We start from the raw sequence: 144,179 nt of genomic DNA on the forward strand, positions 1-144,179 counted from the left end.
TTACTGAGAGAGTCCTGTGGCAATAGATACCGATATTAAACCCTAATTTCTCTAAAATTGCTGAACAGATTTACACTAAATCACAAAAAGTGTGCATTCTAGCCAAATATCTAGCTTTCTTCCAAATCTGGTGCAATTCTGTTAAGCTATTTATTGCTTTGCGTTGTCTAATTTCACTACGGAATTAGCATGGGGGGAAGGTGTTTTGTGCACCCCCTCCCCATTTTCTCAGCCCGCGCTGCACAGATCACCCCAAAACTTTCCAGGAAGGAGCTGAGGTGGACGATTCTTCAAACAGGACCAAAGTTATCAGCAAAGAAAAAAAACGTTCTTTCTATGTAAACTCTGAGTTACATATAATTACACACAGCGGACAGCCCAGGGAATATGCACTGTCAGAAATAGTTAAAGGGAAGCCTGGATCCTTCTGTGCACGATTTTCTTTTGATAATAGTAACAAGCCGCTTGGCAAGATTTTAGCCATATTACACGTCCTGGTGAGGTAACAGAGATATTAAATAATCACAGCTCTCATCCAATCCGGAGTCTATCATCAGCAAATAGGGAGGTGTTGAGATTTTATCGAAGGAAAAAAGTGACGGGAAGAGCCAAATTAATCAAGGCCCTTGGCTGTGTTTGCTTTCTGTCATTGACACCATGCAGGTGAGCCACAATTTCTAGAAATTTCATAGGCAATGAGTTTAATGGTTTGAAAATGTCAAACTGCTACACTCACCTCACTATGCCGCTACAGGAAAAAGGGGAGGCATAAGAGCAGAGAGGTTACTTTCCAGGATTCCATGGATGCTCCTTAAAAGGGATGTAAGCAGCAAGCTCTAGAGCCTCGGGACAATAGTAATGGGGCCCAAAGTAGTGGGTGAAGGAGTTACCCAAAACTGCCACTTCCTCAGTGTCGCTTATAAACCCCCAACACCCTGAGTAATTGTCAGGGATCATTGGACAGTGCTCAGGTACATTAAGAGGCACCAAAGCCTATTGAGCAGCACTGCTGCCATATTGAGCATTTCTCTTGGCTCATCAATGAGCACTCCTGTCATATGAAACTGTATGCTTATCATCTGGACAGAACTCTGGCATATTGAGCTGATTTTAATGGCACCACAGCTGAGTGTATTAGGAGCACTCTGGTATAAATTCAGCCCACTCTAACATCTGATGCAGCAATAGTAATGGTATTTTTATTTGGACCAGAATTTTGATGGAATGTCCACTGGCACATGCTATGACTGACTGTATATCACACGGCTACATAGATTCTGCGGATTCATATATGATTTTAGTTGTTCAAGTACTGTATAGTATAGAAGAAAAGCACTACCTCTACAGTGACATTATTTTTTTTCTAATTTGCTTCAAAAACGATACCACCATGTAACATTTTCTTAAGTGCAGTTATTTATGTGGTGCTAAACCTAATGTGCCAGACCTTGATTTACTGGATTAATAATGATTTCCTTTTTACAGTCATCCTTAAAACTGATGGCTTTTCACCAGATTATTTCAAAGTACCTTGTAGACAGATCTTTCCAAACCACTATTGGAAAGGGGTAAGCACACTCAATAAGTAACGCAAACTCTTTTATTTTGGATAAGTAATGCTAGTGTCTGAGATGCTTGAGCAGTCTGATGCTTGGGATTGTAAAGCGTGCAGCGCATGGATGGGGAATGTGGGGAAGGGGTGCATGGGGAGGAACTAATGAAAGAAAAATGTATAAATTTTTTGTGTACCTCCAAAATATCAAAATTGTGCAGCGTCTGTTTAAGATTTGCCTGTAATTTTGCAGTGCAGTTTACTCACTAATAGGTTAGTTGGCAAAATTTCCATTTGGAGCAGTTGTAGAATGACCTGCCAAATGAATACTAATTAGACATGTCACAATTTGTGATCCCCTTGGTCAACTAAATGCAGGCATGGAGGTGGGCAAGAGACAGCAGATCTTGATCTCCTGCACTTAGATTCCTAGATGAAAAACATTTTTTAAGCAGTCCATATCCATTAAAGGCACAGGTGTTGCTTTTAGAAAAGATCCCAGTTTGAGAAACCATCCCTGGGAGCATGCCTCGGTCTTCTAGACCACTTCCTGCTCCTCTTGGGGGTGCCAACATGATTCCCAAGTGAGAAACTGTCCCGCAGGGACAGCTTACATTTCGTGAATCAGTTACGACCCCAACTAGGGAGACAGTAACTGATCAATGGTTAAGTGGGCTGTGCACCCACATATGTACGTTCAATTTCTCTATACAGTAAATTAATTTAGTGTTAATAGTTACATCATCAGTGATATCAACAATCCGATGTCATTTGAGCCATCATCAGTGATGTTGAGTTTTTTTAAATTCTGTTTCCTAACTATAACATCCATGTAATCTTTTTTTGTGTGTGATTTTCTATGTTTTTTTAACGTAAAGTAATTTTCATTACCATATGTTAATCTAACCACCGCCTCGCATGGCCTTCAGCCATGCATGACAGAAGTTGGCTGCAGGTCTTGGCCTGCAGCCAGGCCCTGCAGCCAACACCTATACCGACCCAACCCTGCACTGCACACAGCCTTTGGTTATACGCAGCAGGGGTTGGATGAAGGGCCTGGCCTCTGGCCAGACCCTGCAGGCAACCCCTATTACCACCCAAACCCACCAACACAAAGTCTCATTTGTTAAATGTGGTAATTTGCTCAAATGTACTCCTAATGAACCTTTTGAACAAATGAGTGAGGCCTTTAGATCAGATATCACATATTTGTGATATCACTTCCTGTAAGATTATGGGTTGTAATACCACTTCCTTTGATGCCACTTCCAATGATGCCCCTTTGATGTCACATGCTGTGAGCCAAGGGGTCAGGGTGTCCCTACCCCGACCCTTTTTCTTATCTTTTACCTTTTTATCTGGGACTTAGCTGAAGCCGAGTCGCAACATGGCTTCCAGCACTTCCTTGTTGAAGTGTTGGCAGTCAATCAGATCTCAGCACAAGATCAGGAGGGTTTGCGGAGCCTTCTCATATATCATATATATATATATATATATATATATATATATATATATATATATATATATATATATATATATATATTTGTTTTTTTCTTTAGTTACTCAAAAAATACTGAACAGATTTGCACCAAACAACATAAAGGTTGCTTTCAGGACCAAGAGCTACCATTCTGCCAAACTTGGTGTAATTCCATCAAGTAGTTCAGGCGCTATTCCTGTTCAAAATCCTTATGGAAAAATGCATGGGGAAAAAGCTTTTTGAGACCCCCCCTTTTTTACAGCCCCCACTTGATGGATCACCACAAAACTCTCCAGACAGACGCTGAAAATTTTGAACATTTTGTGAAGATTCATCAAACAGCGCCAAAGATATCAGCATAACAAAAAAGTGCTTTTTCCAAAGAACTAGGACCTAACTATAACTACCTAGTGGCGACCGTCACTAGGTAATATCTATAACTATATCTATATATATATTTATATATATATATATCTATATATATATATATATATATATATATTTATATGCACACACACACACACACACACACACACACATAAACATACATATACCTGTATGAATCTGTGTGTGTGTGTGTATATATATATTTTATATATATATATATATTTAGGTGTCCAGTAGAAGGCGTTTTGCCGAAACGCGTTGACAGACACTGCATTTCAGGACTCTGTGTTACCTGTGGAAGCAAATAAATCTTTGAACTGAATACGAGCGTATTGAATTTGTGGAATATATCCGATGGGATCGGTGCAGCTGTCTGATGGCCATCAGTCCATCTGTTGAAGAATTATATATATATATATATATATATGTATATATGAATTATACTTTCTAACTACATTTTTACCACACATATCAATATATCAATCATACCTTTACAACAAAATGTTCATGTTTTTCGTGGCAAAGGCATATGCTAGGTAAAAATATTGTTGTAAATGCATGCATGGTAAAGACTCAGACGTTGTAATGATGGCCTTGTAAAGGCATGCGTGGTTCCGTCATACAACCCGATGATGCACTGCTCGTGATATCACATATTATATTATGAACACATCTGAAGTCCGAGGCAGTGCACGCTATACTTTGGTCATTTATGTATAGCTGGTTATTTTCAGAGTTTTTTTTTTATTTTTATTTCTAGAAGACCTATTTATAGCTCCACTTTATCCTTTAGTTTTTCAGTAGATTTCAAATGTTTTTTAACAAACGTTTACAGTCTTACTACCTTATTTGCGTATACAGGGAGTGCAGAATTATTAGGCAAGTTGTATTTTTGAGGATTCATTTTATTATTGAACAACAACCATGTTCTCAATGAACCCAAAAAACTCATTAATATCAAAGCTGAATATTTTTGGAAGTAGTTTTTAGTTTGTTTTTAGTTTTAGCTATGTTAGGGGGATATCTGTGTGTGCAGGTGACTATTACTGTGCATAATTATTAGGCAACTTAACAAAAAACAAATATATACCCATTTCAATTATTTATTATTACCAGTGAAACCAATATAACATCTCAACATTCACAAATATACATTTCTGACATTCAAAAACAAAACAAAAACAAATCAGTGACCAATATAGCCACCTTTCTTTGCAAGGACACTCAAAAGCCTGCCATCCATGGATTCTGTCAGTGTTTTGATCTGTTCATCATCAACATTGCGTGCAGCAGCAACCACAGCCTCCCAGACACTGTTCAGAGAGGTGTACTGTTTTCCCTCCTTGTAAATCTCACATTTGATGATGGACCACAGGTTCTCAATGGGGTTCAGATCAGGTGAACAAGGAGGCCATGTCATTAGATCTCCTACTTTTATACCCTTTCTTGCCAGCCACGCTGTGGAGTACTTGGACGCGTGTGATGGAGCATTGTCCTGCATGAAAATCATGTTTTCTTGAAGACTTCTTCCTGTACCACTGCTTGAAGAAGGTGTCTTCCAGGAACTGGCAGTAGGACTGGGAGTTGAGCTTGACCCCATCCTCAACCCGAAAAGGCCCCACAAGCTCATCTTTGATGATACCAGCCCAAACCAGTACTCCACCTCCACCTTGCTGGCGTCTGAGTCGGACTGGAGCTCTCTGCCCTTTACCAATCCAGCCACGGGCCCATCCATCTGGCCCATCAAGACTCACTCTCATTTCATCAGTCCATAAAACCTTAGAAAAATCAGTCTTGAGATATTTCTTGGCCCAGTCTTGACGTTTCAGCTTGTGTGTCTTGTTCAGTGGTGGTCGTCTTTCAGCCTTTCTTACCTTGGCCATGTCTCTGAGTATTGCACACCTTGTGCTTTTGGGCACTCCAGTGATGTTGCAGCTCTGAAATATGGCCAAACTGGTGGCAAGTGGCATCGTGGCAGCTGCACGCTTGACTTTTCTCAGTTCATGGGCAGTTATTTTGCGCCTTGGTTTTTCCACACGCTTCTTGCGACCCTGTTGACTATTTTGAATGAAACGCTTGATTGTTCGATGATCACGCTTCAGAAGCTTTGCAATTTTAAGAGTGCTGCATCCCTCTGCAAGATATCTCACTATTTTTGACTTTTCTGAGCCTGTCAAGTCCTTCTTTTGACCCATTTTGCCAAAGGAAAGGAAGTTGCCTAATAATTATGCACACCTGATATAGGGTGTTGATGTCATTAGACCACACCCCTTCTCATTACAGAGATGCACATCACCTAATATGCTTAATTGGTAGTAGGCTTTCGAGCCTTTACAGCTTGGAGTAAGACAACATGCATAAAGAGGATGATGTGGTCAAAATACTCATTTGCCTAATAATTCTGCACTCCCTGTACCTTTGGTATTAAGTATATATATATATATATATCACTTCAAACTCCAACAGATCCAAAAAAGAGGCGCTCTCTGCATCGGTGCCGGCATCGGGGAAGGACCTAATTCCCATTAATCTTGATACAAATTTAACATTGAAGTTAAAGATGCCGCACACACAGGATTCCAGTAATCTTCTTTTATTTAGTACACGAAAACTCAACCAACTGACACCAACGCGTTTCCACCTTCCCGGTCTTGATCACGGTAAATCATTAATCCTTTACATGCACTACTTATAATCTTCCTCTAAGCCATGCCTTTATGTGGCATTCTGGGATGTGTAGTGTTTCACAAATTACATAGTACTATGCGCCACACCATTCAACTTAAATACTGCCCATAAGTGTTGCTAATATAACAAAAGGTGCTCAGAATACATGTGCATCAATATGCACAATAAATATACTATTAAATCTCATATAGATTGCAATACCAAATATGTAATTATATATGCTTATTTGTAAGTGTGGAAAGATATATGTGGGTAGTACTATTCGTCCCCTCAAAATAAGAGTTTCGGAACATTGGAGAACAATAAGACAGGAGGATGAGCGTTATCCCATAGCTTCTCACATGAGGGTATGTGAGATACAGGGAGCCCACAAAGATTTTTTAGTTCTTTGGGTTTGAACAGTGTTAACAAAATCCACGTGGTGGCAATAGGGAATTAGCCCTAAGAAGGAAGGAATCCGTTTGAATTATGCGCCTAGGGGCAATAGAGCGAGGTTTGAATTCCGATCATGAAATGGAGTATTTTCTTGGTGATAGATAAGGAGAGGCTAACTAATTGGATTATGAGATTTGAAACAAAAAAAATTCACAATTCTTCATAATAATATTTAATGGAGATACCCAAATTTTGGAAAAGCATACTATTAGGGTAAAAGGGTCCATGTGTGGTAGAGATACTTATCTTGAAGATATGCAGGGTTCAGTATTTAAAAAGTAGATACAATTAAAGATACAAATGTATAGGTCTTTTAAGGGTTGATGTGATAAGATTAATAATTTAGAGTTAAAGAAACATGGAGATGCCTTTAATGTGGCCTAATATTTGGTTGGCGTGATTATATTACGAACAGTATTGTTTAGCGTTATATATTTAAAGTTGCCCATGCCATGATCCTGAAATTTGAGGGAACTGGTCGCAACAACAAGAGCACAGGTTTGGACATTACGTTAGTACCCATTTATAAGGACTATGCGGGCTAAAGACTTACAAGTAATGAGGCATACTGTGTGAATTATACACCTAATTGTGGTGTTGCTTGGTGACAAAGATTCTAAGATATTAAAAGGAAAAGTAACTGGAAACAAAGACAAATCCGTCTTCTCTGTTATGGAGGATAGGAAGTCCTTTTTTTATTTTTGTGCGCGTTGTTGGCAGGCTTTAAAACGCCGATGTTGAAACGAAGTTCCTCTTTTGTTGTTCTTCCGACGCACTCACGGACGGAACACGGAAAAGAAAGGAACAAGGTAAGAGTATGTCGAGATGGAAAAAATGATTCTGTCCTTTTAAGTTTATTATTATAGTCATTAATTAGCGTGGATATTTCTAGGATACGCTGTCTTTTGGTTGAAAGGCATCCCGAAATGTAAGTTTGAAATTAAATATATACATTCAGGTAAGCGGCGTGGGTGCAACTCTGCACTGTAAGGTATATGAGGCACAATTAGACATATGAAAATATAGTAACGATTGAAATTGTATGTTTTTTAGTATGAAGGACCAATCTGGCAGCACAAGGGAACATTTTAGAAGGAATACTAAGAGGTATAAGTTCACATTTCACTAATTTGTGCCTAGGACGGCATAAATGGCATTTACTTTACTGTTACACGTTCTAGCATGCTTTCCACTTTTTGTGAGGCCACGGTTTGTCTAGGTCTGTCTATATGGAAAGGGTTATTTATTTATGGTTGTATTTTAATAATTGGGATATACATGAGAATAGCACTACGATCTGTATGGAAGATATGGGAATATTGTTGCACACCGACAAAAGATCACGGGTTTCACATTGAAGCATGCATTAAGTGTGTCACTTGGAGGTTGAAGGATTTGTTTAGTAATTTACTATTTTATGTTAATTATGTATGCAATGAAAATGTTTATTGTAGTAATTCCTGATGAAGTCAAGGGGTATTCCCCAGACGAAACACATGTTGATCCATAGAGTTGTGAACAATTTTTGGAAGCCATTTTTTCAAGAAGCACAAAATACAATCTGATTCAACATAAGAAGTTATTTGAAGGAGGACTTTTGTTAATATCCGATAAAATCAAGATCTATTGAATTTATTGAACTTGTAGCGTGTGCCCTTGCAGTTTTGTAATTCAATGTAAGGACCTTGAAACGTTTGCACAGACAATAGGTGGCGCCCGGTTTCGCAGCATGGACAGGTAGTATAAGAAGCTTGTGTATCCGGAGAGACGTGAGAAGCATGAAGCTTGTACCACGCTCAGTGTGGCACATGGGGAAGCAGCGTGAGGCGCTTGTACACACGGCCCGGTGACTGGGTAACTTGTGGACACATAAGAAGTCCGTGTGCTGTCCAGAGGCACATGGAGAGTTTGAGACACTGGAGAAACGTCGATTTCTGGAGACCGGTCTGTAAAGGTTTGGCATGCCATGTCTTTAACTCTGCGCACATCTAAGCAAAGGGAAAAGAAAAATATCTAGCCTGGCATTTATTTCCATTCTACTGGTTTTTAAGACCCCGCAGTTCCTGATTCACTTGCGCCGGGCCCTTCATTGGCATTCACGAGGCACAGATGCACTGCTGCTGTCTGCAGAGCCTGTTCAGGGGAGAGATGCTTTATCACGGCGCGAGAGAAGAATCCTTATCGGTGTTTGGTGACTTTAACATCAAATTCTACTGAATATGTGCTGCCCAAATGTGGCACCCAGTCCATATTTCTTCCTCTTTGCTGCCATATTTGCTTTTACTCTCTCTCTTTAAAGCAAGCTTTTCTTGTTCGGTGTCTACCTGTCTGTCTTTCACTGTCTCTCTTTCCGCCTCTCGATTCCTATTCCCACTCCTCTATTTCGATCTGCATGTAAAGCGTGGCATAAATTCTATAAGGAAAGAGAGCTGTCCTTCTCTTTAATAAATGAAAAATGAGCTGTCTTTTATTCACCAAAGCCCCATTCTTTCAAGCACTGTTTCCCAACCTCAAACATTTCAGGAACATGCGCTCTAATAAATGGATGTCCAAGAAGCCCATATGATCTGCCATTCGCATGTGTATGGCACTAACTACCATGGTTACTGATTTGCGTTAGCGTGAAGTGGTCTCATTTTTTCCTGTAATTTAACCATTAATTCAACAAATGCCGTAGCACATTGTTCTTTGATTACAAACTTTAAGAATCTGTATTTTCCGAGCGATACTTTCCATGAAATATAGACCCACCTTTACTAGAGATTGCCGGGGTGCTGCACGTGCCGGCCCTCACAATGGTAAATACAAATATGCTTTCTTTTGCTTCCTGTTGCATTGCACGACTGCCCTTGCAAACATTAGCAAATGTGTCCATACCGTTGATTGCAACCGCTATATGTAGTACCCCACTCTGCTGCTTTCAATGTGGTTTCAATCCTGATAAAATTAAACAAATTACGTAAAAACGGTACATTTATGAGATCTCTTTTCCAACCTTTCAATAGCCACTATTTAAACTTTTTAGTAAATAGACAAACTTTTATTTGGTTTCTGGATTTATACTTGACCATACCAAGTGAATGGAAATACTTCTATAAAGATGATAATAGAGTTACGTTTTTATGCAGATTAAGCAAGACATTCATGTACTTCTGAGATATATCCAAAAGCACTACTCAGTTTATTTAAACATAATTGTAAATATGTACTTGAATACAAGTACAGCCACTTGAATAAAACACACTTTTCAAATGTTGTGGTTAAATGGGTGTAGACTAACTACTTAAAGAAGAGGAAGACCTTTTTAAAATATTTTATTTGTTTTGGCATTATAGCATGGACAAATGGTAGTTAACAGGACTATGGAACCCACTTAATGTTCACACGTCAATAATCATAACAGGTAACAACCCATGACTTCCCTGCCCCCCCACCCCAAGCCGACTGTCATTCAATCATTCAGATAAAAACAGTCACTAAGACCTGCCTGCACTCTATGGCCCATTGTTTTCCAGGACATCTAAAGAATAGTATTCCATCCATTTAATCCACACCTTGTGAAATTTTCGGGGACAACCTCTTCTGACGCAGGTGACTTTTTCAGCCACAATATACATGTCCATGCCTCTTTTCTATTCCTGCTATGTGGGGCACTCATCAGACCCCCATTAGTGAGCAACATCTAATTTATCCACTATTAGGCACAGAAGATGATTTGGGCTCAGGGTAAATCAATATCATTAGGGATTCCCAGGAGGAGGAACTTTATATTTATGATGCCCCTAGTGCCACCTTGCACCACATTTGTGGCATTTTATTTTTACGCAAATGTGGCGTTAAGGTGGCATTTCCCACATGCCATATTTACAAAGTGGCACAAGGCAAGGATTGCGCCACTTTGTAAACTCTTGTGCCACATTATGCCTGCACCAGGCAAAATATATGCAAGTGGTGCATTCCCACGTAGGGAGGCACAGAAAAATGGCACAGTGAAATTTACCATATTTCACTGTGCCATTTTTAGCATCATTATTAACACCTGCCTACGGCAGGCATTAAGATGATGCTGTCATTGAAAACAATGGGCCTCCCTGTGCTTTGCTGCACTAGCTCCATAATTTATGGAAAAGCACCACATTAGCGCCATACATTATGATGCTAATGTGGACACAACAGCCAAGGTGCAATGTACTGTAAATGCGGTGCACACATGGTGTTGCTAGGGGGACTCAAGGGGGTGCTAGAAAAGTGGCACATCATAAATGATGCACCATGTTTCCATAAATTTGCCCCTTCGGGTCTAATGGAAGGGCTATTGAAGGCATGGCACTAAGTTCCCTAGTGATCGCTCTCCAGTAGGCCTGTGTTTGGGGACAGTCCCAGATAGTGTGGAAGAAGGAGCCCTCAACTTCATTACATCTCATGCAGTGTGGGCCTGTGGCTCTCCCCATGATTTGCAGGTGAAGCCTATCATAATATACTCGGTGTAAAATGTTTAATTGGACCAGGTGCATCCGTGTTTTTATAGCCACTTCCCTAGTGTGTATTAGGGCTGCTTCCCAGTCAACGTCCTTCATGTCCTCCTCCTCATCCAGCCATTTCGCTCGCAGACCAGTCAGGGTATTAGGCATATTATTATTAACAGTTTTATATGTGTGAGAGATCGCACCTCTCCCCACTTCCTGAATCAGCAACCTCCCTTGCAGCGAGGCAAAGTGGGGGATACCCTGGCCTGGAAGACTTTCTGCCCTCAGTGGATGTTGCACCTGCATATATTAAAAAAAAATGATTTTCCTGCATTTCATACTCACTCTGAAGTGTGGAGAATGGCATGAAGGTCCTATTTTCTATCAATTCACCCACTTTAGAGATACCTAATAAATCCCAGGACTGAAACCCCTTCAGTTTCCTCAACTTGGGGACCCAGTGCCCCTTCCACATCGGTGTTTCCCTCGTGGGCCTGCCATACCATTCCATGGATCTCTTAGCCCTTCCCCAGGCTGCTATCACTACTCAAGTGACAGGCAGGAGGAGTTTGGTCCCCTGACCCCTAAATAGATAGTGTAGACAAGACCTCAAGTCCCATTGTCACCATTCCAGTTGAAATATGAAGTGGTGGTGGTTGGTCCCAAAGGCATACTGGTTGAAATATACAAAGGAATGGCTTCAAGGATATCCAAACATTTACTTGCTATGTACCAAGCGGTGCGTGAAGAGGGAGAACGCCCACTTGATCAAAGAATTGAAACTATTGTACTGCTTGCTCCCAGAGAAAAATAAACCTCCCACGGAATGCTCATCCTTCATTCCAATATCGCTTTGAATGTAGAAGCCAAGGTGCTGGCTAAGGTACCAGCACTTCCATTGCGGAATATCATCACTACAATTATACACCCCAACCACTCGGCCTTGATGCCACAGGGGGACACGTCTCAATCTGCGGCGATTATATGGTGTGTTGCCCATGACACAGGACAATCAGGTAGATCCGGCTGTAACTAGTTAGATGCACATATGGCATTCAACAGTTTAGAGTCGGACTACCTCTGTGCTTTCCTCTGGTGTCCAGGATTTGGCTGTGGTTTTTGTGACTGTGTCTGACTTCTATACACTAACCTGGTGGCGAGGGTCAGAGTTAACGGTGTGTTGTCCCGATGGTTTGGCTTGAGTAGGGGTACCCAGCAAGGATGCCCGCTCTCCCCCATGACATTAAACCTAGTGCTAGAACCAATGGCAGCCTAGATCCGGACTGATCAGCTTATTTGGGGAATAAGGGGCATGAGAGCTTGGGAGGAACACATATCTCTTTATGCGGATGACGTTCTGCTCTACCTGGGTAACCCAACCATGTCCATAGGTAAAGTGTTGCAGGTATTCTGTATATTCGGAAACCACTCAGGTTATTGCATACATTCGGATAGTTCCTGCTTGTTAATGCTTGCAGGGGGGATGCCATGCTTGCCAAGTGGGACAGCATTGGCAGTGGAACCAAATGGTTTTACTTATTTGGGTATCTATATTATTTGGGATACAATGGAATTCCTGAACAAGAACCTGTATGTCATACTGGACAGGCTACGTCGAGATGTAGCTCACTGGCGAACACTGCCACTTTTCCTGATGGGGAGAGCATCCCCATATAAAATGATGGCTCTGTGCCATTTGTTATACGTCTTGCAGAACACACAATTCCAAATACTGAGATCCTTCTTTCACATGGTAGAAGAGGAAGATCGACTTATCCTTTGGGACGGGGGACCCACTGAATAGCACTGACCAAGCTTCAAAAAGGGGTTTATGATAGAAGTCTGTCAATCCTGGATATTCTGAAATACTACTGGGCCTCCCAGTTGATAGTCATTAATCACTGGGTCTATAGCGATCCACAAGAACCAGCAGTCCGGGTGGACAGGGAGGAGATGGGTGCCAGGGACTATCCTGCCATGCTCTTTAGGACCAGATGGAAATGGGCCCGACTTTGCATACTCAAACAGTGGTTGAACCAGGGGGACGACCCTGATATTTTTAGGATGGGTAGGTAAAATGACAGAACAAAGGCCACTTTGTGATAGTGATCCCTTGTCAGAGGTGGGAGGACTTGAGGGATTAGCAAAATGGCAGCTCCTAGGTATAGAATGACTGGGAGATGTTTGGTAGAATGGGGGGGGGCAGCCCTTTGGGAGAACTGCAGGCCACATTTCAATTGGCTGACTCTGAGCACTACCACTGTCGACAGGTGATGAACGCCCTCGCTGCCCATCTTGCCTGGGGGTTGCAGGTAGCGGAAGCTTCTCCGCTTGAGGATCGGCTTCTAATGGATCCTATGCTAGAGAAACCCATCTCCCTAATGTATAAAAACATTATGAATAATGCCCCAAAAGTTCTGGGCCCCTGATCGCTAGGTGGGAGGCAAACTTGGGTGATTTTGATGATGAAGAATGGGGCGAAGTGCTACAAAGTCCAAGAGTTATAGCAATACAGGCTGGGTTTCACCCCATCCAACTCCACAATTTTCATAGATCCTACTATGCAACAACACTGCTATATGAGTTGGGGAGGGCGTCCTCAAGGGGCTGCATACAGAGAGGTGGGCAGGAAGGTACATTCATGCATATACTGTGGTTGTGTCCAATAATTCAGACTTATTCGTCCAATGTTACGGGGTGGATGGCGAGAGTGACAAGAGCAGGGATCCCGTTGGATGCTAAATGGCTTCTTACTGTGAAAGGTGAGTGGACGTGGCCAGAATACACCACATTAAGATTAGAGGTGGGGGTCAGGATGGCCAAAAGGACTATAGCACGTATGTGGGGAGCACCAATGCCTCCCGGGATTCATGATTGGCAGAAGAACATGGACTGGTGTCAAAATGAGTAAAAAGTGGTATATCAAGGGAGAGGGTGTGTTAAAAAATGGGAAAGGATTTGGGGCAAATGGCACTCCATCCAGGAAGATGATGACATATCAGACTGAGGATCTGTGTACTGAAGAGCAACAGATGATTAAGAAGTGGACATTGTGGAGTACAGTCCACTTTTATATTTCTAAAGGGTTAGCTCCGACAGAGGGGGTGTTGCAAACTGTTTCCATCGTCCTGTTGCTAAGCACTAACTGCTTGAGCCTGACATTGTCTGTGTTTGTTATGAAACTAAAAGTAATGAAAAGACGTTTAAAAAAAAATACATGCAGAATGGTCCAGGAGCTTGCCATCCAACAACAACATTTGTAAATCCTTGCCTATTGCCAAGAGGAAGCCATTAGACAGTCAGATGCAGACGTGCCTTTCTCACTCAGCTTTTTTGTCTCATGCTCTTCTTCAAGTCTTTGGCCTTACATATTGGGGACATGCTTGACAGCAGGTCGTCTCAGGTACTGGTCATTGCTGCTGGGTGATTCACTTGTTCTCCATCACCTGGCTGTGCCAAACCTTCCCTTTTCACTACATGTAAGTCACCCCTATGGTAGACCCAAGGCAGCCCCATGGGAAGGGGGCAGTGTATTTAAAAGGTAGTACACGTACTAGTGTGTTTTATATGTTCTGATAGTGAAATACTGTTAAATTTGTTTTTCACTACTGCAAGGCCAATATCTCCCATAGCGTAACATGGGGATTGCCTTGAAATATCTTTTAAGTGCAGTTTCCCTTTGGGAGCAGTGGAGATGTGGAGTGTAATTGTAATTGTAATTGTGATCGTATTTATATAGCGCTTACTACCCCTGACAAGGCGTCGAAGCGCTTTTCGATGAGTAGCACGCTACTCCGGTACCCAACAAGAATTAGTGATGGATTAGTATAATTTAAATAAGGAGTACAGTTTTAGTATTATTATGAGTTAATTTGAGTTGCGGATATGAGAGTTTGTTAGTTAGATTGACTGGAGTAATGGAGGGGTGGAGGAGGAAAGAAATCCAGAAGTGTTAATTGGGAGTTTATCCTTCATTTACTCAATCCAAAGGCTTGAGATGAATAAAAGGGGAGCGGAGGAGAAAGAGGATGTGGAAGGGTTAGGGATAGCATAGTAGTAGGGTGAGATGAATGCAGGAGAATTTAGTAGGGTTGTGTGGGAGGTCACAGAGGTAGAGTGAGGTTTGGTGAGTTAGATGTGGAGGTGGAGGGAAGAGCTTAGGCAGAGATATTTAGGAGATGAAAGTGGTCGAAGGGATTTGGGATGAGTCCGAGTGAGAATGGAGGATAGTTTGATAGAGACATGACATAAGAGTGATGAGTAGATAAGTGTGATAAAAAGAGAGCAGAAATTCATAGATATCTAGTATAACAACCCATGCAATGATCCACAAACATGCCAGGCACAGAAACAACATATACACATACATACACATATATATATATATTTATACACACACACACATGAATAGACACACATATGCACATACAATACATAATTAGAATCATGGGTAAAAAATACTTAGTCAGACAGGTTTAAAAGAGTGTGTGTGTATTTTATTGTTATTGGTTTAGTTTCTGTAAAATGAGCATCGTGGCCTACCCAACCGGAGTATTTTCTACGAGTATGTCAGTAAGCGTTACCTAGCATGTTTTATATGCCCCGTTTATATTGTACACTAAGGGTACGTGATGGGCCACGGGGTAAGCGTCTCCAGCAACCTTGTGTGCCTTTGGCAATGTGATTGTTACTAGTGCGTCTTTGTGGAGATGTCCTTGTGCTTCTGAGCATCAACAACGCACTACCGGAATCGGCAGTAAACGCATTGGGGTCGTTTTGGAAAGCTGTCCATCATCCTGGTAAAAGGCGGGAATTCCTTTACCTACTTCGAGGGTGGACGGGGCGTGGCTCAGCGGGCGGAGCTTACAGGTGCTTTATAAAGGGAGAACCTTCTACTCTGTGTCTCCAGCAGAGGAAGATAGAACCCGAGCGTCACAGTCAGATACAGATTACGCTCCAGTACATCATCAGTTCACCTCCAGGAAGGATTCTAGATCTTTTCTGCTATGGGATCTCTGAGCGTACAGCCTTGCTTTATCTTTGCCAAGCCCAAGAGTTAGGGTGGCTTGTCCTTTCCAGAGGCTGAGCTTCAACTGCGGCACCTGCTACGTTTATATTTCTAAGTGCTTCCTGTTGAGGTTTAGTTTCTGTAAAATGAGCATCGTGGTCTACCCAACCGGAGTATTTTCTGCGAGTATGTCAGTAATCGTTACCTATAATGTTTTATACGCCCTGTTTATATTGTACACTAGAGGTACGTGATGGGCCACGGGGTAAACGTCTCCAGCAACCTTGTGTGCCTTTGGCAATGTTATTGTTACTAGTGCGTCTTTGTGGAGATGTCCTCGTGCTTCTGAGCATCAACAACGCACCACCGGAGTCGGCGGTAAACGCATTGGGGTCGTTTTGGAAAGCTGTCCATCATCCTGGTAAAAGGCGGGAATTCCTTTACCTACTTCGAGGGTGGACGGGGCGTGGCTCAGCGGGCGGAGCTTACAGGTGCTTTATAAAGGGAGAACCTTCTACTCTGTGTCTCCAGGAGAGGAAGATAGAAACCGCGCGTCACAGTCAGATACAGATTACGCTCCAGTACATCATTAGTTCACCTCCAGGAAGGATTCTAGATCTTTTTCTGCTATGGGATCTCTGAGCGCACAGCCTTGCTTTATCTTTGCCAAGCCCAAGAGTTAGGGTGGCTTGTCCTTTCCAGAAGCTGAGCTTCAACTGCGGCACCTGCTACGATTATATTTGTAAGTGTTTCCTTTGAGGTTTAGTTTCTGTAAAATGAGCATCGTGGCCTACCCAACCGGAGTATTTTCTACGAGTATGTAAGTAAGCGTAACCTAGCATGTTTTTATACGCCCCGTTTATATTGTACACTAAGGGTACTTGATGGGCCACGGGGTAAACGTCTCCAGCAACCTTGTGTGCTTTTGGCAATGTGATTGTTACTAGTGCGTCTTTGTGGAGATGTCCTCGTGCTTCTGAGCATCAACAACGCACCACCGGAAATCGGCGGTAAACGCAGTGGGGTCGTTTTGGAAAGCTGTCCATCATCGTGGTAAAAGGCAGGAATTCCTTTACCTACTTCGAGGGTGGACGGGGCGTGGCTCAGCGGGCGGAGCTTACAGGTGCTTTATAAAGGGAGAACCTTCTACTCTGTGTCTCCAGCAGAGGAAGATAGAACCCACGCGTCACAGTCAGATACAGATTACGCTCCAGTGCATCATCAGTTCACCTCCAGGAAAGATTCTAGTTCTTTTCTGCTATGGGATCTCTGAGCGCACAGCCGTGCTTTATCTGTGCCAAGCCCAAGAGTTAGGGTGGCTTGTCCTTTCCAGAAGCTGAGCTTCAACTGCGGCACCTGCTACGATTATATTGTACACTAGGGGTTCGTGATGGGCCACGGGGTAAACGTCTCCAGCAACCTTGTGTGTCTTTGGCAATGTTATTGTTACTAGTGCGTCTTTGTGGAGATGTCCTCGTGCTTCTGCGCATCAACAACGCACCACGTGAATCGGCGGTAAACGCAGAACTCAGAATTTAAAAAGACATCTTTTTGTGAAGTTAGTTTTTAGATTCTAAGTTTGAAAATGCCACTTTTAGAAAGTGGGCATTTTTCTGATTCACCATTCAGTGCTGCTGACTGGGTATGGAATATTCATCTGGGTCAGACTGACAGTTGGGCCGTTTGTGAATTCACTCTAGACAGTCACACAAAGGGAGCTGAGGTGTGTCCTGCATATCCTGATTGCTCTTCCCGGGCTAGAGTGGTGGGAGGAGCTGACACCTGCACCTGAATAGGGATGTGCCTTTCCTCACACAAAGCAGTCTCCAACCCCCTAGAGTGTGTATGGGGCCAGGACAGGGCGAGACATGGCCTTGTGCACCACAAAGACTTTCCTTTGAAGTTTGATGCTTCAAAGGCAGAAATTAGTATAAGTATTTGTATACTGATCCTACAACTTCAGAACACTTCTGGACTGAGGACATTCTGCCAGGAAAAAGAACTGGATGCTGTAGGAGGAACTGCCACTCTGCCTGTTGCTATTCTGCATTGGCCTGCTACTTGCTGCTTCTGTCCTGGGAGTGAAAGGACTGCACTTAGCTTTCTACATCCTGCTTTCCAAGGTTCTCCAATGCTTCCTGTTGTGAAACCACAGGGACATCAAAGTCTTCATCTGCCAATGCCTCGGCTCTTCTGCTGAGAGTCCTGACTTGCTAAGCGGTGCCAAAACCAGTCCCTGGGCCCTTAGAAGTGGAAGCTGGTAACCTGAGTGAAAATACATGCTCAAAGGCTGTTGCGGCTGAAAAATCGATGCAGCACCTGCACCACGGCTGCAAAATCGATGCAGTGCCTGTATTGCAGCTGCAAAATCAATGCATCGCCTGTTTCAGCACGGGTCCATCGTTGCTGAGCATCTGGATTTTCCACACATCATCCCTGGGTGTCATTTTCTTCATCCATATTGCTCTGCAGACAGGAATCGGCCCATCAGTAATCCGGCGGGAAAAGAATCCACACATTGCCAGCCGGGCGAGAAAAGAATCAACACATCGCCAGTCTGGTGGGAAAAGAATCCACACATTGCCTGTCCAGTGTGAAAATAATCGACACACCGCTTGCTTTTCTGACGCATCAACTCCTTTGCGGCCCGCATCATCTTTGTTTTTGACACATCCAAGGTATTGTGTGCTATAAGGGTACAGCCACTGATTTTTCAGAATGAAGACTCCTTTAAATCTTTAAAAAGTGATATGTTTGCTTGTGTATGTTGGGTTTTTGTCATTTTGGTCTTGTTTTACTCAGATAGATATTGGCTATTTTTCTAAACTGGTGTATTACTGTGTGTGTGTACAAATTCTTTACACATTGGCTGTTAAAAATAAGCCTGACTGCTTCTGCCAAGCTACCAAGGGGGTGAGCAGGGGTTACCATAGGTATGTGACTACCTTACCCTGACCAGAATGAGGGTCCCTACTTGGACAGGGTGTAGACTGACTGCAAACTAGAGACCCCATTTCTAACATTGGTGATCAGCGGTGAGGATAGGACCTGTATTGGTACTTCGCAAACAGTGATTGGTGTACACTACTGTCTGATTGCAGACCATTATGCAACCACATACTGTTCTTTTCCCTTTCTGGATTTCTCTTGCCTTTTCTCAATTTGGGGAGCCACCAGCAATTGCTGCAAATGTAGAGTTTCAGCACAAGAAGTTGGAAACATACTCAATGTCTCTGCTCAGAACATTTTGTAAGAAACTCCAGTGTCCAATTAAATGCCTCAATAAAAGGAAGAGTTGCAAAAGGTGCTGCGAGCCTGGTTGGCAGCAAAGAAGGCAGGTGTGCCCACAGCGGAGGAGAATGTTGTTGTGGTGTAAGAGGAGGACAACCTGCAGGATGTAGTGGATAACCAGGATCTGTCTAGGAAGGAGGTGCTCTCCAAGGCAAGGAGCAGTGTTTCATCTAGAGGTCTGACCCCAGAGGAGCTGAAGGACAAACAAGCAGAGAGAAGGCATCAGATGGAGATAGAAAAACTTGAGCTGCAGCAAGAGAGGGAATTTCAGAAAGGGAAGCAGAAAAATAGAAACTTGTCATAGAAGAGAGGAAATTGCTTTTAGCTCAGGAGCTGAGCTTGAAGGAGCTTGATCTAGGGAGCAGGCCCAGTACAGATGGTGGCAGCATTTCATTAGTGCAGTCTGAGAGAAGGGTGCACCTTCTCAAGAATCTAGGGAAAGAGTATACTAAGGAGGATGACATCCACAGGTGGTTTCAGGGCAATGAGGCAGCACTTCACATGCACAGGATTGTTGAGAGATATTGGGGTGCAGGCTTGTTGAACTACTTGTCATGATCTGCATGACGCTTCTCACCTTTGGCTGAAGGGTTTGAAAGAGCACCCGGTCTTCTGCTGGTTCTGGATAGACCTAGATAAGGGTGACCCTTTCTAGTAACCACGATGCTGCTTGACAGGAAAACGCCACAACAGACCGCACCCTCTAGGAGGAGTCCCAGAGGGAAAAAAAAAAAATGGGAAAAAACTCAAAAACAGGAACTCCTGAAAAAGAGGAAAAAACATGAACGAAAACTGGAAACAAGAGGAAAAATTCACAATCAGAGGAACACGAACTGGAAAACAAACGACGAACAGGAGCGAAGATCACCACCAAGAGGAAGTGTTTGCAACACAAGGCAGATCAGGACTGAGTGACTTATATACTGGAAGACAGGAAGTGACAACACAGGGAAAAGAAACAACACCATCTTGGATTGGGAAAAGGCCCATAGAAGAGAATGGAAAAAAAGTACCAGTATAAGAGAAAAAGGGCATGCTGGGAAAAAGGAACAGAAAAAGACAACATGGAACCCTGCAAGAAGACAGCATAGAGACCAGAAAGAAGAAAAAGACAAGAGCACAGAAAAACATAAGAAAAGAAGAAAAAGAAAAAGGAAGGAGTCCAACACCGACAGAAAATAACAAATATTACAAGGACAGGTAAGGACGAAGCGACCGGTAGCATAAAAAATGCTTTCTGGCACGCGTCGCAAGAGCTGGGCAAAAACGCGGAGGACGGCACTCTTATAATCAGAGGCGTGGTCCGACAGCGGTTGTACACAGAGACGCTGCGGTTAAGTGCGGCATCACAGTAGGTCCCCTCCCTGAGGCTCCAGGCTTGTCAGGGTAACGGGAATAAAAGAAGAGAACCAACTGGAGGTCATGAACAGAGGAGGCATCCTCCCAAGAGCAGTTACTGAGAGGAGAACCCTTCCAGTGGATCAAAAACTTCAGTTTGTTCTGAGAATATCAAGAATCACAAATTTCCTGTACTTCATTTCAGGATGGCCATCCACTGAAAGAGGAGAAAGTCATTGAAAATGTCAGTTGTACGGATCAGAAACAAAAGGTTTTAAGTGGGATTCATGAAAAATAGGATGAACTCTCCAGGTATGAAGCAACCTTAGTCGAACAACGACAGGATTCAATACTTGCTGGATCCGAAAGGGTCCATAAAAACGAGGTTTGAATTTTTTTAGGGAAAACCAAGAGGGCAGGAATCTGGAGGAAAGCCACACCCTCTGTCCTACTTGATAAGAGGATGCCTTCTGACGTTGGCGATCCGCCTTTCATTTCATTGCTTGTTTGGAGGCTAAAAGAGTGGTATGGATTAGGCCTTGGATTTGGCAGATTAGCCGTGCAAAAGAAGTGACTGCAGGAACAAGCAAAATCCTACTAGGAATAATGGACATGCCCCTAGGATGGAATCCATAGGTGCAATAAAAAGATGTTGTGCCGGTTGCACTATGAACTGTATAGTTATAGGAGAATTCAGCAAGGGCAAGAAAATCTGACCAATTACTTTGAGAGGCATTACAGTAACATCTCAGGTATTGTTGGAGTTCCTGATTCACACGATCAGTCTGACCATTGGTTTGTGGATGAAAACCAGAGGACAAGGACACATCAATGTTTATTAAGGCACAAAAAGCTCTCCAAAATCATGACACATATTGTGGCTCTCTATCTGAAATGACTTCTTGCGGGAGACCATGGAGACGGAAAATGTCCTGCATGAATATGCAACTCATTTCAGGGGCTGTTGGTAATTTCTTTAGGGCTGTAAAATGCGCCATCTTGATGAAGGAATCAACAGTTACTATAATTACATGGTTACCAGAAGAAGACAGTAGGGAACAAATGAAATCTGTGGAAAAGGAAACCCAAGGAGCTAAGGGAACGGGTAAAGACATCAATAAACCTGTTGGTTTTGTTCTGGGTATCTTGGTTTGGGTGCATACAGGGGAAGCTGAGACATAGATTTCCATATCGTTCTTAAGGGAAGGCCACCAAAAAGATCTTTGAACATTTCGTGGGTCTTCTTGATTCCTCGATGCCCAGCCACCGGAGAATCATGACACATTTGTAATGCCTCAGTCTGCACTTTTTTAGTAGGTAAGAAAAGGGTTTTTTGATGATAGAAATAGTCTTTTTCTTTTCGTACAAGAGGTGTCACTTTATTCTACTCTTCAAGTGGAAGGAACTAGTACTCCGATTTGACACGATCCAGAAAAGATTGAGTAACCCCTATGATTCTACTGGACTCAATGATCTGTGGAGAGGAGGTATTGGCGATGTCAGTGTATCGACGGGATAATGCATCTGCCATGAGATTCTGGGACCCAGGTATATAAGTTAACACAAAATCATATTGGCTAAAAAAGAAAGCCCATCTTGCTTGCCGACTACTACAGCACTAGAAGCTTCGAAGACATTGTAAATTGCGGTGGTCAGTCCTGGCTTCAAAAGGCTCTCTAGTGCCCATCAAAAAATGTCTCCATTCTTTAAATGCTACTTTGAGAGCAAGTTATTCCCATTCCAGTACTGAGTAATTGCGTTCTGCTTCTGATGAAATGTGAGAGAGTTAGAAGATAGGGTGTTTTAATCCATCATCGTCTTGATTTTGAAGTAGAACCGCTCCTATGGCTCTTTCAGACACATCAGTCTCTACTATACATTTTTTAGTAGTAACAGGATGTCGCAAAATAGGTGCTTGGGTAAAGGACTTCTTTAGCTCCTGAAAGGCCCGCTCAGCACCTTCGCTCCAGAAAAAACCCTTCTTCAGATTTTCTTTTTTAATAGTCTGGGTGATGAAACTTTGTTGGTGGGCAAAATCCTGAATGAATTGTCAGTAGAAGTTCGAAAGCCGAAGAAAACATTGAGTTTCCTTTATAGAAGAGGGAGAAGGCCAGTCAAGGTTGGCTCTTACTTTGTCTGGGTCCATGGATATTTCTGCTTGATTAATACTGAACCCCAAAAACTTAACTTCCGCCTTGTGGAATTCACACTTCTCTGGTTTGCGATATAATTGGTTCTTTTTGAGTCTTTCCAAAACCTGAAGTACATGTTCAGCATGGTGCTCAGGATTACGGGAGTATATCAATATGTCATCCAGATAGATTACTACATTATGGTTTAACAAGTCAGAAAACACAGAATCCATGAATCGTTGGAAAACAGAAGGTGCATTGGTTAATCCAAAAGGCATAACACAATATTCATAGTGTCCGAATGGAGTAGGGAAGGCTGTTTTCCATTCATTTCCTTCCTTGATTCACAAAAGATGATAGGCACCTCTTAAATACAATTTAGTGAACATCTTGGCTCCTTGTATGGCGTCAAGTATATCCCGAATTAAAGGTAAGGGATAATGATCTTTGATTGTTTTTTTATTGAGTCTGCGAAAGTCAACACATGGACGCATATCTTTTGTCTTCTTGGGAATGAAGAAAAGAGGAGCCCCAGCAGGAGATGAAGAAGGAGTAATTAACCCATTCTTTAAGTTGTCATTCAGGTATTCTTTGAATACCTTCTTTTCTTGATCTGTCAAAAAATACATTAGATGAAATGGAACTATCTCGTTCGGAACTAGAGAAATAGCACAGTCGTAGATTCGATGAGGAGGTAAGATGCGATGACTAGGTTTCTGAAAGATGTCAAAATATTCCTGGTAACAATCTGGTACTCCTTGAGTCATATTTATAGCGTTATCGGAATTCTGAGAGGACTGATAGAATCTTTTGGGAAACCATTATGAGTTGGTAGAGTAGCAATATTGCTGACAAAACTGAGATGTTAAGGATATTGTTCTCATTTCCCAATTGATATAGGGGTTGTGCCGGGTTTACCAAGGTATTCCTAAAATTATTGTGTATTTAGGCAATGATATAAGATCAAAAGCAACATGTTCTTGATGCCTTCCAAAATTCAAACAAAGTTTAGGAGTAGAGGCAACCACAGGCCCAGAGGTTATAGGGGAACCATCTACCGTGTGTACTTGCTCCGGGGTTGCCTTAGGAATACGTGGAATCCCCTTATTCTTAGCCCAGGTGTGGTCTAAATAGATACTGCTAACTCCACAGTGTACAAGAGCAGAGAGTTGTTCTTCCTGACCTTGTGAACATAGTAATGTGACCGAAAGGATAAACAAGGTGGACATACTTTCTCTGGAAGAACATATTGATGGTACCTCAGCTCCTCCCGTCTCCTTCCTCCTTACAGGGGATGGGATTTGGTGTTTGCTGAAGGTCTGGAAGGACGAACAGGGCAACAACGAATCAGATGGCCAGCCTTGCCACAGTAAAGGCAAAGACCCTTTCATCTTCTATCCTCCTTTTCAGACTCAGATAATGGACCACGGACGAGATCAATCTGCATGGGTTCTTTGATAGAGGATGGAGAAGCTTCAGAATAGACTTCATCAGTTCGCCGACTGATGGTACGGTTAACTCCAGGCTGATATGGTACTCGCATTCTTCTTCTTTCCATCTTTCCCTCTCGTAATCTATATTCAATAGAATATAGATAGTTCATCGCTTGGTCCATTCATTCTTTCAAGGAACGGGTTAGAGTAGAATGTACTAACTCATTCTTGATTTCTTCACGCAGTCCTTGGCGGAACAAAGTTACAAAGGTGCGTTCCACCTAGGTGGTTTTGGCTGCTAACTGTTTAAAGTGGGTTATATACTTCAAAACGTCCTGATTACCCTGCTGTATATCACATAAAGCCTCCTCTGCCACTGCTTCTAACCCAGGGCTTTCAAACATCTGCTTGAAAAGTTTCAAGAAGACAGGATAAATATTCAGGACGGGATCTTCTGCGGAAACCAAGGGAGTTGCCCAGACTAATGCAGGGCCAGACAAGACACTGATCAGATAACCCACTTTAGCCTTATCAGAAGAACATTTTAGCAGACGGAAAGCAAAGAAGACCATTAGGGCATCCAGAAACTCCTTTATCTTCTGAGGATCCCGCAGATACTGGTGGCACATCCATTGATCGGGAGGACAAAACTTGTCTTAGTGCAGTATTTTCAGTCCACGGGTGCTGTAACTCTTGATCTTGTTGTTGGACGGTCTGCAGCATGGCTTGTGCATTTTCTACTACGTCTCCCTGTGGTCCTTCCATGGTCTCACAACGCGGATTCTTTGGGCGTTGCAATCTGTAACGGTCTGCACGATGCTTCTCACCTTTGGCTGAAGGGTTTGAAAGAGTTCCGGTCTTCTGCTGGTTCTGGATAGACCAAGATAGGGGTGACCCTTTCTAGTAGTCACGATGCTGCTTAACAAAAAACCACCAAAGATGACCAAACCCTCCAGAAGGAGTCCCAGAGGAAAAAAACCCCAAAAGTGGGAAAAACCTCAAAAGCAGGAGCTCTTGAAAAAGAGGAAAAAACAGGAATGAAAACTGGAAAAAAGAGGAAGAATTCACAGTCAGAGGAACAGGAACTGGAAAACAAACGATGAACAGGAGCAAAGACCACCACCAAGAGGAAGTGTTTGCAACACAAGGCAGATCAGGACTGAGTGACTTATATACTGGAAGACAGGAAGTGACAACACAGGAAAAAGAAACAACACCATCTTGGATTGGGAAAAGGCCCATAGATGAGAATGGGGAAAAAAGTATAAGTATAAGAGAAAAAGGGCATGCTGGGAAAAAGGAACAGAAAAAGACAACATGGTACCCTGCAGGAAGAAAGCCTGGAGACCAGAAAGAAGAAAAAGACAAGAGCACAGCAACACAGAAAAACAGAAGAAAAGAAGAAAAAGAAAAAGGAAGGAGTCCACCACCGATAGAAAATAAAAAAATATTACAAGGACAGCTATGGACGACACGACCAGGAGCATAAAAGATGCTTCCTGACACGTGTTGCAAGAGCTGGGCAAAAACATGGAGGACGGCGCTCTGATAATCAGAGGCACGGTCTGACTGCGGTTGTACACAGAGATGCCGTGGTTAAGCACAGTGTCACACTACTTCACAGCAGAGGGGAGGGACATCTTGTTGGCACAAGGGGTAGGTAGTGAGCTCACCTATACCAGGATGAAGGATGCCCCATCACTAGGTATGGCCCTGAAACCAGAGATGTACAAGAGAAAGTTCAGGGAGAGTAGGAACCTGTCTTGAGTGTGAGGATTCATTCTGCAGAGCACTGGATGGTTGAGTGAAGGGCAGTGAGGTGACAGGTTTGCAGGGCTATACAATTTGTTTGTATGCAAGCACTTGTCTAGTTTGTATTTCCAGAGCTGTGCCAGCACTTGATTGACACCAGGCTTACTGACCCCAAGAAGCTAGCTCAGAAGGTGGACCGCTGGATGAGTACCAGGATTCACAAGAAGTTGTATGTGGGAGACTCAGCCAAGGGTGGGCAGAGTCCCCAACAGAAGAAGGAGGTGTGGACAGGATAAAAGTAAGGCGTACTTTAAAGGGCTCCAAACTACTACTCAAGGTAAGGATTCCCAACCCCATGTTGAAGATAAGAAGAGTTGGTTTTCTTCAAGAAAGCCTGTGGGAAAGGGATCCCTCAAGTGCTTTGCCTGTAATCAGGAAGGACTTTTCAGCGGGAGTCCCAAGTTTCCTAAGTGGACACAGCCCCCCAACCGGTGGGCAGCCAGTTGGGGTGGCCAGTGTAGCACTTGGGGAGGAGTAGGCCCCAGTTAGTGGTGGGGAGCTAGCTCAGATAGCCCCAGTCTCCCTGGGAGATGGTGAAGTGGTCCAGAGAACCCTCATGCCTGACAATACTGAAAAGTATAGGCAGTAGCTGACCATCAATAGGAGGCAGTGGAGGCTCTGGGAGACACTGGAGCCAGTATGACAAGGGTCCACTGTCTTCTGGTGTCTCAAGAGCTGGTATCCCTAATGTGGTCCACCAGGTTGTAGCAGTAGACAACAGTGAGCATCAAAGCTTAATCGCTCAGGTTCCTTTTGAATTGGGGGGCGGTCTCAGGTTCCTTGAAGGTAGCTGTGAGTCTATCTATGCCTGTCGACTGTCTGCCAGGGAATGACCTGGAGCATACCTCCTGGAAGGAGCTCAGGTCGCATTTGTAAATGTTGGGATTGCCAGACTGGGCGTGTATGACCACAGGTTCATGGCCACCAGAGAGGGTGATTGGAAGGACATGGAGCCTGAAACAGTGGCCCAGGTGCCTGCCAGGAGAAGGTGGGCCAAGGGGCAAGGGAAACCCGCTCCTGAGATTTCCACGGTCCAGGAGAAGTTTGAATCTGAGGGGGATGTCCTGGTACCTACAGGGGAAGAAGTGGCTGAATTGGGGGACCATCCTGAGCTGATCAATTGGCAGCAGGAAGGAGGCCCAACCAGGGTGGAGTTCTGAACAGCGTAGAAATCATGCCCCACCCTTGCGGGCCTTAGGAAACTGGCTGAGCCCCAGGCAGCTGGTGACACCTCTGGATCTCACCTGATTTACTGGGAGAATGATCTTCTGTATGGTGAGCCTAAAGTTGCTGAGCCTGGGACAGCCTGTGTGCTGGTGGTACCCCAGTGTTTCAGAGCATTCCTACTGGGTCTGGCTCATAGTGTGCCATTGGCAGGTCATTTGGGGCAGGACAAGACCTTTGACAAGTTTGTCACACACTTTTATTGGGTCCAAATGAGGAAGGCCTCAGATGTGCTCTACAGGACCTGTCAGACCTGCCAGGCAAGTGGCAAATCTGGGAAGAGGTGCAAGGCTCCTCTTCAACCCTTTCCTGTTGTGAGCACCCCTTTTCAGTGGGTTGGAATAGGCATTGTGGGGCCTCTGGAGCCCAAGACAGCCATGGGCAACAGGTTTATCCTGGTCTTGGTGGACCATACCACACTGTACCGAGAAGCTATCCCTCTGAGGACAGTGACTGCGCCGACAGTGGGATCTTTACCCATGTGGGTTTCCCCAAGGAGGTGGTATCTGACCAGGGTACCAATTTCATGTTGCTGTACATGAAGTCCATGTGGAAGGCGTGTGATGTAACATACAAGATCACCACATCTTACCACTCCCAAAGCAGTGGGTTGGTTGAGAGATTCAACCGAGGGATGTTTTGTTACCATGCCTGTTTGCTTACAGGGAGGTTCCCAAAAAGGGGATTGGTTCCAGCCCTTTTGAACTTCGGTGTGGGCACCCTGTGAGAGGGCCTCTCAGTTTGGTGAAGGAAGGCTGGGAGCAAGCTCCCAAGAAGCCGCCTCAGGATGTATTCAGTTACATGCTGCCCTTCAGGAACCAAACAGCCCACTTCCGTAAATTAGCTGAAGAGAATCAGCCTAGCCAGAAGGTGTGGGTGATGACTCCGGTAAAGCTCCTTGTACTCCAAGACCGGAGGTCTGGATCATTTGATGTGTGATGTGAAGCAGCGCAAGAGTGATGTCACCTACCTGGTGGACATGCAGACTCATAAGAACCCTTTCAGGGTCCTGCATGTGACTGCTTCAAGCCGCACTTTGAGAGTTCCAAGTTGGCCATGTTCTTGGTCATGGTTGATGGGGTGGAAGATGAGAGTGAACCTCTCCCCGACCTTTTATCTGCCAAAGATCAGGATGGTTCAGTGGAGGGTGTGAACTTCTATCCTACATTGACCCTAGAACAGCAGAAGGACTGTCACCAGTTGCTGGGACAGTTTGCCTCTCTGTTTTCACTTACCTCTGAGGTCACCTATTGGTGCACCCATGACATTGATGCTGGGGGCAGTCTACCGATCGAGCACAAGTCTTACAGGGTGACTGACAGAGTGAGGAACAGCATCAAGAAGGAGGTCTCCAAGATACTGGAGCTAGGGGTGATTGAGCACTCTAACAGCCCTTGGTCCAGTCCTGTGGTTTTGGTCCCCAAGGCTGCCCCACCTGGTGTCACAACTGAACTCAGGTTCTGTGTTGACTACCGGGGGCTGAATGCTGTCAACAAGATGTATGCGCACGCCATCCCCGAGCTGATGAGCTCGTTGACTTGATGAGAGCTGCCAAGTTCCTCAGCATGTTTGATCTGATGTCTGGGTCCTGGCAGATTGCCTTAACTGAGGGAGCCAAAGGGAGGTCTGTGTTCTCAACACCAGAGGAGCGCTACCAATTCCGGGTAGTGCTTTTTGGGTGGAAGAATGCCCCTGCCACCCTCCAGAGGCTGGTCAACCAGATCCTGGCTGGTTTGGAGGGCTTCGGTGTCGCCTACTTGGATGACATTGCTGTCTTCCGCTCTAGCTGGGAAGACCACTTGTATCACCTCCAGGAATTGTTGAGGGCCCTGCAGAGTGCAGGCCTCACCATCAAGGCCAGTAAGCACCAGATAGGGCTGGGGTCTGTGGTGTACTTGGGACACCAGGTAGGGAGTGGCAAGGTGGAACCCCTTCAAGCCAAAATTTACACCATTTTTGTTTGGGCAAGACCCAGACTGAGGTGAGGGCTTTTTTAGACTCTTCGGTTATTACAGGAGATTCGTCAAGGGATATGGCACCATTGTTGCCCCCTTGTCAGAGATGACTTCCAAGAAGCAGCTACGTCAGGTATCTGGACCGAAGCGCGCCAGACTGCTTTTGACATCCTGAAGGTGGCCATGTACACAGCACCCGTGCTCAAGTCTCCTGACTTTTCCCATGCATTTGTGGTACAGACAGATGCTTCAAAGCATGGTGTGGGAGCCGTGCTCTCACAGCGAAACAAAGAGGGCCTATATCAACCTGTAGCCTTCATCAGTATGAGGTTACTTCCCTGGGAACAGAGGTGGAGCACTGTTAGACCTGGCATCCCTGGCACGGTCTCCCCTAACTATTTGCCTCTGCTTCCCAGGTTGTTGCTAATTGCTGGACTCTGTTTTTACTGTTTTTGTTACTTTGCACACTTTACCACTGCTGACCAGTGCTAAAGTGCAAGTTCTCCCTATGTGAAATTGTATGTGTAATTGGCTTTTCCATGATTGGCATATTTCATTTACTAGTAAGTCTCTAATAAAGTGCAGTAGAGGTGCCTAGGGCCTGTAAATCAAATGCTACTAGTGGGCCTGCAGCACTGATTGTGCCACCCAGATGAGTAGCCCTGTAAACATGGCCCAGACCTGCGACTTCAGTGTCTGTGTGTGCAGTTTTAAACTGCCAATTCGACTTGGCAAGTGTACCCACTTGCCAAGCCTAAACCTTCCCTTTTTATACATGTAAGGCACCCCTACGGTATGCCCTAGGTAACCCCATGGGCAGGGAACAATATATGGTAATGCTGGGACATGTACTGATGTGTTTTACATGCCCTAAGTGAAATACTGCCAAATTTGATTTTCACTAATGCACAGCCTATCTCTCTCATAGGTTAACATGGGGTTGGGCTTGAATAGTCTTAAAGTGCAGTTTCCCTTTGAGAGCAGATGGAGATTTGGAGTTTGTGGTCTCTGAACTTACAATTTAAAAATACATCTTTTAGTGAAGTTGTTTTTTAGATTGTTAGTTTGCAATGCCACTTTTAGAAAGTAGGCATTTTCTTGCTTTAACCATTCTGTGACTGCCTGTTTGTGGATTCCCTGTCTGGGTCAGACTGACAGTTGGGCTGTTTGTGAATCTTCTCTAGACAGTGACACAAAGGGAGCTGGGGTGTAGCCTGCATATCCTGATGAGCCATCTGGGCTAGAGTGGAGGGAGGAGTGGTCACTTACACCTGAATGGGTTTTGCCTGCCCTCACACAATACAGTCTCCAAACCCCTGGTGTATGTCTGGGGCCTACTTCAAAGGCAGGAAGGGGTATAAGTAGTGGGTCCAAAGCCCCCGACTTTAGATTTCTTCAAGATTTGCTTCTGGAAACAAGACGAACCTCTTCCAAGGAGAAAAGCTGAGGAGAAGTGCTGCCCCTGCCTGTGACTGTGCTTTGTTAGGCTGTCCTGCAGTTGCTGTTTCCGCCTCTGAAAGCGGACATATATTGGACTTTGTGGTAAATTCCTGCTTGAGAAGAATCTCCAAGGGCTTCTGCTGAGCTTGCCCCCTATTCTGAAGTCTCAGGGCTATCAATGACTTCCTCTGCCAGCACCTGGACTCTCTGCTGAGAATCCTGCCCTGCCAAATGGTGCCTAATCCAGTACCTGTGCTCTTGAAAGGAGAAGCTAGTGGAAAAGCCAAGAAAAACCAAGTAAACCGACTTCACACGACTCCGGACTGATGCCACTGCTGAATCCCTGGTGCCGCCTACAACCAAAGCCATGGTCCTCACTGGAGTGTGACAACCCTGTAGGCCTGTGATGTTGCAGCCTCTCTGAAGTCTGCGACTCCGTGGAAGTCGCAGCATCACGTCATGACTGCCGGATCTCAACTCTGCCTGAAGTACGTGGATCCAACGTTTCGCACCATCACCGTCTCACCTTCACAGCTCCGCAGCAAGGACCTGATGCTTCTTCGTGACGCCTCAGCTCCTTCGCTCCTCAGCACCGGAACTGATGCCGCCTCGGATCCAGTGCTGCCACGATCCCTGACTCCGTGCACTAGCTTGTTTCCTCATTTTCACAAGGTACTGTACCTGGGGGTCTGTGTGACTCTGTGACTGGCGCCATTGGCGTTGGATTGTTGGGAACAACTCTGTCACAATGGCGTGATATCACCTAATCAAATCATTTGTGTTTCTTAGCGCTATTTTTGTGTTTAATCTTGCAAAATTCATAACTTTGCTTGTGTATGTTAGAGTTTTGTCATTTTGGCATGGTATTCCTCGGATAAATATTGGCTGTTTTTCTAACCTGGTGCTGAGTCATTTTGTAGTTTTTTCACTGTATTACTGTGTGTGTTGGTAAAAATACTTTAAATGTTGCTTCTGGGTTAAGCCTTTATCCTCGTGCCAAGCTACCAAGGGTGGTGTGCGGGGGTTAACTGGGTGTGTTTCTCCTTTGTCCTGACCAGAGTCAGGGTCCTTGCTTGGACAGGGGGCAACCTGACTGCCAACCAGAGACCACGTTTCTAACATTGGTGATCAGCAGTGAGGATTGAACTTGTATTTGTACTTGACATACAGTGAATAAGTGTACACTACTATTTTCAGTGCAGACCATTACGTGACCACATACCACTTGTTTTGTGATTTTTCTTTTTTATCTTTTTTGACTTCAACTGCTTAAAAGTTTGATTTTTTAACTTCTCATTGGGAACTCCTTGTTCTGCCTTGGAACTTTGCAGTTGTGACTTACCATCTTGTCTCAATCTAGAGATGCACCAGCTGGAGCTGTTTTTGAGTTGTAGTAGCCGGAGAGTTATACAGTTGCTCAACTGAAACAGTTCAGTAAGGATCTTGCCTGTCCCATTGGGAGCTCCACCAGGAACAAGGAGCTGCAAAAGGCACTAAGGGCCTGGGTGACAGCCAAGGAGGTTGGGGGCACACAGAGGAGGAGACTGAGGGTGAGGAGGTACAAAACAGCCATAAGGGTGTAGTAGAGGTACCTCTACTGCCTGAGGGGAGGATCACCAGGTTGGGTAGCAGTGTGTTCTCTAAGGGTCTAACTCCTGAAGAGTTGCAGGACAGACAGGCAGAAACAGTGCACCTGTTCGAATTAGAGAATCTTAAAACAGAGAGGGAGATGTAAAAGAGGAGGATGGCCATTGAGGAGAAGATACAGCTGGCCCATGAGCTTAGTTTCAGAGAACTAGATCAGAGGAGACAGTCTAGTAGAGATGGTGGCAGCAGTACCACAGTGCAGCCTGAGAGGAGGGTGCACATTTCCAAAGAACTAGTTAAGGATTACAAGAGGGAGGATGACATATACTTGTGGTTTAAGGTGTATGAGTCTGCACTCCACATGAACATGGTCCCTTAAGCACATTGGGAGGCGGGTCTGTGGAAGCACTTCGCGTTAGAAGGGAGGAACACCTTTACATCCTTAGGGACTCACCTACATTATCATGAAGGACACCCTACTCACAGGTATGGTATCACCCCTGAGCAATACAATGACAGGTTTAGGTCCTACAGAAAGAAAGAATCCCAAACTTGGCTAGAATGTGGTGACTCTTTCTGCAGGTCACTGGATGGTTGGGTGAAGGGCAGTAAGGTAACACCATATGAGGGGCTTTACAACTTGATTAATTGGGAGCACCTGTACAGTCTTTGTTTTCCAGAGCTGCACCAGCACCGGAATTGACAGCAAGCTTACTGACCCCAGGAAGCTTGTGTAGGAAGCGGACTGTTGGGAGAGAAGACAGAGTCAAAAAGGTATGGGGAGGCCATACCAAGGGTGGACATGGTCCCTCTCAGAAGAAGTGGGGGGCAAGGGTAAACAGGGGGAGTTCTCTAACAGGCCGCAACCTAGTTCCCAGGGTAAGGATTCCCAGCCCCCATTGAAAGGAAGCCATGATTTTCTAAAGGGAAACCTGCAGAGGGGGGGTCCCCGCAAGTGTTATGCATATGACCAGGTGAGTCATGTGAGGGTGGGATCCGAAATGTCACAAGTGGTCACCGGCACCCACTGGTGCTCAGTCATAGGGTTTGGCCAGTGTAGCGCTTGGGGAGGAGTTGGTTCCAGGTGGGTGATTACCCTTGTCTCACTAGGGGACAGAGAGATGGTCCAGAAAACCCTTGTGCTTGAGAACACTAAGAAGTACAGGCAGTGGGTTTTTCAATGGACAGAGGGTGGAGGCTCTGAGACACACACCTTGTGTCTGAAGAGCAGATAGATCCCCATGTACTTCACCAAGTAGTTGCGGTAGACAACTAGGACTGCCTGTGCAGAGTGGCACAGGTTCCCTTTGTTTGAGGCGGGGGTCCCAGGTGCCTTGCGAGTAGCTGTGAGTCCAACCATGCCTGTAGATTGTCTGCTTGGCAATCACCTGGAGGATTCTCCTTGCTGAAGTCCGTGACTCCGTGGAAGTCACCACACCACCTTGTGACCGCCAGATATAGACTCTGCTGAAAGTATGTGGATTCAATGCTTCACACCAATGTCGCCTTACCTCCACCACTCCGTAGCAAGGACCCGACGCCTCTTCATGGCACCTCTGATCTTTCGCTTCGCAGTACCGTAACTGAAGCCGCCTTGGCTCCAGCAACTCTGCCATCCCTGCACCGGCTTGTTTCCTCATTTTCACAAGGTACTGTACCTGGGGGTCCGTGTGACTCCGTGACTGGCGCCATTGGCATTGGATTGTTGGGAACAACTCTGTCACAATGCCGTGATATCACCTAATCAAAGCATTTGTGTTTCTAAGCTCTATCTTTGTGTCTAACCTTGCAAAATTCATAACTTTGCTTGTGTATGTCAGATTGTTGTCGTTTTGGTCTTGTTTTGCTCAGATAAATATTGGCTATTCTTCTAACCTGGTGTTGAGTCATTTTGTAGTGTTTTCACTGTATTGCTATGTAGGTTGGTACAAATACTTTACTCATTGCTTCTAGGTTAAGCCTTTGTGCTAAGCTACCAGGAGGGTTAGCGGAGTTTAACCGGGTGTGTTTCTCTTTTGCCCTGGCTAGAGTGAGGGTCCTTGCTTGGACAGGGGGCTACCTGACTGCCAACCAAAGACAACGTTTCCAACAGCACAGTTGAAAGGGAGGCTTTTGTGTGTGGTCCGGGCACTGATGAAGCTGAGACAATACTTGTTTGGGTCTCACTTCCCGGTTTAGACAGACCACAGGCTGGTGCAGATGAGGGGTGAGAATCCTAAACTGTTGAGGTGGTCCATCTCCCTACAGGGAATGGACTTTAAGGTGGAACATTGCCCTGGCACAGAACATGCCAATTCTGATGGTCTGCTCAGGTTCTTCCACCTTAGTGATGAGAACTCCCATGAGGATGGGTAGTTTCCCCACTTTCACCTGAGGAGGTGGGAGGTTTTGGCAGCATTTCTCAGGAATCAGTCACACTTTAGTTAGGGATTGCACTTTTAATATTTATTTTTCTCAAGGTATCTCAACATAAACATCAGATGAAGATTAATGCTTGTTTTTTATTTCTTCTTTCTTCTAGTTTCCAAGAAGGAGGTCCGTTTGCTGTTCCCTGTTTAGAAGCACAGTAAGTAGTAATGAGTATTTGGTTCTCAATCTTAGTTAAATACCATCACTAGAAGCACCATGAGTGTGCACTGAAAGCTCAAATAGGTGGACGGGGTGGGAGAAAAGTTGGTTTTCTCATTTAGGTCTGGGAGGCAACACAAAAATATAAGGAAATGGATCCAGTGTTCCAATAGGGTAGTGAGGCTTCTCCCCAGCCCTTCCCTGGCATGCAAAACAGAGCAGCCCCCTTCCACCTCGTGATTTTTTTCTCTGTGTTAGAACTACTGGGGTGGACAGATAGCTGCAAGAATCCTTCCCAATCCCAACACCCAGCCACATAACTCTCGGAGCCACACTCCTCCTGAAGCATGACAGGAAGATGCTGCTCCACGGCAAACGGCCTCCTGAGTCATCACCTGGTCTGCTTTGGGTTACTTCCCTTCAGTCGTCTCCTGCTCTGGGTCACAGTGAAGGGGGCTGTTCCCACCGTCGTCTTCAGCTCCAGTTACCCCTTGAAGATGTCAGAGCATCTGTTCCTCTTCCGGTTGCTCAGCGCTGCTCTTCTCTGGCTCTGCCTCCGGTTACCATCGCAAATACTCTGTCTCCAAGTCTGACCCCTTTTTAATTCCTGAAGCCAGGGTCAGCTACCCGGACGTTATCCTCTAGCCACTCCTTCGCTGCAGAATGTAAACTTCTCTTACAGGGATGGCATTCATCCTGCAGGGGAGAAAAGGGACATATTGAGTTCTCGTTCTCCCAGCGTTTGGGTAAAAAGGATAATGTGAGAGAGATTCAGCATTGCCCTGCTCCTTGCCGTTCTGATGCAGAACGTTAAAACTAAAAGGCTGCAATGCCGAAAACCAATGAAATATTCTATAGTTCTGCCCTTTGTTCCTTTGTAGCCAGGTTAAGGAAGCATCGTCCGTAGAGAGAAGAAAATGTCTCCCTTCCAGGTAATACCACAGTTTCTCCACAGTTAACTTCAGGACAAGGTAATCCTTCTCAATAGTGGAGTACTTCTGTTCCCAAGAGAACAACTTACACCTAATGAATACAATGGGATGTTCGCCTCCTTTCTCATCCTTCTATACAGCCCCTAATCCTACATGTGAATCGTCCGTATGCACTATGAATGGTTTGTCAAAGCTGGGGGACAACAGAACATGTTTCATAGTGAGAGCTTTCTTTAGATTGCAAAAGGCCTCTCTTACCATTGTTAAGGGATGGTCAAAAACATGTGGTCAAACTGACTTTTTCAGGAGGTCTGTTAAGGGGGCCAATATCTCATGATACCATGGTTTAAAATGGCGATAATATCCAATCAATCATAGGAATGCTCGCATGGCCTTCTTATTAGTACGGAAGGGAATGACAGGATTGCCTTAACTTTTTAGTTTTGTTGTTCTACGCCTCCATCCCCTAGCAAATAACCTAAGTATTTGTCCTTAGTGTATGCAAATCTGGACTTCTTGGCATTGATATGTAGATGGGCATTGTGTAGCTCAGCAAGAATTAGAGAGAGGTTGTGTAAGTGATCATTCCAGGTTTTGCTGAACACTACTATATCGTCTAAATTGGCCGAGGAGTATGCCTGATGATTATGCAGTACAGTATTCATTAGTCTTTGAAAGGTTGCGGGAGTACCGTGAAGGTCAAAGGAAAGGATGGTAAATTGGTATAGACAGCTGGAGTGGCAAAGCATTTTTTTCTTGGTCCTGAGGGCTCCATGGCACCTGCCAATACTCTTTGGTTAGATCAATGGTGGTTATGAACTTAGCTTCACCTAGTTTCTTGATTAGCTCATCCACCCTCGGCAAAGGGTACACATCCATTTTATAGACCTTTTTGATGGCTCAAAAGTCAAAACAGATCTCATACTGCCATCAGGTTTTGGAATGAGAACGATGGGAGAACACCAGTTACTGATAAATGGTACTATAACCCCCATTCATAACATGTTGTCAATTTCTGTTTGGAGAGGCTTACAACGAGGTTCAGGGATTCTATAGGGTTTTTGTTTGATAATCACTCCATCTTGGGTTGGGGTTGTATGTTCGGGTAGGTGGGTTTTTCCAGGAAGTTCAGAAAATATTTTTGAGAAGACCTTAAGGGTTTCGATTAGGCATGTTCTCATGTTGGGGGTCAAGTTTTCATTGATGTGGGTTTCCCCAAGAGTTTTGGAGAAAGGTAATCTACACACCTTTTTAGGGGGCAGCCCTCACCATTTTTGCAAAAGGTTGATATGGTAAATTTGTTTTTGTTTTTTGAGACAGTTGCAAATGGTAGACCACCTTCCCGGCCTGTCTGACTATTTTAAAAGGATCTTGCCACTTGCTTTTGAGTTTGTAAGTGAATGAAGGTAATAGTACCAGGACCCATTCCCCTACCTCATTGGTCCTCCACTTATTTCCTTTGCTATATATAACTTTATGTTTTTGTTGACTTTTCTCTAAATTCTCCTGGGCCAATACCTGTAGTATCCCCAGGCAGGACTTTAACAGGGTGGCATTTTGTAGAAGGGACTCTGCATTTTTGCCATCATTTTTCTCCTATACCTCTTTTGTGGTTTCCAAAATGGTGTATGGCTGTCATCTGAAGAGTAACTCAAAGGACAAGAACCCCAGACTGCTTTGTTTTTGACTCCGTGGAACAAATAGGGCCAAGGGAAGCAACTGATCCCAGTTGTTCCCATCCTCAGACAATTGTTTTTTAGGGTTAACTTCAGGGAGCTGTTATATCTTTCCGACAGACCATCTGTTTTTGGATGATAAATTGATGTCCTCAATTTTTTTTATTCCCGATTGCCAACAAACCTGCTTCATTAGGTTGGAGACAAAAGGGGTAACCTGGTCAGTAAGTATGTTCCCGGGAACCCCATTCGGGAGAATATTTCCAATTGATGTTGGGCTATGGTGTTTGTATTAACAGTCCTTAAGGGAATGACTTCTGGGTATCTGGTCACACGATCAACCAAGACTAATACATGTTGATACCCACGGAGTGTACCAGGAAGGGGTCCAATCAAATCCATTTCAATACTTTTAAAGGGTTTCCTTATTATGGGCATGAGTTGTAACGGCACCACTGGTGGTCGGTATGAGTTCTTCTGGCAAATCTGACAATTGTGTTTGATGTCAGCATAAACACCAGGCCAGCAGATGCATTTTAAGATAGAATCACTAGTCTTTTCTATCCCTATGTGTCCAGCCAGCAAGTTTAAATGAGCAAAAAACTAAGGGGGTGATTCTAACCCTGGCGGTCAGTGATAAAACGGCGGCCAACCCGCCAACAGGCCGGCGGTCCAAAAAATGGAATTCTGACCCTGGCGGGAACCGCCAACACAGCCCGCCACATTAACGCTCCGACCGCCACGGCGGGACCGACAAACAGCGCGGCGGTCACCGCCAACAGCCAGGCGGCAGACAATGTTCCGCCCACACTATCATGACCGGCCAATCCGCCACCTTTTCCGGGGCGGGAGCACCGCTGATAAAAACACGGCGGAAACAGACTATGAACGGGAAAACGCGCACCTCTACGCACTCCACGAGGAAGGAGGACAGCATTGAACCCGAATTAAACATCCTACCTGCTCTCGTCTACCTGCTGATCTACCACGAGTACGAATGCCGGCGCAGACGACAACGGTGAGTACTGCACCTACGACACAGGGGAGGGGGGAGGACGAAAGGTCACGTGCACACACATACGCGATACACCCACCCCCCCAAACCATGTACACACCAATGCAGAGCAACAAGTCACAGTTAAACCACCCAAACCCCCGTAAAGAAAACAAGGACATAATTAAATAGTGACTCGAAATTTATGGGAAATAAAAACCACTGATAAGTCACGGTCAAATAGCAATAACAACTCAAAATTCAAAATCAATATCCAGTGCATACGAAAAACGAGGCAATAAGTCCTGCACAACTGACGAGATACGAAGTGTCCGTGGGCCAAAGTGTAGCAACACAAGGGCAAAGCCCACACAGGAGACCTGAGTCCTTTGGAGAGAACACTGCAGGGGCATCTGATGAAAAAACTACAGGCACCTCAGGGGGAAGGGAAGGGGGGGGCACCACAGCCACATGAGTCCACGACGCCAGATCCACGAAGGGGCCACCATGCCCACTCGGCCATCCTGGGGAGTGCAAAGCCACAGTCTCTCAAGTCTCTACAGTGGGTGGCTTGCCCACTGATCAATCCTGGGGAGTGCAAAGCCACAGTCTCTCAAGTCTCTACAGTGGGTGGGTTGCCCACTGATCAATCCTGGGGAGTGCAAAGCCACAGTCCATCAGGTGGATTACAGTCTCCACTGGACAAGGAGGAGGCATGGTGGGCACAGTGAACCATCAACAGTGCATGACAGGAAGGGCCCAGCGGAGCGGTGCTTGAGACGGCGGTGCCCAGCGGAGCGGTGCTTGGGATGAAGGGCCCAGCGGAGCGGTGCTTGAGACGGCGGGGCCCAGCGGAGCGGTGCTTGAGACGGCGGTGCCCAGCGGAGCGGTGCTTGACAGGAAGGGCCCAGCGGAGCGGTGCTTGACAGGAAGGGCCCAGCGGAGCAGTGCTTGAGACGGCGGTGCCCAGCGGAGCGGTGCTTAACAGGAAGGGCCCAGCGGAGCAGTGCTTGAGACGGCGGGGCCCAGCGGAGCGGTGCTTGAGACGGCGGGGCCCAGCAGAGCGGTGCTTGAGACGGCGGTGCCCAGCGGAGCAGTGCTTGACAGGAAGGGCCCAGCGGAGCGGTGCTTGAGACGGCGGGGCCCAGCGGAGCGGTGCTTGAGACGGCGGTGCCCAGCGGAGCGGTGCTTGACAGTAAGGGCCCAGCGGAGCGGTGCTTGACAGGAAGGGCCCAGCGGAGCGGTGCTTGAGACGGCGGGGCCCAGCGGAGCGGTGCTTGAGACGGCGGGGTCCAGCGGAGCGGTGCTTGAGATGGCGGGGCCCAGTGGAGCGGTGCTTGAGACGGCGGGGCCCAGCGGAGCGGTGCTTGAGACGGCGGGGCCCAGCGGAGCGGTGCTTGAGATGGCGGTGCCCAGCGGAGCGGTGCTTGACAGGAAGGGCCCAGCGGAGCGGTGCTTGAGACGGCGGGGCCCAGCGGAGCGGTGCTGGAGACGGCGGTGCCCAGCGGAGTGATGCTTGACAGGAAGGGCCCAGCGGAGCGGTGCTTGACAGGAAGGGCCCAGCGGAGCGGTGCTTGAGACGGGGCCCAGCGGAGCGGTGCTTGACAGGAAGGGCCCAGCGGAGCGGTGCTTGGGATGAAGGGCCCAGCAGAGCGGGCCTTGAGATGGCGGGGCCCTGTTCAGCGGTGCTCTTCTGCACGGCGGGGCCCTCTTCAGCGGTGCTCTTCTGCACGGCAGGGCCCTCTTCAGCGGTGCTCCTCTGCACGGCGGGGCCCTGTTCAGCGGTGCTCTTCTGCACAGTGGGGCCCTGTTCAGCGGTGCTCCTCTGCACGGCGGGCCCTGTTCAGCGGTGCTCTTCTGCACGGCGGGGCCCTCTTCAGCGGTGCTCTTCTGCACGGCGGGGCCCTCTTCAGCGGTGCTCCTCTGCACGGCGGGGCCCTCTTCAGCGGTGCTCTTCTGCACGGCGGGGCCCTGTTCAGCGGTGCTCCTCTGCACGGCGAGGCCCTGTTCAGCGGTGCTCTTCTGCACGGCGGGCCCTCTTCAGCGGTGCTCTTCTGCACGGCGGGGCCCTCTTCAGCGGTGCTCTTCTGCACGGCGGGGCCCTCTTCAGCGGTGCTCCTCTGCACGGCAGGGCCCTCTTCAGCGGTGCTCCTCTGCACGGCGGGGCCCTGTTCAGCGGTGCTCTTCCAGTAGGTCAAGGGAGCCAGACCTGGCCTGGACTCCCTGCTCACTCGCCCTCCTACCGTGCTGTTGCTGGACCCTTCGGTGACGGAGTCCTGGGCCCTTTGGTGTCCTTCCTAACACCCGGGATGGGGCTTGTGGGCCCCTCCTGCTCCGCGCTCCTGCTGGCTGACTTTTCCGCACTGCTGCCCTTTCGCTCCTTAGATGGGGCTCTCGGGCCCTTGCCTCCCCTAGCTGTTGTGGCTGGTGAGGTGGGAAAACTTGGCTCCTTGGGGGCAGCCGTGTCAGTCCTCTCACGGCGGCCCTTTAGCTTCCTGGTCTTCTTGCCTGGTGGGGGGCTGGCTGTCCCCTTGCTGCTGATTGAGGTGTCACTGCTGGCAAAGGGTGGGCTCCAGAACCCATGCACCACAGTGACACTCGAAGCTGGGCTGGTGATGGCTGAGGTGCTCTTGGTACTCTTTGCAGATGGAGGGGGTGGGTCAGTGGAGGGAAAGAGGTCAAGATTAGCAAGGAAAACTTTCTTAGGACCAAGGTAAAAGGTAGGAGAAGTGGAGATGGAAGTGGAGGAAGAGGATGTGGTTGTAGGAGAGTCAGGTGTGCTGTCTTTGGGTGCAGGTGCATGTGCTGGAGGCTGTCGTGAGGTGGATGGCTGTTGGGTGGGTGTCTGCCTGCGTTTGTGTGTCTTGGAAGAGGGGGTGACAGACACAGTGGGAGAGGACACAGGGGACGTGTAAATGGTAGTGGGGGTGGTGACTGCACGTGTGCGGACTGGACTGGAGGGTGTGCTGGTGATGGAAGCACTGGCTGATGGTGGTGTGCATGCAGGTGTGAGTGTAGACGTCACAGGGAGGGAGGAGGGAGACGAGGAGGAGGGGGACACAGAGGTGGTAGTGACTGTTGGAATGTCTGCATCTGGGTGTTGCTTGCGTGAATGCTTGTGGGTTCTGTGGTGCTTGTGTCTGGATGAGCTGCCCTTGGGTGTTGAGGTGTGTGCAGGCTGGTCTGATGGTGTGGATGGGATAGGCTGAGGAACAGGAGACAGAGACAGGCTGGAGGCAGTCAGAAGAGGGAGGCTGGAAACAGGGACAATGGCTGCCGTCAGTGCTGAGGCCAGAGCATTGAACGATCGTTGATGGGCAGCCTGACCCGAATGAATGCCCTCCAGGTAGGCATTGCTCCGATGCACCTCCCTTTCTACCCCCTGGATGGCATTCAAAAGGGTAGTCTGCCCAACAATGAGTGTCCTGAGGAGATCAATGACCTCCTCACTGAGGGCAGCAGGGGTAACAGGGGCAGGGGCTGAGGTGCCTGGGGCGAAGGAGACGCCCGCCTTCCTGGGCGAGCGGGCACGGAGCGTAGGCTGAGGGGCTGCTGGGAGGGCGGGCTGGTGCGCTGGGTGGCGGCTGTACCTGTAGAGGCGGGGGGCCCGGATGTTGCTGCCACCGCTAGGGAGCTCCCATCCGAGGACGTGTCGCTGTCGCTGGTGTCACCACCGGTCCCCGTTGTGGTGCTCCCCTCGCCCTCCGGATCACTGGTGCCCTCGGTGTCTGTTCCTGGTCCCACCGTGGCCTTGTGACTTGCAGCTCCCTCGTGCTCCGATGCCAATTCTCCTCCGCCTGATGATGCTAATGCACAGATGCACAAGAAGACGAAGAAGAAGGGTGGGGGGAGAAAAACGAAGACCAGGTTGAGTGCAACACCGTTGGCGGAGAGGACAGACACAGGAGCCTCATGCACTAAGCCGCGCATTCGGGGTACACTACTCAGTACTTCTGACTAGGACTACAGGTCTAGAGACGAGAAAGGCGCACATGTGTGATGCTGGACCATCGATAGCTGTACTTGTCACCCTACAGAGGTGGGGGCCGGGAGCACAGGGCCATGCCTAAAGGAGAGGACTACACTACAGAAAGCGCCCTGGCCTAATGTCACCCCCAACCCTCCTCCCCCACCCAGACGCCTCCACTGCGCAGAGAGATAGCCGAATGTGCTGATACTCACCCCCTTGTGTCTGCTGTGATGTCCTCTAGCGCCCATCCAAATCAGGGTAGGCCACCGCCAGGATCCGGGACATCAGGGGGGTCAGGGTACGACTGGCACCCCTCCTAGGTTGGGAAGACATCCCCAGCAGTGACTCGGCGGTCTTCCTGGTCCCGCGGCGGATGTCCTCCCACCTCTTGCGGCAGTGGGTGCCCCGTCTGACGTGGACCCCCAGGGCCCGGACTTCCTTGGCGATGGCACGCCATATGTCCACTTTCTGATGGGCGCTGACCTATTTGACATGTACAGGGTGGGAAGGAGAAATCATCATATTCCTGCATGTTAGATGCGATTGGCCTCCCCTCCCCAAACTTGCCATATGGCACATGCTCTCATCTATCGTGCGTTGCACTCCTCATTCGCCCCCCACCCCACCAACTTAGCATCCACCCCACTCCACACAGGCATAGCCCATTCAATGTGCACCCAGTGTACTTACCTGTTGGTCTGGAGGACCGTAGAGTTACGCATACTGGGGGAGGACCCCGTCCACGAGCTTCTCCAACTCTTCGGAACTGAAGGCGGGGTCCCTTTCCCCAGTCGCAGCAGCCATTGTCACTTCCAGACCGAGGTCACAGCAGCACTTGCAGTATAGGTCCTCTCCTGTGGAAGATCAGGTCTCGAGTGATTAAGCAGATAGAAAATGGCGGTCACGCCCGCGGCGGTGCGTACCGCGACCGCCGGCGCACCACATTATTGGCTCCTGAAACCCATAGGCTTCAATGTTAGCCAATGCGGCTTCGTATAGCGGTCTTCGACCGCCTACCGCCACGGTGTGCCACGCCAGCGCATTGACCTCACATCCCATTGTCCCACTTCACAGGTCAGGCAGCCGCCATTTCAAGGGCCCACATGGCATTATTTGTACTGCGACACACAGGCCTAGGCCTTGCATTGCCACACATACACGCCTTTCAAGACATAGATAATCGTGTGCTATGCATGCAGTGGTGAACGTACCTGTGACTTGCTTGACTCTGTGCTCCATGTTGTCCTTCCTAGGCACCGTCCGCTGGGACTTGCGAGGAGAAGGATGAATCCTCGCGTGTACCGACCGCTGGTGGACCTGTAGACAATGGAAGAACGCCACATCATACTACGATACCGACTTGACCGAGCCACTATACATGAACTGTGTGCCCAGCTGGAGCCAGCCCTGATGTCCCCCATCCGCCAACCCACAGGAATTCCCCCTCTAGTGCAGGTTCTGTCAGTCCTCCATTTTCTGGCAAGTGGCTCATTCCAGACAAAAGTGGCCATGTCATCTGGAATGTCTCAGCCTATGTTTTAAAAAATCTTGTCTAGAGTGTTGTCTGCCCTGACGAAACACATGCGGCGCTACATTGTATTCCCTGAGGAGGTAGATTTGGCCACTGTGAAGGGTGATTTTTATGCCCGTGGACATATACCCAACATAATTGGTGCCATTGATGGGACCCATGTGGCTTTAGTACCCCCAAAAGACGATGAGCAGGTGTACAGAAACAGGAAAAGTTACCATTCGATGAACGTTCAGGTGGTCTGTTTGGCTGACCAGTACATCTTCCATGTGAATGCCATGTTCCCCGGGTCAGTGCATGACACGTATGTGATGCGAAATAGCAGCATCCCTTATGTGATGGAACAGCTACAGAGACAACGTGTGTGGCTAATTGGTGACTCTGGTTACCCCAACCTGCCTTGGCTATTGACCCCAGTGAGGAATCCCCGGACCAGGGCAGAGGAACGGTACAATGAGGCCCATGGGCGAACTAGGAGGGTCATTGAAAGAACCTTTGGCCTCCTGAAGGCCAGGTTTAGGTGCCTACATATGACAGGGGGATCCCTGATGTACTCACCAAAGAAGGTGTGCCAGATCATCGTGGCCTGCTGTATGCTTCACAATCTGGCATTGCGACGTCAGGTGCCCTTCCTGCAGGAGGATGGTCCAGATGGTGGGGTTGAAGCAGCTGTGGAGCCTGCGGAGAGTGAAGAGGAGGAAGACGAAGAGGACAACCCAGACAACAGGGACAGAGTTATCCAACAGTATTTTCAGTAGCACACAGGTAGGAATCACCCACGCCATTTAACATTTACTGAATGCCCCCTGCATCTTTACTTTGTGTATTTCCCCCCAGTTCTTTTAAACTGAAGTTTACTTTTCCCTTCCCTTTTCAGTGCTGTATGACCCACTGCGTGACTTCTGCTTGGTTAGCCCATGGACTAATGCTTATTGACATCGGTATGTTGTCCACACATAAATAACTGAACATTATTGATAAGTAATGTGTTACACATTTGTAATTAATACAGGCTGACTCCAGAATGATTTATGTGCAATGAGTGATTTATTTTTAGTGCTAGATTTTGGTACATGATATTAAAACGGTGAAGGGTGAGGGTGGGGTTATGTCCATGGCAGAGTCCAGTTCTCGGTCGCACAGGTGCATTGTTCATATGGCTGTGGAAGGATGGAGCAGGGGCAGTTCAAGGTTGGACAGGGTGACACTGTGGGACAGTGGAATGACATCCGGGGGGAAATTAGGCTGGCGGGGGTCTTGGCATCCTACTCTGTCTTCCTTTGAGATCTCAGGTTCCTCTTGCGGGGTGGTTGTTCTTCAGCAGGAGGTGGGGTTCTGGTGGCCCGTCGTTCTGTGGGGGCCTCCTGACCACTAGCGCCGGCGGAGGTGGTAGGCTGTTCCTGGCTAGTGACAGGGGCCCTTTGCGGTGCCACATGGTCCCGCAATGTGGTTTCTATCCGGTTGAGGGCCTGGACTATGGTCCCCATTGCGGTAGCGATGTCCCGGAGTTCATTGCTGAACCCCATGTACCGTTCCTCCTGCTGTGCCTGGATCTCTGTGAACCTGGCCAGTACCTTCGCCATCGTCTCCTGGGAGTGATGGTATGCTCCCATGATGGTGGTGAGGGCCTCTTGGAGAGTCGGTTCCCTGGGCCTGTCCTCCCCCCCCTGTCGCACAGCAGCCCTCCCAGTTGCCCTGTTTCCCCGGGCCTCTGTCCCCTGGACGGTGTGCCCACTACCACTGCCCCCAGGTCCCTGTTGTTGGGGTGTTGGGTCAGCCTGGGTGCCCTGTAGTGGCGGACACACCGCTGATTGACGCGTCCGCGAGACAGAGGCATGGGCCCGCTGGGTGGGAGCTGTGCTGGTGTTCCCAGAGGGGTTTGGGTCTGCTGTGGCCTGTGTCTGTGTGTGGCGAACCGACTGTCCAGAGGTCCCCGATGGTCCGGACTGGTCGTCAGGTTCTAGGTCGACAGAGCTGCTGTCCTCGCTGGGGGCCTGTTCCGGGGGTGGGATGGACATCTCTGGACCCTCCATGGCGGTGTGTTGGCGTTCGGGCCCTGCAGGGGTGAAGGAGTACGGTTATTGTTTCTGTGTGTGCCATGGCGTGCATTTTGAGTGCCCTTGTCCCCCAGTGCTGGCATTCCCTTGTGGGAGGTGTTGTGAGGGTTTGGGGGGGGTGTATGGGTATGTGCAATGGTCATGCTTTGGTGGTGGCTGTCTATGGTTTGTGTTGGCATTCAGGGGTTGGTGTTGTTTAGGGTGGGTTGTGCTGGTGAGACATTGGCAGGGAGGTTATGTGCTGGGGGGTGATATTGGGGGTGAGGGAGGGGGGGGGGGTTGGCATGCTGGTGGTTGGGGGGGGGGTGAAGTAGTTGAGATTCGACTTACCAGAGTCCATTCCTCCGTGTACTCCAGCGAGGCCATCAGGATGCAGGATGTTTACCACCTCTTGCTCCCTGTGAATTGGGGTGGGGTGGGTGGGGGTCCGCCGCCAGTCTTCTGCACAGCGATGTTGTGCCTGGAGATCATCGAGCGCACCTTCCCCGTAGGTCGTTCCATCGCTTTCTGATATCTTCCCGATTTCTGGGATGCTGTCCCACAGCGTTGACCCTGTCTACGATCCTTTGCCATAGCTCAGCCTTCCTTGCTATGGTGGTGTGCTGCACCTGTGTGCTGAAGAGCTGGGGCTCAACCCTCATGATTTCCTCCACCATGACCCGGAGTTCTTGGTCCGAAAACCTTGGGTGTCTTTGGGGTGCCATGGGGTGGTGTGGATGAGGTGTGGGGTGGTGTTTGTGGTGATGTGCATGGTGATATGTGGTGATGTGTGCGTAGATGTGGTGTGGGTGATGAAGTTGTGTTCCTGTGTGTGTTGGGGTTTTCTATTGCTGTGCTCGCTATCTCTATCTCTCTTGCTCTCGCCTTCGCTCCGATTTCCAACTAGTGGGGGTTTGTGGGTGATGTGGGTGCGTGTTTTATAGTTGATTGGACGTGTGGGAGCGTTGTTTGTATGTGTCTCAGGTGTGCGTATTTCAAAATGTCCAATGTGGCAGTGTTTTGGAGCTGGGTGTGTATTTTGACCGCGGCGGTGTGTACCGCCAGTGGAATACCGCGGTTGAAAAACCGCCGCGTGGATTCGTGGGTCAGAATGGCATGGGCGTGTTTGTGTTGGCGTGACAGTGGAGGTTTGGTCATCTCCAGTTTTCCGCGGCCCGCTGATGTGGCGGCCTTCCTTGGATGTCGGATTTTTGGCGGATTCACAGTTGGTGGTCAGAATGACCGTGGCGGTCTACCGCGGCCGTGGCGGTAGAATGGCGGACTTCTGACCGGCGGTAAGGGCCTTTTACCGCCGAGGTCAGAATGACCCCCTAAATCTGTTCTCAGAAGTTCAAAGGGACTACAAGTTGTGTCTCATCCTGATATCCTGTTATTCCATATAGTAGCCCTATCTTTATAACATACTGGGGGAAAGGTGAATCTGTCTTTCCTTGAGTCTCCCCCACTTTTTGCCAAGTGTTTTGTAATGTGTTTTTGTATACCTGGGCAAAGGAGAACCTTTTGTCTAAGACCCATAGTTGAAGATTGGCTTCCTGTTTTCTTTCTATACATTCTGGATTTTCTCACGCCTGGTCAAGTTTTTGCTCCAATAGTTGTAGAAAGCAAGGACTATCAGCCCCTGGGATCAGGACTTCAGGTAGGAGGACATAACCCCCAGCTGGACTGTAGGAAAGTACCATCTTGCCTGGCATGTTACCCCCATTTTTACTTGTGTGTCAGTTTGTTTTTGCCTGTCTCACTGGGATCCTGCTAGTCAGGACTCCAGTGCTCATAGTTGTGGCCTGAATGTGTTTCCTGTGTGGTGCCTAACTGTGTCACTGAGGCTCTGCTAACCAGAACCTCAGTGCTTATGCTCTTTCTGCCTTTAAAATTGTCACTGCAGGCTAGTGACCATTTTTACCAATTCTGATTGGCACACTGGAACACCCATATAATTCCCTAGGATATGGTACCTAGGTTCCCAGGGTATTGGTGTTCCAGGAGATCCCTATGGGCTGCAGCATTTCTTTTGCCACCCATAGGGAGCTCAGACAATTCTTACACAGGACTGCCACTGCAGCCTGAGTGAAATAACATCCACGTTATTGCACAGCCATTTTACACGGCACTTAAGTAATTTATAAGTCACCTATATGTCTAACCCTCGCTTAGTGAAGGTTAGGTGCAAAGTTACTTAGTGTGAGGGCATCCTGGCACTAGCCAAGGTGCCCCCACATAGTTCAGGGCAATTTCCCCAGACTTAGTGAGTGCGGGGACACCATTACATGCGTGCAATACATATAGGTCAGTACCTATATGTAGCCCCACAATGGTAACTCAGAATATGGCCATGTAACATGTCTGAGATCATGGAATTGCCCCCCCCCCCCATGCCAAATCTGGTAGAGGGGTGCCAATCCCATGCATCCCAGGGGCTCCTGCATGGACCCCGGGTACTGCCAAACCAGCTCTCTGAGGTTTTCACTGCAGCTACTGCTGCTGCCAACCCACAGACAGGCTTCTGCCCTCCGGGGTCTGGGCAGCCCAGTCCCAGGAAGGCAGAACAAAGGATTTCCTCTGAGAGAGAGTGTTACTCCCTCTCCCTTTGGAAATAGGTGTTAAGGGCTGGGGAGGAGAAGCCTCCCCCAGCCTCTGGAAATGCTTTGAAGGGCACAGATGGTGCCCTCCTTGCATAAGCCAGTCTACACTGGCTCAGGGATCCCCCAGCCCCTGCTCTGGTGCGAAACTGGACAAAGGAAAGGGGAGTGACCACTCCCCTGTCCATCACCACCCCAGGGGTGGTGCCCAGAGCTCCTCCAGTGTGTCCCAGACCTCTGCCATCTTGAATACAGAGGTGCGAGGGCACAATGGAGGCCTTTGAGTGGCCAGTGCCAGCAGGTGATGTCAGGGACCACTCCTGATAGGTGCTTACCTGACTAGGTGGCCAATCCTCCCCTGAGGGCTATTTAGGGTCTCTCCTGTGGGCTTCTGTTCAAATAACAAATGCAAGAGCTCACCAGACTTCCTCTGCATCTCCCTCTTTGACTCCTGCTAAGGATCGACCGCTGACTGCTCCAGGATGCCTGTAAAACTGCAACAAAGTAGCAAGACGACTACCAGCAACATTGTAGCGCCTAATCCTGACGGCTTTCTCGACTGTTCCCTGGTGGTGCATGCTCTGAGGGCTGTCTGCCTTCACCCTGCACTGAAAGCCAAGAAGAAATCTCCAGTGGGTCGACGGAATCTTCCCCCTGCCACCGCAGGCACCAAACTTCTGCTTCACCAGTGCTCTGGGTCCCCTCTCATCTTGACGAGTGTGGTCCCTGGAAAACAGGAGCTGGATCCAAGTGACCCCGACAGTCCAGTGGTCCATCTGTCCAAATTTGGTGGAGGTAAGTCCTTGCCTCCCCACGCCAGACAGCAATCCTTTGTACTGCGTGAACTGCAGCTGCTAGGGCTCCTGTGCACTTTTGCAAGGAATCCTTCGTGCACAGCACAGCCCAGGTCCCCAGCACTCTGTCCTGCATTGCTCAACTTTCTGAGTTGACCACCGGCTTCGTGGGACCTTCCTTTGTAGTGTTGAGATGACTGCCATGCTCAGATTTCTTGAACTCCTGTTCAAGTGCTTCTGCGGGTGCTGCCTGCTTCTGCATGGGCTCTCTGTATTGCTGAGCACTCCCTCTGTCTCCTCCTCCAAGGGGCGACCTCCTGGTTCTTGCTGGCCCTGGGCAGCACCCATTTTCTTCAACTGCGACCTTTGCAGCTAGCTTGGCTTGTTTGCGGTCTTTCTGCGTGGAAACAACTCTGCATCCGCTAGCACGCCATTGGACATCTTCTGTGCAAAGGAGAAGTTCCTGGCATCTTCTGTTGTTGCAGAATCTTCAGCTTCTTCCACCCAGAGGCAGCCCTTTTGCACCATCATCGGGGTTTAGTGGGCTCCTGCCCACCCCCTGGACACTTTCGTGATTCTTGGACTTGGTCCCCTTCCTTTACGGGTCCACAAGTCCAGGAATCCGTCTTCAGTGCTTTGCATTCAGTTGTTGTCTTTGCAGAATCTCCTTTCACAACTTTAGTGTGTTTCTGGGGAAGTAGGGTAACTTTACTCCTACTTTTCAGGGTCTTGGGGTGGGGTATCTCGGACACCCTTAGTGTTTTCTTACACTCCCAGTAACCCTCTACATACTACACTAAGCCTGGGGCCCCTAAGTGGATCGCATTCCACTTTCTTAGTATATGGTTTGTGTTGCCCCTAGGCCTATTGCATCCTATTGTATTCTACGGTGTTTTCACTACTTTTCTAACTGTTTACTTACCTGATTTTGGTTTGTGCGTATATTTTGTGTATTTTACTTACCTCCTAAGGGAGTATATCCTCTGAGATATTTTTGTCACATTGTCACTAAAATAAAGTACCTTTATTTTTAGTAACTCTGAGTATTGTGATTCTTATGATATAATGCTATATGATATAAGTAGTATAGTAGGAGCTTTGCATGTCTCCTAGTTCAGCCTAAGCTGCTCTGCTATAGCTACCTCTATCAGCCTAAGCTGCTAGAACACTACTAATCTACTAATAAGGGATAACTGGACCTGGCACAAGGTGTAAGTACCATCAGGTACCCACTATAAGTCAGGCCAGCCTCCTACATGGACCCTATTGGTTTGCCCGGTAGGAGTGGTCAGTTCTAGGTATGCCATTAGATGTCTTGGTATCCCCATGTTCTAATCACAGACTGCCTACACCCTGAGTCTAAAAGGGAGGAGTCCCACTTATGATTGACTAATAGACTCACTTAGTATATGTGTCCGGTTTCTTGAGTATATAAAATGGAACGGGGAGCATAACTGACATCCATTGGTTCTTTTACTTCTTGCTTTTCCAGGCTTTTCTTACAAAATCTAGCTATATCACCCCATTCCCCACATTCAAAACATTGTGGTCCAGTGGCAGAATGTTGTTCATATTTGGTCCTTATTTTTAGTACTTCAGGGATAGGTTTGGTTGAGGTCTTCCAGGTGACTTTTGATTGTAGGGTGGTCACGGGTTTGTTTGTTTTCTTCCATTCAATTGGCGGACCCAGGGAATGAACCCGATCAAAAGTTGTGGCCATATCCACGGCTTGTTCCACCTTTGGGCTGGATAGGGTAAGGTCTCTAGATATTGTTATAAGTATCTTTTTCATGATCTCCTCTTTAGTAGCTTCAGAGGGCTTAAGCCATCTGTCGGCAGCATCTTTAGTTTAAAAAAAAAGGATTTTTGGGGGTTTAACCTGGTAGTTCCCTTTCTGTCCTGAACTTTAACCAGTAAGTCTCATCATCCACTCCTGGTAGGTAGAGTATCCCCTTCTTGATATTGGCATAAGCAGATATCCCATCCGCTTTGTGACCTGATAAGCTGCTTGTGCATCCGAAGTCAAGAATAGAGCCAGATAAAATAGTCTTTTCTCCATAGGCCAAGCACTGGCCCTGGCAGCCCATTCAAAATTCAGAAAGAAACCAATAGGGTCTTCCCCAGACATTAATTTCTGTAGTGGCACCATAGGACATGGGATGGCTCCAGCTCTAGTCTGTGATAGTCCTGACATTATTTAACTTTGGCTCTCAGCCATCTTGGTCATATTCTCCCCTTGGGGATGAATAGCATTTGTGAAGACTACTGTTTTAGGCCATGTATTTTTCTAGCACCCATTCCAGCTGGCTCTGTCCTTCCTGCAGCTGTTGTACAACGCTTTCTGTTCTGTATCAGAAGGCACCTACCCGCATTCTCCACCACCTGTGAGATTTTGGCAGCGTTTCACAGGAGTTAGACACCCTCTAGTTAGGGATTGCACTTTTTATATTTAATTTTCTCAAGGTATCTCAACATAAACATGAAATGAAGAATAATGCTTGCACTTTTTTCTTTTTTCTTCTTGGTTCCAAGGAGGAGGTCCTTTAGCTGTTCCCTTGAAAGAAGCACAGTAAGTAGTAATGGGTGTTTGTTTCTCCTTCTTTGAATAATACCATCACCAGAAACACCATGAGTGTGCATTGAAAGCTCAAAGAGGGGGATGGGGGAGAAATAAAAGTTTGTTTCCTTTTTAGGTCTGGGAGGAAAAAGAATAATATAAAGAAATGTATACAGCACCCCAATAGGGTGGCGTGGCTTATGCTCAGCCCTTCCCCGACATGCAAGACAGAGCCCCTGCTTCCACCCTGGTATTTTTTTCTCTTTGTGAGAACTACTGCGGTGGTCACCTTTCCCAGTCCCTCATCTGGCCACTCACCTGAAGGAGCCACGCTCAGGTTGCTTCCCTTCTATCATCTCCTTCTCTGGGTCACAGCAAAGGGGGAACTTCCCACCATCTTCTTCAGCTCCAGTCAGCCCTCGAAGATGTTGGAGCGTCTGTTCCTCTTCCAGTCTCTCGACACTGTTGTCTCCTGGCTCCATCTCCGGTTGCCACTGCGAAGATGCCGTCTCCAAGTCTGGTCCCTTTTGTCTTCCGGATGCCAGTGTCAGCCCCCGGAAGTTATCCTTTAGCCGCTCCTCCTCTGCAGAAAACTTCCCTTGCAGGGATGGTGTTCATCCTGCAGGGGAAAAGAGGATGTATTGAGCTCATTCTCCCGGCAATTGGGCAGTCAGTGACAGGTGGAAACATGTTGACCTGTTAGCTCTTGGTGTGGTTTCCCCTGTCTTTTGGCTTCTGACTTCCTGTCTTTTTTAATCCTGTGCTGAATTTTGTTTTTGCTGGCTTTAGGACTCTGGGCACTTTAAGACTGGTGACCTGTGCTAAAGTGTAAGTGTTCTCTGTATAAATTGGGTTGGTGATTGGTTGTCTCCATGATTGGCATATCTGATTTACTGGTAGGTCCCTAGTAAAGTGCCTAGGGCCTGTAAATCAAATGTTACTAGTGGGCAGCCTGCAGCACTGTTTGTGCCACCCACACGAGTAGCCCTGTAAACATCTCAGGCCTGCCACTGCAGTGTCTGTGTGTGCAGTTTTAAACTGCCATTTTGACCTGGCAAGTGCACACACTTGCCAGGCTCAAACCTTCTTTTTTTACTACATGTAAGTCACTCCTAATGTAGGCCCAAGACAGCCCCATGGCAGGGTGCAGTGTATTTTAAAAGTAGGACATGTACTAGTGTGTTTTACATGTCCTGATAATGAAATACTGCTAAATACTGCTAAATTGCAAGGCTTATCTCTCCCATCGTGTAATATGGGGATTGTCTTGTATTAATCTTTTAAGTGCAGTTTTCCACTGGGGACAACTAAAGATGTGAAGTTCGGGGTCTCTGAACTCACAATTTAAAAACACATCTTTTTGTGAAGTTGTTTTTTAGATTGTAAGTTTGAAAATGCCACTTTCAGAAAGTGTGCATTTTCTTTCTTAACCATTCTGTGCCTCTGCCTGGCTGTGGAATGCACATCTGGGTCAGACTGACAGTTGGGCTGTGTTAGAGATGGAATTTCTGGTTGGCTAGGGTATGCACCTAAGCCAGACAGAACCCACCCACTCTAGTAAGGGCAAGGGAGTTACACATCCAAGATAACCCCTGCTCACCCCCTTAGTAGCTTGGCACGAGCAGTCAGGCCTATCGCAGAGGCAATGTGTAAAGTGTATGCACAACACACACAACACATGTGACACACTATCCCCACCCAAAGGAAACACAACACCAAGTTATATGAAAATAAACTGTATTGTACACAACACAATTATTAGATCAAACAGAACATGTCAGTAATATCCTGCTACTCAACAGTTGTCAGAATGTTACACAATAGTTACTCTGCAGAACCAGCAGTAGTTACATATAACACACAGGTTACTTACTATTCTGCAACATAAGTGTTAGGACTCGCACTCACACACGCAACCTTCTTGCTGCTCCCTCACAAAATAAATCAGCATGTGTGAAAAAAGATTAAACATGTCATGAATGTGTTTACAGCACAGCACTTCCCTTTAACTTATGAGGAAAACGATCTTCCGTCTGAAGACCAAATATTACATTGCATGCTTGTTTATATTGATAAGAGCAAGGGTTGCCCCTTTTGGGAACTGCGTGCCAAGCGGTTTATGGAGACATTGAATTCCTTCAGATGAATCATCAGAAGTGTTTGATGACTCATCACCAGAATGTCTGACTTATCACCAGCACAGCATCCACACCCCTCATGATTGATGACTCATCACCAGCATGTGTCTGATGGCTCATCACCAGCACACCAGTCTCTAAGTAGTACTGCCAGGGTGTTTCCTGTGCTTGGCTTCGAGTCTTCCTTTGCTTGTAGGTGTTTCCGGTTCAGCTTAATTTAAATTTGTTTTTGGTCTTAGAATTCCTGCACCAAGCCCTGAGGCAACTTTCTCTGCACCATTCTCTGGACAGTGACGCTCCTTTGTGAACCATTGTTTTATTTCTCTTTCCTTCCCAAATCCCTGTTCCCTATCCCTTTCCCCTGGAGGCTATTCACTCATTCCTTGTTCATTTCAGATATGAGATAATAGTGTTTAGGTTTTATTCTCTTTGCTCCCGCGGAACCTGGAATTCAGGTGAGTGGACATGGTCTTGTCAATAAGCAGTATCCAGGAAAAACTTTGCAAGATAAATGCACTTGTCATAGAGCTATAAATGCCCATATCAGGAACATTATACAAACATATGGCAAGTCATAAGCTGGAAATGCCTATACAAGGAACATCAGCCAACATATATGGCACATCAAAAATAAGCTGGTTAACATATCAATCCATAACGACCATAGGAGGAATATATAGAAAAGTGTGTGTCTCTTTCAAAGTAACTGGTTTATGATGAAAAGACACTTCCAGTGCCAAGAAGCGAACAAAGGGGGCCCCCAGTGCTCTATGCGCTCACTCTGAGGGCCACTCCGAAAATTGGGAAAGGAGGGGGGCGACACTCACCCCCTCTGGTTTTTATAACATGTCCCTCCTGGGCCCCTCGATCTCAGGGGACCCCCCTGGGCCTCAACTGGCCCTACAGAGGGGGGGACCAAAGCGCACAACAATTGGGGCCACCATGGGGGACTGGCGGTGCGGGGGGCCTCTGGCAAGGCTTCCAGCCTGCCTGCGGTCTCCCACAAGGATACTTAGGGCTTCGTTGGGGCAGTGGGAGCCTCCAATGAGTCTTCCCTTCTCCCCCTGACTGTCCACAAGACCAAAAGGGGCTCCAGTGGGGCAGGGGAGCCTCCAATGAGTCTTCCCTTCTCCCCCTGACTGTCCACAAGACCAAAAGGGGCTCCAGTGGGGCAGGGGAGCCTCCGATGAGGCTTCCTGACCCCACCCGACTTCCCACTGCAGAAAACAGGCCCACTGGGCCGCGGCGGTGATTGGCACACAAGTGGGTGCCTGTTCGTGCCCCTGGGGCGCTTCCTCCGTCGCGCTTCACCCTGGGGGCACTTCTCAGGACCCACTAACTTTGGGTCTTCTCCCCCTCATGCCCCGGGGACACAAGATGTAGCGCCTTTCCAATGTGCTCGGATAATAGGAGAGCCCAGGTCGTGGCAGTGAAAAAGGGGCACAGCGACGCACTCTTCAAAGCGCTAGTGCCCTTCCATAAGCCCGGGTCACGGTGGTGATTTCGGGATCCACAAATGCGCTTTACCAAGTGAAAAGGCAAAAAGAAACCTCTCTCAAGGTGCAAGGGTAATTATTTCAGAGCCCTTCTCCCAGCGCTAAACACACAACTCCGTGAACTGCCTTCCGGGTGCTATAAAGTGAAATAAAGCACTCCTCATGCTTTTAGTAGTTGCAGGGGGAAAAAGGCACATAGGTGGTAGGGCCCAGCAGCAACCCAGCGCAAGGGGGATGCAGGCAGATGCCAGTTTCTCCTAGTAACTCAGCAGGTCACAGGTCAGCACACCAGCAGCAGTCCATGGCGGTTCCTGGTGAGTCCCTCCAGCATTCTGTGTCCAGTTCCAAGTAAGTTCCAAGGAGTCTCCAAGTGTTCCCAAATTGTGGGGAAAACTACCCTGTACTTATACTCAGTTTTACAGTGTATTTACAAAGAAAGGGGAGAGGAGGTTCCAGCCAGTTACAACTGGTTCTGGGAGTGCCCCTTTTCTCCTCCAGCACAGGCTCCAAACATCAGTTGGGGGTAAACAACCCTTTTGTGTGATGCTGGGGCACAGCCTTTACAAATGCAGGTGTGCCCCACCACTCCCTTCTCTCAGCCCAGGAAGACTATTCAGTATTGATCAGTATAGGGAAAGGTGCGGAAGACATTGTGACGCGAAGGGTTAATTAGCTTGAACAGTGTAGATGAGCGTGATGCCTGCCGAAGCCAGAGCAACGTGGAAGAAATTCATGATGTTCGCTTTCAAGCTTGTTTTCTTTTGACATTGCGTATATAAACGTATTTGCAGCTGCATGTCTGAGAAACAGGCTGTGAAGGAGATTCAGTCTCAACCTTGAGAACGAGACCACAGTAAAAGATGGAATGAAAACAATGGCCAGGGAATGGCAAGGCAGCCAAGAGACATGTACTGATAACATAGCTAGAAAATACTGGAAGGGGATAGAATCCAAACTTCAGGTTACTTAAACACTGAGAGGTGGGTGAGGGAATTGAAGCTCGCAGATGGAGTTGTGAAACTGTCATCTTCAGACCCAGAGCTGCCTCCCTTTTGTGCTGTTCAAAGACCGTGACGCTCGAGGGGGAGAGAGGTCCAAGTGGGCGGTAGAGGGCTTCCCAGCACTAAGTTAAGTTCCACCCAGGGATGAAAGGCTTTTGTTTCTCTGCTCTATTATTATGATTGATTATTATGCCTGCACTGTGTTTATAATCTGAAGAATTCAGCTCGTTTATAGTTTTTTCTTACTGAACATCGTTGTGTGAGCCTGCTGCAGTAATTGAAATATGCATTTTAGTGTGCAGTAAATCAAAGCTTATCTGAAGTATTCAGCTCGTTTGTATTTTGTTTCCTGACCATCGTAGTGTATCACATTTTGGTATACAGTTATTCCAAGTTTATATCTGTCAATTAACTCTTTGCTCAAATGTATACATAGATGCTCTTTGTAGTGTACTTATATATAAATAGATGCTTTTCATTGCTATTCTTATTCTGTCAATGAACTCTTTGCTCATACGTATACATAGATGCTCTTTGTAGTGTACTTATATATGAATAGATGCTTTTCATTGCTATTCTTATTCCACTATTGTTGATGTGCTAAATGCCTACATTTACCTGAAATTCTAGTAAAGCTAAATTGCATTCATAATTGGCGTGTGGTCCTTCATTGAGCGTCCTTATTGACTTATACCGAACAGGTGTCAATCAGTCACCTTGATAAGACATTTTGGTACCAGGAGTGGGGTATAAGTCAATAATGCCTCTTTGGGGACGTAAGAAAAGTGAGGCAGAGAGCGGAAGACAGCAGGGGGCAGAAGCCAGATCCATTCCCGGGTGTTGGTAACTGACCCGTTCTCTGGTGTGGCAAGACTCCTGATCCGGTGGGCAGCGCCGGTGTTATGGGAGGCATTAGATGAGAAAGTGACTCCTCTTTTAGTGGAAGATGCGGTTGAGAGTGTGAAGCTAAGAGGGGCGAAGCTGGAGCTGAAAGCAGCAGGGCAAGTGGGATGTCTTTTCCTGTCTGCGCTCCGTACGGTATACAGGAAAACATTAACACAAGATGCAGAGATAAGAAAACTGCGGGATGAGGTTGCAGCCTTGCAGGAAAGGCAGTTACTTATGAAAGAACTATAGAAAGTGCAGTGACTAGGAGTGATCAAATGGAAGCAAGGTGCACCGCATTAGCAGTACGAGTAACAAAACAGAAGAGTAGGCAGAAGCCGAAAATACCCTCAGCTGTGCAAGTGAGGGCATTGGTACGCAAAGAAAACTGGGATCCTTATACTTGGGATGGAACAGTCTCGGATAATGATGATGACTGGAACTGGGAGGATGAGGTGGAAGTACGTGTAGCAGAACTAGGTGGAGCTGAAAGTGGAGAAGGACGTGTAGGTGAAATTGAAGGTGAAAGGGGAAGTGCAATGGAGGTTCGCCCACTCGTGCAGAATAAATCAAAGGGAGTGAATGGTGGTCAAATACAGAATTCACGTTTGGTAAGAGATTATACACAGAGTGAATTGTTAGAGATAACTCGTATGTTTAGGCAGATGCCTGCAGAGCTCTTGTTTAAATGGTTGGTGAGATTGTGGGACACTGGAGCAGATGGTACATATTTGTCACCAACCGATCTTTTGAAAATGGGATCAGTAACTACACATGCTATGTTAGGGCAATGGTTACGAGGTGCATAGGGGCACCAAGCTTTCTCTCTAATGGGTTGGTTGATGGAAGGAGTGAAGCAATTGTACCCAACTGCTATAGATGTGGAGGAGAGTTGGGGTCCTTGGCATACGATTTCAGAGGCAAATGAACAATTGCGAGAAATGGGGATGCAGAACGCAGTTTACTCCCAACACTGTTTAGGACATGATGTTGAACCCTTGACAGCAGGGATCAGGGCACGGTTAATCAGAAATGCCCCTCCGCATATGAAAGGTGCCTTGTTGGCCCTTCTAGGACCCACTCAGGGAAGACCAGTGGGGGATGTGGTATAATTAATGGCACAATTAGAAGGGCTTGATAGACAAAAATCAGCAAGAGCAGTGGGGCAGGACAATAAGTATAAGGGAGGAGAATCTACAATAAAAGTGGCCAGACAACAAATGTGGATAGATTTGTTGAATGCTGGGGTGAAGAAAGAGGAGATAGATGGAAAGCCTACCCCTTATCGCCTTAATAAATGGAAAGCATTGCAGCGTAGACAGAAAGAGAAAGAGGCATTTGATGAGAAACAGCCCTCAGCACCACCCATGGAAGAGTCTGAGAAGAAAAAAACAGAATCAGGGAAAAATAGGAAGGTGCCTGTCTCAACTCTATATCCCGACTTGTCCAGCGATGGCTGGGAAGTCCCAGATCCCTTATCATGAAGGTCAGGCCAAACCCCGGGGGTCAGAGCAGTGCCAGATGTAAGCCCCGGGGACAGGCGGCCATATGTACCTCTCATCATTTATTGGCACAAAGGAACACAACATGTTATGGCACTGCTCGATACAGGTGCGGAAGTAACTTTGATAAATGGAAACCCTAAGAGGCTGCCAGGGAAGGGTGTGATCATTAATGGTTATGGGGGTGCAGAGACAGAGGCCAAACCTGTTAAGCTTAAATTGTCAATCGGTAAAGGACCCCCGTTCACGGCAGAAGTTTTAATAGCTGAAGTACCAGAATACATTATTGGCATGGATTTGTTACGAGGCAAAACTACTGATACGCAATGGGGAACATTTACTTTTGGTGTGAGGAGCGTACACATAAAGAAATATAGGACAGTTCTGGTTGGGCATGCAAAGTGGAGTCCATTACATGTGCCTCCTCCACAGGAGCCAGTGTGTATTAAACAGTACCGCATACCCAGAGGTCATAAAGAGATTTCAGAAACCATACAGGGGTTGCTAGATGCAGGTGTGTTAAGGCCGGCTGTGAGCCCATTTAACTCTCCTATATGGCCCGTGAAGAAACCAGATGATACCTATCGATTGACTGTCTACTATCGACAACTGAATAAAGTGGCTCCACCCTTGGCTGCCACCGTCCCAGACATCATCACACTGGTGGAACAGTTGAGTAAAGATGTGGGGGAATGGCATGCCGTGATTGATCTAGCAAACACCTTCTTTTCAATTGATATTGATGAGGCCAGTCAAGACCAATTTGCAATAAGCTGGCAGGACAGACAATTCACATTCAGGAAGTTGCCCCAGGAGTACGTGCATAGTCCCACATTGTGTCATGGGCTAATAGCCAGAGATTTAGCCAACTTCTCGGCTGGAAACACCCGACTTGCACATTAAATTGATGACATCATGATCACTGGGGACACTAAAGAGCAAGTCTCAGACACGCTGGAAAGATTAATTGAATACTTACAGCAGAGGGGATGGGCTAATAACCCCAAAAAGGTCCAAGGCCCGGCACAAGAGGTGAAATTCCTGGGCGATATTTGGTCAGGACCAGTAAAAAGAATACCACAGGAAGTGATTGATACGGTACAGCAGCTAAAGATTCCTTCAACTAAGGCAGAAGCCCAACGATTTATTGGTTTGATGGGATTCTGGAGACAACATATCCCTCACTTAGGATTAATATTGAGACCATTATATCAAGTTACATGAAAAAAGCACCCTTTCCAATGGGGACCTGAACAGCAAGAGGCCTTTGAGGGAGCAAAAGATGCATTAAAGAATTATTTTGCGTTAGGTCCCATCACAGAAGGAGACCCGTTTGAGCTGGAAATGATAGTACAGGATGATGTAGTGATGTGGAGTTTATGGCAGAGGCAAGGAAAAGAGAGTGCCACAAGGATTCTGGTCAAAGAGATTAACTCCATCCATGAGCAATTACACCCCGTTAGAAAAAGAACTAGCAGGAGCATATTGGGCATTAGTAGAAACAGAGCGCATAACTGGTGACCGGCCGGTTACCTTAAGAACACGGGTCCCGTTACTAGGCTGGATAAGAGAAGGAGGGGTTGGCACTAATGTAGGCAGGGCGCAGGATTCTATCATCGTAAAGTGGAAATGGTATCTGCAGCAGAGGGCAAAACCGGGGCCAGCAGGAGTATCGAAGTTACAAGAAGATATGCTGGGGGCAGTGGACTTACAGGCAATGGTCCCCTCGCCAGAGCCATCTGAGATGGAGTCCTCACCATTTAAAACAGCCCCACCTTTTGAACAGCTCACAGAAGAAGAACAGCAAAATGCATGGTTCACAGATGGTACCGCCCAGTACCATCAAGGAAAAAGACAATGGCAAACAGTTGTATTCCAGCCTGCTACAGAAACGCTGTTGCTGCGAGGAGGAAATAATGGATCAACCCAGCTTGCCGAACTGCAGGGGGGAGCAGCAGTGATCGAACAGGCCCCCATCGGAGAGAAAACGTTTGTGTACACTGACAGCTGGGCCACCTACCAAGGACTAGTAAGCTGGGCCCCGACTTGGCACACGGATGGGTGGAAAATCAAAGGCACCCCCATTTGGGGAGGCGAGCAGCTATGGGAAGAGATGTGGGAGAAAGGGCAAAAATGTCAAATCTATGTGGGACATGTGGATGCCCATTGCCCATCAGACACCTCACGTGCATCTCTATTCAACAACACCGCAGATCAGATGGCCAAAACACGAACAGTGGTCATCAATGAGGAGGCTGAAGCTGCTCTAGCAAACTGGGCCCATGCAACATCTGGACATCTAGGAGAGAATGGCACTTATGCATGGGCGCAGCAACCACAGATTCCAGTTACTAAAGAAGAGGTCCAACAAGCAGTAAAAGAGTGCCCCACATGCAACCAGATAAGACAAATGCCCCTGCAAAAGAAGCCTAGCGGCCATATCAGAAGAGGAACCGCAGCTGCTACAGTGTGGCAATTGGACTATATCGGGCCGCTACCAAAGGAAGGAGGAAAAAGCTACGTATTGACCATGGTGGACACCTACTCTGGCCTTATGTTGGGTATGCCCTGTAAGTCTGCAGACCAAAAGTCCACTTTGCGAGGGCTAAACTACCTGATAAAACATTATGGGGTACCTGATGAAATCCAAACAGATAGGGGCACACACTTTTCAGGGAAAACAGTGCAGGATTGGGCGCAGGAACAGGGAATTCAGTGGGTTTTACACCTTAGTTATCCACGAGCTGCAGGCATGATTGAGAGATATAACGGATTGTTGAAAGAACAGCTAAAAAAGTTATCAGCACATCAGACTCTAAAAGGATGGAGTAGGAATTTAGACAAATCCTTGTTCGAATTGAACAATAGACCAGTTGGGCAGCGGGACTCCTTTCATTCGGATGACAGGGCATGATAAAGAAATCACCCACACAATGATTGTCTGGAAAACAGACCCTCGAGCTCGATTACCTTTACAGGCTACTTCTGGCAGTATAGGACTGGACCTGTTTGCCCCAGAGGATGGATAAATACCCGTAGGACAGGTGAAGACTGTTCCCCTAGGAATAGGAGTGAGAGTACCACCTGGAACATATGGTAGAATTGCCCCTCGATCCAGCCTAGCCATCAAGGGAGTGTCGGTGCTAGGAGGAGTCATATACCCAGATTTTAGAGGAGAGGTTAAAGTAGTATTCCTGAACCAAGGAGATGCTACTGTATCGTATCAAGCACATGACAGACTTGCCCAATTGATTTGTGAACAAGCGTATACCCCCCACTTGAAGAAAGATCTGCCCCCCCACTCAGAGAGGTGAAGGAGGATTTGGAAGAACAGGAAGAAGAGTATGGGTGCATCATCCAGGGAAAAAGCCAGAGGCAGGAGAGATATTGAGTCAAGGGGTGAGGGGTACGTATATTGTGCTTTTAAAGAATTCTAATGTACCTGTATTTGTACCTGCAGTGAGACTTACCCCACGGTCGTAAATGATGACATCTGCATCGATGACGTGGTTCCTGTTTGCGGTCATGATTATAACCGGAAAAAGTATATTGGTCCGACCGAATATAGCAGAGAATGTCATTACGGACCTTCATGTCACTTGTGCACCTCAAACCTCTAATGTAACTGATGACCAGGGAAATGTTTCACTTTGCAACGTGAAGGTACCTAGAGGCAAGTGGATGGCTGCCAAAGCTGTAACCTGGAAGGTAACTGGACAGCAAATCTGACATGCCAACGGACTGAACGAGTTGCAGGGAATGCCCGCAACAGTACAGGCTTTTAATTATACCCTAAACATGATATGTAAATATTGTGATACCATTGTACCTTTTACACCAGTACAGACATATCCGTGTAGATCTTATGATTGTTCTAACAAACGAGATATTTTACCAGGACATATGGTGGTTGTTACAATGACTAATAGAACCAAAGGAGTTCGATACTCCAAACCGCCCGCCTTTAAGTTTTATGTAGCCGAAAGACGCATGGTCAGCAATTTAGGCAACGTTTCCATAGTTCGATATAGAATAGGATGTAAGCAAGCTTTGCATGCAAGCATAATTAACTATATTGTGTTACAGATAACTACTGCCAAGGGGAATGTTTCTAAGTATGATCCATTATGCATACCATGGACACTACAGTTATGGCCCTTGCCGAAGTTACGCATCAGAAGAGATCTAGGATCCATGATAGCCGGGGCTACCGGATTTGGGGTAGGGGCCCTGAACGCTTTTGATATTGAAGCCATCAGGAATAAGCTATCTTCTACAGGATATAGTACAGGGGAGGCCATAAAAGTAATTTCACAATGGGGGCCCACACACTCACAAGAAGTATGGAAGGTTCTGCGTGGGTTGTATCATGATTGGCAATGGCATAATTTCACTTATGAACAATTTGGAAAAAGCTTTCAAAGCACACAAACAGTGTCCAAAGGAATTCAGTGCATACTATCGCAAAGCATTGTTAATCAACAGTATGTAGACTTCAAAGCGGAATGGGGACAGCTTCAAGGTGAATATTGGAGACAACAATTGCATTTGCCTGAGGAAATATGGGTAAAGCCCATACAATTTCATGTGTTATACTCATTTTGATATAGCTAGAAGTGATCTTCCTCCTGAAATATGGTGCCCCTTTATATTGCTCCCTGTAGTAATAGGTGAAGAATGGTGGATACCTCACACTGACAAAAAATGGATTGATCAAACAAATCATACCGTAGATCCCACTAGATGTGCAGATTGGTCTAAGGGGTGGGTATGTACCCACACTGGACGGGTGCTAGATCCATGCCTTCAACCAATACCAGGAGAATATGAATGGTTACCTTATCCTATTAATGGCACAGACTTATATCAGATAGGAACAGAGAGTATATGTTACGTTACTAATCATCCCTTACTTATTAACGGATTTGTACAAACCACCGGAGAGCAGGTAATGTGTATGTGCAATAATTCCAGCATTATTGACATAAGTACTCACATCCTATACCGACCGACTAAGTTCACCACAACCACATTACAGACGCAAATGCAAGCACAGTTAGAATGGAACATCCCGCTTGTTGTGAAGCTACCTAGACTAGAGGCAGTCAGGCGCGACGCACAAATCACATTTGCTAAATTCGACATGGCAGCTAAATATACCAAGGATACCGCCATACCGATGACCATAGACGCCAAACAGCTTATGCACACTGCTTCACGCATCCAGCAAGTAACTGAGCACCATTGGTATGACATCTTCTTAGGTTGGGCACCAGGAGCTACGAAGACGCTAAATATAGTGTTACATCCGCTAATCTGGTTATTGATTGTCTGTGTCACGCTAATGATTATACTATGTAGACTATATGTACGCACAAACCAGCTTTATACTAAAATGCAGGCGCTAAGAATAATGCTAACAAGTATTCGCAGCAATCTAGCTAGCGAAGTGTTACAAGAAATAATTCTTGTTTCGCAAGCATCGCGCTCATCTAAGGGGTGGAGTGATCAGTATAGGGAAAGGTGCGGAAGACATTGTGACGTGAAGGGTTAATTAGCTTGAACAGTGTAGATGAGCGTGATGCCTGCCGAAGCCAAAGCAACGTGGAAGAAATTCATGATGTTCGCTTTCAAGCTTGTTTTCTTTTGACATTCCGTAGATAAACTTATTTGCAGCTGCATGTGTGAGAAACAGGCTGTGAAGGAGATTCAGTCTCAACCTTGAGAACGAGACCACAGTAAAAGATGGAATGAAAACAATGGCCAGGGAATGGCAAGGCAGCCAAGAGACATGTACTGATAACATAGCTAGAAAATACTGGAAGGGGATAGAATCCAAGCTTCAGGTTACTTAAACACTGAAAGGTGGGTGAGGGAATTGAAGCTCGCAGATGGAGCTGCCTCCCTGTTGTGCTGTTCAAAGACCGTGACGCTCGAGGGAGAGAGAGGTCCAAGCGGGCGGTAGAGGGCTTCCCAGCATTTCATTGGACTAAGTTAAGTTCCACCCAGGGATGAAAGGCTTTTGTTTCTCTGCTCTATTATTATGATTGATTATTATGCCTGCACTGTGTTTATAATCTGAAGAATTCAGCTCGTTTATAGTTTTTTCTTACTGAACATCGTAGTGTGAGCCTGCAGCAGTAATTGAAATATGCATTTTAGTGTGCAGTAAATCAAAACTTATCTGAAGTATTCAACTCGTTTATATTCTGCTTCCTGAACATCGTAGTGTATCACATTTTGGTATACAGTTATTCCAAGTTTATATCTGTCAATGAACTCTTTGCTCAGATGTATACATAGATGCTTTTTGTAGTGTACTTATATATAAATAGATGCTTTTTCATTGCTATTCTTATTCTGTCAATGAACTCTTTGCTCATACGTATACATAGATACTCTTTGTAGTGTACTTATATATGAATAGATGCTTTTCATTGCTATTCTTATTCTGTCAATGACCTATTTGCTCATACGTATACATAGATGCTCTTTGTAGTGTACTTATATATGAATAGATGCTTTTCATTGCTATTCTTATTCCACTATTGTTGATGTGCTAAATGCCTGCATTTACCTGAAATTCTAGTAAAGCTAAATTGTATTCATAATTGGCGTGTGGTCCTTCATTGAGCGTCCTTATTGACTTATACCGAACAGGTGTCAATCAGTCACCTGGATAAGACAAGTATGCAGATGCACTTCTGTGACACCTCCACCCTCTTTGTGTACAGGATGTCTGAAAAGTATGCACCAAGCCCAACTGTCACTCTGTCCAGATGATGGAGTCAGGCTGCAAAACACCAGAGTCATAAGCAAGAGAAATGCTCACTTTCTAAAAGTGGCATTTCTGTAATAGTAATAAAAAATCCACCTACACCAGTAAGGAGCATTTCTCACTACCATTACAACCATGCCAAACATGCCTACGCTACACCTCATAATACCCCTAGACATAAGGCAGGGCATTTCCAATGCAATCCTATGAGAAGGCAACACTCACAGCAGTGAGAAACCAAATAAGCTGTTTGTCACTACCAGGACAGGCCATGCAACCAGGCACATGCCCTGCCTTCTACATACATAGCACCCTGTCCATAGGGCTAGCCAGGGCCTATCTTAGGGGTGACTTACATGTAGTTAAAGGGGAGTTCTGGGCCTGGCAACTACATTTAGATGCCAGGTCCCTATGGGAGAAAACTGCACACGCCGGCCCTGCGCTAGAAGCCCTGAGACAGGTTTGAAAGGCTTTCTAGCGCAGGCCCACTAGTAGCATTTAATTTACAGGCCCTGTGTATAGAGATACCACTGTACAAGGGACTTACAGGTAAATTAAATATGGCAATTTGGTATAAGCCAATCATACCAACTTTAGAAGGGAGAGCACCTGCACTTTAGCACTGATCAGCAGGGATAGAGTGCGCAGAGTCCTAGAGCCAACAGGGAGAGGTCAGAAAAAATGGGAGGAAGGAGGCAAAAAGTCAGGGGTGAACCTGCCAAAAAGAGCCATGTCCAACTGGCTGTTTGCGAATTCACCCAAGAAAGTCATTCAAAGGGAGCTGAGGTGTGTCCTTCATATCCTAATGGGTCTTCTTGGGCTAAGGTGGTGAGAGAGGCTAACATCTGCCCCTGAATAGGACTGTGCCTGTCCTCACACAAAGCAGTCTCCAACCCCCTAGTGTGTATCTGGGACCAGAAAAGGGAGAGGCAGGTCTTGTGCACCACAAAGACTTTTCTTTGAAGTTTGCCTACTTCAAAGGCAGAAACGAGTATACGTTTTGGGCTGCTGACACCACTGTAGGAGGTTGGCCTCGTTTGTAGTGGGTACCTAAGGTACTTACACCTTATACCAGGTCCAGTTATCCCTTATAAGTGAAATGTAGCCAGTGTCTAGAAGCCAGGCTGTCTAGAGGTAGCTGTAGGCAGGGCAGCCAAGGCTGAACTAGGAGACATGCAAAGCTCTTGCAATACACAGTACTCACACACAAGAAAGACAATACTCAGTGTTACCAAAAATAAAGGCACTTTGTTTTAGTGACACAAGAACAAAAATATCTGAGAGGCTATACTCCCTTAGGAGGCAAGTATTATACACAAAATATACACTAGTAACCAAAATCAGGTAAGTAAACAGTCATAAAATAGTGCAAACAGTGAAAATCACCATAGGCTAGTATGGGCCTAGGGGCAACACAAACCATATACTAAAATAGTGAAATGCGAAAGTCAGTTTCCCACCTAGGCAAGAGTAGTGTGTAGAGGGGTGCTGGGAGTGTAAGAAAGCACCAAAGGTAAGTAAATTACCCCACCCAAGAGCCCAGGAAAAGAGGAGTAAAGTACAGCAAGTTTCCTCAGAACACACTAGGAGTCGTGGTAAAGGATTTTGCAAAACCCAAGCAAGACTGCAAGACACCAACGATGGACTCCTGGACCTGAAGACCTGTGGAGAGAGGAGACCAAGTCCAAGAACAGCTGAAGAGCCCAGATGTAACAGGAGTCCCTGCTGATCCGGATGAAGGTGCAAAAGTGGATTCTCCGGTTAGAAGAAAAGTCAGATTTGCACCAAAGAAGACAGCTGCGGGTTCCTGCTTGGTGCAAGAGATGTCCCACATAGAGTGGAAGAATACAGGCAGGTTTTCGGTGTTGGATTCTGCCAGCAAGCCTTGGCTCATGCAAAAGACATGTTTGGCAGGAAAAGGTGCTACCTGGACCCAGGAGGGACCTGGGGGTCTCTACTCAGACTGAGGAGACGGAGGGAGCTCTCAGCACTTCAGAGAGCACTCAGAAGACCAGGCAGCACCCACAGGATTCCCAGGACATGGGGACAAAGGAGCTGTAAATTGCGGTCATCGCAGCACTACTCAAAGGGATCGCACGCCACCGGAGAACAACTCAGGGAGCTAAGCATCATAGGATAGAGTGCCGGGGACCTGGGCTACACAGTACTTGAAGGATTTCTTGGAGAAGTGCACAAAAGCCCTAGGAGCTGCAAAACATGCAGAGCACAGGGGTATTGTCTGGCTCGGGGAGGCAAGCCCTTAGCTCCACCAAATTTGGACAGCTGAACCTTTGGACAGTCAGGATAACTTTGGTCCACCACCTATGTTCCAGGGATCATGCTCGTGGACAGGAGAGGAGTCCCAGAGTACCGGTTGTCGCTGCAGAGAGGTGCCTACTGAAGCAGGGAAGTGACTCCGTTACTCCACAGGAGATTACTTTGGTCCTTCTGGTGCAGAATGAAGACAGGCTGTCCTCAGAGCATGCACAAACTGGAAACTGTTGCAGTTGCTTGCAGGAGCTGAAGTTAAAGAGTTGCAGTAGCCTTCTTGGATACTTTGTTGCAGTTATAGAGTTCCTGGGGCAGTTCTGAGGGTGATCTGACTATAGAAGGTTAAGCAGAGGTTGCAGAGGAGTCCTCCTGGAGTCTTGCAAAATTGAATCTGAGGAAACACCCAGAGGAGAGATGCTAAATAGCCCTGAGAGGGGGATTGGTCACCTAACCAAGCAAGCACCTATCAGGAGGGGTCTCTGACATCACCTGCTGGCACTGGCCACTTAGATGCTCCCAGAGTATCCCAACACCTTGGAATCCAAGATGGCTAACACCAGGGACACTCTGGAGGAGCTCTGGGCACTACCCCTGGGTTGGTGATGGACAGGAGAGTGCCCACTTTATTTTTCTTTGTCCAGTTTCTTACCAGAGCAGGGATTGGGGGTCCCTGAACCGGTGTAGACTGAATTATGCAAGGAGGGTACCGTCTGTGCCCTTCAATGCATTTGTAGAGGCTCTGGGAGGATACCCCTCCCATGCCTGTTACACCTATTTCTGAAGGGAGAGGGTGTAACACCCCTGTCCCAAAGGAAATGCTTTTTTCTGCCTTCCTGGGATTGGGCTGCCAAAACCCCAGGAGGGCAGAAGCCTGTCTGTGAGGTGGCAGCAACTGGGGCTGCAGTGGAAACCTCAGAGAGCTGGTTTGGCAGTACTGGGGGTCGATGGTGGAGCCCCAGCTTGCATGGAATTCGCCCCCCAATACCAGAATCAGATTGGAGATACAATTTCACAATCTTAGACACCTTTCATGGCCATATTCGGAGTTATCATTGTGAAGCTACATATATGTATTGACCTATATGTAGTGCACACTTAGAATGGCGTCCCTGCACTTACTAAGTCCGGGAAATTGGTCCTGGACAACTTGGGGGCACCTCTGCTAGTGCAGGGATGCCCTCACACACAGTAACTTTTAACCTAGCCCTCAGGAACTGAAGGTTAGACATATAGGTGACTTCTAAGTTACCTGGTGCAGTGAAAATGGCTGTGAAATAGTGGTTACACTATTTCACTCAGGCTGCAATGGCAGTCCTGAATAAGTGTTTGTATGAGTTCCTCATGGGTGGTAAAAGAAATGCTGCAGCCCATAAGGATCTCCTGAAACCCAATGCCCTGGGTACCTAGGTACCCTATACTAGGGACTTCTAAGGGCGTCCAGTATCCCAATATGAAGTGGACTATGGAGTCACTAGACTATAGTGACAAATTTAGAAACAGGGAGAGCATGGGCACTGGGGTTCTGGTTAACAGGACTCCAGTGACACAGTCAAGCAAAGTGACAACACAGTAAAACGTACTGACATACAGGCCACAAACTATGAGTACTGGGGTCCTGACTAGCAAGATCCCAGAGAGACAGTGAAAACACACTGACAAACAGGCAGAAATTGGCGGTAACATGCCAAGAAAGATGGTCCTTCCCTACACCCTCAACTTCAGAACCCTTCTGGACTGAGGACATTGTGCCAGGAAGGATGCTGTAGGAGGAACTGCCACTTGCTGCTTCTGTCCTGGGAGTAAAAGGACTGGACTTGGCTTTCTACATCCTGCTTTCTAAGGTTCTCCAAGGGCTTGAACTGAGCTTTCCTCCTGTTGTGAAATCTCAGGGACATCAAAGACTTCATCTGCCAGTGCCTGGGCTCTTCTGCTGAATCCTGACTTGCTATGTGGTGCCAAATATAATCCCTGAGGCCTTAGAAGTGGCAGCTGGTAACCTGAGTGAAAATCCACACACAGAGGCCGTTGCAGTAGAAAAGTCGATGGAGTGCCTGCACCGTGGCTGAAAAATGGATGCAGTGCCTGTCTCTGGGCTGTGAAATTGAAATATCGCCTGCTTCAGCGTGGATCCATCGCTGCTCTGCATCTGGATTTTCCACGCATCATCCATTGGCATCATTTTCTTTATCAACGTTGATCCGCAGCCAAGAATCAATGCATCACTAGTCCGGCAGGACAAGAATCCACACATTGCCTGCCGGACGAGAAAAGAATTAACGTATCACCAGCCAGGTGAGAAAAGAATCTATGCATCGCCTGTCCAGCAGGAAAGTAATTAACACATTGCTTGCTTTTCTGATGCATCACCTCCTTTGCGTCATCATCTTTATTTTTGACGCATCCTAGGTACTGTGTGTTATAAGGATACAATCACTGATTTTTCAGGATTAAGACTCTTTTAAATCTTTACAAAGTGATATGATTGCTTGTGTATGATGGGTTTTTGTCATTTTGGTCTTGTTTTACGCAGATAAATACTGGCTACTTTTCTGAACTGGTGTTAAGTACTTTTGTGCGTTCACTGTATTACTGTGCGTATGTGTATAAATACTTTACACATTGCATGTGAGATGAGACTGACTGCTTGTGCCAAGCTAACAAGTGAGTGAGCAGAGGTTATCCTAGGTGTGTGACTCTTTTACCTTGAATAGAGTGAGGGCCCCTGCTTCGACAGGGTGTAGACTGACTGCCAACTAGACACTCCATTTCTAACAGACAGTGATTGGGTATATAAATTAATGCAGCTCACAACCCGGAGTAGATCAGTCTGAGTAAATGTTCTTTTAGTGATCTGCCTGTGTAATGATGTACTTTCTTCTGAATTTACATAGCTTCTTTGATTATGCAAGCTATTTTAACATGTTTATTGATATATTTTGGGAAAAATATATGTATGCTTTGTATACAGTAAATGAAAGTTATCCAGTAGCATTGTTATTTTAATAAGACCCATAATTACTATTTTATTTTCAGTTTAATAATATTTATAGTAGCAGAAATCTGTAGGTGTCTGTCGCACAACAGCAAATAAATTACTCATGCGCTGTCATTCCTTCCATCACACACCACACAAGCTCAAATCCTTCGCAACCTGCAAACCCGATACAAGTCCTAGGCCAGACCCCACTACGCTTTAGATAAGGCTGGTTCCTTCATCTTTAATGAGGTCAAAGGATAAAATCAATTACCCTACCAATGTCTCAGTCTTTCAATGCCATCCCTGAGATTATATCCACCCAACGATGCAACAGTTGCTGGGTGGTGCGCTGGACCTGGGTGGTGGCCCTGACCAACTGACGCACCCTAGCCCAGCGCTGCCAATGCTCCCGCAGGAAGTAACCACCCCCAGGCCTGCCACCTGCTGCCAGCATGGAGGGGAGGTGGCGCTACACATACAAAAACAGTGCTGACACTTCCTCTTCACTGACGATTGGCTGAGGCTGCACCACTTGATGGCGCCGCTGCCCACTAGGCAGGCAGCTGCTGTTACCCTGCTCTGCCATGGTTCTGGGTGGGGTACTGGGGTAGGTGAAGAAGAGAAGAAAAGAAACAGGAGGAAAAGTAAGGAAGAGATAAGGGAAAAATAAACAAAAATTCAAAAAAAGTCACAAAACACGCAAAAAATTAAAACAACGTAAATATATTCAGACACACTAATACAATAAATAGAAAATTGGGGTAGATCAAGTGTAAGGGTGGAGGATTATAACATTGTGGTCGAATTGAAAGTTGAAGGCCCAGCTCCATAAATAGAGTGAAAAACAAGATGGGCGCACCCATCCGAACTGTGTGGTGCAATTCTCGCACAATTTTGAATACGAAAACATATTACGTGTTGTGTATGACGTAAAACACAACACAAACAGGCGCAATGGAGAACTTCATACGCTCATGGAATTCCGTGTAGATAGGTGCAGTTTGTTTTGTCACTTTGCGGAGTTCCAAGTAGTGCAGCTCCAGGCACTCTACCCAGGCCTACTTCGAATTATGGAAAGGGACATTGATGAGGATGAACCAGTGATTGTCAGTATTGAAGCCAGTTCAGAAGACACAAAGATTTACCTCCCCATTGAACCTGCCCAGAGGGATGCAGCACCTGTTCCACCACCACCACCACCGCCAGTTTCCATATCTGTAAGGGTCCCACTGAGACCTGCATCCATCACTACCTCCATTGAAGTATGCACTGCAGAGAGCCAATCAACACATCCACATACTTCCTATTTTTCAGGCATTGACAGTGGCACACTAAAAAAGTTCATTTGTCACGCTAGTGTTCGTTGGTGTAAGTCTGGGTTACAGTATGGTACTGGAGGCCAAACAACCCATATGTACACTACACAATCCAGTGGCAGGAGCACCTTAAAAAATGGCAGGTGGTGGTGGTGGTGATAGAGGGGAATCAGCTCTGACCACATTAATAGGGGTGATTAGGAAGAAGTGGATTACAGCTTTACACCAAGCAGCACTGTCCTTACGAGTGTGCCAGCATCACTGCGATAAACAACCTCCAAATGGCACAAGACTTAGATGCAGACACCTCGGTATAAAGTGATGATTCCTCCATGATGCACAATTAGTCTGCCACCTTCTGGTTCTCTATGGAAGTTGCCTGCATCAGTGGCACCACAAAAAAATTATCCAAGCTACTGTTATGGGCATGTTTACGCAGTAGGGACCCTATGAACGCAACTACCCAATGGCATGTTTGTACAACTGGAAGCTGGTTAAAATGAGTGGGCTAAACCTCCTCCCTTATTCTTTTGGGGAAGGAGTGGTATTTTTTAAAATTGTGGTGGCCATCTTTTAGAAATGGGCAGTTCCCAGCCAGACTATTTTGCCAGAGTTTCTGTTTTATCGCCCCATCATGATGTGCTGCAATTTGTTGGATAAGCTTTGCAGTAGGATGCTGTTCACACTGTCCACCTGACAACAGATATGTGGACCAGTTGTCAAGTAACTGATTGTATGTTTATGACTGTACACTGGATCTCTTTTGGATTGGTTGTACAACTGTTCTCACTTCTCAGTTAATCATACATGAGTCATCTCATGATTGCAGCAGCCTATGCTTTTGCTCTGCCTCTTCGTCTGACTCCTCATGAAGTTAACCTTCTTCCCCCTTTAACCCACAGTGTCGACATTTACTATTTTACAATCCACAGGCCTTCTTTTCTTCTGCATGAAAGCTCCAACACTCCTACTGATCTTTTCAGGCCGGTTCAGCCATGCACTCAAGGCGGACATTCAAAGAAGAATGCCGATGCACTGCCCAATTTGGCATTGATATACAATATCATTTTTGTTTTAACAATCATAATTTTTAGAACTGTCTGGGTTCACTTCTCCTTTATTTATATTTTTCAAACCTAGAAGACAGAACAATTAGATAATAATTTGGGTCTCTGGGGCTGAAGGACTGTTTGCCATGCATTTCCTTCCACAACAGATTTGATGATGATGATGTGTTGCTCATTGACCTGATGAATGATGTTGTTGTTGTAGTGTTTCTCTTTGTCACACCTTTCCCTGACTGACCATTCCCATCCATTTATCAAACCCCTAGGTTTCTTCCCAGGCTGAGCAATATATTGAGGTGTAACTTACAATTGTACACCATAAATGGATCACATACCTGGTGGGGCAGATGTGGTGAAAGAAACATCATTTAGCTGCGGGATCTTCTTACTACATGCAAAGTTACTCCCTGCAAAGTTACTGATGAAAAAGTTACTAGTCATAAACTAACAATGCAAGAGTTAGTAAAGAAACCCCAAAAATGTAACTTTACCTCTGTGAATCAGGCCCTGCCTGTGTTAGTTACAAATTCTATGCAACATAGAGTAACCAAACCTTCTCCTCCTGAGTCCTGACTCGAGGATTTTGTAAGTTTAGTTTTATCCTTTTTTTTATAAATGAGACCCGGGATTGCTTAGGAGTTACTACTGATAGTTATTAAAATAGGAGTTTTTTGTCATGGTGTTCTGGTCTCTGTCTTTGATAACCGACTAACTCTGTGTTTTCTTTCAATCTTTTTGCCTGTGACAAATCTTTCTGAGTAATCCGACAGTTGGAGTTCACCTCATTTGGAACAGTTGGGAGAAAGACCTTACCTTGTGATGTTTTCCGTGTTAAAACAAGAATACTAATAATACCACTACCATTAATAAGAAGGCCCTTTTGGAAAACCCTGCCTTAAGGCTTGGGAAGATTGCAAGAGGTGCCATTGCTTAATCAATTCAGGTATGAAATGAACTTGAAGAAGTAATTGATTACTCAGTAGTGAAATTGTCCTTTGAAAGGAGAGATAATAAATATTAATTTTTTGTGTATGTTGGAAGACCCCTCACTGGGCAAATAGGTACAGGGGGTAGGACAAGTGCAGCTACTACTTTAACTACTATACTGTAATATTGATTGGGGGCTGCAAAATCTCATCAAATGAAACAGAATTAAATTAATAATTATTCTATTCCTGAGTGGTGCCACTCTGGTGGCGGGGTATAATTAATTACTGGACAGCAGGAAAAGGTAATTAACCAACTGAAGAGTACATACATGGCAAGGAACTCTAGGGAGGGGAAGTCAAGGGGAAAAAGTTGATGTATAATTTGTGACAGTTTCAGAGGGCCACTCTATGTTACACTCTTGTGTCAACAGTAAAACTCTACAATGCTATACTAAGCCATTTAGCAATAGAAAGACAGATAATGATGGTGACAAAGAAAAAACATAAAGCCCATTTATTTTGGGACCCATTCTCCCTACCCACAACAGGCCCACACTTCGCCCCAAGCCAAAAAACGGCCCAAAAATAAAAGGTCCAATGTCCAAAACCCTTCCCCCAACTTTCTGCCCTTCCCACACACTCGACCCACATTTCCTCCCACCAAAACAAAACATCAACTAAAAAAGGACCTTGAGGGCATCCATTTCTCGGGCTATATTCTACTGCCCACTCCAGAGCAGTGCCATCTAGCACCTGAGCTAGGCTATCTCACATCTGAGGTCCACCAGCTCTCGTACGATGCAGTGGAGGAGGTGTGGTGTTGAGTCTGAGGAGGGAAGGCTGGAGCAGTATGGGCAGCAGTGGACCCTGGCTGCAGTTGGTGGCTGCGGTGGTGTGGCTGAGTTGGAGGTGCGCCTGGCTGGTGACCCAAGGAACTTGAGGCCTGTATCTCCTCTTCTTCTTCTTCCAGGGACACTAACTAGCGATATTCCTCAGCCACTGCCTCCACTTTTGCTTAAACAGCCAGGTGGTTCTCTCCTGCCGTGTTGGGACCCGCACTCAGTTGCTGGCTGTCGCCAGCTCCAGCAGCCGGAGTAGCTATACAAGAACAAAATAGAAAAACATTAATTGTTTTTACACCACGCTGCAGGTTTAGATGGTGAGCTGCAGAGCCCAGGGACAGGACTCTAGGTGATTGGGGGATATCTGCCTTGCTGAACCAATATAGTATTGTCAATACGAAACAAGGTAATTTGTGATTTGTCCCTGCCACCACTGAGACTTCTCCCTCCCCCTGGACTGTCTGCACCTCCACCTCCACCTGCTATGACAGCACTGCTGGTGGTTTGTGCACCTGTTGAAAAAAGTATTCACCCATTTTAGATACCAGATAGCCACTTAAGTATTTATTGCGTACAATGTACAACAGCAATACCTCATTCCAGTTAGCTTAGCTATCTATCAGTACCTTCTTCTATCAAAAGTAATCACTTGGGGAGGTTTGTGTTATTGCTTGACAACATTTTAGAAAACAGGTAGCTATTGAGTCAACCCAAAAACTTTTTTCCCTAATGGGGGGATAGGAATTGAGATTAGGATTCAAGATTGAGGGAAGGGCATAAGGTAAGACTATGAGTTGATAAAGAGTAGAAGGGAATGCAAAAGACATATGGTATTGGTAGGTATGGTATTGGTTATGGTTTCTCATTCCTGCCATGGTGCACTGCCAGGGAAACTGCTACTAAAAGACAACATTGGGGGTCCATAGCCATGAGGACCAATCTGCCTCTGCCCCTTTTGACTGTTTGATCAAGAAAACCACCAACATATTTGTGACTAAAGTATTACTTGGGCCTGGCTGCGCGTCCCTCTTCATACTACCATAAATCTTTAAATATTTTCCCCTCTTAGTATTACACAAGAAGACATATAAGAGGGGCAAGGGGAAGCTTACAAAAAAAGGGAGCAGAAGAAAGGAACATATAGGACCTTTGATTTTCCAGTGAATTTCTAAGGATTTTTTAAATGCTAATTCCTAACTATAAAATACCTGTAACCTTTGGTATTTTCAGTGAATATCACATATATATAATATATTACCTAGTTAGGATAGAGCTTTTTTGACTTGCCTATATCTTTGGCGCTGCTTCATGAATCTTCACAACATTTTCCCCAAAAATACGATGCTCTCGTCAGCTGCTGTATGGAAAGTTTTGAGGTTATCTGTCACACGTGAGATGAGAAAAAGGGGAGTTGCAAAAAGGTGCATTTTCGAAGTTAAATAACAAAGGGATTTTGAACAGCTCTACACTGGACAGAATTACACCAAATTTGTCAGAAAGGTAGCTCTTGGTCCAGAAATTAGCCTTTTTGTTATTTGTTGTAAAACTGCCCAGTATTTTTAAAAGTATTAAAGAAAAAACAAATTTGTATATAAAGGGACGCAAAGGCTCTGTGAACCCTCCCGATCTCATGCTGAGATCTGATTGCCATCAACACTTCAACAAGGAAGTGTTGGCAGTAATCTTGGGACACCGCTTCAGCCTAGTCCCTGAAAAAAAGAATACATAAAGAAAAGGGGCCAGGGTAGGGCCACCCTGACCCCTTAGCTATGGTGCTGGGGTCTCAGAGGGACAACCCCCCAGAGTAAAAAAGTATTTTTTTTTCATTTTTGGCAGGAGACATGGTGGATCCACAGATCAGCTGAAAATTATAAAAAACAAAAAAAACAGCTCCCATCAAGTCAGAGCAAACACTTTTAATCTGTTTCCCTACAAGCAAATTTGCGTGCAGGGAAACAGATGAAAACATTGCTCCCACAAGCAGGGAGTTGCTATATAGAGCTTGTGGGAGCAATGCTGGCTCTCGCAGGATGTGGGGAGCTGGCTAGGATCCCCACGGTCCTGTTACTCTCTTTCTCTCTTCCATTCCATAGAGGGATGGAAGAGAGATTGTCATTGCAATGGTCTCTCCATACAATGACTTTAAAGAGAATAGCAAGATGTGTGGTATGAATGTTATAGTTACATTTGGATGCAGAGAGTCACTTCTGCCTAATGGGCAAGGTCTTGTGCTGTCACTCAGTAGGCAGAAGGTTCAAATCCTAGTATCGCTTGGCAGTCTGTTTACTAGTGTTTTGAATGTTTACTCCAGGTTTGTCTGTGGTCATTTTCCTTCTTTACTTTCTTTTAAACTTCAAAAGTTTAAGGTTCATGCTGAAAGGTAATCTCTCGTTTAAATGACAAATACACTTTTATTTTTTTATTTGTCCTAAACTATCTCATTCTACGTATATCAATCTCTTTCTCTTAATTTCTTTCTCTCTTTCTCAAACTCTCACTTACTGTGTGTGTGTGTGTCTCTCTGTCTTCCATCCCATATATACAATGGAAGAGAGAGAGAAATTTAGTTTGCAATGGTCTCTCCATACAATGACTTCAAAAAGTCAGACTGCCAAGATGATTGGGACAAATGTTATAGTTACGTTTGGATGCTGAGCAGAACAGAGTCACTTCTGGCCTAATGGTCAAGGTCTTGTGCTGTCACTCAGTAGGCTGAAGGTTCAAATCCTAGTATCACCTGGCAGTTTGTTTATTTTCTAGTGTTTTTACTGTTAGACTTAAATGTACCATCACTAGGAATATTATTCCCCTCAAAATCTGTGGGTTGAATGTCATAGCTAAGTCTGGACACTGCACAGTAAGGAATCACCTCTGGCCTAGTTGTTAAGGTCTCAGACATGCACACTAAAGGTTAAGGGTTCTAGTCTATGTGAGTCTATGGTCATTTCCTGCTTTAGTTTCTTTCAATTATAAATATTTAAGTTACATACTGAAAGGTGATCTCACTCTTTTCAATTGACAAAAACATTTTGTATGGAAATATCACATTCTAAGTATGTCATTCATTAAAGCCTAAATCACTCTCTCTTTCTCTCTTTCAATCTCTCACTTTCCCTCTCTCAGGGTTTTATGGTTAGGGGGGTTGACCACAGGGACTAGCCACAGGACAGGCCCTGCAGCCAATCCCAGTGTGCATGGTTGGGTGGTTATAGGGGGTTGGCCGCAGGGACTGGCCACAGGCCAGGCCCTTCTGCCAACTGCCACCATGCACGGCTGTGTGCAGCAGTGGTTGGATTAACATATAGTAATGAAAATTACTTTATGTTAAAAAATAACATAGAAATTCACTGAAAAAACCAAGGTTACAGAGACAATATAGTTCGGATCCCATCTTAAACATACAAAACCATAGAAGCTCACCTGTTATAGGTTGTCATGATTGCTGTATTATCTGGGGTAATTAGCAGTGCATGGCAAAGGCCCGAGTTATAGTTACCGTAGGGCACAAGTTATAGTTACTTGAAAGAACTCTAGCTATAACTGCTGAATTCCTATGGTTTTGTACGAGTACATTCAGAAACAAAATATAACGTCCCTGTAACCTTTGTGTTTTTTTTCAGTGAATTTATATGGTTATTTTATTTCGATTTCCTAAGTATAATGTCCCTGTAATCTTTGTTTTTTGTTCAGTGAATTTCTAACATGTTTTTACTGTAAAGTAATTTTCATTACTATATGTTAATCCAACCACAGCCACCAACCCCTATAACAACCCAGCCCCATGCTGTGCAGGACCTCTGGCCGGGCACAGCAGGAGTTGGTTGCTGGGCCTGGGCTGCAGCCAGGCCCAAGATCGCCAACCCCCATAACCACAGAACCCTGCACCATGCACAGCCGGACAGTGTGTCTCTCTTCTTGTAAGAATAGGTGTGGGAGGGTATCTCTAGGTGTGAGAGTGTCTGTCTGGGTGCGAAAGTGGGTGCATGAGGGTCTGAGTTGGTCTGTTTTATATATGTGTGTGTATATATATATATATATATATATATATATATATAAGCAAACGGCTACCTCCTGAGGGTGGGCACCTCTGGTGGTACAGAAGCCAGTACTGGAGGGGTGGTGGTCCACAGGGCCAAGTATGGCTCCAAGAGGGGGGCCTCACATCCCCCCTACATCCTTTCAATATTTGCCCCTGGGAGGTGATGGTCCTGTGATGGACCCCCTCCTAATTTCATTTAGTAGGACCGGGGTGATGGCGGTCCCCTATATTATTGTTATATGAAACTGCCCTGGAGAGGTGGTGGTCCCTGGGGTGCGGGGGCATGTAGGACCCCCCTATTAGTTGTATATTATCTTGCTCCAGGGAGGTGGTTGTCCACAGGGAATGGGGGGCCACACAGCCCCCCTGCATACCATTAAGAAATATCCCTGTGGAGGTGGGGGTCCCTGAAGTCTGGGGGTCCATAGGCCTCTCCATTACTTTCATATTCTCTTGCCCCGGGGAGGTGGTGGTCCCCAGCCTTGTTGCATCACTTCCTCTGCATGATACATCTTCGACGCAGATCCTCACAATGCTTCGCAAACCAAGAATAAAGGTACTGTTTATTGGACCTAACTAGGACCCAATAGCTGGCCCACACTGCGTGAAGGTCGGCCCGAACTTGTGACTTTGCCCTGGTCTGGTATGACCAAATAGCCACCCTTGGGGCCATATTTAATAGAACATGATGGTGCATTGCTCTGCGCCAAATTTGGCAAAATGCAGCACACATAGAAAGAGCAAAAAACAAGGAGTAATGAAAGCATTTCTCCTCATTACGCCATGCTAACGCTACCCCTGGAGTGGCGTTAGATTTTCGTTCTGCCTCAGGCTTATGAAAACTCGTAAATCTGAGGCAGCGTCAAAATGAAATGAGTGATGCTGTGGCACGCCACAGCAACACCCATTACACATCCCTTTCCCGCAAAGTTCTGCATATGAAGGGCCCATATTTACAAGGTGGCGTTAAGCCACAAAAAGTGGCTGAACGCCACCTTGTAAATAAGCCACAGAGCATAGCGCCACTGGAGCATCACTAAAAGAGACCCTCCGGTGGCGCTAAGGACTCTTAAATATGCCAACTGCTGTTTTGTGCTTTTTGTGCTATTTTTACTAAAACTTTTACAACTGTATATCTTGAGTTATACTGATGGGATTTTTGTCATTTTGGTCTTGTTTTATTTACTAAAGCAGGTTATATTTTTCTAACTTCGTGATGGATCCTTTTTGTGTGTTTTTAAAGTGTTGCACATATACTTTATGCTTTGCCTCTAAGTTAAGCCTGTCTGCTCTGTGCCAAGCTACCAGAGGGATGAGCACAGGTTAATTTAGGTTTATCTTGTGCCTCACTCTGGCAAGGAGTGTGGTTGCTGCTTGATCATTATAGGGAAAGGTGCGGAAGACATTGTGACGCGAAGGGTTAATTAGCTTGAGCAGTGTAGATGAGCGTGATGCCTGCTGAAACCTCCGAACAACGTGGAAAAGTTCATGATATTATTTTCAAGCTTGTGTGTGTAGAAGACTCCGTCTCAACCTTGAGAACGAGAGTACAGGGAGAAGATGGAATGAAAACAATGGCTGGGGAAGGGCAGAGCAGCCAAGTGCTGATAACATAGCTAGAAAATGCCAGAAAGAGATAGAATCCAAGTTTGAGTTATTTAAGCACTGAAGTGCGGGTGAGGGATTTGAAGCTCGCAGATTGGTTTGTGAAAGCTGCCATGGCCCAGCACTGCCTCCCTGTTTTGCTGTTCAGAGACAGTGACACTTGAGGGGGAGAGAGGTCCATGCAGGCGGTAAAGGGCTTCCCAGCATTTCGTGGACTAAGTTAAGTTCCACACAGGGATGAAAGGCCTTTGTTTCTCTGCTCTATTATTATGATTTGCTTGCACTGTGTTTATAATCTGAAGTATTCAGCTCGTTTATATTTTGCTTTTTGAACATCGTAGTGTGAGCTTGCTGCAGTAATTGAAACATGCATTTTGGTATGCAGTTAATCAAAGCTAATCTGAAGTATTCAGCTCGTTTATATTTTACTTTCTGAACATCGTAGTGTGAGCCTGCTGCAGTAATTGAAACATGCATTTTGGTGTGTAGTAAATCAAAGCTTATCTGAAGTATTCAACTCGTTTATATTTTGCTTCCTGAATATCGTAGTGTGATGCATTTTGGTATACAGTTAATCAAAGCTTATATCTGTCAATGAACTCTTTGCTTATATATATGCATAGATGCTCTTTGTAGTGTACTCATATATAAATAGATGCTTTTTCATTGCTATTCTTATTCTACTGTTGTTGATGTGCTAAATACATATATTCACCTGAAATTCTAGTAAAGCTAAATTGTAATCATAATTGGCATCTGGTCCTTCATGGTGCATCCTTATTGACTTATACCGAACAGGTGTCAACCAGTCACCTGGATAAGACACTGCTTGACCAGGGCTCACATCCTAGTCAGCCATCAACCACATTTCTCACTAGCACCATTGAATGAAATGCTTCCAATGCCATCAGAACTCCCATAGGTGTTCAGGCCTCAAATACTATTGAATTTACAGAGCCACTAAAGCTGAGCAGCCATGTTTTTCTGTGGTCTGCCTTTCCCATCCAAAACCCACCATCTCAACATGTTGAAAGTTGACTTTGGAAGAATAGAAGCTCAAAGTGGAGAGGGATAGAGGGGATAGATCCTCTGGTCTTGACATGCTAGACAGACTAAAAGTTGTTACCAAGAGCATCTAGCCCAACACAGCACCACTAGAATGACATAGATTTTGCTCATCTACAGTCCTTCTCAGCACTTTCAGAATCAATAGAAATGGAGCGAACACTCATAAAATAATGCCCAACATAGACACAGTAACAACAACTGCAAAAAAACAGACTCACGTAGTTGGCAGTCCCATTACCTGCAAGACACACTGTTGTCAAGTGAAGTAGAATGTGTCTGCCCACTGAAAAATGTCTAAGGCTAGCACTACTAAGCATGGGGTTCTTGGTCTGCCTTGATGGTTGATGTATGACCAAGTAACTTTAGTGTTAGTCTGCACACAAGGCTGTGCCATGAATCGGATCCTAAAAATGTAGAACAGTCACGTGTAAGTCTGCCAGTTCCTTCCAACTGGATTACATCTGTCTTTCTTCTGGAGACAATAGTCCCTGACAGGAACACTTGCCTATAATTTCTCCTCATCCTAGGAGTCTAGCATCTGTTTAAATTTTTGCAGAAGAAGGAAGGGAGAGAAGCACACCCTTGCTAAGATTCTCTAGTAAAAGCCAGCAACCCACATTCTGACTAATTTAAGGCTATATTGGAACAAGAACATTGTACTCCTTTCATACCAGATTCCATCCCATAGACTCTTGAGAACAGGAGCCAGATGTCGTATGTATGTGGGTGGCTTTTGTGTAGTAGAAAAATAGCTGAAAATCCAGTGGTAACTATACAAGGTCACAGGCAAGTATACAGGCGATGAGGCATAGAAGAGGTATCTGGTCATTGGATTGTTACAGAATTGTGATGTAGTGTTTTCAAGCCGTTCCTAAACTGAAGCAGCATCCACAAAGTCCTTATGGATACCAGAATGTTATTCCAGATGGAAAATATTATTCCAGATGAAAATGTTTGCTGTGTGGTTTATTTTGTTTTTATGCTTCTTAGTATCCAGTCAGATGCTGGCCTGGCTGCTGGTGTGCCAAGAGCCACAGGAGATAGGGAGGTTGTCTGAAAGGTAAGCGAGGATACATGTGATGATGGTTTTGTAAATAATGCAGCTGGTTTTGAAGGTGGTGTGGTCAATTGAGGGGAACTAATAGAGTCCCATGGGGATGGGAAAGAGGTGATCTATATAGAGGCGGATGATGACAGGAGACCGTATGGAACCCTAGGTGAATATGCAGGTGATAGGGGTCCTTTGGGACCTCGAAGCGGCCAGGTGAACAAATGAAGAAGTTGAGATGAACCTGTAATCAGCATATGCGAATACACTGAGGCAACTGGCATGCACAAGTCCCACTATCGGGGCCCGAATGTTGGTAAATACTCTTGGTACAGTAGAAAGACCATCCTCAAAGACTGGAATTCGAAATAATGGTTTCAAATACAAACACAGAGGTACTTTTGGGAATTACATCGGAATATAAAGATACATATCCTTCCTATCCATAGAGGCTATATAATAACCCCAATTGATAAAATTATGAATCATCTGTATTGTTCTCTTTTTGAAAGTTAGGGAATGCACCCTTTGACATACTTCATATCTTCCGGACAAGCAAAAGAGTGAAGTACCAAATTCTCACTCGTTCCGGCTTTGGCACAGGGACAATGGCCCTAATTACAACATTGGCGGTATTGACAGCAGCACTGCGGACCGTCTCCAGCCAGAGGACCCCCTGCAAGCAGGTAAGTCGGGTTCTCCGACCGGAGAGGGGGGTGGAGGGGGTTGTGTGTATGTGGGGGGATGTTTATTTTGGTATGCGTGCATGCGGGTGTGAGTCACTTAGGATGCATGCATGAATGAGTGATTGTGAGTGTTGTGTGTTGTGGATGCATGCGTGTGACAAGGTATGCTGGTGTGTGTTGCAGTGTGTGGGTAAGTATGTGTGCATGCGTAGGTGGTGGTGGGTATGCGTATGTGCATGTGTGTGTATGGGTGTGTATATGTGCGGGGGCAGGAGAGGGAGGTGGAGTGTGGGGGCGGACTCTTGGGAGGGGGCAGGTGAGACCCCTATCAGTGCCAGGGAAGGGTTTTCATGGCGGTAAGTTTGGCACGAAAACCATGGCGGTAGGCCGGGTTGTAATCACGAGGGTGGGATTGTGACGGCCGCCGGGCTGTAGACTGAAGTCTCCAGCCCAGCGGCCATTACCGCCCTGGCGGTCGGTGTGTTAAAGTGGCGGTTATGAATGCCGGTAACCGCCATGGTCAAAATCTCAATTTTTTTACCGCCGGCCTGTTGGCGGTATTACTGCCTCTTTAACACTGACCGCCAGGGTTGTAATGAGGGCCAATGTTTTTTTGTAATTAAATCCTTTACTCCTTTCAAAAGTGCTTCTGTTTTGAGAGGATATTGAGGAAGCAGAGTAGACTGTAACATTTCTAGAATGACCTGAAAACTGAATTGTTTAACCGCTAGCAATAGTTTGAAGGCCCCTTACATTTGTTACTGTCCTTTCCCAAAAGGTTGATGTTGATGATTATGATGATTTAGCAGTGACGAGAGCCAGAATGTTTAAGACAATAGGTCTCTGGCCTTGACTCCCCTTCGAAAGGGCTGGCTTTGCACTCTGGAAGATAACAAAGGCCTAAATGCTCTCCATGATTGTAGGAAAGTACCATCTTGCCTGGCATGTTACCCCCATTTTTCACTGTATATATGTTGTTTTAGTTGTATGTGTCACTGGGACCCTGTTAACCAGGGCCCCAGTGCTCATAAGTGTGCCTGAATGTGTTACCTGTGTAGTGACTAACTGTCTCACTGAGGCTCTGCTAATCAGAACCTCAGTGGTTATGCTCTCTCATTACTTTAAAAATTGTCACTAACAGGCTAGTGACTAATTTTACCAATTTACATTGGCTTACTGGAACACCCTTATAAATCCCTAGTATATGGTACTGAGGTACCCAGGGTATTGGGGTTCCAGGAGATCCCTATGGGCTGCAGCATTTCTTTTGCCACCCATAGGGAGCTCTGACAATTCTTACACAGGCCTGCCACTGCAGCCTGAGTGAAATAACGTCCACGTTATTTCACAGCCATTTTACACTGCACTTAAGTAACTTATAAGTCACCTATATGTCTAACCTTTACCTGGTAAAGGTTAGGTGCAAAGTTACTTAGTGTGAGGGCACCCTGGCACTAGCCAAGGTGCCCCCACATTGTTCAGGGCCAATTCCCCGGACTTTGTGAGTGCGGGGACACCATTACACGCGTGCACTACATATAGGTCACTACCTATATGTAGCTTCACAATGGTAACTCCGAATATGGCCATGTAACATGTCTATGATCATGGAATTGCCCCCTCTATACCATCCTGGCATAGTTGGCACAATCCCATGATCCCAGTGGTCTGTAGCACAGACCCTGGTTCTGCCGAACTGCCCTTCCTGGGGTTTCACTGCAGCTGCTGCTGCTGCCAACCCCTCAGACAGGCATCTGCCCTCCTGGGGTCCAGCCAGGCCTGGCCCAGGATGGCAGAACAAAGGACTTCCTCTGAGAGAGGGTGTTACACCCTCTCCCTTTGGAAAATGGTGTGAAGGCAGGGGAGGAGTAGCCTCCCCCAGCCTCTGGAAATGCTTTCTTGGGCACAGATGTGCCCAATTCTGCATAAGCCAGTCTACACAGGTTCAGGGGACCCCTTAGCCCTGCTCTGGCGCGAAACTGGACAAAGGAAAGGGGAGTGACCACTCCCCTGACCTGCACCTCCCCTGGGATGTGTCCAGAGCTCCTCCAGTGTGCTCCAGACCTCTGCCATCTTGGAAACAGAGGTGCTGCTGGCACACTGGACTGCTCTGGGTGGCCAGTACCACCAGGTGACGTCAGAGACTCCTTCTGATAGGCTCCTTCAGGTGTTAGTAGCCTATCCTCTCTCCTAAGTAGCCAAACCCTCTTTTCTGGCTATTTAGGATCTCTGTCTCTGGGGAAACTTTAGATAACGAATGCAAGAGCTCAGCCGAGTTCCTCTGCATCTCTCTCTTCACCTTCTACCAAGGAATCGACTGCTGACCGTGCTGGAAGCCTACAAAACTGCAACATAGTAGCAAAGACGACTACTGCAACTCTGTAACGCTGATCCTGCCGCCTTCTCAACTGTTTTCCTGGTGGTGCATGCTTTGGGGGTAGTCTGCCTCCTCTCTGCACTAGAAGCTCCGAAGAAATCTCCCGTGGGTCGACGGAATCTTCCCCCTGCAACCGCAGGCACCAAAAAGCTGCATTACCGGTCCCTTGGGTCTCCTCTCAGCACGACAAGCGAGGTCCCTTGAATCCAGCAACTCTGTCCAAGTGACCCCCACAGTCCAGTGACTCCTCAGTCCAAGTTTGGTGGAGGTAAGTCCTTGCCTCACCTCGCTAGACTGCATTGCTGGGAACCGCGACTTTTGCAGCTACTCCGGCCCCTGTGCACTTCCGGCGGAAATCCTTTGTGCACAGCCAAGCCTGGGTCCACGGCACTCTAACCTGCATTGCACGACTTTCTAAGTTGGTCTCCCGCGACGTGGGACTCCTTTGTGTAACTTCGGGTGAGCACCGTTTCACGCATCCTCGTAGTGCCTGTTTCTGGCACCTCTCTGGGTGCTACCTGCTGCTAAGAGGGCTCCTTGTCTTGCTCGACGTCCCCTCTACCTCCTGGTCCCTCCTGGGCCACAGCAGCGTCCAAAAACGCTAACTGCATGATTTGCAGCTAGCAAGGCTTGTTGCCATTCTATCGGCGGGAAAACACTTCTGCACGACTCTCCACGTCGAGAGGGATCCGTCCACCAAAGGGGAAGTCTCTAGCCCTTTTTGTTCCTGCAGAAACCTCTGCTTCTTCTGTCCAGTAGAAGCTTCTTTGCATCCACAGCTGGCATTTCCTGGGCATATGCCCATCTCCGACTTGCTTGTGACTTTTGGACTTGGTCCCCTTGTTCCACAGGTACCCTAGATTGGAAATCCATCGTTGTTGCATTGTTGGTTTGTGTCTTTCCTGTATTATTCCTCTAACACGACTTCTTTTTCCTTAGGGGAACTTTAGTGCACTTTGCACTCACTTTTCAGGGTCTTGGGGAGGGTTATTTTTCTAACTCTCACTATTTTCTAATAGTCCCAGCGACCCTCTACAAGGTCACATAGGTTTGGGGTCCATTCGTGGTTCGCATTCCACTTTTGGAGTATATGGTTTGTGTTGCCCCTATCCCTATGTGTCCCCATTGCATCCTATTGTAACTATACATTGTTTGCACTGTTTTCTAAGACTATACTGCATATTTTTGCTATTGTGTATATATATCTTGTGTATATTTCCTATCCTCTCACTGAGGGTACACTCTAAGATACTTTAGCATATTGTCATAAAAATAAAGTACCTTTATTTTTAGTATAACTGTGTATTGTGTTTTCTTATGATATTGTGCATATGACACTAAGTGGTACTGTAGTAGCTTCACACGTCTCCTAGTTCAGCCTAAGCTGCTCTGCTAAGCTACCATTATCTATCAGCCTAAGCTGCTAGACACCCTATACACTAATAAGGGATAACTGGGACTGGTGCAAGGTGCAAGTACCCCTTGGTACTCACTACAAGCCAGTCCAGCCTCCTACAATGATCCACTGCCTTTCCTGATGAAAGGTCCACGTTGTGTCTTCAACTATGTATCCTCTGCTGATCTTTTCACTATATCCTCAAATTGGGGCCCAAGAAGCTTGGATAAAGATAAAGACAGTTATTAGCAAAGTCTTTATTGAACTGTGGGCCTGATTACAACTTTGGAGGAGGTGTTAATCCGTTCCAAAAGTGACGGTAAAGTGACGGACATACCACCAGCCCTATTATGAGTTCCATAGGATATAATGGACTCGTAATATGGCTGGTGGTATATCCGTCAATTTACCGTCACTTTTGGGACGGATTAACACCTCCTCCAAAGTTGTAATCAGGCCCTATGTGCCTTGGAAGAGTGTATCCTCAAATGACTATGAGTCACCACTGAGAATCCTTAAGCAGGAGCCATGGCACACAGTGAATAACATTTTATGTTGGATAGGCATTTTACCTGTTTTCCCATTACTGAATTTACAGCCATACAGTAAAGCCCCTGATGTGTGGAGTATTCTAAAATTTGGAAATACCTTAAAAGTGATCATACGATGTAAGAGACATAAGTATTGCATAAACTAAAGAAGTAGAGTATGATGTAGCATGAACCTCTTCATGCATACTTTCATCTTTCTGTCCACCACAACTGAAGGAATTGCTTTCTCCAATATTCTAGAAACATGGAAAGATAGCCATGCCATCAGAGAATCCAGATTTGCTATTGTTGGAAATTCTCTCATGGAACCCTGTAAGTCGTTTCTTTTTTATAGGAATCATGAGACACTTTTTTTTGCCTCACTTCACTCTCTGACAAGCAATTTTCGCACTGCATTATATACAGGTAGTTGTTCCATCTCTCTGATCTGGTAATGTTGAAAAACGCCAATTTCCATGTTGCCTGGCATTTCTCTGGAAAAGCAAGATGTGAACTAATGTGGGGCAATATCTCCTCGAGATCATAACCTTGGATGCAGTGACATCCTATTTCTAGTTCCTCCTCCAGGTATTTTATTGTCAGGATTTGGTTGAACCTTGGGGAGTTTGGGTGCTGAAGGTCTTTCTTTTGCTTGCAGTGCTTCAGCAACTGCATTGCTTATCTCCTGAAGTTTTTCCAGAGAAGGAAAGTCAGCTGATCTTGCCATGGAGCTTCCCCCCTACTCTTTTATTTCATCTTCTGTGGCCTCTGAATGTTTTTTAGCTTTGGGGCACACTTTCTGGCATTCATACTATTTGCACACTTGAAAGCTCAGTGCAAACAGAACTTTATTCCTTCTATTTCAATAGGGATGTGAGCCCTATGAGAGTAGACAGCAAGAAAAAGTGGCTGCAAACAACAAATGAAATTGCAAAAGACACAGACCAGAGCAATGTACTAGGCTGGGGCAGAATTTCAATTACGCTGGAGTAATCAGAGTAGTTTGGTAACTGCTTGTGTAATTTGGGGGAAATATCTGACTGCAAGATCACATTTAGTGAGCGCAAATGACTGCTCGCACTCACTATTCTGGTTCTGCTGCATTTAGCGCTGTTTCACAGAGCAAAATCCATCCACAAGTCCATTTTCGGCCTGCAGGGGCATTTTTGTGCAAAGAAATAGCACTAAACGCAGACCAGAATTGCTCTTCTTGCGTAGTTGAAGCATAATCCTTAAGTAATTCCGCTTTATTCCGCTGCACAGTATTATGAGTTACGCCCACTCCTCCTATCGTGGCACGTGTAGTTAGAGGCGTAATACATTTATTCAGTTAAAGCCCCTGGACCACACAAGTAGACCCCGACTTGGGGAATGACAAAAAACATTGCCTGGGACACGAGCTGCTGTGCAAGGCTCAGTCCACTTGTTGGAAATGGCCCATTTGCAGGGTCATCTCAGTCTTTTTGCCTCCTTCCTCCTATTTTTTTCTGACCTGTTTTTGTTGGCCTTACAACTCTGGGTACTTTACCACTGCTAACCAGTGCTAAAGTGCATATGCTCTCTGTGTAAAGTGTACTGTTGATTGGTTTATCCGTGATTGGCATATTTGATTTACTGGTAAATCCCTAGTAAAGTGTACTAGAGGTGCCCAGGGCCTGTATATCAAATGCTACTAGTGGTCCTGCAGCACTGGTTGTGCCACCCACATTAGTAGCCCTGTAAACATGTCTTAGACCTGCCACTACAGTGTCTGTGTGTGCAGTTTTAAACTGCCAATTCAACTTGGCAAGTGTACCCACTTGCCAGGCCTCAACCTTCCCTTTTACTACATGTAAGGCACCCCTAGGTTAGGCCCTAGGTAGCCCCACGGACAGGGTGCAGTGTATGTTTAAGAAAGGACATATACTAGTGTGCTTTATATGTCCTGACAGTGAAATACTGCCAAATTCAGTTTTCACTGTGCAAGGCCTGTCTCTCTCATGGGTTAACATGGGGGCTGCATTTAAATATCCTTAAAGCACAGATTATCTTTGAGAGCAGATACAAATCTGGAGTTTAGGGTCTCTGAGCTCACAATTTAAAAATACATCTTTTAGGGAAGTTGGTGTTTAGATTGTTAGTTTGAAAATGCCACTTTTAGAAAGTAGGCATTTTCTTGCTTAATCCATTCGGTGACTCTGCCTGTTTGTGGATTCCCCGTCTGGGTCAGTTTGACAGCTGGGCTGTTCACTCCTCTCCCTCTCCTCTAGACAGTGACACAAAATGGACTGGGGTGTAGCCTGCATATCTTGATTAGCCATCTGTGCTGGGGGGGAGGGGAGGAGTGGTCACTCACACCTGAAAGGACTGTGCCTGCCCTCACACATTGTCATCTCCGACCCCCTGGTGAGTGTCTGGTGCCTGGCCTGGACATCCACGCCGGCGCACCTGCCTTTATCAGCCTGGAGTTCGGTCCGCAACGCGTGTGACCTCTAGGGCCTGATGACTCCTGCACCGACTACGGAACCGACACCGCGACGTCAGCGACACTGCTCTCCGGAGCTCACCGCGAGGATCACACCACCCTGCAAATCCATGTCTTCCCACCACTGTAGATGGCCCGCAATGCTGCGGCCGGCCTGAACTGTTGGTTTTGTTGATCACGACGCCGTGATGGCCCCAGGTCGAGCTATGGACTTCAAGGAACTGTATTTTTGAGTAAATCTTGCAGAATTCATATTTTTATTACTGTATGTTGGATTTTTATCGTATTTAGTCTTGTTTTATATAGATAAATATTGGCTATTTTTCTAAAACTGGTGTGATGTCTGTTTGTAGTGGTTTAACTTATTACTGTATGTTATGTACAAATGCTTTACTCATTGCTTCTGAGATAAGCTGGACTGCTTGTGCCAAGCTACCGAGGGGGTGAGCAGGGGTTATCTAAGCGGGTATCTCCCATATCCTGACTAGAGTGAGGGTCCCTACTTGGACAGGCTGCAAACCGACTGCCAACTAGAAACCCCATTTCTAACACCACTTTATAGTTGGATTAAAAAGACTGCTGGAGCAGGTTTTACGTGAATTAAACAGAACATATCTAAATACACATTAAAGCTTACAGGGATATTAGATACACTGATAGCCAGAGCCAGCAAAATGATGAAGCTTCAGTGGGAGGATGTTTTCTACTGACAAGTCAGATAAAGCCAAGTTCAGGAACCTTGGGAACATTTCAGTTTTGATCTGGTAGTGCACAAGCATTACTTGAGTATGTAGAAATCTGTCTCAGGCCGTAGCCCGGTACCTAATTTGGTAAGGACTCAGAGGCGTAACGAAATTGGAGGGGGAGGGGCTGCAAAGAACAAGGACTTAGAGGAGGATGACCGCAATGAAAGTAACATATACTACCTATGTACAAATTAAAATATGTGTGTCATCTTTGTTAACATGGCCAGCGTCTTGGGCAACTGTTGTTGGTAGTTATAGATTCCCCTTTGCAGAAAGGCCCATTTAAATGTGAGTGTGGACTGTTAGGCAACGATTTGAGAAATTTAATGTGGCAAATGACTGAATCCTTAAACACCAAGGGCCATATTTATACTTTTTGACGTAAAACTGCGGCGGCGTAGTTTTGCGTCAAAAATATTACCGCCGGCTAACGCCATTTTGGTGCGCCGTGCGGGCATCAAATTTATACTTTAACGCACGGCGGTGCAAACCACAGGTGGGTGTCATTTATTTTGACGCACACCGCAGCGTCAAGTCGTAAAGCAAAACGACGTTAACGCGGCGGAAATGACTGTGGGTCGATTTACGACCCCGCAAACCGGATATGCGCCGTTTTTGACGCAATAGCGTCAAAAAACCCCGCAAACACTGCCATTTCACCAGAGGAGAGCCAAAATGGATCCCAGATGCCACTACAGACCCCAGGAAGATGACAACAGGCCAGGAACCAGCCAGGAGGACACACACAAGAACCAGGACACTTATAAGAAGAAAAAAAAGTGTCGCTTCAGTGCAGAGGAGCAGGATATTCTGGTTAAAGAGGTGACGGAACACCAGCACCAACTGTTTGTCACCTCAAAGTTGCCAATCAGTAGGAGAGTGGCTATATGGCAACAAATTGTTGACAAGATTAACAGTGTGGAAGAAGTATGCAGAACAGTCATTGAGTGCAAGAAACGCTGGCATGACTGCAAGCGCAGGACCAAGGAAAAGATGGCCAGGAAGGCAGCACTGCAGACTGGAGGTGGGAGTCCAGCACACCAGAAGGCCCTGGACCACATGGAGGAGATGGTCGCAGCCGTCATCCCTGAGGAGATCGTCACAGGGATTCAAGGACAGGACAGCGCAAACTACCAGGAGACAACGCACATGCAGGGTAAGTCACATGGGGAATTGAAATGCACTAATGTCAACTGCAACCGGGGGGAGAATACCTACTACACATTGCATGTAAGTCATCATATACATGGAGTGGCATGGGTAAAGGGGCACGGCATGGGGGCATGGCCTGCACAGACAGAAGCTGGGGCACACCATTACACTACACCAACAACAGTCCCCTGGGGGCATGCTGTCATGCCAACGATGGAGAAAAGGGAAACCCACGCCAGGAGGGAAGGCCACAACGTCAAACTGACATCCCGGCACACGTCAGCCACCATACCCCCCACATTAACTACGGCCCTCTTAACAACCTCTAGCCATACCGACAACTGGAATGGAACTGCAACAACAGTTGCCACTACCACTTCCGCTTTGTGTGCAGCTCAAGTAGCCAATGGCAGTAACCTCCCCATGGATCATACACACCTAAATTAGAGGGTTGAGGATGACAACTTCAACAATCCCCTGAAAAAAGACAAAGGCCCCAGTACTGTCAAATGTCAATGCCCATAGTTGTTGCAAACATCAGCCAATGTCAACAACAATAGGAGCTACACAGCACTAAGGACATACCCATGCTGCATATGTCAGGGTCCATCCTGTGCCTGGGTCACAATGTAACATCCCAAATGTCATACTGCTCAGACAACAGCATTGGGGGGGGGCACCTGTAACTGGTCACTGACATACACCTGCACAGTCAGAGGAGGAAAAAGGACACTGATACGATTATCAGGGCAATCCAATGTACCACTCATTCCCAACATCAGCTGTACACATTACCAATGCCAACGTCCATATCATGTCATAACATTGCTATGCATAGGATATGCTACATGTCAAATACATTTAAGTGGCTGTGAAAGATCAGAGATTGGGGCAGGTCCAGATTGTTAAGTGTGCTGCCAGTGCCATCAGAACACCCACAGCCAATGAAAGGTCTCCCCATGAGAATGGAAGTAGGGGGAGGGTTGAGTATGACAAGAAGGTGGCAATTCACTATTTGTCCAAAACCAACACCTAGAAGAGATGATGCTGACAAGTCTAATAACTTAATAACATACATGTGGCATGCAGGTGGGCCATAGGCCTGGGAGAGTGCCCATCTGAAGGACTGGAGCAATAAACACAAAACAAGATCACAATGTGAATTCATCACAAGGCAGGCATGTCACATCACTCATGCCACAACACAGACACACTAATTGTACCCTGTTTCATTGCAGAGGAGGATGGATCTCCTGCGGATATGCCTGTCCCAGATTACCCTGATGACATGGATGACGAGCTGATAAACATTCCCCAGGAGACTATCCAAAAGGTCCTTCAAACCCTCCAGACCCCGCCTTCAGTCACAAGGAGGAGCACAGAACAAGCAGCCATTGCAGAGGATCCACCCACCACCCCAATTGTAAGACCTGCCAGCTCCAACACAGCTGAGGACTCAGACGGCACAGGCACCAGCTTTGAGAGAACTGTAGTTGGGGTACAGCGGGAGCTGGCCAAGGAGGTGCGGGTGGGGATGCAAACTATGGCAGCCAGCCTAGAGGGGGGGTGCGTTTGTGCATGATGTCATCTGCAGATCAGGCAGCAGCTATGCAAGCCCTAACATCGATCTTGCAGGAACAGCAAAAAACCCAGAAGGAAATCAGCACAGCTGTAATACAGTTGACCCAACACCTACAACAGCAATCCTGTCAACGCGTGCACAAATACAACATTGAACCCCTCAGGGCCGACCTGGCTGCCTACCATCGTGATGTGGCTGCTATTCTTAAGAATCAGCAGATCCTCCTTGCTGCAGTACTGCCCTTAAGACATTCACAGGAAGCAGCGACCGGGATGTCTGACTCCACGTCTTCTAACACTGAGGTGTGTGTTGCCCCTTCACAACCACCACCACCAAGAACAGAGGAGGCAACACACACACATCAGAAGAAGAAGACATGGAACAGATCACCTTCACACAGAAAAGTACCCGGAAGCACTAGTCCCTGCAACATGGCCAACAATTACCAAGGTCCTGCGCTTTGTAACATGCCAGTCTTGCAACACCTCTACTTAATGACTGTTCTGCTTACCACTGTATATCTTGTCAGCCTGCCCAGTGATTGTCTCTCTCCTACTCATTGGCCAATCCTGTCCCTCTGCACTGTCTGAAACATCACCCCAGCATGTCAAAAGCATTTCCGCAACCCCTTGTGTAGGATCACAATGTAAGATGTCACTCTAATGGACTCACAATCATGAACAATGTACAGATAGCACTACAGCACTTTTCAATAAATAGCACTTACACAACAAATCTGTCTCTGGTTAATGTGACATATCAACTGTGCAGTAGATGACTGAAATGTGCCTACTGTCTGCTATTGGTATTCAAAGGAGAAATGTACATGATATATGTCATTTACAGTGTGTGTGTATGTGACCATTGTATGTTATGCATCACATTAGCTCTGGGATTTTCAGTGTCCTAATCGGTATATCAGCAATGCTCCATGAGGCAACACTCTTATTCTGAGAGTTAGAGATGAAGGTGTGCAAAAATGATTAGCCAGACAATGACATGGTGATTATTATAGGTGTTTATTTAAATTAGTTCATTAAAGTGGTGATGGTGATTATATTTAAAAGAAATTGTTCACGATATGTTGCCGCATGCGTATACCAGCAGCCGTGTTCTGTAGTTTCCCCTCATGTTGCAGGCCAGCATCCTCCTCTTCCTCCTCTTCAGGCATGTGTGGCTCTGGTTCCAGGAGGGGAATGTTCCTTTTGATGCAAATGTTGTGCAATAAAGCACATTTTAGGATGATCTTACAGACCATCTCCGGGGAATATAGGAGGCTACCACCAGTGATGTCGAGGCACCGGAACCTTGCCTTGAGGATGCTGAAGGTCTTCTCGACAATGGTGCGTGTCCTCCTATGTGCGTCATTGTAGGCATGCTCTGCTGCAGTTCTCGGGTTGCCAATAGGTGTCATTATCCATGGCTGGATGCCATACCCCTGATCAGCTGCAAGAGAAAATAAATGGGATCATGTTGATGTAGCTAGCCCCATTGAAATGACCTTTCATGGCAGTAGTTGTCTTGTGTTGTCTGTGACTCTTTTGTGTTATTATGTCGCATCCTAGGCTTATAGGATGTACCATCTGCATCGTGTTGTTTCCTTGGCTGAACGAGTGTTTGGCTGCTGACCGGTTGTCAGCAGTATGTTTTGGGATTTGCAGTACAGTGTGCCCTCCCTAGCATTGTGACTTGTGATACAGGTGTCCGTGGGGGTCATTACAACATTGGCGGTAAAAGGCGCTTACCGCCGTGCAGAAGACCGCCAACACACCGCGGCGGCGGCGGCATCCCGCCACAGCCATTATGACACACATCTTGGAATCCGCCGATATTCAGACACCCACACAACACCGCCACACCAAAGGTCAGTGATAAAATGTCGGAAACAAATCCTCCACCTACACGCCAACAGAAACACACCCTTGCTATTACGACACACGAATGCACGCGGCGGTCTTTCAACCGCAGTATTCCATTGGCGGTACACACCGCAGCGCTCAAAATACACACACATCTCCAAAACACCGCCACATTGGACAATTCCAAATACACACACCTGATACACATACAAACACCACTCCCACACACCCAACACTATATAAAACACACACCCACATCACCCACAAACCCCTACTACCAAACACTAGACACGAAGGCGACAGAGAGAGAGCACAGAATAGACAACCCCACTACACAGAGGCACACAACACCATCACCCACACAACATCCACGCACAAAACACCACACACCACTACACTCACCACACTCATCACCACATACAGCACCCCACACATCACCCACACCACCCCATGGCACGCCAAAGACACCCCCGCTTCTCCGAGGAGGAGCTCAGGGTCATGGTGGAGGAAATCGTCCGGGTAGAGCCACAGCTATTTGGCTCACAGGTACAGCACACATCAATAGCCAGGAAGATGGAGTTATGGCGCAGAATAGTGGACAGGGTGAACGCCGTGGGACAGCACCCAAGAAATAGGGAGGACATCAGGAAGAGGTGGAACGACCTACGGGGGAAGGTGCGTTCAACGGTCTCCAGGCACAACATCGCGGTACAGCGGACTGGCGGCAGACCCCCACCTCCTCCCCCACAACTAACAACATGGGAGGAGCAAGTCTTGACCATCTTGCATCCTGAGGGCCTCGCAGGAGTCGGTGGAGGATGAGACACTGGTAAGTCAATTCTTAACTATCATATCCCCCACCCTACCTGCATGCTATCACACACCCCCTCCCCTATCACTACAATTCCTCACTAATGTACCCATGACACAAACCACCCATCCCAACACCAAGCCCTGCATGACACAACTAAGCATGGACACCCCTCACTAAAGCATGCCCACTGCACATACCCAGTACACCCCCCCAACCATCACCACACAAACTCACACACAGGAATGCATGCACTGGGGTACACAAACACCCACCCATTGCACACCATTACACACAAATATGCAATTTTCATGCTCTTATGCCCCTGCAGGAACCCAAAGGACCATCACCAGACCAGAGGGTCCAGACAACACCACTCCACCCCCAGAAGAGGCCCACAGTGACGAGAGCAGCTCTGCCCTACTGGATCCTGATGACCAGCCCGGACCATCGTGGGCCCCGGGACAGTCGGTTCCCCTTGCACAGGCACAGCCCAACACTGACCTTCCACCCTCTGGTAACACCAGCACAGCACCCACCCAGCGGGCCCAAACCGCCCTACCCAGGACAGGTCAATCAGCGGTGTGTCCACCACTACAGGGCACCCAGGCTAACCCACCAACCCAACAACAACAGGGACCTGGGGGCAGTGGTAGTGGGCACACGGTCCAGGGGACAGAGGCACAGGAACACAGGGGAACTGGGAGGGCTGCTGTGCGACAGGGGGCGGACAGGCCAAGGGAACCCACTCTCCACAAGGCCCTCTCCTCCATCATGGGAGCATACCACCACTCCCAGGAGACGATGGCGACGGTTCTGGACAAGTTGCAGGAGACCCTGCGCCTGCAGGACGAACTGTATTTGGGGTTCAGGGAGGAGCTCAGGGCCATCAGCTCCGCCCTGGGCACCATCGTAGGGGTGCTGAAGGACATACAGCAGACCTTGAGGGACACCGTGGCACTTCAAGGGGCCCCTGACACTAGCCAGGACGATGAAATGCCCACCACCTCCGCCGGCGCTAGTGGACAGGACGCCCCACCACAGGACCATCACACCAGCACCCTACCCCCTGCAGACGGACAACCACCACGCAAGCGGTCCCTGAGATCCAGGAACAGGACAGAGCAAGATGGAAAGACCCCTGCCAGGAAATGACACCACCCTGATTGTCCTCACACTGTCCCACTTTGTAACCCTGTCCATACTTTAACTGCCCCAGCTCCTCTTCCTATGCCCAGATGGGCAGTGCACCTGTGAGACTAATAGACTGGACTCTGCCATGGACATTCCTCCACCATCACCCATCCTCATTTTACAAACCCCTCCCATTTCTGAGCACTTCAATAAACACCCTTGAAACACAAAACATGCTGGAGTCAGTCTGTGATTTAGTAAAAATGTATTATCAATGACAGTGTCATAATGGGTGTACCATTCTAAAGCTAACATACCTATGTCACACATCACAAGCCCTTGAAGGATGCAAGCAGTTGACACGTAGGTAACCACACCTGTGAAACCGTAATGGAAGGGTACAACTCAGTTACCAAATGTTGACTTAATTCGAAAAACAGGTTAGAGGTAGACGTGTGAAAGTTAATGTAATGCTAAAAATGAAAATGTTCTCACCTGTGTCTCACTGGAAATATTGCTGTATGACTGACTCCCTGTTGTCGTTGTCTTCTTCATCAGCTTCCTCCTCATCACTGTCCACAGGCTCCAGAGGCGCCACAGCTGCTACAACACCGTCATCTGGATCATCCTCCTGCAGAAAAGGCACCTGGCGTCGCAAAGCCAAATTATGGAGCATGGAGCAGGCGATGATGATCTCGCACACCCTCTTCGGTGAGTAGAATAGGGATCCACCTGTCATATGGAGGCACTTGAACCTGGCCTTCAGGAGGCCGAAGGTGCGTTCGATCACCCTCCTAGTCCGCCTGTGGGCCTCATTGTAGCGTTCCTCTGCCCTGGTCCTGGGATTCCTCACTGGGGTCAATAGCCACGAAAGGTTGGGGTAACCAGAGTCCCCCAAAAGCCATACACGGTGCCTCTGGAGTTGACCCATCATATCAGGGATGCTGCTATTCTGCAGGATGTAGGCGTCATGCACTGAGCCAGGGAACATAGCATTTACCTGCGAGATGTACTGGTCTGCCAAACATACCATCTGTACGTTCCTGGAATGAAAACTCTTCCTGTTCCTGTACACCTGTTCACTCCTGTGGGGGGGGGGACCAGAGCTACATGGGTACCATCAATAGCACCTATGATGTTGGGGATATATCCAAGGGCATAGAAGTCACCTTTCACTGTAGGCAAATCCTCCACCTCAGGGAAAATGATGTATCTCCTTACGTGTTTCAGCAGGGCAGACAACACTCTGGACAACACGTTGGAAAACATAGGCTGGGACATCCCTGATGCCATGGCCACTGTTGTCTGAAAAGACCCACTTGCAAGGAAATGGAGCACTGACAGCACCTGCACGTCAGGGAGGATACCAGTTGGATGGCGGATTGGTGACATCAGGTCTGGCTCCAACTGGGTACATAGTTCCTGGATTGTGGCACGGTCAAACCGGTAGGTTACGATGACATGTCGCTCTTCCATTGTCAACAGGTCCACCAGCGGTCGGTACACCAGGGTATTCCGCCATCTTCTCATATGTCCCAGCAGACGGTGCCTACGAAGGACAACAGCGAAGAACCAGTCATTATTCCTCTAGGTATGTACCCACAGTCACACACAAGACTACACCACTCACATAACCCTTCCTGTATGTGTGTTGAGTGTAGGCCTAGCTATGTGTGACGCAGTATGAAATGAAGCCATGTGGGCCCCTGAAATGGCGGCTGCCTGACCTCTAAACTGGGACAATGGGATTGTAGGGTAACAGTTCTGGCGTTACACACCGTCGCGGTAGGCGGTGGTAGACCGCGGCGCAATGCTGCATTGGTTAACATTGGACCCTATGGGTCCCAGGAGCCAATGAACAGGTGCGCCGGCGTTGATGATGCGCACCGCCGCGGACGTGACCGCCATTTTCTCTATGTTCAATCACTAGATACCTGACCTTCAACAGGAGAGGACCTACACTGCAAGTGCTGCTGTGATCTCGGTCTGGAAGCGATGATGGCTGCTGCGTCTGGGGAAAGGGCCCCTGCCTTCACTGCACAGGAGTTGGAGAAACTGGTAGACGGGGTCCTCCCCCAGTACACGCTACTCTACGGTCCTCCAGACCAACAGGTTGGTACACAGGGAGCACGTTGTATGGGCTAGGCCTGGGTGGAGTGGGCTGGTTGGAAGAGGGAAGGGGGCAGAGTCCATAGAACATTAATGCATGGGAATGAATGGGCCACATGGCCAGAGTAGGGAGGGGGCCACTCACAACGACGGTGCTGTTGGTAATGACTGTTCCTCTTTCCTTGTGCATGTCATGTAGGTCAGTGCCCACCAGAAGAGGGACATTTGGCGTGCCATCGCCAAGGAGGTCCGGACCCTGGGGGCCCACCAGAGACGGGGCACCCACTGCCGTAAGAGATGGGATGACATTCGCCGCTGCAGCAAGAAGACGGCGGAGGCTCAGCTGGGGATGGCCTCCCAACATGGGAGGGGTGCCCGTCGCACCATGACCCTCTTGACGTTCCGGATCCTGGCGGTGGCCTACCCGGAGTTGGATGGGCGCTTGAGGGCATCACAGCAGACACAAGGGGGTGAGTACAACCTCATTCTGCTGACTTTGCGTGCAGTGGAGGTGTCTGGGTGGTGGAGGTGGGCTGTGGGTGTCCCTAGGCCAGGGCGAGTTTGGTAGACAAGGCCCTTCCGTAATGTAGCCCATGTGGCACTCTACCCCACCTCAGCAGAGTGCCAAGTCGAGGTATAGTTGCCCCTGTGGCATCCATGTGCGCCGATGTCCACCATTGCCATATAGGCCATATCCCAGAAATTACATGTGCAGAGGAGAGGGCAGGAGCACGGCGTAATGCAGGGGGCATCTGCGTTTGTCTTGTCCGCCAACGGTAGCGGTATGCCATGCACTAAAACCCTCTTTCTTCTGTCTCCCCCCCTTTGTCTGCTCTCCCTGTCCTTTTGTACATCAGCATCAACAGGCGGAGGTACAGTGGCACCGGAGCACGAGGGAGCTGCATCCCACATGGCCATGGAGGGCCACACCACAGACTCTGAATGCAACAGTGGGACGGAGGGCGAGGGGAGCTTCACGTCGGCCACCGGATCACCAAGCAGCGACACAGACTTGTTCGACGATGGGAGCTCCCTTGTGGTGGCGGCACCATCTGTGCCCCCCACCTCTAAAGGTACAGCCGCCACCTCCCCTACCAGCACCGCCCTCCCAGCAGCCCCTCAGCGTTCGCCCTGTGCCCGCTCACACAGGAGGGTGGGCATCACCTTCGCCCCAGGCACCTCAGGCCCTGCCCCAGTCACCCCTGCTGCCCTCAGTGAGGAGGCCATTGACCTCCTCAGGTCACTCACTGTTGGACAGTCTACCATTGTGAATGCCATCCAGGGTGTAGAACGAGAGTTGCAACACGGTAATGCATTCCTGGAGGGCATTCATTCTGGTCAGGCTGCCCTTCAGTGAACCCTGCAATCTTTGGCCTCAGCACTGATGGCAGCAATTGTCCCTGTGTCTAGCCTCCCCCCTCCAACTTCCTCCACCCAGACCCAATCTCCTGTACCCCAGCCCATCCCAAGAACACCTACAGACCAGCATGCACACAAGTCAACACACCGAAGTAGCTCAAGCAAACATAGGCACCACACACACCACAGGCACTCACGCAAGCCTCACCCACATACAGACACAACAACATCCACTGCCTCCACTGTGTCCCCCTCCTCCTCTTCTCCCTCCTCCCTCCCAGTGTCGTCTACACTCTCACCTGCATGCCCTACATCTACAGCCACTAGGACTCGCACCAGAACACCCAGCACCACACCCCGCTCACCTGCACTCACCACCTCCACTGCCATTTACACGTCCCCTGTGTCCTCTCCTAGTGTGTCTGTGACGCCCCCTCCCAAAGTACCCAAACGCAGGCAATCACTCACCCAACATCCATCCACCTCACAACAGCCTCCAGTACCTGCACCTGCACCCAAAACACCTAAAGTGACTCCTCCGACAACCACCTCCTCTTCCTCCACTCCCAGACCCCCTCCAGCTACCCATCCCTGTGTTCGTCAGAATCTGTCCCTCTGTAAAGTTGACCTTTTTGCCCCCACCCCACCCCCTCCAATTCATCAGTCCCGTTGTAGGGCCTCAGCCAAAAAGCCTCCAATACCAGTGGTGCCTGTTCAAGGTTTTTGGAGTGCACCGGCCAACCAGGGCAGGCAGTAGGACCCGGAGCCAAGGCACTGGCAGCCCACCCCCTGTAAAGGCAATAAAATTGGAGAGTGGACGACGGGACCGTGTTAAGACTCCAGGTGGGAAAACAACTTACATGGGTTCCAAGGGGATTGGAGAGTCAGCTGTGACTCCAGCAAAGGTGGGGAAGGGCCAGAGGAAGTCTGCCCAGCCTGTTGTGAGTGTCACGGCGGAGAAGTGCGCCATCATTTCCGGCGGTCGAGACACAACCGCCAGCACCGCCATTACTGGTCAGGAGACCACCGCCAGAGTCACAGCCCAGGAGGGCCCAAGTATCGTCACTGGTCAGGAGACCACCGCCAGAGTCACAGCCCAGGAGGGCCCAAGTATCGTCACTGGTCCGGAGACCACCGCCAGAGTCCCAGCCCAGGAGGGCCCAAGTATCGTCACTGGTCAGGAGACCACCGCCACCGCCGGAGTCAGTGCCCAGGAGGGCCCCGGCTGCCACAGCCCCGCTGGGCAATGATGAAACGTCATGCCACACACCAATGTCCAGTGTATAGAACGTCATGCCACACACCAATGTCCTTATCAGAACCGCCATTGCAAAGCACCGCTGAACTGTCCTCAACCGCCATGGCAAAGCACCGCTGAACAGGGCAAAGACCGCCATTGCAAAGCACTGCTGAACTGTCCTGAACCACCATGGCAAAGCACCGCTGAACAGGGCAAAGACCGCCATTGGAAAGCACCGCTGAACCGTCCTGACCCGCCATGGCAAAGCACCGCTGAACAGGGCACAGACCGCCATTGCAAAGCACCGCTGAACTGTCCTGAACCGCCATGGCAATGCACCGCTGAACAGCGCAAAGACCGCCATGGCTAAGCACCGCTGAACAGGCCAATGCACCGGGTAGGAATGAATGGGCCGCCACATCAGGCATCCTTATCCCATGTGCAGCTGGGACAGTGAGAGGACACGACCTTTCATGGGGAGACTCATCCAGTCTGGGCACCAGTTCCCCCAGTACCAGTAGAGACCTGCATCAACTTGAGAGACTGTGGCTTTGCACTCCCCAGGATGGCACAGTGGGCAACCCACCCACTTGGGAGACTTGAGAGACTGTGGCTTTGGACTCCCCAGGATGGCACAGTGGGCAAGCCCCCCTTCCCTTCCCCCTGAGGTGCCTGTAGTATTTCTATCTGATGCCCCGGCAGTGTTCTCTCCAATTGTGGTCAGGTATCGTTTGTGGGCCTCGCCCATGTACTTTTTGGACAGATGGTGCACGGACATTGTTATGTACATATCTGCACTACTTCTCGTATTGTATATAATCCTGACTGATTTTCAAATATGTATCTGTATATTTTTGTATGACATGTATATTGGCACATTACATTGTTTGACCGATTTTCGCTTTGTGTATTCATTCTTCCGGGGGGATAGTGGGTTGTTACTGAGATTTTTGTGAATGCATTGGTGTGTATGTTGTAATATGCGAGGGTGGGGGTGGGGGTGTTTGGTGTGTGTCCCCCTAACTTTTGCCTCCCCCCTCCCCCATGTCGTAGGTGCAGTACTCACCGTTGTCTGCGGCGCCTACGTAGCTGTTGGTCGTAGAAGAGCAGAAACACAAGGGCAGGGAGTATTTGGAGTTCTGGGTCCATGGATTCCTCGTTCCTCGTGGGATATGTTAAGGTGAGCGTTTTCCGATTGCAAAAGCTGTTTCCGCCGTGTTTTTATCCACGGTGAATCTGCCCCAGAAAAGGTGGCGGATTGGCGGGTTGTAATACTGTGGGCGGTACATTGGCTTCCGCCTGTCTGTTGGCAGTGACCGTCGCGCTGCTTGTCTGTACTGCCGTGGCAGGCGAAGTGTTAAAGTGGCTGTCTTTGTTGGCGGTTTCCGCCAGGGTCATAATTCCCTTTTTTTGTCCGCCGGCCTGTTTGCGGTATTTCCGCTGCTTTAACACCGTCCGCCAGGGTTGTAATGACCCCCGCGTGTCTTCACTGGGGGTGAGATGATAGTTCCATACACAGAATCATTTTGACAGTGTTGTTAACACGTTCATATCAATGTACCCTGGACATCCCATACCTTTAGACTTATGGAATGGATTAATGTAAACGTCGTTGGGACACTTACAATTTGCAAGGTGACATTTAGGCAACCCACTCCACACGTTGTGATCTTTGACGTCTTAACATTAGACTGTACACTAATTTCCGATGTGTGACAGGTTCAATGGTGACCTAAGAAACATGGCTAGCGATGTCACGACCTCAGTGTGTTCCTGTTCACATGTTGCTGTTGTGGTGTATGTGTTGTGTGTCCTAGAGGGTTGCTGTGCAGTGTGTATATAAGTAGGTTTTTGTACTTACCAACAAGTAGTCCATTGCCATATCGTCCATCCTGAAAGTGTTCATTGATGGTGCAGTGACGGAAGATAAATGAGTCATGGACACTCCCAGGATATTTAGCCACGATGTTGGTGATCAATCCTTGATGATCGACTATGGCCTGCACATTGATAGAGTGTGTGTGCTTCCTTTTGCGGTAGAGATGTTCAGTTGCAGCAGGTGGCACAAGGCGTACATGCGTGCAGTCGAGTGCACCAAGGACATGTGGGAAGCCACTAATGAGGTAGAACCCCTGTTTTGTTTCCTGCTGCTTCTGCAGTGTATTAGGGAAGCAGATGTGGCGGGGTGCAAGTCCAATGATGGCATCCAGTACTTTGGGCAAAAAGGCAGAGAATGATGGTTGTGATATTCCGGCAACCAGGGCACCAGTTGTTTGAAAAGAGCCACTTGCCAGCATGTGAAGTACGGCAAGCAGCTTGGTTTCTGTTGGGATGGTGCGGGGTGTCAGCAAAGTGGGTGCCAACTGCGGTTCAATGTTTCGCAGCAGCTGCTGAATGGCCTGCCAGTTCAACCTGTACCTTTGGATGATGTCATGTTCCCTGAGGCCATGAAGGGTTGTTCTGGGGTGGAATATCCTCTCCTGCCTTCTGCGCTGCCTTTGGGGTCCCTGCTGGTGTTGTGGTAGCTGCTGGGCTCTGCGTCTGCGTGCATGCGGGATAAGAATCACCTCCATGTCTCCCTTTTGCTGCTCTGCTGTTGCTTCTGTGTGTTCTGATTAAATACAGGTGTGTTTGCCCCATTTTAACGCCTGCCCTGACCCAGGTGTTAATTTTTGATAAAGATAAGAAGGAGGGGGGGGACCGGGAGATTGAACTGGTCCAGTGTACACTCTCCCAACAATAGTACAACAACGAAAGTACACTGTTCCATGTAAGAAGAACTAGGGAGACCTGAACATTCAGGAGCGAGTACCCTCAAGCATCACAGTGGATGACTAGCATCATCATCGGGTAGTGCTCCACGCCAGGCTGGCAGTGCAGGGCCTGATGGGCTCCCCAACAGGGGGGCAACAAGCCGTTTTGTTCTTGGTAGTGACTGGTGAGTTCCAGCTATCTTAAGCGAGCATGTCTGCATTCAGGCACCAGCGCACAGAGGAGAGAACAAAAAAATGAAATAAAATTGGTTATTCATCACTACATATTTCATAATTTTAATAAATAGTCAGGGATGAAACCAAGATTAAAAACAAGGGAAAGTAATAAATTGAGTATCAATGCTCAATTACTTTCAAAAGCAGAAAACTCAGAGGGATATCACTCTGGAAATCCCCCTACACTAGGTCAACATGTTTCGCGTCGAGCTGTCCTTACGGATCCAATGACGCTTCATCAGGACCAAAATTCACAAGAAACGTGAGTCAGCTCTTCTCCTAAACAACAAAAATTATTTAACAATGTAAAAGTTCAAAATGTGTAAGCCGGTCACTTAGATTGAAGTATACAAGCTTAGTCGTTGTCAGGTTGCCCTAGAAGAAAAAGTAAAACAAACACCAAAATATACCCAAAAGTGGTCACAGGTGTAAACATGCGAACGAGTGCATCATGAAAAATACTGTGGTGGCAAAAGACCAACAAAACACATGGGCTTACCGCCCCCAAGTTGAGATCAGGCTCCTTGGTAAGTACGTTCCGAGGACTCGGAGAGTTACTAAATATAATAAACATAAAAACATCCACAAATATTATTGTGAAGAATCTGTCATGTAATCAGTTTTAACCAACCCTTATTAAGGGGGTGTGTATAGTAATAGAATACAGGTCAAAACAGTCATTTTATGGAACAATTTAAAACATTTAACAACCAAGCAGTCTTTAAAGTAAAATGCTGGTATAGCCCATAATATATAGTAATGTTGATCGAAGTGGTGTCAAAACGGTAATTAACCTAGTGGATAGAGGATAATTGTCAAAATAAGTGCATAGACGCTAAGAAAGTGACTCACTAGGTCGCGGAGCCGCTATGGCAACGTTAAAAGGCGCCAATATAGTAATTACCCCTGTGTTGAAATAAACCATGGGTAAAAGATCGCTCCGTCGCCAGCCAAAGAAAAACGTGGCGAGTACTTACTAGTCCCGTTACCGGTCCGGATTATGGACCTACCCTCCGTGAACGCCGAACCTCAAGACAACGCGGTGTACGCACACGGATCGCTTTAAAGGAATCGTGGCCCGGAAGTAACTCCGTGGCCACGGTACAGTTGCGACTGAGCGCGTCTCGGTGCAAGGTGCTCGAGCGCGACCGGCTTACACATTTTGAACTTTTACATTGTTAAATAATTTTTGTTGTTTAGGAGAAGAGCTGACTCACGTTTCTTGTGAATTTTGGTCCTGATGAAGCGTCATTGGATCCGTAAGGACCGCTCGACGCGAAACATGTTGACCTAGTGTCGGGGGATTTCCAGAGTGATATCCCTCTGAGTTTTCTGCTTTTGAAAGTAATTGAGCATTGATACTCAATTTATTACTTTCCCTTGTTTTTAATCTTGGTTTCATCCCTGAAAGTTTACGTGGAACAGTGTACTTTCGTTGTTGTGTTAATTTTTGATGCAAATCGGGCTATGCGTCATTTTCCGGCTCCACCTCCCGGCGGTGCGTCATTTTTGCCGAAAGCATAAATACGACGCATGGCCGTTTAAGTCATTTTTTGGACGGGAACGCCTACCTTGCATATCATTAACGCAAGGCGGGTTGCCGCATCCAAAAAATGACGCACACAGCGGACTTTTGTCGTCTGCGGGATCGTGCGTCAAAGTTTAAATACGGGGCAACATTTGCGCTGAATGTGCGTCAAACTTTTTTGACGCACATTCGGCGCAGACGGAGTATAAGTATGCCCCCAATTGTGTCCACTAAGCAAACCCAGTGGCAGTCCTAGAATTACCCAGCACCAAAATGAGATTCTGCTCCAGGGTTGAAATAAATAATAGCTTTACGTGAATGGTACATTCAAATCATTCTGCTCTTCTCTTCTCAGTATGTAAAACAATGTTACACAATAGGTAATATTTGCAGTCTTGTCTGGTGTGTAATCACCGGGTTGCTGCATGTTCTATGTGGTTTATAAGATCATGGAGGGGTTGTATGAGGGTGTATCAGCCGATTATCTCCTCCTCGATATCTGCTCCATTTTTGTAGAAATCACTACTTTTTATTTTTTGTTATTTTTTTCTTGTCTTGCATGGGTACATGTCTTTATATATTGGTGAAGATGTATATTTGTGCAATTAGGAGATGCTGTCACGGTTTCGGGCGAGTCTGATCAGGACTTTGGTTGGGACACCCCTTGAGGTCACCGAATATCCTAAAGAGGTAGTACACTGGGGCAGAGGAGCAGCTAAAGGCATACACGGAAAGGACAGCTATGGATAGGCACAGGAAACAGGAAAGTAAAAGCAGAGCAACCCTTGTGTGAACAAACAGGAAACGGATTACCAGTGGACAAACACGCTGGGGTTGTACACAGAGTAAGGCGCAGGACCTCCCACAGTGACAGGGAATCTCAATGCCTCTGTGCAGTTTGCTCTTACAGATAGTCACCCTGCCAGCCCCATAGAAAGGAGGCAGCAGAAGTGATTCTGTCTCTGGACCCTAGAGCACAAACAAGGATAGTACTTACATACACAGGACACGCTCTTGTGGGTCCAGCTGGAAACACAGTGGCGATTCCTGAGAAAACAGCAATAGCACACTGTCACTGTTAGGCACGAAATACAACGTATAACACTGGACAAGGATGGGGGCTGGAATTGCCTCCTGGAAACCAGGAGCCAACCCCAGTGCACAGGAGGACACGTATACACTGGTGAAGACTGATAGAACACTTACCAGACACAAAGAACCAAGAAGAAACAGAAACAGAAGGGAACAAACAAAGAGGCAGAGGCAAGAACTAGGAACAGGCTCAGGCTGAAGCAAAGGCGGGTCTAGGACTTGAAAACAGGGCACAAACTTCTGGCTGGGACAGACAGAGACAGGACTGGGAAACTGAGAACAGGCTCTGGCTGGAACAGGCAAGGACAGGACTGGAATACAGGGAGTAGGAAATGAGCAGTAAACAGGACTGGGAAACAGAGAGAAGGTTCAGGCTGAAACAAGGCAGGAGCAGGGCAGAGAAACAGGGAGCAGGCTTTGGAAGAAACAAACAGGTACAAGGCTAAGAAGTAGGGAGCAGACTCTGGCTGGAACAATCAGGAGCAGGGCAGAGAAACAGGAAACAGGATCAGGCTGGAACAGAACAGGAACAAAACTGGAACACCATCCGACAAGGGGTCTGTAACACAAAGGAATTGAAGTCCGATGCACGACAAGGATCTTGAGGAAATGGCTGCTTATAAGCAGTTCCAAGCTGGGCTGCACAGGAGAGGTTTCAGGTGTGTGTGGTTTCGGACACTTGCAAGTCCTGGAGGAGAGGATCCAGTGAAAAGGAGCAACTGGACTTCTCCCATAGAAGACAATGGGAAACAGAATCCGGGTTTTCCTGACTACCAAGCTGTGCATTATGGGATTTGCAGTCCCAAGAAACAAATGTAGTCCTACACAAGTGTACCATGGAGAAAAGAGAAACAAACAGGAGTCAGCAAGGGACTCTAGATAGGTGTTCAAGGTGATTCCCAGGCTTCTGACAGTCCCCTTACAGCGCCCCCTGGAAATGGGACGACCGAGTCGTAACAGATGCATGAGAGGGGCTATTTATTTCCTTTTTACTCAGTGGTGTTTTATGTTGTTAGTCATCTCACCTTTCTTCCCGTGTGTGTTTTTCTGAAGTAATTTGGGGTTTTGGGACCAAATTAGTCAGCCCTCATTTCTAACTTTCACTTCAATCTTGCTGTATATTGGAGCTATGGTTACTGAGTTAGGGCTTAACAATGGTTAAGTTATATTGAGAATCATTTTGGACTTTTATTTTTAGACGTGTTCGTCATTAGGACCACAGACTCCTTCTCATGTTTTTTAACATTGTTCGGATATTGTTGTGTGCCCTGAGGAAGGTGAGTGACCCTGGAGGTCACTAAGCAGTGAAATGCGCATCGGCACGACACTGGCTTAACATCGTTGCAACAGTCCTCCTTCTCTTTTGCAAGATCTATGTAGTTTGGACTATGCCGAAATGGATATCTACCTATAGGAATGTTGGATTACTCATTTTTGGAAGATATTCATGTATTATGAAAACTATATATTATCGAGATTAGGTTTTGAATATTGTGGTATTTATTTATAAACACATTATATATATATATATATATATATATAGTATAATTTAGATTTATTTAGTGATTGGAGTGAAGGTTTATGGGGGATTCCCTTGAGAAGAAAACTTTATGTATATAAAATAATTTTAGAGTGATGAGTGGGTATGTGTGGTATGATTGTAGCTGAATGATAGTTGCCTGGCAAAGGAGTATATTTAGGTCCTGTGTATCAGAGTATTATATAATGTATTATGCCTTAAGCTATAATTTTTTATATGAATAATAAAAACAACTCTGGTAATAACAGAATTTATCCAGTTTCATAATAAAAGTAGTGGGTATGTATTTTGTATTCTTGACCGACATAATTATAGTGTGGGATTCTTTTGTAGAACCTATTTGGAGGTGAGTTTGTTCTTTGTTTCTGTGGTCATGGATTAATTCATACAAAATACTGCATTATGTGAATTATTTGTTGGAAAAAGGCCATGTGACAAAGAATTACAGAAAACAAATCGATAAGGGACTAGAAATGTTACTGTCTGACTATGTAAACTTAAGCTGGGGGGATTTTGAACACACAATTGCCACCACCCCAGGCGGCAGAGGTCCTAAGCCACTCTGCCACCCTGAACAACAGAGGCCATCCTTCAGGAAGTCATCAAAGGCCTGGGGATAGTAAAAGATGGCCAGCACCTGCAAGAACAAAACCATCAGAGCATTTTAACGAGGCTAGAGGCCATATTGTGACATTTATTTTAGGTTGATGGTAAGCCTGTTTCAAGAGGTGAGGGTGGGAAGAACAGTTGGGAAAGGAGTAGCAGTGGGTTTTTTAGGATATGGGAAGAAGGATGTCGACCTGTTGTGCAAGGTAAAAAGCAGTTGGAGGCACACTAGTTTTTGACTCTGTAGGGTTTAGGAAGGGGTTCTGTTGTGGAGAGAGGCGATGGGAGTGTAGATTTTATTGTTAATAAGTGGATTTATTGGATTTATTTTTTCTTCAATATGTGCATTTTTATTACATTTACTTTTGTTAATATTATCTTTAATAAAGGCATTACTGGTTAGTGAAGTATCCACATTAATTAAACAGGAAGCTCTACCAATGTAGTAACAACTGAGGCTGAGCTCCACACCTGGCCCATCACAAAGTAATTGTCTAACTGTTTTCATCCTCTTCTCCCTTTAGTCTCCCGCTACCTGAGCTCCCTTGCCACATTAGGTAGGTCACTTATCCTACTTCTTTAAGCCCACCACCCTGCAATCAGTGTTGAAACATTCACCATGGCCATAACCAGCTCCCCTTTAACATCTTAATCTAGCGGAGCAGCACCCATCCCCCCACCAGTAGCGGTTATATACTAACTGTGCTCGCCTTACCCTTTGGTACTATTGGCCACTAATGGTGTTAGCCAAAACAACAATCCCTAATTCCTGCACTTTGTACTTCTTTTCTTATGTAAGTAGAAAAATCTATCTGGGTCTGCTACCTACCGTAATTGGTCCATACCTTAAAGCATGGTTTTCCAAGGGGCCTTGTTAATGCTTTTGGTGAGCGGCCCACCTCTAACAGGGAAAACATCACAGGAAAAACAAGGCTCATCTTATTCTGAATGATGATGGTGAACCAACCAAAGGATTCTCATTCTACATCTCAAGCAAGTAGCCTATAAGAAATTACAGAGTGAGAGGTAAATCCAAGCCAGAGATCAGCATGATAAAACAACAATTTGCAGTCTAGTATAGAGTTGTTTACTAAAGTAAGCAAAATGAAGTCCTCAAGGCGCAGGGCTCAGGAAAGGTTTACTTCAAGTAGAATCCATGGGGCATAGATTATGGTAAAAAAAACTAAGTGTACACTACCTATCTTTGCCCATGCATTGTTGTAATTTATTCTCTGCACTAAAATGTCCTTTTCTTTCATGGGTAGGAGGTTGGCATGGAACAATTTGCAATTTTTGGTAACCCCCGCCTGTAAAAATTGACGTGGCTTTAACCACATCCATCACATTAAGTGTGAGATCTGTTGATGATGGCAATTAACAGCACAAGAGATTGACCAACCTGGGGGGTAGAATGCTAGGGGTTAAATGAATAGCCGGGTAGGGGGAATTAGGGAAAGGTGAATGTGGAAAATGGGCTCTGCACATTTAGGGGGTCATTCCGACCCTGGCAGTCCATGACCGCCAGGGCCGGGCACCGAAGAAGCACCGCCAACAGGCTGGCGGTGCTTCCTGGGCCATTCTGACCGCGGCGGTAAAGCCGCGGTCAGAAAAGGGCAACAGGCGGTTTCCCCCTGGCCCAGGGAATCCTCCATGGCGGCGCTGCTTGCAGCGCCGCCATGGGGATTCCGACCCCCTTCCCGCCATCCTGTTCCTGGCGGTTTTTACCACCAGGAACAGGATGGCGGGAACGGGTGTCGTGGGGCTCCTGGGGGCCCCTGCACTGCCCATGCCACTGGCATGGGCAGTGCAGGGGCCCCCTAACAGGGCCCCATAAAGATTTTCAGTGTCTGCTTTGCAGACACTGAAAATCGCGACGGGTGCCACTGCACCCGTCGCACCCCTACAACTCCGCCGGCTCCATTCGGAGCCGTATTCATTGTTGAGGGGGGTTTCCCGCTGGGCCGGCGGGCGGCCTTTTGGCGGTCGCCCGCCGGCCCAGCGGGAAAGCCAGAATGGCTGCCGCGGTCTCTTGACCGTGGTGCGGTCATTCGTCGGTAACCGCATGGCGGGCGGCGACCACTACCCGCCGCGGTTGGAATGACCGCCTTAGTCCACAAATAATTTTTCAGTTTGTGAATCTGCACCTTTTTTTACTTTCACTGTGAGTCTCAACACTTGGCCTGGGTGGAATATTTAATTCCACGGGCAGAATCGGAGGAGTGTGGTACTCTTGTAATGCAGAATTACTGATAAATTCTACCGCTCTGCTGGTGAAATTGGACTGCTGTGATTTGGTTTCCAAACAGGGCAGGAAGAGAGAGCAGTCCCTCAATGTTTAAAAAACACAGCAGATTAAAGTTAAATCTGCAGTGGTTTTTAAACATAGAGGGACTGCTCCCTCTTTCCGTCCTTTTTAGAAACCACTGCACTGTAATGCATACCCCACGTTATTACTGCAGAGTATGTAAGGGCTTTGAGGGGTATGCAGTGGAGTGCATATACCTCATCACCTTTACATACTCTGCAGTGATTACTGCAGAGTATGTAAGTGCTCTGAGGGGTTTGGAGGGAGTGATTTCTAAATAGAGCGGGAAGAGGGAGCAGTCCCCCTATATTAAAATACCACTGCAGATTTAAGTTTATTCTGCAGTGGTTTTTAAACATAGGCAAACTGCTCCCTCTTCCCACACTGTTTGGAAAGTATGTAAGGGTACCAGTTTCTAAACATAGAGGGACTGCTCTCTGTTTCTGCTGTGAGCAGTCCCTCTACATTTAGAAACCACATAGGGGGTCATTTTGACCCTGGCGGTCGGTGATAAAGCGGCGGCCAACCCGCCAACAAGCAGGCGGTCAAAAAAATGGAATTCTGACCTTGGCGGGAACCGCCAACACAGACCGCCACATTAACACTCCGACCGCCATGGCGGGACAGACAAACAGCGCGGCGGTCACCGCCAACAGGCAGGCGGCAGACAATGTACCGCCCACCCTATCACAACTCACCAATCCGCCACCTTTTCCGGGGCGGGAGCCCCGCCGATAAAAACACGGCGGAAACAGACTACGAACAGGAAAACGCTCACCTCTACACACTCCACGAGGAAGGAGGACAGCATGGAACCCGAATTAAACATCCTACCAGCTATTGTCTACCTGCTCATCTACAATGAGTACGAACGCCGGCGCAGACGACAACGGTGAGTACTGCACCTACGACACAGGGGAGGGGGGAGGAGGAAAGGTTACGGGCACACACATACGCGATACCCCCCCCCCACCTCCCCCCCAAATACCTACACACCAATGCAGAGCAACAAGTCAGAGTGACACCCCTCAAACCCCCCGGAATAATGCAAAGACATAATTAAAATGATCCATAAAATTTATGTATAAAATAGGTTCATGTAAGTCGTGGTAAATATGCAATATGAAATATACAAAATAACGAATGAACATAGTGTAAATTTGAAACATAGGCAATAAGTCCTGCACAGTCTGTTAAATTTACATAGTCTGTGGGCCAATGTATAAAACACATGGGCAAAGCCCACACAGGAGACCGGATCCCATTGGAGAGAACACTGCAGGGGCATCAGATGATAAAACTACAGGCACCTCAGGGGGAAGGGAAGGGGGGGCACCTCAGCCACATGAGTCCACGACGCCAGATCCACGAGGGGCCTCCATGCCCACTGTACCATCCTGGGGAGTGCAAAGCCACAGTCTCACAAGTCTCTACAGTGGGTGGGTTGCCCACTGCTTTATCCTGGGGAGTGCAAAGCCACAGTCTCACAAGTCTCTACAGTGGGTGGGTTGCCCACTGTACCATCCTGGGGAATGCAAAGCCACAGTCCATCAGATGGATAACAGACTCCACTGGTTTAGGAGGAGGCATGGTGCCCAGAGTGCTTCGTGAACACCTGCTCGACACAGAACCGGCACTGTCAATGGGCCAGCGGTGCTTGAGACGGCGGTGCCCAGCGGAGCGGTGCTTGAGATGAAGGGCCCAGCGGAGCGGTGCTTGAGATGAAGGGCCCAGCGGAGCGGTGCATGAGACGGCGGTGCCCAGCGGAGCGGTGCTTGAGAGGAAGGGCCCAGCGGAGCGGTGCTTGAGAGGAAGGGCCCAGCGGAGCGGTGCTTGAGATGAAGGGCCCAGCGAAGCGGTGCTTGAGATGAAGGGCCCAGCGGAGCGGTGCTTGAGATGAAGGGCCCAGCGGAGCGGTGCTTGAGATGAAGGGCCCAGCGGAGCGGTGCATGAGACGGCGGTGCCCAGCGGAGCGGTGCTTGAGATGAAGGGCCCAGCGGAGCGGTGCTTGAGATGAAGGGCCCAGCGGAGCGGTGCTTGACAGGAAGGGCCCTGTTCAGCGGTGCCTGTCTTGGCGGGGCCCTGTTCAGCGGTGCTTCTCACGGCGGGGCCCTGTTCAGCGGTGCTTCTCACGGCAGGGCCCTGTTCAGCGGTGCCTGTCTTGGCGGGGCCCTGTTCAGCGGTGCTTCTCACGGCGGGGCCCTGTTCAGCGTGCTTCTCACGGCGGGGCCCTGTTCAGCAGTGCCTGTCTTGGCGGGGCCTGTTCAGCGGTGCATCTCACGGCGGGGCCCTGTTCAGCGGTGCCTGTCTTGGCGGGGCCCTGTTCAGCGGTGCCTGTCTTGGCGGGGCCTGTTCAGCGGTGCTTGTCCTGTCTTTCTAGGGAGCCAGACCTGGCCAAGACTCCCCGCTTAGTCGCCCTCCGACCTTGCGGTTGCGGGACCCTCCTGTGATGGAGTCCTGGGCCCGTGGGTGTCGTCCGTCACTCCCGGAATGGGGCTGGTGGGGTCCTCCTGGTCAGCTCGCCTGCTGCATGACTTCTCCGCCCCTGCTGCCCTTGCCCTCCTTCGCTGAAGCTCTCTGGCCCTTGCCTCCCTTAGATGATGTGGCAGGTGACGGGGCAAGGCTACTGTCCTTGGTGGCAGCCGTCTCAGGCTTCTCGCGCCGGCCCTTAGTTTTTTTTGTCCTCTTCCCAGGGGGTGGGCTGGCTGTGCCCTTGCTGCTGGCTGATGTCCCTGCCCTAGGAGCTGGAGGACTCCAATAGCCCTGCACAATGGTCATACTAGATGCAGGGCTGGTGGTGGCTGAGGTGCTCTTTGGACTCTTACCAGATGGAGGGGGTGGGTCAGGTGATGCAAAGAGGTTAATTTTGGAGAGGAAAAGTTTTTTAGGAGCAATGAGAAAGGTAGGTGCAGTGGGTATGGGAGTGGAGGAAGAGGATGTGGTTGTAGGAGAGTCAAGTGTGCTGTCTTTGGGTGCAGGTGCCTGTGACGGAAGCTGTCGTGAGGTGGATGGCTGTTGGGTGGGTGGCTGCCTGCGTTTGTGTGGTTTGGAAGAGGGGGTGACAGACACACTGGGAGAGGACGCAGGGCACGTGTAAATGGCAGTGGGGGTGGTGACTGCACATGTGCGGACTGTACTGGAGGGTGTGCTGGTGATGGAAGTACTGGCTGATGGTGGTGTGCATGCAGGTGTGAGTGGAGACGTGACAGGGAGGGAGGAGGGAGACGAGGAGGAGGGGGACACAGAGGTGGTAGTGACTGTTGCCATGTCTGCATCTGGATGTTGCTTGGGTGAATGCTTGTGGGATCTGTGGTGCTTATGTCTGGATGAGCTGCCCTTGGGTGTTGAGGTGTGTGCAGGCTGGTCTGATGGTGTGGATGGGATAGGCAAAGGAACAGGAGACTGGGACTGGGTGGAGGCAGTTAGAAGAGGGAGGCTGGAGACAGGGACAATGGTTGCCGTCAGTGCTGAGGCCAGAGCGTTGAACGATCACTGATGGGCAGCCTGACCCGAATGAATGCCCTCCAGGTATGCATTGCTCCGATGCACCTCCCTTTCTACACCCTGGATGGCATTCAAAAGGGTAGACTGCCCAACAATGATGGTCCTCAGGAGGTCAATGACCTCCTCACTGAGGGCAGCAGGGGTAACTGGGGCAGGGCCTGAGGTGCCTGGGGCGAAGGAGATGCCCGCCTTCCTGGGCGAGCGGGCACGGAGCGAAGGCTGAGGGGCTGCTGGGAGGGCGGGGCTGGTGCACTGGGTGGCGGCTGTACCTGTTGTGGCGGTGGGCACGGATGTTGCCGCCACCGCAAGGGAGCTCCCTTCCGAGGACGTGTCGGTGTCACTGACATCTCCACGGGTCCCCGTTGTGGAGCTCCCTTCGCCCTCCGTCTCACTGGTGAACTCGGAGTCGGTTGCATGGCCCTCCGGGGCCATGTGAGATGCAGCTCCCTCGTGCGCAGATGCCACTTCTCCTCCGCCTGATGATGCTAATGCACACATGAACAGGAAGACAAAGAAAATGTGGGGGGGGGAGAAATAAAGACAGTTTGAGTGCATGCATTGGCAACACCGTTGTCGGAGAGGACAGACACAGAAGCCCCCAGCACTACGCCGCGCAATCGGGGTACACTACTCAGTTGTTGTGACTAGGCCTACAGGTCTATGGACGACAAATGCACACATGGGTGATGCAGGACCATGGATAGCTGTACTTGGCACCCTACAGAGGTGGGGGGCGGGGGCACAGGGCCATGCCTAACGGAGGGGACTAGCCTACAGAAAGCGCCCTTGCCTAGAGTTACCCACAGCCCTCCTCCCCAAACCAGACACCTCCACTGCACGCTAAGATAGCAGAGTGTGCAGATACTCACCCCCTTGTGTCTGCTGTGATGTCCTCACGCGCCCATCCAAATTGGGGTAGGCCACCGCCAGGATCCGGGACATCCGGGGGGTCAATTGGCGGCTGGCACCCCTCCTACGTTGGGAGGCCATCCCCAGCAGAGACTCGGCGGTCTTTCTGGTCCCGCGGCGGATATCCTCCCACCTCTTTCGGCAGTGGGTGCCCCGTCTGTTGTGGACCCCCAGGGCCCGGACGCCCTTGGCGATGGCACGCCAAATTTCGATCTTCTGATGGGCGCTGACCTACGTGACATGTACAGGGTGGGAAAGGAAATATCATCACTTTTCTGCATGGTCGATGTGAGTGACCCCCATCCCCAACCTTGCCATGTGGCACATGCTCTCATCTTTCATGCGTTGCACTCCTCATTCGCTCCCCTCCCCACCATCTTACATACACCCCACTCAACACGGGCATAGCCCATTCAACGTGCACCCTGTGTACTAACCTGTTGGTCTGGAGGACCGTAGAGTAGCGCATACTGGGGGAGGACCCCATCAACAAGTTTCTCCAATTCTTCGGAAGTGAAGGCAGGGGCCCTTTCCCCAGTCGCAGCAGCCATTGTATCTCCCAGACCGAGGTCACAGCAGCACTTGCAGTATAGGTCCTCTCCTGTGGATGATCAGGTCTCGAGTGATTAATCAGATAGAAAATGGCGGTCACGCCCGCGGCGGTGCGTACCGCGGCGGTGCGTACCGCGACCGCTGGCGCACATCGTCATTGGCTCCTGAGACCCATAGGCTTCAATGTTAACCAATGCGGCTTAGCACCGCGGTCTTCGACCGCCTACTGCCACGGTGTGCCACGCCAGCGCATTGACCTCACATCCCACTGTCCCACTTCACAGGTCAGGCAGCCGCCATTTCAAGGGCCCACATGGCATAATTTCTACTGCGTCACACAGGCCTAGGCCGTGCATTGCCACTCATACAAGCCTTTCTATGCATTGCGAATCTTTTACTGTGCAAGCTGTGTGAACGAACCTGTGGTTTGCTTGACTCTGTGCTCCATGTTGTCCTTCCTAGGCACCGTCCGCTGGGACTTGCGAGGAGAAGAATGAATCCTCCCGTGTACCGACCGCTGGTGGACCTGTCGACAATGGAAGAACGACATATTATACTTAGATACAGGCTTGACCGAGCCACTATACATGAACTGTGTGCCCAGCTGGAGCCAGACCTGATGTCCCCCATCCGCCAACCCACAGGGATTCCCCCTCTGGTGCAGGTTCTGTCAGTACTCCATTTTTTGGCAAGTGGGTCTTTTCAGACAACAGTGGCCATGTCATCAGGGATGTCTCAGCCAATGTTTTCTAAGGTTTTGTCCAGAGTGTTGTCTGCCCTGATGAAATACATGCGGAGCTACATAGTTTTCCCTGAGGTGGATGAATTGGCTACAGTGAAGGGTGATTTCTATGCCCTTGGACATATCCCCAACATCATTGGTGCCATTGATGGGGCCCATGTGCCTTTGGTTCCCCCCAAAGGAAGTGAGCAGGTGTACAGAAACAGAAAAAGTTTTCATTCGATGAATGTCCAGGTGGTCTGTTTGGCTGACCAGTACATCTCCCATGTAAATGCCAAGTTCCCTGGGTCAGTGCATGACGCGTATGTTATGCGAAATAGCAGCATCCCTTATGTGATGGAACAGCTACAGAGACATCGTGTGTGGTTATTAGGTGACTCTGGTTATCCCAACCTGTCGTGGCTACTGACCCCAGTGAGGAATCCCAGGACCAGGGCAGAGGAAAGGTACAATGAGGCCCATGGGCGGACTAGGAGGGTGATTGAGCGGACCTTCGGCCTCCTGAAGGCTAGGTTTAGGTGCCTGCATATGACAGGTGGATCCCTAATGTACTCACCAAAGAAGGTGTGCCATATCATCGTGGCCTGCTGTATGCTTCACAATCTTGCTTTGCGACGCCAGGTGCCTTTTGTGCAGGAGGATGGTCCAGATGGTGGTGTTGTAGCAGCTGTGAAGCCTGTGGAGAGTGAAGAGGAGGAAGACGACGGGGACGACACGGACAACAGGGATACAGTCATACAACAATATTTTCAGTAGCACACAGGTAAGAATCAACCACGCCATTTCACATTTACTTAAGGCCTCCTGCGTCTCTACTGTCTGTGTTTCCCCCCAGTTCCTTTTAACTGAATTGTGACTTTCCCTTCCCATTTCAGAGCTGCATGACCCACTGCGTGACTTCTGCTTAGTTTGCCCATGGACTAGAGCTTATTGACATTGGTATGTTGTCATCACAATGTAACTGAACATTATTGCACCGTTATGTGTAATACATTTGTGAAAAATACAAGCAGACTCCTGTTATTGTAAGTGCAATAAGTGATTTATTTCAAGTGCTACATATAGGTACAGGATTGTAAAACGGTGATGGGTGGGGGTGGAGTAATGTCCATGGCAGAGTCCAGTTCTCAGTTTCACAGGTGCATTGTCCATATGCCTGTGGAAGGATGGAGCAGGTGCAGTTTAAGGTTGGACAGGGTGACAATGTGGGACAGTGGGAAGACATCAGGGGGTATCTTATGCTGGCGGGGGTCTTGCAATCCTACTCTGTCTTCTTGTGAGATCTCAGGTTCCGCTTGCAGGGTGGTTGTTCTTCAGCAGGAGGTGGGGTTCTGGTGGCCTGTCTTTGTGTGGGGGCCTCCTGTCCACTAGCGCCGGCGGAGGTGGTAGGCTGTTCCTGGTCCAGGCTAGTGACAGGGGCCCTTTGGGGTGCCACATGGTCCCGCAATGTGGTGACTATCTGGTTAAGGGCCAGGACTATGGTCCCCATTGCAGAACCAATGTTCCTCAGTTCCTCTCTGAACCCCATGTACCGTTCCTCCTGCTGTGCCTGGACCTCCTGGAACCTGGCCAGTACGGTCGCCATCGTCTCCTGGGAGTGGTGGTATGCTCCCATGATGGTGGTGAGGGCCTCTTGGAGAGTGGGTTCCCTGGGCCTGTCCCCCCCCCTGTCGCACAGCAGCCCTCCCAGTTCCCCTGTGTTCCTGGGCCTCTGTCCCCTGGACGGTGTGCCCACTACCACTGCCCCCAGGTCCCTGTTGTTGTTGGGGTGGTGGGTCAACCTGGGTGCCCTGTAGTGGCGGACACACCGCTGATTGACGTGTCCTGGAGACAGAGGCATGGGCCCGCTGGGTGGGAGCTGTGCTGGTGTTCCCAGAGGGGGTTAGGTCTGCTGTAGCCTGTGGCTGTGTGTGGGGAACCGACTGTCCAGAGGTCCCCGATGGGCCGGGCTGGTCATCTGGGTCCAGGGAGACAGAGCTGCTGTCATCGCTGGGGGCCTCTTCTGGGGGTGGGATGGACATCTCTGGACCCTCCGTGGCAGTGTGGTGGCGTTCGGGTCCTGCAGGGGTATAAGGGTATGGTTATTGCTTCTGTGTGTGGCATTTCGTGTGATGGGTGGGTGTCCGTGTACCCAAGTGTAGGCATTCCCTTGTGGTGGCTTTTGTGAGGGTGGCTTGTGGGGGTGATGTGTGTGTGCAGTGGGCATCCTTTGGTGATGGGTGTCCATGCTTTGTGGTCGCATGCAGGGCTTGGTGTTGGGATGGGTGGGTTGTGATGGTGGGACATTTGCAAGGAGTTGGTGTGATGGGGGTGGGGGTGAGGGTGGGGGTATGTGCTGGCATGCAGTTGGGGTGGGGGTGGGAAGTAGTAGTTAATAATTGACTTACCAGAGTCCATTCCTCCAGATACTCCTGCGAGGCCCTCAGGATGCAGGATGTGCAAGACTTCCTCCTCCCATGCTGTAAATTCTGGGGGAGTAGGTGGGGGTCCGCCGCCAGTCTTCTGCACCGCAATGTTATGCCTTGATACCATGGAACGCACCTTCCACCGTAGGTCGTTCCATCGCTTCCTGATGTCCTCCCGATTGCGTGGATGCTGTCCCACCGCGTTGACCCTGTCAACTATCCTCTGCCATAGCTCCATCTTCCTAGCAATTGTGGTGTGCTGCACCTGTGCCCCGAATAGCTGGGGCTCTACCCGGACTATTTCCTCCACCATGACCCTGAGTTCTGCGTCAGAGAACCTGGGGTGTCTTTGGGGTGCCATGGGGTGGTGTGGATGAGGTGAGGGAAGTTGTATGTGTTGTGGAGCGTAATGTGTGTGGTGGTGTATGGTGTTTTGTGCGTGGTAATTGTGTGGGTGATGTTGTGATTTGCCTCTGTGTGATGGTCTACTCTAAGCAGTGCTGTCTCTCTCTGTCCTTGATTCGCAATTGTGGTAGTAGGGGTTTGTGGGTGATGTGGGTGTGTGTTTTATAGTTAATTGGGTGTGTGGGAGTGGTGTGTATATGTGTCTCAGGTGTGTGTATTTCAAATTGTCCAATGTGGTTGTGTTTTGTAAGGGTGTGTGTATTTTGAGCGCGGCGGTGTGTACCGCCAATGGAATACCGCGGTTGTAAGACCGCCGCGTGGATTCGTGGGTCGTAATGGCATGGGCGTATTTCTGTTGGCGTGGCGGTGGAGGTTTGGTCATCGCCATTTTTTCGCTGACCTTTGCTGTGGCGGACTTTTGTAGATGTCGGGTTTTTGGAGGTTTTCAGGTGGCGGGTCAGAATGACCGTGGCGGTTAACCGCGACCGCGGCGGTGTTATGGTGGTCTTCTGACCGGCGGTAAGCGCCTTTTACCGCCGAGGTCAGAATGACCCCCATAGTGAACTAGTCGGTGCCCTGACGTACACACTATTTTCTTAGGCAAAATGCATCCTCACATCAATTGTTTGATGCAATGGTGCATTTTACAACACCAAAATAGTGCAAAATGCCCACTCTGCCCCCCTGCTGAATTCCATGAAATCTGGTGGAATTTGTATGTAATTCTGCATGATTTCACAGAATAAAACTCCATGAATTCTGCCCACTCCTACTCAATACCCAAGTATCACTTGTGATAGATGCACATTAATTTTACTGAGCGTGCTAACTGCCAGTGTCTGTCTTTTAAAATAAGGCAGCTGCTGCAGAGCTAAGGTACAGGGACACTGGGCTGATTACACATGAACACATGTGCACTTGTGTGTGCAACGTGTGCGGGCTGCATGATTGAATCTACTTTTGTGCACAGTCCAGTATCTGCTCACAGGAAGATTTTCACAGAAGGGATTATGAGAGGATTGGTGCTTGCTATAATATGGCTGAGCATTCATCCTGTAGTTCTGTAGTGCTTACTAGACAATCTGTGGTATTTGTAATGTATTATACATTTAGATGACATCTGTCCTACAATATATTTTCACACCACTTAGGGAGACAGTGTCCAGCAAGGTACCAAACTGGGGTACAACATGCATGCCCAGCTTGACTTCAGTATTTGTCATATTTCACTAGCCTAGCTCATAATCAGGCTTGAGGGATATGTCTCATTTACTGGGCCGGGGTAATAACTCTGATCCCCAGCAGAGTGATCAAAGGCACATCGAAACAAGAGGACTATCAACTCAGTTCCTAGCTAAGGAAGAGGTTAGAAGGAAACCTGCAGCTAATAATTAGCTTGTCACACTGCACCTGGTTTGGAGGCTAAATCTTTGGAGCCAACACAGGAGGGGCTCGCCTTTGATTTTTTTTGGGGGGGGTTAACAGACATCTATGTCTTCTAGGTGATGGGCTAAGGCACTAACAAGAGTTCTCACTGGAAAAAACATGAAGATGCCATTATGGATTATCCCACAATGCTGTGCAGGAGGGTTGGCACATGGATAGAGAGATGATGTTGCATCTCAGGTTTGGCCAGGGGTGTCTGGCTCCTAAAAGGTTCCACCCCTCTCTTATAAACCCCTGCACAACCAAGAGTCTGTTGAAAAGACTCTGGACCTAGAGGCGATGCCAACGAAAAGATTCTCAGCTGGGAGAAGGCCCTTGAGGTCCTGAGAGAATAGACTAAGGATTTTGACTCTAGTTGAACCTCGCAACTAGGATGGGTCTTTCCAGGACAAGTGGTGCTTGTCCCTTTATGTCCCTAGAGCACCATTTGGCAGAAAAAACCTGAACTCCACTGCTACCTGATTCTTTTGCAATAGGCCAGGAGGCCGTGGAGCCTGGAGAGAGAGAAGGAGGTCTGTTGGTTTGTTGTAAAGAGTGACTCCACCAGCAAGAGAGGACCTCTAGGAGCCTGGCAGAGGAGAAGGCTGGTGAAGGCAGCCAGAAAATCCAGCTCCCTAAAGCTATGCCCTTTTAGATCTAGAAGGCCTAATTAAAACCCTACCATGGGCTAGACCTGGCAATCAGGAGCAAAACAACCCAAAGAGGAAGACAATTGGCGCACTGGGGCCAGGGATATCCTATCTTAAAGATCTGCCTTTTAAATCAGAAAGATACGCAATTGGCACTCAATTTGATTTAGATCAATTTCCCCTGATGAAAGCTAAGCTCACCGGCCATGAGCGCTAAGTTATGTTAATACTTCATGGGAATGGGGGCATCTGTGGGCCTCACCCTCGTTCACCCAGCCAACATCTGGCCCTGTGGATCCCCTCTCACAGAGCCCACCACAACAACAAATGTCCCTGGGTACTCCATCACCAAGGAACATGAAGCAGGAAGGTAGGCCCAATGCATTGTCCCTGTGCCTGTATCTGGGGGAGCAAGTAACGCCGGCTTAAAGCTCCCTGCCCACGCTGATTATTCGGAGGGGACATTGTTCAGAAAGCAGGGTGCTCCCACTGTGTGTGAACCAAATGAGAAATGCCAGCACCTGTGCTCAGCCAAGGAGGGATATGCACATGCAGGGAGCCAGCTGGGGTGGTGAGGCCTTGGGGTTCTCTCCCCCACCCCCACAGCCCCCAATGAATCATCTAACCTGTGGGAGTCTTGGGTGGGACTGGGGCACCCATCCCCAAGATGAAAAATCGGCTATGCACGGTCGCCAAACACAGCAAAAGTGCCACTCATAAAATAACTACTTTTGTGGGCCTTTAACACCCCATAATGGCTCTGAGGGCTTTATTTGCAAATTTCCTTACTCGTAGTGGCCCCTAAAATGGGTAGGGGAAGCACCAATGTTTGCTCTACAGTGCTTGAGGAGCTTTATTTAAACAACCAACCCCAAGTCTCCTGGGGGTCTTGGACCAGTAACCCCAGTAGAGATTTCACGTGAGCTTAAGCATCCCAAGTGCTGGAGGTTTAGCTCTTGGGCTCTGAAGTGCAGGGACCCCTTGTGGCTGGTTCTATGACTGCATTATGAGACCAGTAGAAAGCAAAGAGTTACTATGACACACTTTACGAATTACAATGTTATTGTGACAGTATTACTGATGATCATTGCAATGCCAGTGTATATGCTTATTGTTCCTATGGCTTTTAATGGTGATATAATACTGAAACATGACATATGACTAAATATTTTAATGCAGTGGCACTGTGACAAAATCAATAGGCCCAACATATACATACTGACACCCCTTAGAAGGTGTTATTTTGACAAAGAAAAATATGTGGTTATTGATATATTTGTGGTGATCCACTGTCAAATTCAGTAGGCCTGCCTTCATTAACATGACTTCCCCTTATATTTTGATGTTGCATCTTGTATAGAAGGGTGGTATTGTGTTCATGGGTTTCAGAACCCTCTAGGGTAGGGTGAACAGATTTTGAGAATAAAAAAACGGGACAGGTCAGATATAAAAGTAGGACTAAAGCCTTTCGTGTAACTTTTATGTCTGGTCTGACACGGTTTTTCTTTAGCCTTGTAAATGTATGGCTGTAATATATATATATATATATTTTTTTTTTTCCACAATTGGCAAACAAGTCAGGAACCCGGCACTCCCAGCATGGGAATTAACTTATTCTTTATTACGTGAAGAACTGTAGCCATTTGACACCCGACGCGTTTCGACCACCAAGGTCTTGATCACGGTTAGTGAGTCGGCCATTTCCTCTGCTTTTAACCCTTTTCCCACCGTCTACCATTATGGGCATTGTGGGATATGTGGTTTAAACAGAAAATGCCAAAAACTATCAAAGGTGCCACGAGTGCCGTAATTTGTGGGGTAATTAGGTGAATGGTGAGGTGCGAGTTATAGTTACCTTAGGGCACGAGTTATAGTTTTTTTTAAATTCTATTAACTAACTATAACGTCCCTGTAACCATTGTTTTTTTCAGTGAATTTCTATGTTTATTTAACATATAGTAATTTTCATTACTATATGTTAATCCAACCACCGCCGCACATATCCTTCGTCCATGCATGGTGGAGGCTGTCCGCAGGGTCTGGCCAATAACCCATCCCCATGCTGTGCACAGCCTTCGTCCGTGTACACCAGAAGTTGGCTGCAGGGCCTGGCCAGCGGCCAGGCCCTGCAGCCAACACCTGATACCCACCCCAACCAGCACCATGCACGGCCTTTGGCTGTGTGTGGTGGGGGTTGGCTGCAGGGCCTGCAGCCAATGCCCATATCCACCCAGCCCCAAACCATGCACAACCAAACAGTCTGTTTCTCTTTGTGTGAGAATAGGTGTGAGAGGGTGTCTCTGGGTGTGAGAGTGTTTATCTGGGAGTGAAAGTGGGTGCGTGAGGGTCTGAGTGGTTCTGTGTTTGGTGCATGAGGGTCAGAGTGGGTCTGTGAGCGCTGCATCAATGTCTGAGTGAATGCATGAGGGTCTGAGTGGGTTTGTGAGTAGGTGCATGAGTGTCTGAGTGTGTCTGTGAGTGGGTGTGCGAGGGTCTGAGTGGGTCTGTGAGTGGTTGTGTCTGTGTCTGAGTGGGTACATGAGGGTCTGACTGGGTTGGTGAGTTGGTGCATGAGTGTTTGAGTGAGTCTCAAAGTTGGTGTGGGAGTCTATGAGTGAGTCTGAATAGGTGCATGAGTGTCTGAGTGAGTGTGTGATTGGGCCCATGAGTCTCTGAGTGGATGTTTGAGTGAGTGAATTGGTGTATGAATGAGTCTGTGAACTTTGTTTTTAAAAGATTTTTTTTTGTTTATTCATGATTAATCTTGATTAATCTCGATTAATCGCGAATATCACACATGGTGAAGAAAAATCATTTTAAACTTATAATTTGACCCACAAACACTCCTGGGGTCAGGGTGCCTCCACTCTGACCCCTTACGCTACTTTTTGTTTTGTTTTCCATCCCCAGGGTTGTGCCAGCCAAATGCATTGTTTCTATTTGTGCGCGTATTCGCAAACATTTGTGAATATTAATGAATTATTTGTGACATCAGATGTATATGTTTATTTTCCCTTTAATATTTCAAAAACTACTGAACAGATTTACACCAGACACTCAAAAGCACAATCTGCCTACCGACAGCTAGCTTTCTGCCAAATTTGGTGTAATTCTATCCAGTGGTTCAGGCTGTGCCTTATTCAAAGGTCCTATGGATATTAACATGGGAAACGCAACTTTTTTGACCCCCCCACTTTTTCTCTGCCCCCACTTGACGAATCACCCCAAAACTTTCCGTGTGCAACAAGAATCACTGGGGCAATTCTTTTTGGGAAAATTTCATGAAGATTCGTCAAATGGTGCCAAAGATATAGGCAAGTCAAAAAATGCTTTTTCTATGGAAACATGGTCCTAACTTTAACTACCTAGAGGCTAAATATATATATATATATATACATAGACACACACACACACATATATATATATATATATATATATATATATATATATATATATATATATATATATATATATATATATACACACCCATATATATTCACTGAAAAAACCAACGGTTACAGGGACGTTATAGTTAGGTTCTGAATTTACTCATACAAAACCGTAGAAATTCAGCAGTTATAGCTACCTCATCTCACTATAAATGGCACTCCCGTAATGCACTGCTTATGACCTCACATATTACAGTACTCATGACATGATCAGTGACATCATTGATCACATCACTGATGACATCTCATATGACATCACTGATAACATCATCCAGTGAGTGTAAGTGGTTGTATCGATGTGTAAGTGTGTGTGTGAGTGTGTCTATGGGTGAATGAGTGGTTGAATCATTTGCTGTATGGGAGACTGATTGGATGTGTAAGTTGCTGTATAGGTGAGCAAATGGCTGTGTGAACAGCTGCATTTCATTTAGTGAATGGGTCTGTGGGTGGCTGCATGTGTGAGTGAGTGGGTGTCAGAGTGGTTGTCTGGGTAAGTGGATGGGTGTCACTGTCTTTGTGAGTGACTTGGTGAGTCACTTACTGTATGGATGAGTCAGTGAGTGTCTGAATGGCTGTAAGTAAAAGTGAGTGGCTGTGTCAGTGACTATGCGAGAGTCAGTGTGTGTATGAGTAGCTATATCGTAAACTGAGTGGGTGAGTCAGTTTTTATGTAGTGAGTATGGGTGTGTCAGTGTGTGTATGAGTGGGTGTGTAAGTGTATGAGTCTGTGAACACCTCAGCTATTAGTGTATGGATGAGTGAATAGTTGTGTCAGTAAATGTTTGACTGATTGAATGTCTGTGTATCACTAATTTTATGCATCTCTGAATAAGTATGTGAGTAGATCTGTGTGTGGGTATACAAGAGTCTGTATCAGCAAATGAGTAAGTGTATGACGTGTAGATGATGTCATATGAGATGTAATCGGTGATGTCACTGACCATGTCATGAGTGATGTAATATGTAAGGTCATAAGCAGTGCATTACAGGAGTGCCAGTTATAGTTAGCTGAGGTAGCTATAACTTCTGAATTTCAACGGTTTTGTACGAGTAAATTCAGAACCTAACTATAACGTCAATGTAATCTTTGTTTTTTTCAGTGGATTTCTACATTTTTTTTAAATTCTATTTCCTAACTATAACGTCCCTATGACCTTTGTTTTTTTCAGTGAATTTCTCTGTTTTTTCAGAATTCTATTTCCTAACTATAGGATCCCTATAACCTTTGTTTTATGGTAAATTTCAAAGGTTTTTTATATTATATTTCACAATTTTAATATTCTTCTATCCATTTCTTTCAATTATTTTATAGGGCTTTTGTACTAGTATGTTATCTACATGTATAATTGCTGAAACATTTGGTATTTAACCTTTAATATTCTATAATGGTTATATTTCTTTTATAATTATTATAATATTCAGTTAATAAGTCTTTATTGATAAAACTATTATCTATTTTTCAATAAAAAGATATCTAAAGTAAAATTTTAGATTAAATAAAATTGTATTTACTCATTATAACAAAACTACATAGACTATATAGAATAATTTTTTACCCCAATTATGTATTTATTGATTTATATATCTATATCTGTATCTATATATATATATATATATATATATATATATATATATATATATATATATATTTAAATAAAATTATTGGGGTCGCGTACCCATCACGCACATTTGGTACTGGTACGCATCTTCAGCACAGTTTCAGTATCATTAAAAAACATATATAAAGTGTTTATACACCTTGCATTTCTCAAAAGGTTCTCTAAGACGTTTCTAAATGGATTACAAAAACCAAAGAATCAAAAGTTTAAACTAATTAAGGATGAAATTTTAAAGTTGCATTGTTTGGGAATTATTTTCATTCCCACAAGGGGGAAAAAAAGTGAATGCCAGAAAAGTGACTTGCAGTATCTGTAGCAACGTCCTTTCAAGAGACACTAAAAAGAAGTACAGCTGTGGAACTAGCAGCATGAATAAGCATCTCAGTACGATGCATAGTACCCGACTAGCAAGAGCAGAGGTGTGCAGACCACAAACCAAAACAGGAGCAACATTTGGAAGCAGTGACACAAGCACATCTTCCACCACGTCAAATGTGTCCACTGTACCACCAATCATTCCAGAACTTGGAAAAGTAGGCCTTTTTTGCCCAAAATGTAAAATTACTTAGCTGTAGGGGAGCAAGCTGTTTCTACAATTGTGCAAATATTAAATACACATAAATGCTAATTTTTTTGTTACTTTTCCTGTTGCATTGTTCAAAAACATTTTTTTAATGTTATTTTTGTACATAAATCAAAAAACACAAATACCAAAAAAATTACAAAAGTGTTAAAAAAAAGCACAAAACCCCATTAAACTGTCCCAAAAACAAAAAATAAATAAAACGTTTCTTGTTAGAACCATCTTTTTATCTATTACAAAAAAGCATGAGAGAGTGCTTGTAGTAGTACGTATTTAAAAGAATGATTGTCTAGATAAGTGTCTGTATGACTGAGTAACTGGGTGTGTGACTCACTCTAGAAGTAACTTACTGGGTATGTAAGTGGCTATATTAGTGAGATGCATGATAGTGTATATAAATGAGTCATTGGTGTATGATTGTGGGCCTCATAATGAGTGTGGTGGTCTCTAGAGCACCAGATTCGCGGATGGCGGTCAGACCTGCACCAATGCAGCGACCCGAACACCACACTACAACCCTACTGGTTGGGCCACTAGGGGACCGCCAGCTCCCCCAGGATCAAAGATCTCAGTGGTCTGCAGGTAGGTGGCAGTCCTAATGTGCCAGGGTATTGCTTCAAGTAGCGCTGTTCTGGGGATTACGACCTTGTTCTTCACCAGCCTTTTCTTGGTGGTAGCAGCACTATGAGAAGGCTGGTGGGGAACGGCTGCAGGGGGGCAACCCTGGCCAGCACCATCGAAATGTTGACTATGTGCTTGCAAGGGTGCTGGTGCTCCCTACAGGCTACAGCATTGCTGGTGGCTTGATTACATACCAGAGACAACACTGTAGACTGTTTCTCGCTAGGCCATTGGGCGGAAAATCAGGTTTCTGCCTGCTGACATAGTGGGAACGCCATAATAGCTCTGGCGGAGAGGTTGCCGCATAGGTAGTGGCCACCCTGGTGGGACTTTTGTGGCCAGACTTTTACATCCGCCAAACTCACAATCAGGCCTTATTTGCATGTTTCACTGAATACATCTGAGAGTGGCTCTATAGCTGAGTGACTGGCTGCATAAGTGTGTGAATGGGTGAGTATTGTTCTGTAAGAGTGATTGTACAGAACTCTGAATGCCTGCAACAGTGTGTGTATGGATGACTAACTGTGTATTTGAATGCTTGTATAAATAAGTGACTGACTGATTAAGTGGTATGAGAGTGAGAGAATCACTGTTTAGATAAATAAACAACTTAGTATAGTTCTGGCTTTATGACTGACTGTGTGTGTGTGTGGCTGGATGGTCACACGCTGGCTGCATGAGTATCTGTATTCATAACTCACTGCCTGTACTCATTCCTCTCTGAGTAACTTACTATGACATACATTTAAATGAAAATGATGGTAAGTGGGTGCATTATTTTGTGCATGTAAACTGACTGTGGAATGACTATTTGTATGCTACATTGAGACTATGCGGCACAGGATAACTGTGCCTAACTGTGCCTAACTGACAGAGGGACTACATCACCCAGAACTCTTGCATCTCAGGAGGCAGCCCGAGCATCGAGCCCACCTGTGCTTGGTTAGCTCTATAAAGCGTGTCTCTTCTCCCCGCGTCATGGGATAACTGTGCCTTACTGTACCAAACTGTGCCTAACTGACAGGGGGACTACATCACCCAGAACTCTTGGGTCCTAGGAGGCAGCCCGAGCATCGAGCCCACCTGTGCTTGGTTAGTGCTATAAAGCATGTCTCTTCTCGCCGCTGCGCGGGATGCGTACGGGCTGCGCCCGGGCCGAGGGTGGGCCCGTCCTGCACCTGTCAGCAATAGGAGGTGGCAGGCCAGAGTCGCCCCTCTTGGCTTTTGACTAATACATAGGCTGAGTGCTCGTTCCATTTTGTGGGGGAGAGCAAGGTGTGGAGGTGCAAGCGTATCCTGGGGACTGCTGACGAGGAATGTGAGATAGCCGATGGGGAAGAGAAAACACTCAGCACTGGGCGCAAACGACAAAGAGCAGAGGTGTTCGTGCACTTCTCTATTAAATTACATGACAGGGGATATGGGAGATATTACAAAGCAAGTTTTTACCGTTGAGGAATCTCCATCTACCCATGAGGAGGAAGTAACAGGCACCTCCCCCTGTGAATTTAGAGCCATGCACATGAAATCACCAGAACCTCTACAGTAGATACTATAGAAAGCATTAGCGCAGATTGAGCTCCCAATGCTTCTAACTCAATCAGTGAACTAGAACCCGAGCCCCCGCTAAAACGCATTAGGACGCCTGGACCCCTACCAAGGCCACAAGTAACTGAGATAGGGGAGGTCAGTACTGTGAAGCTAGGCCACAAAATGCCTAATAAACGGGCACGGTAAAACCGTCCATAAAGAAACTATGGCGAAGGTCACCTCTGAGGAGTTTAAGGAGTTGTAAAATACTGAGCAATCCTTTGAATCTTTTGTTAAACTGTCACTGACTTCCTTATCCTATAGAGTGAAATAAGGCAGAATGCACGATCTCCACTTGTGCAGAGCGCCCACATTTAGCTCTGGCATCAGGAGTGATTAAACCCCCCCCGTACCTACCTCAAACCAAGGAGTGGGTAATAACACTGCTGCCGGGCCTACGCACATAGGGGAGAGTGCAGTGCATCAAACAGTAGGCGCAGGATGTATATTGCCCGGTAATTAGAGCACAGGTCAACAACCTGTTCCGACATCCTTTACTAATATAGGTGAATTAAATAAGGAACACGGCCCTATAGAACCAGGATAGGAGTCTAGAAAGAATAAGGTTGTTGCTGATAAGGTGGGAAAAGTTTTAGAATACCCTGATGTACATCCCACTACATCACTGTATATGGTAGCGTTGGTTAATGCACCAACCCTCCCTCCAGAGGTGGGGGCTAAGGAAACATGGATATAACTGAGGAATAAAGCCACACATTGGCTGTGGGAAAAATCTTGGCTCACACGCAAACTGTTTGAGGACATAAAAATGGTTAGGAGAGTGAAATGGGTGGGGAGGGGACAGACAAAACTACAGGGAGATTGTGTGATCATGTCCTTTAAAACGCCGCGTCTGGTAGAAATTATACTAAGCAGAGTAGGGTTGTGGGAGGCGATGCCAAACTGTATATCGCTTTCCCCTTATTTTTATCAATCTTATGGCATGCAGGAAGCGTCTAAACATCCTTCTATCCTCGGTGTAAGATTTTCCCCGTACACTACTAGCAGCCGTTTTTCAAGTCTCGAGGGCTTAGAGAATGAAGATTGATTGATATGATTGCAACCCCCTCGAAGGAGGACACGGTGGCGTCTTCTTCAGGTTTAAAGGGTGATCGACCAGAAGAGCTTAATAGCCCTGATGGCAATGGTGCAAAAGTCTCCCCTTGCAGATTCCATGATGACGGGATAGTGTTAAGTCGTAACCCCCTGGAAGTTCTTCCTATTACTAGAGCTATATTTGGTATAGAGAAGAGAAGGGTAGCTTTCTGGAATGTGGCAGGTCTGCTGTCTAAATTGGTAGGAGCAGACCAGTGCGGATTTGTAAACAGTTTGACATACTTTGCTTTCAAGAGACTTGGGCAGTAAATCCAAGCCATCTAAATGGCTTCAGAACCTTTCACACCCTGGCGGTGCCTTCAGGTTCAGGGAGAGCGAAGGGGGGAATTTGTATTTCCATCTCAAACTCCCTGATGGCTTCCCGTATAATTATGTGGGTCCCACAACCCTTTTCTCCGAGTGTAATTGTTGAATTATGTGTGTTGGGATTAATTAATTTCTATAATAACATCCCGAAGGCGGAGGTAAAATCAGTTCTGACTCTATTAATAAAGGATTTTGAAGCTATCAGGAATGGGATTTATAAGGATGTAGTATTCCTGTGGGGTGGGGACTTCAATGCTGAATTATGCACCAACGTTTCAGAAAAGATATGTGGATTAAGAGAAAGTGAGAACAATGGGCATTCACATTTCACACACTCTCTCTTTGGTGACCAATGAATGAGTTACTCTTCAATATTGATTTGGCATTCTGTAATGAGGTCCGTTCCCCGCCAGTTCCATTTACGTATACGTTTAATGGACAAGGGAAAAACTTGGTGATAGATTATATATTGGTTACAAACAGACACACCGCAAGTGTTGGAAATTTTATTACCCATACTATTGCCTGCAGTGACCATTACCCATTGAGTATAGACAAGGATGTATTGTCCAAGGGTTGGTCAGCTCAGGTGCCACATTCTAACTATTGCACAGTGGGTAATATGGATGTTGCAAGGTATAACGAGTATACCTTGTGATGGTCACAGATTGATTCTCAGGAGTTTTAAAAAAAAGTTGATTTGTGGTAATAAACAGGCTTTTGAGAAATGTCTAGATGTGGGCAGTAATTCTGATGACATTATTGAGGGTTTCCAGAGGATTTCTAGGGGCATTACGGATAGACTGGTGGTTGTCAGCAGGGGCAGTAACAATAATAAGAAAAAAGGGTTGTTTGATGAATCCTGTACCAAGGTCCATAGTTTATTGAAATCAGCCTTACATAAAAGCTCACACTGCATTCGTGATATCAGGGCTGCTAGGAAAAATTATAATTGTGTTTTAATACAGAGGAAAAAAGTGCTGAAAGAAGAACTGTGGGATAAATTGCAAGAAGCCAGCCTCAGTAAAGATTCTGTTTCCTTTTGGCATGCAATTAATTCTCCTTATCTTAGGTGAGATGACAGACCATGGCTGGAAATTGGAATTAGCGTGACAGACTGGATCTCGCACTTTTTGGCCATCTATTCAAGCCCATTTGATAGGCTATGTTTAGTAAATGATGAGGCCCCTGATAGGTGTTCTCCTGCCCCTATTAACTTTCCAATTAATCTTGTATTTATCTTGGAAGAAGTTATCACTGGTGTAAATGCAAGTAAAGGTGGGAAGGCGCTGGGGCCAGATTTTATCCCTGAAGACTTATTTAAAGCCAACACTGGTCTTTTGGGGACCATTGCTCACCCAAGTCCTAAATGCATGCTGTCAAGTTGGATTTTGGAGTCTTGGAGGGAATTTCTTATTGTGCCAATTTTTAAAAAGGGGAACAGACATAGTCCAACTTATTACCGGCCAATCTCTTTATTAGACTCTATGTTGAAAGTGGCTGGTTGCATTGTCCTGGATAGACTTCAAGATTTGGCTCAGGAGAAGAATGTCTTATCTGACCTACAGTACAGGTTTCAGGCCGGAGTGGGGACTGTTGAGCAGGGCCTTAATCACAAGATGGTAATTGAGAAATATTGTACAAGGGAGATTATACCTGGCTTTTGTTGATTTGTCAGTCATGTTTGATTGTGTAATTCACAATAAGCTGTGGGTTATTATGATGAATCTGAGGGTGGACCCACCGAGTGTACAGTTTCTTAGGCAAGCGTATGAGGGTTTTAGGCCTAGAGTTCGGTATGGATTATTGGGTGAATGCACCCAGCCATGCAGCATAGAGAGGGAGGTAAGACAGGGATGCGTTTTGGCACCCTTCTTTTTTTCTTTATATATTAATAGCTTGGGTAGTACATTAACTGCTGACTGTAAAAGTTTACCCCAAATAGGATACAGCGGCATTCCCACCTTGCTAAATGCAGATGATGCCATGTTCATGGCACGTACACCTCTCGCACTACAACAGTTATTAACACGTTTTGCATCCCATATGGAAGAATTAGGGCTACTAGTCAATAAAAGTAAGACATTTGCTATGAGGTGTGGGAAAGCAATATTGAAATCTCACAGTCTCATGATAAAACACACTAGAATTGATTATGTCAATTCCTTCTCGTATTTGGGGATCATGTTTGACCAGGATGGGTCATGGCTGATGGCAATTAAAACTAGGAGGTTACCTTTACAGAAAACTGTTACAGCGTTGTGTAGCTTTGCCCACAAGCTTGGAAAGAAACCCCCCCAGGGAGCTGTTAACAGTCTATAAGGCTAGATGTATATCAACGGCACTGTATGGGGAAGGCCTATGGGGGTATGTAAAAAACAAAACCCTGCAAGTTATCGAGAACACTTTTTTGCAGTACTGCCTTTCTCTTCCACAGAGTAGCCCATCCTATGTATGCTAGGCTGAACCAGGGGTTTCTTTTATGTCGAATCTAGCTAAGATCCAGACGATCTTGTCATGGCACAAGGTATGGACCTCTGAGCACACTAAGCTGAATCAAGAGATTATTGAGGATTGTCTTAGGTTCCCTTGTGTAGGAGGAGTACAATGGTTAGAATATGTCAATAACTTTTTGACCGATCTGGGTCATCAAGACTATTTTTTATAAACCTGAAACTCTAAGGACTGTAGCAAGGAAATCTTTGAAGAATGAGTGCCTGCCACATTTGGAAGAACTAAGACTATCTGCAGCACTGCTTAAGCCAAGAGTTTAAACAAATTAGCTGACTTCAACTTAATTTGGCATGCAATTGTACTTAATGGAGGTGAGCAATGACCAGCACAGATTTGTTCTAACTAGGTTTAGATTGGACATATTTCATCACTTGGTGAGCTTTCCAACTATGAATGACTGGTCGCAGTCTATGGAATATGCCTGTGTGAAAAGGAGACGGACCAAAGCACTTTTCACACAGTTTTATTCTGTAACTTGTATAAGACACAAAGAAAGGGACTGCTACTACCATTGTTGAATCCATGGATTTGGTACAATGTCGTCCAGCCTATGTGTTTTCACAATCTTTGCCAACTATTTATATCTGCAATGTTATGTCTAAATGTTTATGGGCTATTTTAAGGCATAGAAAGATGATACATTTTTAGGAGAGTGAGAGTTAGCTTATATTCTAGCTGTAAATGATTTGGTGACTTTCTTAACTATTCCAGTCTTTTATCCTGTGCTTTTATGATTTTAACAAAAAATCGAATAAAGCTGATTTTCATTTGATTTGAGTATATGTGTGAGTGGAACCATAGTTCCTTGAATGTTACTAAATGGATGAGTATGTGGGTATGAGAGTGGGTTTAGAAATGACTAAATGGGTGTATGAGAGCCTGAAACTGTGACTGAGTGGCTCCATTAGTCGCTGTATTTAATTACCTTTATCAGTGCTAAAAAATATCCTTCAAGCTGTATTAAAATAAGAGGAAGAAAAAATAGTTAAACTTTTGTATAATAATTTAATATACTAAACTTAGGTAACCTAAAATATAATTTTTTTATATTTAACAAAACAGAAACATCTTTTTTTGCTTAACTCATCTATAACACACTATATATAAACATATTATGCTCTCTTGTCCACTATTCTCAGCTGCTAACTTTCTATTATATAATAGAAGTGTGTATAGCTGCTCATCACTGAACAGTGGGGGGAAAAAAATATGTACAAGAAAAAAAAACAAAGCACATAGGGGGTCATTCCGACCCCGGCGGGCGGCGGGCGCCGCCAGCCGGGCGGAGACTGCCAAAAGACCGTACCGCGGTCAAATGACCGTAGCGGTCATTCAGACTTTCCCGCTGGGCAGGCGGGCGACCGCCAAAAGGCCGCCCGCCCGCCCGCCCGCCCGCCCAGCGGGAAAGCCCCAGCAACGATGAAGCCGGCTACGAATGGAGCCGGTGGAGTTGCTGGTGTGCGACGGGTGCAGTGGCACCCGTCGCGATTTTCAGTGTCTGCTTTGCAGACACTGAAAATCTTAATGGGGCCCTGTTAGGGGGCCCCACGACACCCGTTCCCGCCACCGCCAGGAACAGGCTGGCGGGAAGGGGGTCGGAATCCCCATGGCGGCGCTGCTTGCAGCGCCGCCGTGGAGGATTCCCTGGGGCAGGGGAAAACCGGCGGGAAACCGCCGGTTTCCCTTTTCTGACCACGGCTTTACCGCCGCGGTCAGAATAGCCCCAGAAGCACCGCCAGCCTGTTGGCGGTGCTTCCTCCGTCCCCGGCCCTGGCGGTCCATGACCGCCAGGGTCGGAATGAGGCCCATAGTATGTTACATAAAATTAACAATACAATGTATAAGAACAATAGGTCTCTACTAATTTTAACTACAATTTATTACACTACAATTACTGTACTAACAAAAATACACATTCCATTTCATTTTCCAATACCTGTACTTGACATCACCTTTCATATGCCACATGATAACTTTAGGAATTATAGATGATGAACAGACAAGGCTCCATACTTATTTTTCTCTGTAAACTATTAGAATATATTTTAAGCAGATAATAGTTTACAGAATATTTTTGAAGACATCACCTTTGGTAGGCTGAATGCTGTCTGAAGTAGTAACAGTCAATATACAAAAAATTACATTTAATAGTATCATACTCATGTTCCTCAGAACTTTGGTTGAAGAAACATTAAATAATAATTAGGAAGTTTAAAAGGTAGTTTTTGTTTAAATTGTAGAGTACTATCATTGCATTCTGCCCATCCATTTTGAGTCTTTAAGTATACAGTATAATGTCCACAGGTGATGCTTATCCCTTTATGGAATATGATAGCCAAAGTACTATATGTTCTACCAGAAATAGAAATTTGTCCAGCTTTAAAAGTGGTAATTTCGTGTCCAATATTGTTCTATCACCTCTGCATTGTTGTAACATTGTTATCATAAATTTACCAGTTTTTTTATAACCAATGTAGAAAAAAACATTTGAATTGCAATTTGGACACATCATATTTTGATAACTCTTTTTAAATAATTTTTCAAAAGCCATACTTTTGTAATCTGGCAGAGTTAAGTACAGAAATCTCTCAGATTGAATTTCAGTAGCAGATGTGAAAGAGCAAGCATCACACTCATGATTCCATGTATAACTAAGACCAAATATATCTTCAATATTCACATTTTCATCTTAATAAACTCCTGAGCATCCTGTTGAACATTCAAAGAAAATAAAACAGAACCACTGTGTTTGTCTACAACCTCTCTTATTCCTGATGCAGCTTGTATTACAGTTCTATTACGAGATAACCATTGAAGGCAATTCAACAGTGCTGTACACAATGTATTTCGTGGTTTTCCTGTATTGCTTGTACAACATGTGGGAGATGAAAGAGAACATTCAAAACAAGAATTGCATAGCAGGTAACACTAGTACTATTATCAAACTGGTAACCAACCATGCCTCCATCTTTTTCCACTTTCCGTTTGTTGACACCTTTCTTAGCTGTGCGTTTGTGCATTCACACTTTTTGTATAAGCTATTTTCCTTTTCTTGTCAATTTTCATTTAGGACATAATACCCTTTTCTCATAAACAGGATATTGACCTAAAAAAGGACCATATTTACTTCTTAGACTGCAATCCTCTTTGACACAATGTGCATCTGTACTAACCTTCTGCTCATCAAATTCAACCAGAAACAAACCAGATAATCTTCCTACTCTTGACAGTGCTACATATGACATTCCCTCTTTTAAAACAGTACTTCCAATATTTATCAATGCAGAATCAAATACTTAACCCCTGAGACTTATGGATTGTTACAGCATATGCTAAACAAACATGAAACTATTTTAGTCTTACATACAAATCTTTAGCAAGTAAAAAACGTACAACACATCGTCCAATTTGTTTGAAGCCATCAACGTCATCAAACGTTATAGCTAAGAATTCAATCTCATCATGATTTGGAAAATGTATGAAATCAAAGACATTACCCATGGCACCATTTACCTATCCTTCTTCTACATTTCAATTACGTCTTAAAATTACTCTGCAGTGTTTACAAACATGTGAATGTTTCTTTAGACCAGCAGTCCTGGATACAGGCTTTTCTAAAGAGTCTAATGTATCTTTTAATTTTGCGCTCAGAACTACAGTTACACCCTGATGTTCCAACTTGTCAATTTCTCTATTCCTCAAAATCTGTTCATTTTCAAGGTTCAGTAACTTCTCATTAAATGTAGCACATTCTTGAATAGTAGGCCTCAACGACAATATCTGTTTCCCCTCTTTACAAAATGTATATATTAGTTCTGTTGTCGTTTCATTAGAGGGAAACAGCTTTTTAATATGATGACTTTCCAACTTAATGTTTGCCTCTTTTGTTAGAACTCCTACTCTAATGTCTTTAAGAATATTTCCATAGTCCATATCAGATGCTTGACGCATATTTTTAACAAGTTATTTGTATTAAAAATACTGCCAAATGTTTACATTACCAATACTTCCCAATGACGTTTGAGTTTCTTCATGTGAAAGAGTTTTGAAAACGGGCTGTCCTTTTACTGCAGTAAGTTGTAATAGGTCACAAAAAAATCAAATGTTTTCCTCCCAAAAACACATAATATTCAGTTTTTATAGACTCCTGCATGCAAAGGTGCACAAATGCAAGCATTAGATTTGAAACCATGCTCACCTCATCAATAATCAAAAGCTTAATTTTCTTCAAAACTCTTCCTACCCCATGAGAAGCTTCTCCTCATAACTTCTGATATTCCACTTTATTTTCTTGTTCAAATGGCAGCAGTAAAAGTCTACGTAGAGTTATTCCTTTGATATTGTGTGCAGCTAGTCCAGTAGATGCTGTTAGCACACATGATAAGTTCGAATCTGTGGACTTTTTGTAGAAAACATGACAGAACTTTAATTAAAAAGCTATTCCTATTATGTTGCAATCCATGTTCTATTTTGCTTTTTACTCCAATATAAATGTCATTTTGCTCATTATCCAGATCTTTAACTAACTGTTCTAAATCTACTATTTCTAGCCTAGCTTATTCCATTGCAGTTTCCACTTCATTCATAGCTATTGCAGCTTCATTTTCAATAATAGGTTTTCCAACAGGATCCTGACGTGAAGGTGCTGAGCTTTGGCTACTTTGAGAACTATCCTTTGCTACCTCAGCTGCAATCATTTCTTCCTGTTGTATCTCATCATTTAGCATTTTTAAGTAGTTATTAAACATAGGACATTCAATACTACCTTTGACAGCTTTAAAATAATCTTAATAGCAGTTGTAATCCCCAAGTAATTACAATTCACTATGCCAAGGTTTGAACAACTGAAGGAGTGCTAAATAAAAAAACACCTCTCTTTCTCATGAGTTTGACAGGTGAATTTCCGATGTTTAATTACATGTTGTTTATCATGTCTTACCAAGCATCCATCACCCCCATGAACAACATATTTTACCTCTTCTACAAGAATTTCATAAAGACACCTGTCCTCTTGATATGGATTTCTTCTTGGATAGTGTGTATCCAACATATTTGATTTCACCATAACAGTAATTTCAGGTTCAGACTCTGCCAGGCCTTATTACTCCCCCATTTCCCTATGAGGTAGGATTTTCATGCTAAATGAATACAATTTCTTGCTAAGAGTCTTCTCTGCAGAAATCTCCCCCCACATCTCCTTCATCTCACTTTTCTCAGATGTTGAGGTCTATGATGTTACATACCGAGCCACAGCAATTGAGTTGCCTGCAACAGAATGAATGTCCGTATTAGCATTCCATATTTTTAAAATGACAGGATTATAGTCCTTAATATATTTGGAATATTCATTTTTTTCAAGTTAAACGTGTTTTTAGGTGATTTTCGAGGTATTATATGTCTCACTGAAGACAAAAAGGTGTTCACTCTTCCTTTTGAAATAACAGGTCTTGGAAAACCAAATTGACATTGTGTATAACATTTACCTTTTGATCTGTATGTACGACAACAACACTTTCCACATCTATGTGTTTGAAAACGCAAAACTTGTTTTCTAAGAGCTGTGGCAGCAGTCTATTTTGGAATAGCACAAGTGACATACTACTCTATAAAAGACAAAACAGACTCATCACTTTCTGATCCAAACTTTGGTGCCTTTTTTTATCCATAGTAGCATTTGAATATGAGGAGTACCTCCTGCCTGGTACTCTTTCCGCCCAAAAAAATCTATTACTTCTCCAAGAGAAGGATTGGTTTTGTTGCAGATGAAGTGAAGGATAGGTTGGAATCTGTGATCAAAATACCTGCAAACATTAGCAGGATCTAATGAACACTGTTCTCCAGCTGTCTTCAGATTAACATATTTCAAATTAGAGTTTGCTTCTCTCAAAAATTAAATGAGATTATCCCATGCATACTCAGCACAACTCAGTGTCAAAAACCATGTTGGTAGTCCTAGGAATCTCAGCATACATTTTACTTATCCATGACAGCTGAACCAATATTCATTGGTACCACGTTGGCACCCCATTAAATTAATTAAGTTATATTCCAAAATGTCGGGGGGCGTGGCCTGGCCGCCGGGCAAGATGGCCGACACCAAGTGAGGCTCCACCGTGCCTCGGGCTAAAACTCCGTTTTTGTTTATCCTGTGGACGGCTGCGGCGGGGGCGGGCCTGGCGGTGCCTCCCCGGGGGCCCCAGAGACAAGTGGAGCATCACGGGGGCGGCCGGGAACGGCGCTGGGGTCGGGCTCCGTGGGGCCGGGCCTGGTGCTGTCCTCTGCCCCTCACGTGCTTTTGCGGCGAGGGGAGGAGAGGGACTGCGGCCGCAATTGTGCACAGCCGGGAGCGAGAGTGTGAGCGAGAGCCGGACGGGCAGCCGGTCAGGCCGCGGCTCTCGCAGCTTTGGTGCCCGGGCCGCCGGGCGCCCATTGGGCTTCCGTGGCCCCGCGCTGGAGAAGGTGTTACTTTTTGGGCCTTGGGGCCCTTTGGCTACATCGGCTGCCTGCTTGGGAGGACAGTGCCTGACCTGAGATAGGCCAGGGGAGTGCCAGGACCGGATCTGCGTGAATGCTGGTGGGTCCTAGGAGATGTAACAGACCCGAGAATTGCGGCGCCTGGGAGCCCTCGGCGCAGGAGTGAGGACGGCTGGGGAAGACAGTGGCCGGGATTGAAGACGCTCCCCTCGGGCGCAGTGGAGGGCTACCTGACCACTGAGGAGCCTCTACCATAGCGCACTTGGAGGGCCTGTATGGAGTTCCCTCAATCTGCTTGCTGGACACGCTTGGGGTGACCTAGTGGAGGCGAGCTGCCCCAGCGTGCAGGGACCTGCTGAAGGCCTGGGGCTGCGCGGCGCCCTTAAATCGTGGAGTCTGGACTCGATGGGAGAACCGAATACCTACTGTGGTGTGGAGTCTTCTGGCGGAGACTAAGGACTGGTGAGTCGCCTGTGAATGCCAATGTGATTTGATCTGTGGTGGGACTTGCTGTGGACCTAGTAGTTGAATGCAGTAAACGCCCACTATCCTGGTTAATCCTAGACGCTTTGGTGCGGCCTGGAGGCGGTGCAGGCCGTGTTGCACTATGGGCAAGTCTGACCACCGACAGGCGAAACTCACCTTTGAAGGTGGAAAAAAGAGAAGTGTTGCCTCTGCTTCCCAGTCCAGCGAAGTTGAAATAGGAGAAGAGAGCCCGGAGATCTCTGTGCGGTCCATGTTTCTAGAACTCAAGACCAGTCTGGCTGGCATTGACGCCAAGCTGGACCATGTGACGGAGCGGCTAGACCGCATAAGAGCCCGGGTTGATGATCACGATTCCCGGTTCGAGGCATTGCAATCACGCACGTCAGAGATAGAAGATGCACACCGGGGAGACAGAGACCAAATCGCACAAATGGAGTGTATCCTGGAGGTAATACGAAATAAGAATGAGGACTTAGAGGCTCGCTCTTGGCGGAATAACATCCGTATTGTAGGACTTCTGGAGGCAACTGACATGGGTCGCATGGAAGACTTTGTTGAGAGCATGTTGTTGGAGTTATTTCCTGGTGAACTATCCCGGATGCTGGTAGTGGAGAGGGCGCACCGGTCTTTGGGACCCCGTCCTCCGCCGGGAGCGCCTCCACGGCCAATTATAGCACGTCCTTCGCCTGGCGAGGGAGAGAAGGCCATCAGTTTATAAGAATTCCGAACTTAACTTTTATCCGGATTACACCCCTGGTGTGCAGGCTCAGAGGCGAGCATTCCTGCCGGCCAAACGGCTGCTGAACGAGGCTGGAGTTGGGTTTGCTCTACTATATCCAGCTAGATTGCGGGTGCGACACGAGGGAAAGGCGCTGTACTTTACAGACCCAAAGCAGGCGACTAAGTTTGCTAGGCACTTACCTGGTGGGCGCAGGGCTGCAGGGTCCGGGGAGGCGGGGGCCGAGGAGGCTGATTTAAATGACAACGACTAACCGGCTGTGATTGACTTAAGTGCATTGATTGGGGCTGCCGGGGGGGGGCGCGGGGCCGCGTCCTGTGCAGCTGGTCCGTAGTGTGGTCTGCTACCAGGCCCATGGGCCCCTCTCCCCCTAGTGTACTCTGGGTGGAGAGCTGCTGGCCGACCACTGCCCCTGGGATGAGTCCTATTACTTTCTACCTTCGAAGTTGGGGGTGGGTCTTGGGGTTGAATGGGTGGGCTATTGTAAGGGTCCGATAGGGGGGCCTGTGTGGGTGGGGGAGGGCACAGATCGATGTTGATTGTAACATGTTGGGCTCTACAGTTGTCATGATTGTTCTTTATTACTGTTTCTGGCAGGTGGAGGTGTGCTTGCTTATGAGGTTATGGGTGCCTGTGGTATGGGATGAGAGGTGATGAAGCGACGCTGATTCGTTTTCTGACGTGGAATGTACGTGGGCTTAATGATTGGAGAAAGGCTCGATTGGTAACTGCATATGTTAAACGACACAACATTGACATCTGTATGCTGCAGGAGACGCACCTGGTGGCGACCTCGATGGGTAGACTGAAAGCTGGCTGGGTTGGCGAAGTACACTGCTCCACATACTCTGGGTACGCTCGTGGAGTCGATATCCTGATCCGAAAAGGGTTACAGTGGCGCACGCGCGAAGTTATTGCAGATCCAAATGGTAGATACGTCTTATTGAGCGGTACGTTGCTTGACAGAGCCTGCCGGCTCGTGGCAGTGTATGGACCGAATGTAGATGACCCAGAGTTCTTCTTGGAGGTGTGGCGACTTGTGGAGTCCTTGGGGGCCGGTGCAGTGATTTGGGGTGGAGATTTTAATGTGGTTTTGGACGCTCGGATGTATCGCAAGAGTGTGGCTAGAATACAGCACGTTTCAGCGGCAAGGTCCCTGGCGGCGGTAATGCAGAGTGGCGAGTTGGTGGATCTGTGGAGACGGAGGCACGCGGGTGTGAGAGAGGGGACGTGTCTGAACTATGTACATAGCAGCTGGTCTCGTATAGATCGTTGGCTGAGCACTAGAGACGTGGAGATCTGGACGAGTGCGGTAGATCATCTCCCCCGCACCTTATCGGACCACTCACCAGTGAAGCTGGAGCTACTGATACCCAGTGAGCTGCGTCAGATGACTATGTGGCGGTTGCCTAGTGGTGCGCTATGAGACGAGGTTTTTCGGGAGGAGGTCAGGGTGGCGATACAGCTGTTTTTCTCTGAAAACCGCGGATCTGTGAACTCAGTGGGCACCGTATGGGAGACATTCAAAGTTGTTATACGCGGAGTGTGTCTTTCCAAACAGCACGGGATCGTGAAGGCCATGCGGCAGGAGATGGCGGATATTGAGAGTAGGCTTGTAGAGCTGGAGAGGCAGCTGGCTTCCAGCTGGTCGAGTGAGGTGCTTGCTGAAATTTGACGCGAGGTTTCCTTGTATGAGGAGGCCTCTATGAGAGAGCTATGTTTTGCTGGGAAACATGCCC

General features: G+C 46.9%; 1 long non-coding RNA gene across 1 annotated transcript; it reads left to right on the forward strand.

Annotated features, from left to right (window-relative positions):
• The first annotated feature begins 7,319 nt into the window (after positions 1-7,319).
• Positions 7,320-65,504, forward strand: LOC138284994 (uncharacterized). Its single transcript, XR_011201490.1, has 4 exons — positions 7,320-7,351; positions 34,750-34,794; positions 51,859-51,895; positions 62,366-65,504. It is a non-coding gene; the product is annotated as an uncharacterized lncRNA (long non-coding RNA).
• The last annotated feature ends 78,675 nt before the right edge of the window (positions 65,505-144,179 follow it).

The sequence above is a fragment of the Pleurodeles waltl genome, chromosome 3_1 (assembly GCF_031143425.1).
Source record: "Pleurodeles waltl isolate 20211129_DDA chromosome 3_1, aPleWal1.hap1.20221129, whole genome shotgun sequence".
NCBI lineage: Eukaryota > Metazoa > Chordata > Amphibia > Caudata > Salamandridae > Pleurodeles > Pleurodeles waltl.